This window comes from Rissa tridactyla, chromosome Z, assembly GCF_028500815.1.
Source record: "Rissa tridactyla isolate bRisTri1 chromosome Z, bRisTri1.patW.cur.20221130, whole genome shotgun sequence".
Taxonomy (NCBI): domain Eukaryota; kingdom Metazoa; phylum Chordata; class Aves; order Charadriiformes; family Laridae; genus Rissa; species Rissa tridactyla.
In genome coordinates this window covers 34074500-34218005 of record NC_071497.1, presented here as the reverse complement: position 1 = coordinate 34218005, position 143506 = coordinate 34074500, and the positions used below count along the sequence as shown (strand labels likewise).

General features: G+C 41.5%; 5 protein-coding genes across 12 annotated transcripts in view; 2 read left to right on the top strand and 3 right to left on the bottom strand.

The window, feature by feature from the left end:
• Nucleotides 1–51555, bottom strand: part of GAK (cyclin G associated kinase) — a 76900-nt gene extending 25345 nt beyond the window's left edge. For all 4 annotated transcript variants that reach the window (XM_054186504.1, XM_054186505.1, XM_054186506.1 and 1 more), the window contains exons 1-17: nucleotides 51241–51555; nucleotides 38821–38882; nucleotides 37328–37387; nucleotides 35352–35466; nucleotides 34767–34909; nucleotides 31531–31656; nucleotides 30290–30379; nucleotides 24416–24551; nucleotides 23681–23793; nucleotides 23023–23134; nucleotides 20708–20831; nucleotides 11602–11651; nucleotides 11356–11504; nucleotides 8040–8162; nucleotides 4574–4707; nucleotides 3137–3331; nucleotides 1994–2111 (exon numbers count right to left, since the gene is read on the bottom strand). In XM_054186504.1, the coding sequence (XP_054042479.1) occupies nucleotides 1994–2111; nucleotides 3137–3331; nucleotides 4574–4707; nucleotides 8040–8162; nucleotides 11356–11504; nucleotides 11602–11651; nucleotides 20708–20831; nucleotides 23023–23134; nucleotides 23681–23793; nucleotides 24416–24551; nucleotides 30290–30379; nucleotides 31531–31656; nucleotides 34767–34909; nucleotides 35352–35466; nucleotides 37328–37387; nucleotides 38821–38882; nucleotides 51241–51382 (1992 nt within the window). In that variant the 5' untranslated portion in view covers nucleotides 51383–51555. The remainder of the gene's footprint in view (nucleotides 1–1993; nucleotides 2112–3136; nucleotides 3332–4573; nucleotides 4708–8039; nucleotides 8163–11355; nucleotides 11505–11601; nucleotides 11652–20707; nucleotides 20832–23022; nucleotides 23135–23680; nucleotides 23794–24415; nucleotides 24552–30289; nucleotides 30380–31530; nucleotides 31657–34766; nucleotides 34910–35351; nucleotides 35467–37327; nucleotides 37388–38820; nucleotides 38883–51240) is intronic.
• A 1493-nt stretch (nucleotides 51556–53048) lies between these two features.
• LOC128902995 (S-adenosylmethionine synthase-like) lies at nucleotides 53049–77965 on the bottom strand. 4 transcript variants are annotated; one of them, XR_008463933.1, is made up of 12 exons: nucleotides 76324–77965; nucleotides 75727–75973; nucleotides 73150–73243; nucleotides 70022–70099; nucleotides 67183–67305; nucleotides 66183–66295; nucleotides 65391–65534; nucleotides 63895–64113; nucleotides 62295–62477; nucleotides 59783–59916; nucleotides 55968–56403; nucleotides 53049–55144 (listed from the first exon to the last, which is right to left on the bottom strand). XR_008463933.1 is itself a non-coding variant. In XM_054186809.1 (12 exons), exons 4-12 carry the CDS (start codon nucleotides 73220–73222, stop codon nucleotides 56301–56303), a joined length of 1170 nt encoding a protein of 389 aa, XP_054042784.1. In that variant the 5' UTR covers nucleotides 73223–73243; nucleotides 75727–75973; nucleotides 76324–76421; nucleotides 76523–77965; the 3' UTR covers nucleotides 53049–56300. The 4 variants fall into 4 exon arrangements, 3 of the variants coding, with proteins under 3 accessions (XP_054042784.1, XP_054042782.1, XP_054042785.1); XM_054186809.1 differs by having other exon boundaries at nucleotides 53049–56403; nucleotides 76324–76421; nucleotides 76523–77965; XM_054186807.1 differs by having other exon boundaries at nucleotides 53049–56403.
• A 1611-nt stretch (nucleotides 77966–79576) lies between these two features.
• Nucleotides 79577–94042, top strand: TMEM175 (transmembrane protein 175). Of its 2 annotated transcripts, XM_054185385.1 has the most exons (10): nucleotides 79577–79774; nucleotides 80674–80712; nucleotides 81829–81926; nucleotides 84905–84956; nucleotides 86181–86216; nucleotides 87401–87484; nucleotides 88127–88291; nucleotides 89207–89285; nucleotides 91054–91195; nucleotides 91745–94039. In XM_054185385.1, the coding sequence occupies exons 1-10, from the start codon at nucleotides 79610–79612 to the stop codon at nucleotides 92403–92405; spliced, it is 1521 nt and encodes a 506-aa protein (XP_054041360.1). In that variant the 5' UTR covers nucleotides 79577–79609; the 3' UTR covers nucleotides 92406–94039. The 2 variants fall into 2 exon arrangements, with proteins under 2 accessions (XP_054041360.1, XP_054041362.1); XM_054185387.1 differs by lacking the exon at nucleotides 87401–87484 and having other exon boundaries at nucleotides 91745–94042.
• Nucleotides 94043–97912: 3870 nt separating this feature from the next.
• On the top strand, nucleotides 97913–100334 carry ATP5ME (ATP synthase membrane subunit e). Its single transcript, XM_054185388.1, has 4 exons — nucleotides 97913–98071; nucleotides 98253–98307; nucleotides 98607–98705; nucleotides 100198–100334. The coding sequence occupies exons 1-4, from the start codon at nucleotides 98036–98038 to the stop codon at nucleotides 100221–100223; spliced, it is 216 nt and encodes a 71-aa protein (XP_054041363.1). The 5' UTR covers nucleotides 97913–98035; the 3' UTR covers nucleotides 100224–100334.
• A 5110-nt stretch (nucleotides 100335–105444) lies between these two features.
• On the bottom strand, nucleotides 105445–128421 carry PDE6B (phosphodiesterase 6B). The gene is made up of 23 exons (XM_054185384.1): nucleotides 128191–128421; nucleotides 127216–127900; nucleotides 124716–124868; nucleotides 124306–124395; nucleotides 121731–121871; nucleotides 120594–120668; nucleotides 120439–120503; nucleotides 119323–119389; nucleotides 119129–119176; nucleotides 118798–118947; nucleotides 117662–117805; nucleotides 116998–117063; nucleotides 116235–116381; nucleotides 114724–114831; nucleotides 113641–113750; nucleotides 112573–112660; nucleotides 111891–111991; nucleotides 110256–110363; nucleotides 109436–109499; nucleotides 108059–108133; nucleotides 107292–107375; nucleotides 106853–107009; nucleotides 105445–105883 (listed from the first exon to the last, which is right to left on the bottom strand). The coding sequence occupies exons 2-23, from the start codon at nucleotides 127624–127626 to the stop codon at nucleotides 105825–105827; spliced, it is 2511 nt and encodes an 836-aa protein (XP_054041359.1). The 5' UTR covers nucleotides 127627–127900; nucleotides 128191–128421; the 3' UTR covers nucleotides 105445–105824.
• Between the last annotated feature and the right edge of the window lie 15085 nt (nucleotides 128422–143506).

Sequence of the window (143506 nt, the reverse complement as noted above, 5' to 3'; positions counted from 1 at the left end):
AGGACACTTCGTAAGACATGCAGGGTTCTTTTTCCTGTGCAACTTCAAGTCAACCATTCACCCCAGATTGTATAGAGCTTTTCCAAACCAATTCATTATAACCATTCAACTTTCCCAACTCTTTCTTCTGTTGACAGGAAAAACTACTTTCCCATGCCTGATCAGCATATGCGAGAGTCCAGAAAATGCTACCATAGAAGATTCACGTAGCTCCTGGTCTCGCACAAATCCAAATTACATCAAAATGATAAATCCACAATGTATTTTTTCCCTGGCTTTAGCTACACCACACGCAGAATAGTCTTCCCAGTCCTTCACAAAGGAAGTCACACAGTACAGTCCAGTAAATATGATAGACTAAAATTGAATTATGAAAGCTTTCCTTGTAAATGAGCATTTATTGAACACCATAACCAGAAGTCAAGCAACAGGGAAAGCACTGCCAGCAGGTTGAGGGAGGTGATTTTTCCCCTCTAACCAGCGTTGGTGAGGCTGCATCTGAAGTCCTGTGTCCAGTGCTTGGCTCCTCAGTACAAAAAACATGGGCACACTGGACAGAGTTTCTCTGATCATCCATCCCTACGCTGAACTACATATGAAAACCCGAACGCTCTATTAAATCAGTTTTCTGTCTGCTATGCAAGACATTTCCTAGGAGATAAACTATATCCTCTCTCAAATTAACTGTAAGCAAGTGGGAGACAATCACAAAGACCAGCTCTAGGCACTTAATACCAATATTGAAATGTGGTAGTTCATCTCCTTAAGAGTTCTGCAGAGAGCTTCAGGGGGCAATTTAGAATATTGACCCATCAAAGCTCCAAACCAGGATCATCACAAACAGTGTTACTGTATCATGTGTTACAGCAGATGGATGAGAAAATTCTAACCTTTTCTGATCAGTGAATAAATGCTACAGAAACCACATAAAAAAACCCCATCAGTGAAACTAAGATTGCACAAGGAGTATAAGCTAACTTCAGCTGAATTTTCCCCAGTTCTATGCCTTCTTCGCTGATGACCTTGAACCACACACTAGTTACTTTTGTGCATTAGAGAATCTTTTCACTGAGCTTTCAGTTTTAGGGTGATCTGGAAGTTCTGGCCCATAGCACTGTAGGGACATTAAGAAAGTCTGGAACCTCTGCAACATGACAAGATTTGACACTCATCTTCCTACACACAAAGCAGAAAAAACATAGGGAAAATAATTTATTTCAGTAATAGTAGATATGTATGAATATGCTTGTTTCCCCCATGTTTCCTCCACTGTCTGCAGAACCTCTGGATCAATTTTCACAATGCTCCAAGTTATCCTAAACTTTGCACTTCCCCTTCCTATCTTTTATACAGATCTCCAAGTTTAATTTGTGTTACTCATCTGGAGGAAAAAAAAAAAACCAAAACCCACAAACAACAATGCTGCTTTAAATTTGAAGACAGGCTTCATTAGCAAGTTTTTTTGTGATTTTTTTGAAACGTGCATTCTCCCTAGGAGAACAAAGACCAGTAAGAAAAAACAGTTATAAAAACTCAACCTGGCTCTAGAAATAGGGTACAAAACCACAGGAATTTTTCCAGCCTGTTTTGTACAGGAAGTCCCTGGAATTCCACTTTTCTATTGAGTAGTATTTTCCCTTGGGTTCCAGTTTGTGTGTACAGAACTAAGAAGTTCTGGCTTGTTGTGCAATTTAACAGATTAACAATCACTGCCTCAAAAAACTGGCTAGAGGTCTTCCTGAAAATATAGTAACTATCACTATTGAAGTAATTTCCAGAAATGCCTACCAATAAATGCAGAGCACTAAGAATGGACATACTTAATTGGTCTTGAAAAGGCTGAATTCCTAAGTACATGAAAACCTCACACATTTCTTTGAAGAAAGAATAGCAAATAAAGCCATGTACTTAATGAGATCACAAATACAAGCTGATACAAAACTGCAACAAGAAAAAGCAAATCCTCCACTTAGGCTGCCAAATTTATCGTTACCTTGGCTTGTAGTCGGCCTCCTAGTGTTGACCTGGCATGATAGATTACAATAAGAACATCTCCCTGGACTGTTATGCCTAGTGGAATTACTGCTTTTCCATCTTCAATTTTAAACTCCCTGAAGAAGAAACATAACCACATTTAATTTCATTTAAAAAAAATAGTGCATTACCTTACGTTTAGTTTGGTGTTTCCAAGCTCTTCAATAGCAAGCCATGAAAATGCGCTTGAAGTTCTTGTTAAAGAATTTGCTCTAAATAATTAAAACTCAAAAGCTGGTCTAAAAAGAACAAGATTAACAGTTGCCTACAGCAGAGCAACAGACTTATTTAGACCCACAGTTCTCAAATCAAATATGGGAGAAACATGTCTTCAAGGAGCTGCTGGGAAATGCAAGAGAGAATACTATGAAGAAAGCTGTTCCAAAGAAACGTGCAGAGAGAACTGTAGCTGCATTGCTGTGATACGTTAGGACTCCCACTGAGGGACAGTGGTAGAGAAAAACAGGGGAAAATGTTATTATAAGACCCCACACCTGGTTCTGTTCCTGCTCTCTTCAAATTCACTAAACTGCTTACAGGGCTTGGATTTACAGGAAAGCTAGAAAGACTCTGGTATTCTCTCATCTTTCCTCTGTGACTACCCACACCCAGTGCTGCTAGTACCATTTGCAATTCCTGTGCTGTATTACAATAGCAGACACAACTGTACAGGGGCTAATAAGCACTCCCTTTACAGCTGGCATGCCTGGGACATCCTTACTGTTTCCATGATTGAGACATGATGTTCAATTCAGTACATGCACACCAGGGATCAGTCTTCCTAGCTTATACCACACGGAGTGAGAGGAAAGAGAGTCTAGCTCACCTCTGCTTCCCAGTGACCACTGTGCCACCCCACCATCAGCCCCACTTTCTGCAGAAACAGATCCAAGCTGCTATAACCACATTGTCTCCTCCCCGTGATTTCTCTTTCAAGATCAGCTCTTTCAAGACAGAGGAGTTGTTCCATATGTTAAAGAAGTTTTTTGCTCAACTGGCACATGCAAAATCATGCTTTCTCCTCACAGTGAAGACTTCATATTTAAGTTAGTCTAGAAAAACATAATGTGCTGTTTCAGAGCAAATCATAACCTGTACTTACTTCATTTTGTCGTATTCCTGGGAGGTGGTAGTTACTCTCTCATCTCCCACATAAACTTCACAAAAAGGCCTGCAGCCATTACGCTGCTTACTGAAAAGAGGAACTGGAGTCATGATGATTGATCTGACAAGGATGGGCTTGCTGTGAGGAATAATGGGCTCTTCAGCCATCATGTCACACATGTATTCGATGTACCTGCCAAAAACCAAAAGGTACGCATTTAGTCAGGGAACCAAACTCTAAAGATGGGTGAACACACAGGTGAGCTACTTCTTTTCACATCCAGCCACTAAGCAGTGACAAAAGGTAACAATAAAACATTGGGAACACTTTTACAGCACTTCCAGCAAACAGATTTTCAATTCTGGTAGAATTTCACAGAAGTAAAATGAAATAGAAACACAGAGAAATATTTAAGATCCCTAGCTAGCCTCTCAATTTAAGGACAGCAACACGGTTTCTGTACAAAAGCGCGGTGGCTGTATCACAACAGAAAAATATGCCTAGAAAACTGAATACAGCACTGCATATGAAGTCATCTGCACCTGTGTCCCACTTTCCAGACAACTCCAGACATTGCCTTAGGTCTGTAGTTTTACATATATTCCCTTGTAAAACAAACTAGCCTAATCTTTCCAAAGGCCAAACTAGGCTTCGCCAAACTAGAACTATTTTGTGTCTTACACGTAATGGATCCAAGTTGCACAGCAGTCCTGAAGTTAGTAGCTCAAAGCTTCCTAAAGCCTTTAAATTTATCCTCATTAATATAAGTTATCTTGTAGAGGACCCATTACATATACTAAAAGTAAATCTGTCATTTACACTTAACTAATCCTTACTTCTCGCCTTTCCAAATCTAACTGGTTTTGTAGGAAATACCCTTACTACCGGTGTCACTCGCTACTGAGACTTTATTGCTGTAAGATCTATCAAATTAAATCAAGTGATTAGTTTAAAACATCTGTCAAAGTATATGAAAGTCAACTCTGCATGTACTCCTTTAAAAGCAGAAGGCATTCGTACCTAAACATAAAAGACTGACAGAAACCATTATTGGTCTTTCCACAGAACTTGCAATGTTATGACACAGTACTGTAATAAACCAGTAAACATGGAATAAGTCCTACACAGATGGAAGAGGATTTTATACTTCAGAGCATTCAAAAGCACTGCATAACCTTGTTTTTACTCCTAACATTGTTCCACTACAGGTCATACTTGACTCACTTTTGATAAGAACATCATGACTAACTTAAAGGCTCACAAAATTCATGACTATTTTCTCTAATCACGATACATCTGTTTTTCCAACTATTCTGTTCAAACAGACACTATTGAAATAATTTTCCTTCCTAAGAAGCATCCTGTAAAAATAGTAGCATATTCACAATTTCCTAACTACTTGCTTCAACAGTACCCTACAGACTGATACTGTACCTTTTATGAGAAGGCCAAATACCAGGAGGACAGCGTTTCATACTGAACATATAAACTGCAGCTTCAGCAGTAGTGAAGAGACGACAGAAACACAGAAAAGAACAAACTACAACAGCAGATGCTGCTCTTCCATCCTACAAAAAAAAAAATATAATTGTAACTTTGTTATTAAACCTAATGGAAAAAGCATTACAGAAGTTACTGAAGAACATGATCTCCTTATTTAAAGTAATGAAATCCAAGGTCTAGTGCAATCATTAGATTTGAAGTTTGTATCTGAAAAAAATGTTTTCGTTTGATTTTCACACAATACGAAAGAAATTACATATCTGCCACCCCAAATGTGAATAATTGCTTTAGCTTAACACTGTTTGACATTTCCAATTGATGTTTACTACCTTGCTATCACTAATACCTGTTTTTGTTTCCTGGCTGCTACCTGAAACCCCCATTCAATGCTATTTTTAGCTGATAACCATGGACTTCCACTACAAAAGAAGTCCCAAGATTCAGAAGAACTAAGCCACACCAAACTCTTCAGTCTTCTACTAAAATTGCCTGAGATTAATAGCTTAATAATAGATTAATAAAACTAAGACAAGGAAATTAAAACACTGAACCTCTTTCTGCAGGGACTACAGCTACACACATCCCAGATTCGTGCCTACACTGTAACAGACTGAAGATTCAGAAGAGGTAATGGCTGACAGAACAGGACTTCAAGTTTTTCTGCTAACAACACCAAACGTATTTTTTTGTAGTAATTTGGCATATGAGCATGGAAGTGGGGAAGAAGGAAATGCTTTTCCTCAACTTGTTTTAACAGGCATTTCTTTCAAAGCTAGGCATCTATTCTAACCATTACTTAGATGAATTAAAAGAAGGTCTGTGAGCACCGTAAGAGCCAGTGCCTTAAAGAGTAGTTCAGCAATTTAATATTATTACTGCTGGTGTAACTAGCAAGCCCAATGATTTCCAGAAGTTACTAAACTAGTCTATGATTCTATGGGCTGGACCCTGCTTTTCAGTTAAATTTCAGACAGATGGAAAAAAACATGGTCCCTACCCTGAGATGCCCACACTTAGGACAAAACATTAATGAACAGAAAGGAAGAATGAAACAACATTGATCAGCATGACAAGCAGTGACTTATGTACGCTTGTGTTACAAAGCCAGCTCCAAACTAAAGCACCACACCAAGGGGGGAAAAAATCATTGTACAAAGAGGTCAGCAAGCAAGTCACAGTAAACGCTTTGCAACTGTGGCACAAAGTCAGAAGACAACTTTACAAGACTTTAAAGATCACTTGACAACCAGAAATACATAATTCAAAATAAAGAGCATCTTATTCATTACCAAGCAAATCCGATAACAGAATCTTGCACTTCAGAAAGAAGCTTGATAAGTTGCAGAATGGGAGCAAAAGAAACACTGTCTCATCTCTAGATGGGAGTAAGAATTTCAATTTTTCCCTGTATGTTTTTACAAGGATAATGAATCTTGGCTACATAAATAGGCAATCCTCAGGCATTAAAAAAAAAAAATCAATAAGGCAGCAATAAAAAACAATGATCGGAAAAAGCTAGATTTTGAGCATAAGTTTGTCACAAAGAGTCAAAAAGCTAGAAGAGTTTTCTGTCTAAACTATTCTGAAAAGAAATAACCTTCATAAAAGAAATTACGCATAACTTTTCCTAGTGTGCCTATAATTATCTTAGCTTGGTTCATTTAAATACAGGTCAAATACAGCTATCTGAAGGAACACGTAATCACACTTAGAGTGCTGCCGTTACAAGTCTCTTTGCCATTAAGTTCTACCAAGATGACCTTGTACTCACACCTTCTTAAAGCTGTGCAAGTTTTCAAGGATGACCATCACTGCATGGCCCCAAATAATTACACAGAGCAAAGTGGTTACTGCAGATGTCTAGGAGTTACTCCAGCCTCTGGCATATATGCTACAGTCTTGTGAAATCAGCAGAACAGGATGCCCATTAAAAACAGATCCCTGTCATTGCCAGACCAGACTCAACTGTAGCTGAAGTGGGGAGCTGCCATTTAAACCTTGTTTTCAACTGCTTGTTCTCAACTGGATCATTCAAATTACGGTGTAAAAATCTAACAATTCACTGCATTAATGCAAACCTCTAGAGTAAAGATCAAAAGACCAGGAAGCCCTATGTAGTTCTGAATCCTGGCCACCTAGAGGCAGTATTTATAAGAAGCAACTTTCATGTTTTGTTATCCAAGAAAGTGTATTAGTCTAAAACATTCTACCTCTACCAAAGTATTCTTTTCAACCCAGATTTCCTAGCTTTTAAATCTACAAAAATTTTCAGCTAGACAAATCAAAGGCACATATTGCAGCTGTCATCCATTTCTAGTAGTTCTGGTATATGCTCTTTGCATCACATCTAACATGCAGCCTTATATATATACACAAGATCCCCTTACACCTGAGGAATGAATGAGGAGCCTTAAACAAAACATTTCAAAGGAAAGATGTTACAAAAACTGCTGCCAAGTCATTACTTCTGCTTCTATCATGTGATCACTTCTCAGTATCATGTGATACTGAGATACTATAAGTATCACTTTAATACAGAATTAGACTCCTAACCTCACAGCAGCCATGAAAATCCCATCGGTTTTCAGGAGCTGGCATTAAGTGATCTTTTGCTTGCAAAACTCTGTTTAAGGAAGCACACTTGGCCAGATTAACAAATCATCTTTTAGCGCTCTGACAGTGATATTCCATATAAACTACTATACCATATCAAAGGACTGTTTTTTGAATGCTTTCCAGCAGCACCATATGCATTGTAACAGCTGTCATGTTTCTCTTTTTACTGTGCAGGAAAATAAGAAGCTCAAAATTTCTCATGCAATTCTCTTACACAAACATGACAGTAACCTCATGTTTTCAAATCTTGAGCACAGTGATTATTCTTTAAATTCATTTTTCCCCTCCATGTTTGACACAAGGTGGTTCTTTATCAAGAGTTTTCTTGCCATAGCAGTCTGCTGCCAGCAAAAGCAAGTTCCACCAAAAGTCTCATAGTCAGTTTCTGCAATTCTTCTGATAGAGATTACATTCTAAATGGACAGTAGTGGGAAATGCAGTGTACATCCATCTGTTAAGCTGAAAACAAGAACAAAAAACTAGAGCAAACACTGAAATAGCAGAGCGGATTCTTTCTCTGAAAGGCTACTTTGCTTTAATCCCTCTTATATACTGCCTTCTATGCTACATTCAAGTTAGTGAGGGCTACATAACCCTACTGATTTGCCTAAGGATAAAATTTATGCAAATAATTCTCCTCAAGACAGCAGGATGGAATTTCCCCCAGGCCTCACAGTAAAGAAAGCCAGTAACATTCACAAACTGAGTTGATGCTAGCATCCTTATTCAAAATTAAAAGCTGAATTGAGCAAAGCACTTCAGACTTAAGCCAGTTTCTTACAAGGCAGTGCACAATGCAAACGTTTTTCTGGTCCTGTTTCAGCCATAAATGCATGTTCTTGCATATGCTATAAAGATTCTGAAGATTTGGTGCTCGTCTTGCTGGCCAGCCACATTCAGAAACCTGCAACAAAAGCAACAGCAAAGGTGAGAAATAAGATTACATAGTCACATACGTTTGCATAGCATAAGCTGTGTATATAAGAGGCAATTTTACACTTCAATGCCACCTTCAGGTAGAAATTAAGCAAGATGCTCAAGAACAGTAATCTTCCAATGTAAGCACCACTTTATACGATGAAGCACAATAAAACTCTGCTCTATAGTCTGCTGCACTAGAAGCATCAACAACTTGGAACTATCTGAAGTACTATCTGAAATTTTCTTAGAGCAAGAAATAAAGTAAAACAGCTTCCAACTTGATTTGTGCACATGTTCTCAAGCAAAACAAAACAAACCCAGAAAAAACTTGGTTTCCTTTTACATTTGTTCTTTATTCAATAAGCCTCAACATTTAAGTAATATTCCTTCTGCAATTAGTGCTACAAAACACTACCAAATAATCAGCTTCACTCCTGAGAGTCTATACTCTTAAAATCAGCTGTCCAGTAAGAATGCAGTATGTGAAAACTGATCCTTGAGCACTCGTAACGCCTAAAGAGCAGATGTTCTGCCAGGACCAAGGAAACAACTTACAAAGCAAGCTTCTTCTATTTCATTTTAGCCAGGAGCCCAGTTGCTGAATGTGTAAGACCAAATTTTGGTATCAGCAACATGTTTTCTTACCCAGATAAAACAGTTCATTGGTTACCCTGAGATTAATTACCTGAACTGACTATCACAAAATAATTCTTAATGAGATTATTATTGTGCCAAGCTCAGGAAAAAAGTCTGAAAGAAACAGTCTCACACAGCCTCCTGTGGCTTTTCACTGTATTCTAGTATTTAATAAAAAAAAAAAAAAGGGCAGTTTCAGAAAGTGTCACTTTGCAAGAGATTTAAATTGAATGTTCTTTCGTTAGTGAAAGCTTACACAAAGTCACCACTGAACGACTAAAAGCTAAGGCAAGCAGTCCTTTGTATTCCTGTTCATGTCAGGATTCAATGTGCGCTTCACTATATCTCAAATGTTACAATAGCAGTGAAGGAATCCTATTGCAGCACTACAGCTACAAATCAGAAAACAGTCCAGAAAACTAGGTGTACTCAAGAAAGCATGAACTTTTTTTATTTACTGTTTACTTTCTACTCAAACACTAGTTTTGTTACAAGAGGTACACCATACAACACCTCCTTTTCCTTTGGCTATGTTTTAAGCTCAAAATGTTATTGTTAGCAGAACAATGGAGAGTACACAACCTTTGAGAAACCTATTCCAAGTAGGATTCAAAATTAGCAGAGAAGACTTCAAAACTACCAGTAAGTTCAAGCAAGATTAAAGATATTTGTAAAAGTTCCATACAGATAGCATACAGCAAGAAAGCAAGAATATACGATTTCATAAATACCTACTAAGCAAAGCGTCAGAATTAAGAATTTCTGAAGCTGTTCTCCTCTGATCAAATTTAAGGCTTGTCATAATCATCTTTTGCGGCACTAATGGAAAACTAAGCTTCCTTAAAATCCTACGTGGCTGCTCTCATCCAGCACTGAATAATGAAGTTAAGTCAGTTAGTATTGTTCACTGTGCAGCTGGATTTCAAAGATGGACAGGGAAATTTTCCCCAATATATTTAAAGAGTTTGTTTTCCAAATAAAATAGCTGTCTGTCTTTGTTTTTAAAAAAGACAACAATGCTTTGTAGACACTTCCTAAATACTCCCAGCCAATAAAATGGGCAGGAACCTACAATGTTTTGACAAGTTATGGTCTACTATTACTTCCCAGCAAAACAAAGATTGTAAGAGAAAATGAATGTCAAAAAGATAAATGTAGATGAGAAGAGTTCCAGATCACTGGTAGAGTTAGCTGTGCTCTTATTACCGTTCACAATATCAATACATCAGGAATATCAGGGTATAGGCATATACCCTGGTATCTTGCATAGCCAAAAGGCTTGCATAACCAAAAAAACATCCCCAGGGTAAATAATGGGCCAGTCACAGAATTTATCATTCCCTAAACAGAAACAGACAGCTTTGTAAGCTGAGGAATAAATCAGTTCACTCTGTCAGCCTCAGTGGGCTTTCCAGCAATCTTGTGCTAAAAAGCATTGCTAAAGATTTTGCTTTGTACGAGGTTTCCTGCATGATTAAGCTTTGCGTTCCACGTTGAACAGCCTCTGCCTGAACCTCGTACTGAATCATATGCAGATAAAGAAGCTGATTACCTCCACCAGGCAGTAGTCATTTTTTCAGGTGTGACAATACTTTGTCTTGTCTAGAAGTTTAAAAGGAAGGAAACGACAAGCACTAGACAGAATACATTAAATATACCTCAGCCTGACAGTTTAAATGAACGTGGATAACTGAAGTAATACTAAGAATGGCTCAGGAGGATAAGGCCCAAAAGGGGTTTCCTGTAACAAATAATGCTTCTACACTCTCCTGTGGGCAGTTGGTTTTGTGGGGAAGGGACATGATCACTACAGACTGAGGTGAGGTCTCATGTGGCCAGTGCTAGACAACTCACAACATACTAACAGTCTCCACTGTTGACCTAATTACAGGACAGCTGAGGTGAATGTAGGAGCCAAAGTCCAGTATCTCAGCACCTAACAAGCTATCCTCACTACCTTGTTACTGAACTGGGCAAACATCTTCATTTTAGTACCAGAGAAACAGGCAGAAATGCTACTGGAGCTCAGCTAAGCTATACCAATACTTCAGGCAGTAGCAACAAGCAGTCAGCTAGGGCTGAGCCAATATGGAGTCAAGCAGTACGCAGTGGGACAAGGAGAAGGTCCAGTAAATAGGTTGTGCAAATCAGTCACCAAAGGAGTACTACCTTTGATACAGGAAAACCTCTGAATGTAGGAGAGATTGACATTTTAGTAAGTTTTAAGTATGTTAAGTATTCTCCATTTGAATCTGAAACATGTAAGGTACCCATACATGTTTTCAAAGATATCACTACCCTAGGAAACACAGCCTTTAATCAGTAAGATTAAAGATTAGTCTTCAATCAGTTAAGTTTGGATTGAAAGCAAAGACAAGCAGAATATAGGTTACGCTTTGATCTTGTGTGTATACTTACTCTTTTGTCATCTTTTTGATTATGCAGCCTCCTTCAACATATTTCACAATAAAAAGCTGAAGGTATAATCAAGACATTGTATTGAAAGACCTTTTACAGAAATACACAAAAACTATACATACCCTATTATGGAATCTTGAAGGCCTGTATGTTCTTGGAGAGAGATTGTACACAGCATAGTGGCCAGGATGTTTAGAGTCCAGACATAACCGCACATCTTCTATGTTATTTTTTATGGCAGATTCTACACCTTCAGCTGGAAAGGACATCACTGAAGACAGAACAACAAACACAAGGTGAAGTATTCACTTTTTTCATATATTAAGAACAATCAGAAATTATTCTTAAGACAGACAGAATTATCATACCAGCAATTCTGGAAGTGATGTACGATATATCCAAATCTCCTTTTGCATAACTGAAACAGAACACATTGGAGTTAATACTGGGAAATAAAACCACTCAAGCTGTAAGTCTAAAACCCAGGTCTCTCAGGCTACACCCACCACCATGAATAACGTTTCATTTCTTCTATCTGAGGCTTGTTACCTCACACTTCAAGGTTTTCAGAATAGAATTTTCAGGATAAACATTTTATTTGAATAGTTACTCATTTACATCAGTTGCAACAGAAGTATCTCTGGGGATTTTGTACAGATGCCTTCAATGTTTAACTCATTCCTCTAGCCCCTGCTCTTACTGATAAACATTGTAGGTAACAGTTTGAAAGCCTAATAAGGATGCCTTAACATCTTTAATGGAGGACATCATAATGCTTAAAAAACAAAGACCATTTGTTGAAACTTTACATTTTACATGATGTAACTCTGTCATGTTACGACCTGGCCCAGATGGCCATGCTGCCCAATTTCCGGGTTCCTTATGAATAGAGGGTACCTGAATCTCTTTCCTCATTTAAATCATTCCTCCAAAAATTCACTGCCAAAACTCCCATAGTAAGCAAAGCATTAATCACTACTCATCTCTTTCTCGTATAGTTGTGCAGAATTTCTAAGAGCAGCCTTTTGGAAAAATAATCTCCCGGTAGTTTGGTTTTTTGGGGGGTTTTTTGGGTTTTTTTGTTTGGTTGTTTGGTTTTGGTTTGTTTTTGGTTTTTTGGTTTTTTTGTATTGAGGTACATTCCCTTCATTTCTACCTAATCACCCACGTTATGCCAATAATTTACTATTTTAAAAGCATTATTATTTTTTTGTTCCTAGTGTACCTGTTATGTAGCAGGACAAAAAAGCTCGAGAAAAAGACTGAAAAGCCCTAGTGCAGGCCAACCCCCTTGAGTATAATCAATAGGTCTGCACTCCTGATTGGCAAAATAAGAACCTCACCTACAGAATTTGGCTTAGACATACCAAACTTAATTAAGTCAGTGGCATATCATCTACAGAATACCAAAATGTCATCACAAGATGATGATACCTATTTAAGGAATGCAGAGGTACTATCAAAGCAAAACTTTTATACCGCTATAAAGTTCCAAGACACTGCTTGAAAGACCAGATCTAGGATACCGCACTCAAGTTTTGAAACATCAAGACAAAACATTATGATTTGATTCCTTACTGCTTACTGCTAAACATGAAGAAGTCTGAAGGTATTGATTGAAATATTATTGAATTTACAATGACTAGGAGGAGGATAAGGCAAGAACAACAGTTCTGAAAGCAAGGACATTAAACAGTATTTGCCAGTGTCCTGACAATGACCCAAGGTCTCAAGAGAAATTGAAATAACCACACTGAATTTGAGAGTCTCACTAGACAAAGCACTAAAAAACTCAGCCTTGAAAAATCTTGTATAAGAAGGTAGACAAAGTGGCCAAATAAACACTATTCCAAAACTATCTGCACCTTTGGAAGGACACAACTTTATCACATAGATCAAGTGGTAAAACTGTTGCAGCAGAAATTTACATTCAGAGCTAATCATGATTTACTAAAATTAGTGAAAAGCATAGTCCTTTATCTGATTGAGAAGTGTCTCATGTTATTTGTTGCTTACACCCACCAGCTTCAAGCAAGAAAACATGCAGATCATACTAATGATACCAACTTTATTAATATCAAAATAAAAAACACCTAACAGAACAAAGAACCATTATCTCTCCAATGCTGTAACACTGAGGTTAAGCAGCAACTTGAAACAAGCACAGAACTCTTAAGAGCAAAAACCAAACTGTCCTCACACCCATTCTCTTCTCTTGGGAACACTTTCAGATATTAACTTCTTACTAGCAACATCACTCAATTCAGCTTTGCTTTTTACATTTGTCTAAATTAAAATGCAACATTATTAGCAGCATGGATCTCAGCACACACACATTGCTGAAAAAGTGCAGCTTGGTACGTCAACAACAGACCACAGCTACATCAGGCTTGCTGTTTTGCAGTAAAAGGTCTATGCGTGTTACAACTGAAAAAGCTGCAGAATGTTTGTGCTGTCTTAATTAAAATTCAGCTGCTTAACTGCAAAAGCAACACAGGTCTCCTAAAACATGTGACCTTGTCCTTTAATTATTACTCCTTGAACTTTATTCTGAAGATTTCAGAGCTATTTCAGTAGTAAGACTTGAACATAAGATACTCTGTTTTTAGTGGAGTGTTTCATGTCAGACTGGTAACTGAGATTGTTTTAAATGGCAAGAAGGTGACAAAAATGTCTATTCTTCACACTGCTAAGCATTGCTACACATTTCAAGATAAAACCCTGTAACTAAAAATAAGGAATAAGGTCCCTCCTTTCTTATTAACAGCAGAAATTTCATTTACATAGCAATGTTGCTGGCAGGTGATAAGAGTAGAAGAACATGCAAAATAACCAAGAGACTGCATGGAGAATTTCTGGCTTGTGACCCACATGGAAAATTCAGTGTAATTTTTCAGAGCTTAATTAAGCTAAACAGAAAAGCATGTTACGACACCAATATTTAGTCACTTTTCTGATGATACCAGGCTACTTCAAGGCCTTTTAGTGAGAAGTCTAGTGGGAAATATAGCGAATAAGATATGAATTCTCATTTTTCAAAATAAATACCCAAAGAAAATCAGAAGTTTTAATCAGATGTTAAAAACTTTTCACTGTGTAAATGGTTGTCATCAATCTTGCCAGAGAACAGCTGCACTTAAAAACCATAACATTAAAAAAAAGATGATGCCAGCAAATTAAGTTAAATACAATTACATTAAAATTAACAATTAAATTCACAAAATATACAAGTTAGCATATGAGGGATTGGAGCATCTGCCTTATGAGGAAAGGCTGAGAGAGCTGTGACTCTTTAGCCTGGAGAAGAGAAGGCTGAGGGGAGACCCTTATTAATGTTTACAAGTATCTAAAGGGTGGGTTTAAGGAGGATGGAGCCAGACTCTTTTCAGTGGTTCCCAGTGACAGGACGAGGGGTAACGGGCACAAGCTGGAACATAGGAAGTTCTGATCAAATATGAGAAAAAACTTTACAGTGAGGGTGACAGAGCACTGGAACAGGCTGCGCAGGGAGGTTGTGGAATCCCCTTCTCTGGAGACATTCAAGACCCATCTGGATGCAGTCCTGAGTAATGTGCTCTAGGCAATCCTGCTTTAGGAGGGGAGTTGGACTAGATGATGTCTAGAGGTCCCTTCCAACTCTGAAAATTCCATGATTCCGTTACAGCACAAAATTCTACAACAGTGCATATTTACCTAGTATTACTAACAGCTGAAGATGGGAAAGAATAAAGAATGACAGACTAACCAGCACAGCCACAATGTGAGCATACAAAACATCATCTTCAGTTAAATAACACTCTGACACTGAGTGATCTTCCTCCTGACAACTCTACACTCACAAGAGTAGAAAAACATCTATTCATTAGCTGAACAGCACCATTTTTGCAATTTATTTTTGAAGAGCCAGGAAGAAATACAGCACTGAAATTCACATCAACCTGTTGCCACTTGGTTTTGCTTCATAAAACTGAATTAATCATTCAACTTCCTAGTGCAACAAAAAGATCCATGAAATTAAACATTAATGCAGCTTCAAACCAGAAACAAAATTACCTTAGAAGCAAAGAAAGCTAGCAATAAAAGGCAACTAATTGTTCCCTAGATTACTAGATCATAATGTCTTCATTGAAAGAGACTATTCTGACAAAGCAAAACAAGATTGCTCCTAAGTTTTGCATGCTGTTTTCCATACCAGTGAACACTGGATACTTAAAACATTTATATATGGCTTTTCACAGGGCACCTGCAACCTGTATGGATGCAGACCTCAATAAGCATAAAAACTGAACAAGGGCACAGCACCATCACAAGCAAGAGACGACGAATTGAACAGAGGTGTGTTGGGTCCGCACAGCTGCAGAGTGAGTTATCAGGCATACACGGGCACATCTGCTGGAACAAAGTTCGCTTCTCTGCAGATGCTGCTCTGCTGTATCAGGCCCCTTCACAATGCACTGCAAGGCTGCTCTAAGTGTTCATACACAATAGTACTTTCTTCTAGGTCAGTCTGTATCAATAGAGGGCTGAACCTCTGCTGTTGCTCCGTGTTCTCTTTCATCTAGCTATAAACTGTTCCTGCCTGACCTGAATCTGCAATGGAGATTGCAACACCTGCAAGTGAGGTGGCTGGGGCAGCAATCAGGATGGCCCTCATTTACCCTCCTGTTCTTAGTAGCCTGTGACACATGTTTTAGTTTTCAGACTTTATTAGACTTACTAGAATAAACAAGAAACCAAATTTGAACTAAGATAAAGGCTATTATGGGAGAGAAGAAAAAATTAACTTTTTTTGCAGCAACTACAAAACACTAATTCTTCCACTGTAGAAAGAAGTCTGTCTGCAGATAAAGGAAATAACTTCACAGTTCACAGATAAGCAATGGTAAGTAGGAAGGAGAGAGCCTACTTAATGAGATGACAGACTCCAACATGAGGAGTGCTTAAGTTAAACACCATTGCATCAAATAACTTTAAACAAAGTCCTATAAAGGCATGATATAACATTTTGCTTAAGAATAACATGATGTGAGTTACCTGTTTTAATTTCCAACCCCTCACAACTCTCAAAGGAAAAATTCGATACCCTCTCAACTAAGCAAGCCAGAATTCAAAATATACAGGTAATCTGTCAGAGCCCTGGTCGTGGCTCATGTTGGGCACCAATAAATCTGTCGTGGTTTGAGGAGAAAAGACAGAATGAGAGGAAGAAAGAACTTACAGGTTGAAAAAGAAACTAAACTAATGAAATATTAATAATAAAACAATAAAAAGAAAATATAATAATATTATCACGAAAATGATGAAATATATACAATATATATAAAACCAGTATTGAGCTCCCACGACAATGATCACATCACCAGCACACACTGGGAACAACCCAGACTGGACTTGGTGATGGATGGGAACTGGATTCCAGAACTGCATTCAGGAACACACGGATCAGGATCAAAGGTAGACAGAGTCCTCCTTGGACACCAGCCATTGGTGAAAGAGCCTGACCCCTTTGATGCCTCAGCTCTTACACTGAGCAAGGGGCAGATGGGATGGAATATCCTATTGGTCAGCTTTGGGTCACCTGTCCTGTCCGCTCCTCCCCACAGATGAAACCCCTCTACACTTTTCCAACTCTGACCCTCCAATGGGACATATAACAAAGTTAGCTGACCTTGGTTGCTATAGCAGTAAGTATAAGCAAGAGCCTCTCTGCATACCATTCCTTGGTATTCACTATAAACAACAGGCCTTATCGCTCTGGAAGCAGACAATGTCTGAAGAATATGCCATTAATTTCAGAACTGGAAGAGGCTTAACTGAAAAATAAAGTTACTGAAAAGGAAATTGGTTCTGTTTTACCTCAAACCAGGATACGGGTGAGGAAAATGCATGACAAGGAAGAGACATTTTAGTTTGTCCAGAATGTCTGCTTCTCATGTTGAAGAGTTTTGCAAAGGCAGTCAAGTATGCAACGGTAGAAGAGGTATTCTCACATCCCTCATGGTTATCAGCTGTAGTCACAACACAAGTTTGTAAAGGCAGAGAATGATCATGACAAAAAGAGATATGTCCTATGGTGGATGCAAACCAAGAATTAACACTTCAGCTTGGTTAAAGCATAAATATTTTAAGAATACATAAGCCCAGTGCTGGGACTCTCAGCAGAATACAGAACGTTAAATACTAAGCATGTTAAATGCTAAAGAACCTGAGACTACCTTAGGTCCTGCGTAACCCTAAGTATTGCTCACACTAACTCATGTTTTACCATTTCAGTGAACTGTATACACATGACAGACTTATCAAGGAATGTATATTACAGAACCAAGGGCCACCAAAGAACATTGGGAAACTATAGGTGGAAAGTGTTTCTCTTTCAGTATTGGTTAAATACTATCTAGAAAATAAGTACTGAAGTAACTGATTCTCACTAGCATAATTATCTACTGTCCTTTCACTCCCCAACCCAATGATCAAATTCACTTAGATAACACAAGCAAACAAAAAGGCAGCTGTATGAAGACAGAGGGTCTCCCACAAAACCAAGATTTGTCTATGTTAGAGCAGAGCATAAACAAAAGTCTGACAGTCTCACATGCTCTGTCAACAGAGGGGATGTGCACAAGTCACCTAAATATAAACCCTTATTCCATCAGACTAGTCCAAAACATCTCTGAGGGACTGATCTCCTCATGATGAACCTCGGGACTTAACATACGCTCTCTGACAATCCTTTGTCAATTAATCACAGCCCATAGAAGCACTGGATCCCCACTTCAGCTGGAAAAGGCCTGTGGCTTGTTGATCTAATTTGGATATTACAATACTCCCACCCATTAACACCTACACACCAAAACCAGGTGAAACAATTACATTCACAAGCTACTCAATTCTTGTAAATATCCACATGTGACTTTCTGTAATTAATACAACTAAGATGTAAAAGTAATGAGCTTTTCTGACTAATATTTAGTAAGTTCCACAAGATATGAACTTGCATTCCTGATAGAGACTCAAACACTACCACAAAGTAGTCATGCCGGATAAGGTTTGAAGCAGTTAGAGGATTCCACAACAGTACCTTATGTTCCACACAAATTTAAGGCATAAATGATCCTGCCATGGGGCTCTATGCAGGACTCAAGAGCCTCAAGTTCCGTCTTAGTAATACTTTCCCGTTTTTGTCAAAAAATGGATTCTAACTAAAGTGCCAAGAGTACAGTTCAGCCATAGAACACTAAACAGAAATTCAGAAGTAGCATAACAACTCCAAGAATAAGATAGATGCAAGACTTATTTTGGGCAGTCACCATAATCAACAAATAATTGTAGAGAAGAGCATGCGAACTGAACAGTCTTTTCAGACACTAAGTGCTCACTGTCCTATATTTCAGAAGCTGCCAGCTGAGTTCTGCAGATGCAGTTGTGTGTGCAGTTACTGGTTTATTCCTTGCACGCTACACTTTACTATGGAACTAAAGCAAATCACACAAAGCAAAAAGCCACACACACCTGTTAGGTAAGGGAAATAAAAATAAGGTGCAGGCACAGCATAAGCCATTCCATATTAAAAAGTAAATTTTAGACAGTCCTAATCCACCACTAGAAAGGGGAAAACAGCACAAGATGAAATTCAAACAGGTAATTAAACTTCCAGTGGTAAGGAAGAAACCGCTTGCAAGAAGGAAGAAGAAACTTCTTCACACATAACTGACTGACGGAGGCACAAAAATCCAGAACATCACGTGGAGACAAGAGCACAAAAAAGTGAAGTGCAGGAGTACTTGAGAAGCATGTAGTATATAAATCAAAATATAGTATCAGAGTAATATCTAATACAGGAACATAGGCAAGGGAAAGTAGGGCTTATAACTTCGTCAGAGGCAGAGAAAAATTTAAGTGTTATCTGTCACAAAGGAAGAAATTTTTCCACTGCAAGACTTAAATACAAGCAAAATTGGCAGAATTTAAGACAAGGAATTAAGTACCTTTGAGTTTATAAATAGCAGAGCTGTCAAAGGCAAGGAATCTGCAGAATATTTCTATGTTTTATCACACAGTACACTTCATTTAAAAAGATACCACAAAAGGAACAGAAGTAGGACTGAAGAGGAGGGGAGAGAAAGATCAGTTCCACAGAAGGAAGCAGGTACAAAGAGGCCTGCAAGACAACACATGTCAAAAAGATAAAATGGAGAGCAGTTGCTTAAAAGCTGTAGCTCATCATGTTACTTCATACATAGAATTCCTACAGTTCTGCTAAGCTGCTAGCAAGTCACTGCTTTTCATCATGCAACAGTTCATTCCCCTTATACACCTCCCTGTCTTCTCTTGAGTCAGTGCGTTTTCCCCAGGGTGAAAAGTTTGATGCTACTGTCCCAATTGCTTCTGTAGAAAGCTTAAGGACAAACCAACGCTGCACGGCTTTTGCAACCGTAGTCCTGGCTTTTCTAAGCCATGCACAGGAAGTTTAAACAAATGTTTAAGTGCAAACATCTAAAAATCACTTGAAGTGGCTATGGAGGTGCAAAACCTATAGATCATTACACGCATTTTAGAGCGGCACCACACACAAATTACATGCAGTGACAGAAAAAAAAGTTGCAAGCAATAGACCTCACAAGCCATAGTGCAGTATCCCAATTAAAGGGCCACAAACCCTAGTGAGAGACAAGGTTCAGTATTCCTTAGGAAGTTCTAGTTCAGACATGGTATTCAGTGGTGACTTACTTGCTCTTCCTAGAACTAAGAAAAAACTTTTACACTGCATAAAGTTTTGTTAAGAAGGTATGAATCATACAGACTGATAAATACGGATCATATAGAGGTACCAGAAACGTTTAGAATGGGACTGAAAATCTGATTAGACAAAAATAATCACACACTAGGTATCTGAGAACACATACACCAGAACAGCAATATTCTTTCAAGTAACACAGAGAAAACTAGACAAACAGTGCAGACCCTCTCACTTTGCCTTGAGAGCACAGAACTCCACCTGAAAACTGAACTGGAGAGCAGAGCTTATACACTATTTCCCTGCATTTTTTCTTCTCACCTCCATTCTCTTTATTTCTATCTTTCACCACGCCACCTTTTTTTCTTCCTCTCTTATTCACGGAGGCTCTACCTATTAATTCATTTCATTCATTCTGAACCATGACAGTCCTATTCCATACCTCTCCACCCTACTCCAGACCCCACCTGCTGATGTCTCCCAAGCTTTCAGTATCTAAAATACAGCAGGGAAAGCAGTACTTATGGACAGGCTTTTGCCCCCAGCATTCTCATTTCTAGTATATAATTGCTAAAGTAACTTTTCTATTAATATCAATCTCTCTAATACCATCTATTAGAGCTCATACTTGGAAAAGTATGCTGAATTTGATGATTTCTGGAGTAAGCTCCTGACCCTCCATTTAGAACTCTTACCAGCACAGTTTTAATTTTTTTAATTTTTTTTTTTTTTTTACTCACTTGGCCACAGACTGGATAACTTTAGAAGATGTATCCTTAATATTAGTGAAAAATCGCTCTGTTCCACCCCTCAGAATATCAAAGAACCCTCCATAAGTCTGGTCACATTCCGCAACGGTCAGGCCTAGAGTAGTTAAATAAAAATAATTGTACTTTAAGTCATATCCTGCAATGGGCTCCATACTAAAGCAAGTTGCCTACAAAGCTGGAAGTGAATGCATATACAAGCTATGCCTTGCTGTAAGGCTCACAGTTCTAAAGTTCTCCTTAACTATGACCTATTCAAAAAAATAGTACTACTTGTGGTCATGAGGTACTAGTAAACTACATAACACATTGTTTAATTGACTGTTTGCATTTAAGAGAAAACAAGGTGAAAAATTTCTGGAAGTAAAGCATTTATTCCATATTGCCAGTGCAGCTAAATACTGACTCTCTTTACTATCAGTCACTTTAAGTGCAGCTTATCATTAGCAAATCTACTTAAGCACCCCCAGTAGAGACATTTTAATGCAGGGCTTCAAAAGCAGCTGGCATAATTAAGTGACTTGTTAAGAACAAGATCCCTATTAATATGATTGTATACAAGAAACAGTGCTCTTTCTTGCACAAAACTAATGGCCAAACAGCCTTTTGATTATAATTCTATTAGGAAGCTGGGTTCTTCCACAGAAATTGATACACAGATAACATTACTGCAATAAATATTACTCCATTTTAAAAGTTTCCCTGGAACATTAATATCCTTTTTCTCATTGGCAATTCATCACAAGTAATACGAAACAAGAAATATCAAGCTGGAAGGAAAACTGAATATAGTATGAAATATTCCCTTGGTATCTTCTACATTAATTGAAATGTTCCATATTCACATATGATATATGATAAGACGGATGCAGAAATTGCCTTTTAATAAGAAATGAGATGCAAATAAGCCTATCAAACTTCTCATTTTCTTTACTATATTAAGTACAACTATTTTCAGCTGAATGAACTCTGGACTATCTATTTTTACAGAATGGGTATGTCAGCTTTAAATTGTGTCATTTTAGAGACGTTTATGGTTGACTCTATTTAGTACTGCTAGTCCAACTACTGTTTTTCCTCAGATGGAACCACAACTCATCCTCATCACCAGTGATGTTCCAAGGTGCAACCATATCCTTAAGTCCTTCCTGCACAATCCTCCCATGATAAGCTGGGCTTATGGCAGTACCAGCTATGGCTGCTTATGAAAGTACTGACTGGACAGCCAATAAACTGAGTTTAGGTGGTGCTTTTTCCCTTTGAGGCTGTCAGACACGAGTCTTTTGGAAGTGACAAAAGTAAACAGCTTTAGACTACGATCACTCTGTCAGATGCACTTCAAACTATGACAGGGGTCAAAAGCCTTTTTTGGAGGGGAGAGGCAAGGAGGCAGAGGTGGACCCCAGAGATTTATGGAAGTATTTCTTCCTCATACAAGCCTTTTGCAGGCTAAAATAAACATGTCAGGTCAGTGACTCCTTAGCATTAATGAATTACTGTGGTCCATAGCCAAAATCCCTGCAATTGCTTCTGTGTTTCTTTATTGGGCTACTTCAACCATTAGACACCAACAAGCCCACTTGAGCATAAAGTTACACCAAAAGTCAAAGAATGGCTGCTATCTTTTAAGCTCTAACACATCTGTTGTTAAGTAGTTGTTCTTGGAAAGCAAAGGCAACTGTTACTTCCTTACACCAAAGATCCAATATTGTCCCCAAACTCAGGATATATACTAACTTCAGTACCTTCGGCCACAGAGTAACAAGGTTTCAGTTAAAATACAGCACCTCTGAGAAGATTTTTAAGTTTAAACTCCTCTTAAATTATCCTCTTCACAAAAGACATTTTCAAATATCGTTGCCTCATTGAATGGGAAAGTTTTGGGTTTAAAATAAGCCATTTTTATTCATTTGTCATAACCTGAAGAATATTTTCACTACAGCTCTTAAGAACGTTATTGCCTACTGTATCTGCCACTGTCATCAAGTTTTAGTTCATTTATTTCAACTCTCTCTCCTCTACAGGTCAATAATGCATTTTAGTTTCAATTATTTTACATAGAAAAAAGAATTTTATTTTGCCAAGCAATGAACTTGAGAAATTTGTTTGAATGTACCAACATACAACCAAACCCTGGAAAAAATAAAACAAGGTTAGAAACAGCGATAGAAACATAAAATAGTTAGTACTTGTACAAAATGTCTAAAACCCCCAAAGGTTTTTTTTTTTCCCATATAAAAGACATGCAATTGGTTTTACACTAAGATGATGTCTCTTTCTGCGCTTACCTGCATTGTACATATTGTTCAGCTGTCCTGCAGGCTTGGAGCTCTGTGAAACAGAGGTCACTGATGTCCGAGGCTGAGGATTGTTTCCATAGCCTCCATTTTGTTCCAGGAGCTGAGGAGATTAATATTCACTGTGAGTATTTTCTTGCCAATTTAGCCAACTTGTTATGCTTTGTAAATTACTTTTACTTGGTGAGAATAAGCAAACTGAACCTTCAGGAGAAAGCCAGGAAGTTAAGATATACTAACTGATTCATCACAAACTGCACAAATTAAGCATCAAACAGAGAACATCTAAGCGCGTTTCAGGTTAGTATAGGCAGAGCCTTCATATATTAGATTTTTCTGTGCAAGTAAAAGTATGCACTTGCATACTAAAGAATGACCCAAGATCATGAGAAGCTTTTCAACATGCAGTAAGAACTACAACCAGCTTCCTTTAATGTCATGCAAGCTCTGTGCTTTAAAAGACATATTTTCAAAGATCCTACAAGTGATACAGATCAATTCAACGGAATTTCAAAACAAGTTACTGTGTAACTTTCAAGAGACTAAGGAACAGGGGACCTGCTCTGACATGTTACTGTACTCACACCCACTGGATAAGGGAGGAGTCTTATTGATTAGGTCTCCTTTCTCTCCTTATGAGGCAACTTACCTCTGTGATGGGGGATTTAGGATTCACATTCCTAGCTGCTGCTATCTCCTGCAGTTGATTCACAAGTTCAGTGATTGACAATCTCTCCTCTGGGTTCACCTTCAACGCGGAGCCTTAAAAAGGAGATTCAGACAATATAGCAGAAACCCTTTGGAGCTTTTCTCCCAGAGATTAGTAATACCTTCAGTGCACTCCAATCCAATAAGCAATCAAATATGTGAACAGACTGGAGCAACTGCTAAATCCACATCCAAACACAACTATCATAACAGGTATCCAAGAAAAACACCATTTAGTGTTAAGAATAATTCAGCAAATATACTCTAGGATCAGTTAATGAATAACCTCAGAAGTAACTTTATACATAATACTGTTGGAGTTGGAGGCATATTTCTGGCACTGGAATTAAAGTTTCTAGTAATCTATTTGAAATTTAAAGAAAATAGGATTTCTAACGCAAATCCAGAGAAACCAAATCAAAACAGTAGTTGTTCCTATGGAGCAATTCAGATCCTAAGCAAGACAGGCAGTAGCACTAAAAAACCCCAAAAGTTTCATTTGAAATTTTTAAGTTCCTTGATGATGGATTACAATTTTTAATAAAACAATAAACTGTTGCAGTTAACCTTATTCACCATCACATATCAATAACATTAAACTATCAGTAATACAACACTGTCAATAATAAGGTGTACCCATAAAGACACCAAATTAAATTTAACATTGAAAACTTACGAATGAGATCATGAAACACTGAATAGCGGGTGTCATTTTGTGGGATGACGTATTTCCCATTGACTATGCGAAGTTTTGCTCCATCTTCAAATGGATGTTGCCTAAAGCACAGCAAGTACAGGATACAGCCCAGTGCCTACACAGAGATAGAGGCAGAAATATTTAATAGATTCATGGAATCATTTAGGCTGGAAGAAACCTTAAGATCATGTGTTAACCCAGCCATTAACTGCCAAGTCCACTGCTAAACCATGTCCCTAGGTGCCAAGTCTATGCATCTTCTAAACAGCTCCAGGGATGGTGACTCCACCTCTTCTCTGGACAGCCTGTTCCAATGCTTGATAATACTTTCAGTGAAGAAATTTTTCCTAATATCCAATGTAAACCTCCCCTAGTGCAACCTGATGCCATTTCCTCTCATCTTATCGCTTGTTGCTTTGGAGAAGACATTGACACCCACATTGCTACAACCTCCTTTCAGGTAATTGTAGAAAGTGATAAGGTCTCCCCTCAGCCTCCTTTCCCTCAGACTAAACAACCCCAGTTCCCTCAGCCGCTACTCATCACATTTGTGCTTCACCAGCTTCGTTGCTCTTCTTTGGACATGCTGCAGCACCTCAATGCCTTTCTTGTAGTGAGGGACCCAAAACTGAACACAGTATTCAAGGTGTAGCCTCACCAGTGCTGAGTACAGGGGGATAATCACTTCCCTAGTCCGGCTGGCCACACTATTTCTCATACAAGACAGGACACTGTTGGCCTTCTTAGCCACTTGGGCACACTGCTGGCTCATATTTAATCATCTGCCAACCAATATTCCCAGGTCCTTTTCCAGCAGGCAGCTTTCCAGCCACTCTTCCACAAGTCTTCAGCATTGCATGGGGTTGTTCTGACCCAAGTGCAGGACCTGGCACTTGGCCTTGTTGTACCTCATACAATTGGTCTCAGCCCATTGATCCAGCCTGTCCAGATCCCTCTGTAGAGCCTTTCACCACCTGTGACCAGCCGCCAACTGGATTTAACTCCATTCACCACAACTCTTTGGGCCTGGCCATCCAGACAGTTTTTTACCCAGCAATCAGTACACAGATGTCATGGTGGTGTCACAGCAGGCAGAACACTGGCAGTGGCAGCTGGTGACACTGCCAGCCCAGGATGGCTATAAAAAGGGCTGTGCCAGCAGATGAGCAGTCAGGTGAGCAGTGGAAGGGAGGGGAGGGCCTGGAGGCAGGGGCTGCCCACAGTGATGGAGAGCAGCTGCTTTGTAATACAGTTGGACATCTGGACAGTGAAACACACAGACCACAGCACACTCCTGTCGTCTTCCTCCTCTGCCACTGAGCTGGAGAGCTGACAACAGTCTACAGGACAGATTACACTAACCCCTAACCCATGGTGGTCTTACAGGGAGATAGAATCTCCCTAAAGCCAGGGGCAAAAGGAGCTCTGTGCCTTTTTTCACTGGGTTCCCTAGGACTGAGCTCCTGGCACTAGCACTAGTGATGTAGTGGCCACTGGTGGTGGCCAGCATTTTTCACCCAGGATGGGTGTCTCCTGGCCAACCTGGAGGCATGGAATGGACAACCTTGGTATGAGGCTGGGAGAGGCCCAGGCAGGGAGGCAGGAGCTGCCCATGCCAGTGGAGAGTGGCCTCTTCAATTTGTGGTTCTCCTGTCTTTGACTGCTGCAGCCCCAGACAGGGACACGAGCAGATCATGGCACACTTCTGTCCTGTTCCTCCTCGTCCACTCAGCAAAGGAGTGTTGCAAAGATATTGACCCAAGGATAATGAAACACCTTATCCTGTATTTCTACACCTTATCTTGTACCCTGTGATAGATAGTGTCATGGTCCTACAAGAAGCTAGAAGGTCCCCACAGCCGAGGACAAAAGGAGCACTGTAGCACGCACCTTCTTTGTGTTAAACTTATCACAGAGTGACAAAAGCTTATAAATCTTTTAATTCATGAACCCATTGGATGGTTGTTCTTATTTGTGCTGTCTTTAATTCAGGCAACGATATTTAAAGCAGAATTTTAGACTGTGAAATTGATTAAGCTTCCTAACACTGCCTGCAAATCACAGGTTTCAATCATCAACTGCTGACTCATGCAACTCTATATACAGTCCCAGTGCTTCAAATCCTTTAGAAATAATAGTCTTGATGTTTCTCTGAGGACAGAATACTTAGTGAAACATTCATTTGTTCAGTGTGTCAATTAGAGAGCTCAAAACAGCTATGCTGCTGCTAAATAGGTTTCTGGGATTTTCCTCCTTTCATGGAAGTTCTCAGTTTCAGGGATTCTCCTACCTGTCTTTTTAAATATCATTACAATAAATCCATTTCATGAATTTCACAGTATAAAAAAATCAGTAGTCTTGCGATGTTAAACATGTTCAAGACCACAATTTTTCTTACAAAAAGGCTCAGAAGTTTTATTTCTTAACTTCATCCTGTGCTTCAAGAAGACTCATTTTATTTGTGGGACAGAATATGGTCTTTTGTATTTCTAACTCACATACATTCTGTTATGCAATGCATCAGCTAGGTAAGCATTAAAGTGTTAATCAACTTGTTTAAATGACAGTAGGGGGACACAACATCACTTCTAAAATGCTTGTTTTGATAAAGATTTGAAGAAAATGAGCCTGAAATGATTGTCCCTTTATTTCCTACAATCAGAAGGCTATTCAATTCTTATAACAAATACAATTTAAGATCATTTTCAGACAGGTTTAATTTAAGCCTCGAAAATCACGAAACTGGGACTACCTCATCCTGGGAACTTTCGAATTCCTTGGTGTGCCCAAACTTGAGACATGTGCAATCTGACAGGGGGAGCAACCACCAAAGCCAGAAGTCAGGTTTGAATTCTAATCTCTGAATAGTCCAGGTGTTATGGATTAGTTAGGATAATTTCATTTGTTACTTAAGTAAACATAAATTGATACACATATTGTCAAGTAAATTGACATGAAATATACTGGCAGAGTTGCACTATTGTAATAGAACCATGTTCCACTTGGCCTATAAAAGTTTGATAAGAAAGTATTCAATACATCCAGGAAAATGCCTGCACAACATACTGGAAAATTTTTCCTCAAAATTCTGAACCCCAGCTTAGTCAATAAGCATATGGGCTTTTATAGCCTCCACAAACAAAACAAGCCAGTGAAGACGTTTGCTAAGAAATCTGCTCACTGTCTCCAGTCCTCTGCGTGCGCTGTCTCCAACTGTCCCTGGCTATTAATTTATTCCCAGGAAGTTTCAAAGATTTGCATGTTGTTAAAGCGTCAAAGGTTTGAAATTTAGTTACTCAAAACACTGAGTCTCTCAATCCAGGGCCAGAAATAAACTGCATATATTAATTCTGTATAATTGCATAGCAAGTACATTTTTGTCAGTCTGTTGATAAGAAGCTCTCTGTAATGTATACACTGAAGTGTCATATAGTCCACATTAATTAATCCAGCAGAGGAGTACAGGAAATACCACCTACTCTTCCACCTACTCTGTAAAATGTCTGTTTACAAAGAAGGTAGAATGTAATTTAGTTGGCAGAATGAAACCACTCCTTGTGCAGTCCCAGACACCATGCACATAAGACAACAGCGTCCCCAGCCACACGGGGGAGAAAAGCACAAAGGCAATCAGCTGAACACATAGGAAATGAAGAGAGCACTTAGATTTGATCTTTGCTTTAATTGCTAGAGAATGTTTATCATTCCCTCTGCTTTATGTATAACTTAATGTTTATAGCAGTGATAGATTTTTGAATATTTTAAACATCAATTCTGATTCAAAGTTACAAAAAATAACCAGGAATAACTTTTTGACCTGCTGGTGTGCCTTTACCAGCAGCTAATTTAACACTTCCTTAATGGGACAATGAAGTTTTTGGGGCACTGTGGTAGTGGTTGGGGGCGGAGATTGTTTGAAACAAGTCACAGTAGTGTTATTTTTCCACTGACCTGCTTCAGGAAACAATCAGCACACTTAAAATGATTAAAAGTTCCACAGTATAGCTACAGGATGACACACAGGTATTACACCAAAGTACCTTCTGAATAGAATTAAACTATATGAAATCTGAAGAGATCCTTCAGCTCACACAGAATTAAAGCCTGCAAGATGTCTTGCACTGACTACAAGAATTTTTTACCAGATATTGGTATGGAGAACTCAACTTTGAAATTTTGCTCCTTAATGTACTCCAAAGCCCAATCTGTTTTTTTCATAAATTTCTAAGAGTGGGAGTGTATGAAGGGCCTTTCAAGCCAAAACATAATCAATGGAGAAAAATCTTAATGATAAGGTAAAGCCTGTCATTTCAGTGGAACTGAGTTGGATTTCAGTTCAGGAAATCACATTCATTTAGAAAAAATGGAACTGAAGGTGTTTGGGTTTAGTATTTATTTTCTGAAGACCTCTAGATTTAGGTAGGAAATGTACAGAAAACAGTTGGCCAAGCTTAAGAACCTCTGATCTTAACAATCAATATCTAATCACTTTCCCATTGTGGAGTCTATGTGGTTGACAACTAAGGCTTCATCTATGCTGCTTTGCTAAGAAAGACATTTCTATCTCCTCTATGCTTTTAAGTTCACACAGTGACAAGCACACAGACAGCAACCACAAGTGTTACTCACCCTACCTGCTTTCTTTGGAAAACTGTTTCATTTATCCTAACCACAAATGACAAGATCAGTTATGCTTCCTGAGACAATGCCATATTTTATCGCCAAATACTTTGCACATTTGCACTGAACCCAGAGTGTGAAGGAAAAAACACAGAACAACATGTTCCAATGAAGGCATGGTAAATGGAACAGATCTTTCAAAGACACAGCAGGAGACAACCACCATGTTAATACTTACAGATACAGAGTTATTCTAAACAAAAAGTAAATTCCAACTACGCTTCTGAGTGAGGCTTTTGTTAAGTGCATTTCTAGCTTTGCGTTTAACTGGATGTAATCTTGGCTCACACACTGCCAAGTATTTAACGCATGTGAGCTGACCAAATGGTCAGAAAAAATGTATTTTTCTAGGTGTTTCTTCACATGCCAGAAGAAAATTTCCAACAGCTGTAGAAGTTGAATAAGAGTTTCTGCAGTATCTTCTAGCTAATTTAAGAAGTTGAATGAAGTTCTGAGATTGCAGATAAAAACTTTTAAAGCACCGTTATTACATTTTCTCAATTTGTCTTTTGGCACACTGCCAATACAGATAACAACTTGACACCTGCCTCTGTAAAAAACATCCAATAAACTAAGTCCCTAAGCACAAAGTCACTGGTCTCAGTACTGTTACAGTATTACACAACTGAAAAAGGTACAACTGAGGATTTAATACTTACATTTAATTCTGGCTACAGATCTTTTATTGAATGTTAACAGTTTATCACCGTTTCTATACAAAGTATGAATGATCTCTGCGTCATTCTCATCCTTTCTACCTGTCAGCATTTACCTAGATGCAATACCTAGACATAGCCATTTTGAACAACTCAGCAATAAGCTGTCCCAGCATTACATGAATGGCAAAAATTTGAATTAAGGACTCTTAAGTATTCTGGCTCTACAGTGGCAAGCTCCAACGAGGCAATAGTGCTACTGAATGTCAAAGAAGTTCGGCATTGCCTCTCACAGTGGAAGTCAAACTACATCTCAGTGAAAACCTCAAATACTTCATCTCATTCTTTAAACATTTAGATACCCTATTCATACTATTTAAGTTTATTTTGACATACAACAATCTATTTTATGTTTATTTTGGTGGACTTATTTAATCAACGAATTAACACGAAGACTGCAAAATCAGTTTCACTATGACATAAGCAGCTATGATACAGCAACAGAAGAATTTCTTACCCAAATGTCCTGTTTTTCACCAATTGGAAAATTTGAATACAGGTCTATCATTTCTGGTGTCCTGTACATTGGTGTTGTATTCCTTGTGATCTGCAGAAGATAGAATTGCTTGAAACAGAAACTTGAATAATAAACTCTAACAGCATTCAACCAAGGAAAAAGCTCTCAATGTAAAATGGATAGCATTCTCACTTTGAAAATTAAATTCAGAAATACTTGGCAAGGCAGAAGCCATCAATTGAATCCTACAATAGTCACGACAGCTTTGATATAAGGCCAGGTAAAGATGGTAGTACTCAAATAAATAACACTGATATTCAAAAGTCCTTCCAAACTGCAAAGCACGTAAAGTAAAATGGCTGTTCTACATCAGGCAAAAAGGGATATGGACACAAATACAGAAAATCAACAATGAACCAGGAAGTGAATTCATGCTTCAGTGTGTATTTCTCACTTCCTTGTCACACATAATGACAGTGCAGACACATCCAAAGGGTTAAGCTATGTTCCCAAGGATCCCTGAAGAGACCTTTTCCATCATCTTTCTGCAGACTATACAAGACAGTGGTACAACATAATTTTTCTTCACAGAAACCAACGGGTTGCTCTCCAAGGATGCTGGATTTCAAAGCAGGGAGAGCAGTATCAGAAGTTGCACACTTGAATTTTAAGTGTCACTGTATTTCTCCATACTTAAAAATATGAATCCAATTTACGTATTTCATTAGATTTACCAGCATTACTCTCACTCTAAGCGAAGAACAAACGCACTTTGCAAAAACACACTGTGTGCTTGTAGTCCCACGGGCACTGCAATACTGCCTATTCAAATTCTGCTGAGTAAACTTGCTGCTTCTTTATATCTCATTCAACTGAGAAAAACAGATGAGAAGGTGGGAATCACGTTGGCATAACGAATTTTTGACTTCATGTTAAGAGCACAATTAGAAGAAGCTTTAGTAATCACTTCTGTTTTCACAGCAGATTGCAGAATGGACACTGCTCAAGTTGAAGCAGTGTTTGTGTATATATGCAGCTACAGAACACAAACTATGATTGTAAGGGCAGACTGTGTTTGAACTCTGGCAACACAAATACAAACCCAAAGCTTTATGAACAACACTACAACTGAAACAGTCTTCAGTTTTCTTAAAAGTCTCATGAATCAATATCAGATTAATGGTAACAGTTAAATGAATCCGCTCTTGATATTAAGATTAATCACATCAAAATAGTCTCACCTCCTCTTCAACCACTGCTCTCTTTTGTGCGGACCAGTTGTAGTCAGGATAGTAAGCTATAGTTGTAGCACTACCGAAGTCACAAAGTTTAACCGTCCCCTGGTTACTAATAAGCAAGTTTTCCACCTTCAAAAAGAGGTAGAATAATAAATTAAAGATGTATTTTTTTCCATACACTAACACACGTGCTTTTAAACATTAACTCACTTACAGATACACATAAAAAAATACTCACTTTAGCTCAGAATGTTGTTTACAGGAGCACAAATATTTCAGACAGTACTGTAGATGTATATGGTAACAATACAGCCAATTTTTTAAAAGGAAGCACCAAAAATACTATGAGCAGGAAAAACTCAAATTCCAGGGGGGAAAAAAATAATTTCATTAGTGCCTAAGTGGCCGGTTTTTCAGAGGGCCACTTGCAGAAGCAGTATCTTGGAACCTAAATGTTTTCATGCATACAACCAAATACTGTTAGCTCAGTTGCAGTGGAGCGGAGGTTAGCACTCCTGTAGACACAAAACAGGAAGGTTACTAGTAAAGAAGCAGGCAGCTGGGAACACCCAGAAAGAGGCAACCATGACCCTGTGCAGAGAGAGAAATCAGCTATTTGAGGACCATGTGCTGCCTGAATAGTTCATCATCATCATCCCTCCCTTTTTCTACTCCATAAAATCCAACTTTCCTGGATTGCTAAGTGAAATGTGGAAGAAACTTAAGGGGAGGGTAAAAATAGGTATTAGGTAGAAGTACTGTGGGGTCACGACCACAAAAGGGCTGAAAAACAAAATTTGTATCTCCATATGAAGTCAGGAAAAGGTGTAAAAATTAAAAGGCATATTAGTAACATTATAACATCACGCTTCAGATAACTGCATTTGTCTTTCCCTTTGAAACCACATCATCTTTGGACTTCCTTCTGTAAAACATCTGTTTTCAAAACATCCTACTAGCCTCCCTTACACATGTCCCTTCCAACTTCTTCACCATAAAATTAATTTTGACTACCCTGCAGGAAGACGTAAGCTCTGTTAATGATGTGGTTAGAGTATCGATCCCAATGTGCAATCTGAATTCCCTTCTCTGTTGGACAATCTTTTCCTTGTCTCCATGTACAATAAGAAGGGTGGGCATTCAACATCAAATTAAATTTATACACTAAAAATGGTCACCATAAGACCAGAGATCAAGTTTCTTGCACATACGTTCTGGTTTTTGTGCTTTGGTAAAGGTTGCTAATAATGTAAAACATTCCAGTGATTATTCAGATTTTAACAGGCTCTGACCTGTGTTGTGCAGGATAGCTGTGTGCTGCATGGCAAATCCTGAAGAGATCAAATTCAGACAATTAAAATATCAGTGCTTCTCTGATATTATACAAATTGCCCTCTAACTAGCTTAGAATTTTTACAACTCAGTAACTAGCTGGGTTCTTACAGTGCTGTACACACACATTGTGTGTGTTGTCCAAAGGGGTTTAGGAACAAAGAATGCACCACACTGACAAGCAAGGGAAGAAAACCACAGGACGACAGAAACAGGCACCACTACGAAGGTGAACTTGTTTTTAAGATGCACTGTAGAACTTCATAAATCCTTATACTTTTAGTCAAAATAATTGAGCAAAACCTGTTAGGACTCTACCCTACTACATCTCTCCCCAAAAGCTACACTAGCATCTCAGGTCTCTCAAAACTTTGTCCTACTAGCAGTTCTTTATGCTACTGTAAGCCTTCTGGAAAGGGTAGCACAGTTAAATGATCCCTATTTGGCTCCCGACTGTAGTGAGGTCTGCCTATTGCAGAACAACTATCATTTAATTTTGCTTTGCAGCCCCTTTAACATGAAATCAGACTCCTTCCTCTGTCCATATTTTATCTCTGCCAGGAACTTAAATTACTTGACAAGAAAAAACAGACCTCGAGTCACAGCATTAGCTCAACTTCTAGGGAGCTGGGTATGTAAGGAATTGTATATTTATTTGTAAATACATTTTTATCCCTTTTTTCAGAGAAGAGATGCACCTTTTCTGCAAGATTTTCTAGGAGGTAGTGTATAGAAGTCTCAGTGAAAAATAAAAGACTTTATTCTAGAAAGTAACACCAAGAAAGTTCTATCCCAGCTTGGTTAAAATTTTTTTGACGTGACCTAGAAGGCTGCTCAATGGTACTGAGAAAAAAAAAAAACGAGTGCTCCAACTATTTTTATATTAAAGGGCTATTACTAGTGCCTAACATCAAACCTTTCAACAACAGTGCTTAAAACACTTAGCACACATTTACTTTTAAGAAGTGGTTTCATTTTCCTTTCCCCAAAGTAAATTGAGTACATGCTTACTTAAGGAGGGAAAAGTTTTCCTTTGTTTGTACTCAGTTGACATCACATCAAGCAGGAAACAGACATATGTGTAAAATTCAGACACTGTTTCAGGAGTAAGAATCTTCTTTCTGGTTTTGTTTATGTTTATGAATACTACCTCCTTCCACTAGGTTAAAATGTACACTGTAGTACAGCAGAATCTCACTGATGATTAAGGCTCCTTCATCTAAGGTATAGCGTACATGTAAAGGTGAACCCCTAACTTCAAAATACAAAATTCAAATACAGATTAAGTCCTTTCAAATCTCCAAAGTTTCTAAGGGGACAACACTTTCTACAGCATAACCCTATAGCATCTTGGTAAAGGCTAACAGAATGAAAATTAAGAAACAAGATCTATCAGGAATTTTGCCTACCAAATTTTACAATTCAAGTTAAAAACAAGCCCTAAACTGCAATGCCAGCTGATAGTTCTAAAACTTCTTGAAGGCTAAGTAAGCTTTCACAGAGAATCCAATATTACCTTCTCCTCTCCTTCAAAGCTTTACCTCTTCTATTTAGAAAACCTGCTCACCTCAAAACTGGAACTCACAAGTCATAACTGGTTATCAAAAGCAAACTACTTAAAGACTGCCTTAATGAGCAAACCACGATATACTAGTTTTCTGTCAGCTTGTTCAGACAGAGTAAAAGTAGTAATAACCACAAGCACAAGGAAAAGATATTGTTTGAAGAGATGCAAGTATTTCAGTGACAACCTTCACTGACAGCTAGTAGTCTTGCCAAGGCAATATGGGTAAGCACTACAGTCAAGAGTGTACACTGTATTTGATCAACAGTCTCAACACTGATTAAGCCCAACGGGCTCTTTTGCTGTATAAAAATTCATCATTTATTTAAACACTGTAATGCACCTTTAAATCTCTATGGATAATAGGAGGCTTCTGTTTATGCATATGCTGCACTGCTCTGCAGGTCTGATAAAAGATCTTCAAAACTGTGTCACACGAGATAGGTCCTTTTGATTCTACTTTCTTTAAGAATTCCACCAGCTGTCCTGCAGGAAATCAGAGAAATTCCGATAAGCACACACAAGACATCACAACTTCTGAAAGCTTGGCATGAACAGACAAACGCTCCACTCACCAATGAGGATTTACAGTCTTAAGCTGTAATATTAGATGGATATTCTTAAAAAGGCAAATCCACACTGACTGCCGTGCTAAAGTAAACAGTGCTCTAAGGAACTATTCCTCCTCATCCTTCCTCTGCTTATTCTCAAACACAAAGAACTTAATGATTATCCCACATTTAAGATGAGGTTGAACTGTAGTCTCAAAGAACATGATCCTTATCCTGTAAAAGATGAGGTTGAACTCTAGCTCCACTGAACTATGCTATCTTTAAGAGGCTTTCAAAGCCTCTAAGCTGTGAAGCAACCTGTGCAAAACAGCTGTCAGAAGCAATGTCCACTGCTGGGAAAAGAAAAAAAAGTTTACCTTTACAAAGCTCTGTAAGCAGAAGAAACTCTCCCTGTCCCGTGTCTGACTCTTCTTTTCCTATAGATGCAGCAGAGCAGAACTGGACAATGTTGGGATGACCTGAAAGTTTTTTCTGGAAATAACATGTTCAAGGAAGACGACTGCCAAGTTTATTGATACAACAGTTCACAGACATCTCATTTGAAAAGTTAGCTTAAAACCACAGAAAACATTACAGCTGCAATTAAAATACTATGCAGAATAAGGAGATACATGCCTTAGCTGAAAAAAAAAAAACAAAACCAGATTTCAAGGGTGACGCTGAAGGTAATAAAATAAAAAGTCAAAATAAAACATTAAAAAAAAATCTTTGTGATTAAGGCTCTGAGGAAACTGGACTTCATAACAGACCTAGTTACTTCTTTTAGACTTCTAACAACGACTACAGGGCACTAGCACAAGTACCAGAGAGACATTTTAATTATCAGCTGCTTAAGAAAGCGCTACTGTATCAACACCTGCCTTTCCAAAGCAAATATGTTATGTTTCAATCTTAACTAATTAAAATAAAGTTCAAAACAAATAAAAGCTCTAAAGACCAAGTAACTTATCCTCCCATCATTAGTAGTAATTCTTCATACTGAAACTTTTGCCATGTTTCACTTCCAGTTCAAAAATTCAAGGTATCATTTTTGAACTATGTAAAAGGGAGGAAAATGTAAGTGATCTCAGTTCCTGCCAGTGGAAGTTACATTGCATTATGTCTGTTCATGTTGTCCCTGATGTGCATATACTGGGAATCATGCCTGTAAGACAAACACACACTATTTACAAGATGCATTCACCAAGCCTCAAAAGAAAAACACCAAAAGTACAACAAAGTTATAAAAAAAAAGGGTAAGTTGGATCCACCAAATCAGAATAAATTCAGAGTACTATTTTGTATCTTATCCATCTCTTTACAACCTTTTAGTCAGAGCTGCAAGAATTAATTTGATTTCACAGACATAGCTTGGAAAGTTAGCAACGGTTAACCCTCATTCATGTTGTGTATATATATGCTTTAATGAGTCTGAGCTGTGAAAAAACATCCAAAGAACATTCAGTTCTGATATAGTCAGAGCAGCTATAAAATATACACTGCTATGGTAGTCCGTTCTTTGCAAGTGTATGTCTAGTGAACAGCGTTTAGTGTAAGATTTTGCCAAGCATTTCAATAATCATAAAAAGAAATATTTGAGTAGCTTAAATTAAGATCAGTGGTTTTGCCTGGTAACTCAAAACGAAGCGGAATACTCAGAGTATACAGAACAGCAGCATACTACAGCTACTCACTGACTCTTGAAATAAACTGAGGGTCTTAGTGCAGATGTCGGGGAGCAAATATTGAGTTTGCCACAGCCAAGGACTGAAAACACTCTGATATTACATTATACCCTAACATCAAACATCACTGAAGATGAAAAGGAGAGCAACAACATTGAGAAACATCTGCTTCTGGTTTCCAATGCATGGATTCTACTGAAATTCCCTCCTTAACATTCTGTATTACTTTTTAAAGCCAGACTCATCTGAGGCAGAAACTAAGAAACCTTGAGAATAAAAGCAAAGTTTTGAGTAGTCAAAAATGCATTAAATCCAGCACATGTAAGGGAAGTCTACTTAAGATCTAAGTATCATCTGGGTAGTCTAAAGGTCTCTTGACCATGGTCACAGGACTGCAACAAAGCCCAAAGAATAATTTCACCTCTTGCTAGACAAAGTACATAAAGTCTACACTAGCTACAGAAGTTACCTGCACACATTAAACTCCTGCAATTTTTGAAGAACTGAACTTGCTGGGTGATGGTGCTAGATTCTTGACAAACCAGGAACCTGAATCTTCCTCAGAATGTCAGCGCTCTTAAGCAGTGTATGGCATGGAAAGAAGCGAATCTTGGAAGTGTTTGATATCAGGCAATTAAATCACTAAAATATGTTCCAGAAAAGGATACCATAAAACAAACTTCCTGAATGATGGCTTTGTTCTTTTCTTCTTCATTAGACAACAATCGCTGTCAGAAAACGGAATAATTGAGAAGATACAGTTATTAAGACTTACAGAAAACAGTGCACAGGTGTTCTTTTTTTCCAGAACACAAACAATAAGCAGTAGTCAAAAACCTAAGGAACTGTAATGGGACAGTAAACGAAGCAGGCTTATTGTACCTTTGGGCATACTACCATAAATATAACATCCAGTTTTCCAGTTTCCTGTACTGTTCAGGTTTAGCGATAACTGAGCAGTTCACTCAAAGTAATTGCTCTGACAGTTTCCTGCTGTATAAAACGCTAAGGTCTCCTGGCTACAGCATTGTCCACTGACAAGGAAAGATTCGTCTTCTGTCTCAAATCATTAGGAACAACCCTCAACCCACTCCAACCAAAACTTCTCCAAATTATGTAGCCCAACTTTTCCAACGGTACCTGAGTAATCAGCAACAAAATCAAGCATTACTATTTCCAATATCACTCGGATTTGGAGTCAGCATTTTACTAGTATCAATCTGAACATTTGCTACAAAATTACCAGTTTTACAGGAAAGAGAAAGTGCAGTAGTGGTTCATCTTTTATCCGTTATTTTTAAATGGGGCTACTTCTAGATAACATTTTTGAACACAGACAGGCTTTGTAACATGTGACTATTGTTCACAGGTGTTGTTACTGTGGTATGAAAAGCAAAAAACCAGACCGAGTACTTACCGATCATGTCATGCCATCTTACCTCTCCCACCTCCCATACTACCCTTTTCACTTTCTCCCCAAGATCAATGTCTTTGTACTGATACAGCCGTCGAACATCCCTACTACAAAAGTGAAGCCATTTTGTGGTGGACACAAGTGACGCGATTTTTTTTTTTGCAACAAAATATGACAAAGTAAATTACTTCACTTTATTGTCCTTTCCAAAATACTTCTGTTTTTCAGCTCTTATACGATTATTATAAGCCTTCAGAAAACAAGGATCCAGAGGTTTCTCTGAGAAGTGCCAGGCTGAACGTTTGATCAATGAGTCAAAGTGCGGAGCATTATTTTTAATACTGATAAAACTTACTCTGGAAGTACAAAGGTAGGCTAATTGGTAGGCTAAATCTGCTTCCAAGGAGTGAAAATATTCTTGTATCCTACTTCAGGTAACTCAGAAAAATTCTTGTTACCTATGCAACAAAATGCTTGGGGCAGGGTGATGAATTTCTGGACCAAATGAAGACAAAGAGCAGCAGTATCTAATAGAGCAACTCTCATCTTCAGCATCTAAGTATAAAGCGCAGGGTCCTGACAGGAATGACCATTCTAAATATAAGTACAGCATGCTGCAAACACCACTTTAGCATTCTGGATTTTTCCAAATTACTCATTCAGTGGCATACATCAAGGACTAACTCTCAAGCTAAAGCATCAAGGAAAAAGACTTTATAAACCTGTAGTGATGTAAATTCATTTTACCTTTAAAGCATAGTCTTTGCCACTTCCAAGATCTTGAGCTTCATAGACAAAGGCAAAACCACCTACAAGAAGAAGGTCCATTAAGTCAGTTTTAATTTCAACATTCAGGTAAATCATTCGTTTTAGTCTAACAGAGCTAATAACATTAATTTACATGCTTTTCTGAATGTAAGAAGTATACATATTTTTCAGTGGCTTGCCAAGAGTATGGGTAACCTATATACAAGAGCTAAAATATTCTCTTCCTTCCTTTTACACTTCAGAAGCATGCTGACTTTGCTGCTTCCCTGCATTCTGTTAATCTGCATACGCAGATTTCCTATGAAGCAATTTTTTTTTAATGCAGGTCTTTATAAAACCAAGATGTAGTACAGCAAATATTACCTAATGATTTTAATTAAAACTACTTCTTGGTTTTTACACCATCAGGCTTCCTATGAAAATAGCAATAACCAAGGGAGATAAATGTTAAATATACACATCCTCATACTTTTAGGATAACTGCCATGCTCCAGGCTTCATATTAAATGCGGAAAGCGTTTGCAAGCGCTCAAGCACACACTTCAGTAAGGGTGATGCTGTTACTAAATGGCAATTTGCCATTACGTACAGTATTATTGTCCTTCTCCTTTTGTCAGAATATCTATTTCATCAAAAATTTGGTCAAGAACACGGAAAATTTCTACAAAGTAAAAAAGACTGAGAAAAAGTTATAGGTCTGTTAAGCTTCCTCAATTGCTAATTATCTTAATCTAACTGTATCAAAAGAACATATTTGTACAGTTCTACTCCATTTTAAAGATCCTGGGATCACTTCCATTTCTTCTGGAAAGGTCATCCTCATGGTTACATACATGCTCTCTGTCTACTGTAGAGTATCTCTAGTAGCGTAACAGCCAAAGTGACAAACCTCAATGATTTGCCTTTCTGCTCCTTTAAGATAAATTCTACTTTCATTGAACTACAAAGCAATGTTCTCTCCATCAATAATACGGAGAATAAGCACAGAAGATGTCAGCAAAGTACAAAATTTTACTTGTCAAAAAGCCCAAGAGAATAGCATAACTAAGGAATGAAACACCTCAGACAAGAAACAAGTTGTCAAGGCACTTTTTTTAAAAGATGCAGGATCCAAATCAGTACAGTCACATTAGTACCCAATACCTTCTCGGTAGAAAAGGAATATTAACATGAGGCTGAAGTGAACACTTTATTTGCTTTGTACAATTCAAGCAAATACAAGGCTTTTCAAGAGGTACTCTCAAAAGTTTTACATGTCAATTGACCCTCACAGTGTTCTCCAAGACTCCTGGTACTGACCACACATCCAGTAGCATCCACAATATGAAACAAATAAACGACAGGCTCCTGGATATTGCCTTTGCTTGTGGTATCTAAAAGGGAATAATACACAAAACCAGCAAAACCAAGATCCCAGCTGCAGGGACAACAAGCAAAAGACAGTAATCAGTGAACCATAGAAGAGTTAAAGTATCAATGAGAACAAAAAAAGATGAAGCACAGCTAGGGTTCAGTCCCACCATACATTACTCATGCGTACATGGTACTTATCCATTTACTTTAATTCATTCTGTATAATCAGGTTTAGCACTTCCCACAATAGGAAGTTCCCTTAGCTTTTCTAAAGCTCACAGTGCAAGTGCTCTGATCAGCAATTACAATCAGCATTTTGGGCATTGAGGGGACAGGGGCTGGAGAAAGAATAAAGTCCACACTTACCACCACCTTAGAGTATAACCTGAAGACACTTTGTTCCTTTCTGAATGAGAACATGTGCAAGAAAAACATGGTTCTGGACAGTGCTCATCAGTTATGACTACTGTTTATGGATTTCATAGAGCTGGTGAAACAAGCAAGATAATCTGTGATTCATCCTACCACTGAAGCTGGCTGGTAAGAAACCATGGTTTTTGACCACTCTTCGCAATCAATTCCTTATTCACATCCAGAAGCATGCCCCAGGTTTACGAGCCCCCTGTCCCCATGAGCTGAAAGCCCTACACCAGCATACACCAGTCACTGCAACACAGAGCTACTGCCCCTGTCTTTGCCCTACACAGATCCCACAGACCTACACAGTGAAAGTACTGCTGGCTCTACAGAAGAAAGTTTTTACATTCATCTTGATAACTATTTCTCTGATTTCATTCTAACAACCCAGCAAGCTGCATCTTGAAAATACATGCTTCAATTTACAAAATTAGGGCCTTCAAGTCAGCACACGAATTACTCCAGTCAGTACACAAAATTACTGCACAGTTAGTTTTCTGGAAGGCACTCAAGGTCAAAACGATGACAGAGGCAGCCCAAATTACGGAACAGTTATTCTGCAAACTCAGCTCAGCTGTGCACATCACCAAAGGCTCTTCCAGGGCTGGAATGGGGCAAGTCTACTCTGCATTTCAAGCAAGCACCTTGCTACTACCTCTACAAATACAAACATCCACAGACATTTGCACTCCAAAATATAATTATGCTTCATTCAAATGCATCAAATGCCCATCTGGAAATTATATAGGTGAAAGCACCTATGCATCAGAATTAACTTATCAAATCAATTCAATCCACCATTTTCAAACATATATCTGATTAACAACCAAGCTGATCCAAACTCTGAAGAAGGCCTCCAGAAGCATTGCTACTTTTCCAACTATTTCAACTGGTCTGATAAGCTTTCCTACAAGCTTTTCCTCCAATATAAGAAATGCTTACAATATAGTTTAAGTTGCACATTATCACCAAGATTAATCCTGTTGACGCTGAGTACAAAGGAGAAAAAGGAGGAATTAGTTTACCTGACTAAAAAAAGATTATAGTAAGTCTTCAAAAAAAGATACACTTCACATTTTCACAGAAGCGCTGATCATAATACAGTCCTCCCAAAACTCAAGACACATTCAGAGCTGCCCCAAAATTTTCTCTCTCAGGTCACAAATACTCTTGAAATTCATGCCTAAAACTCAACCACGTTTATGAAAACCACACAAATTTATTTCTTGATGGAAAAGCCGGGGGTTTTTTTAACACTCAATCACAACTTTACAACCACCTCAAAGGTTTCTGAAGTTTAAGGATTTTTTGTGGCATTTAAATGAATCTCATTTCCAACCAAAAAAAATAATTTCAGTCCTCTTAATTACTAGTTAGGAATCTTAAGAAATTTTATATTCAGCTTCATAACTACTTCAAAGCATATACTGGCTGTTAATTTCAATACTCATTGAAAATCATAAATGTTCATTTTGGCCTAGCAGTGCAAGTCAACTTTTTGAGCAATGCATGTCATCCAAACATTATAAATTCTTGTTATCAGCAGGAGTTAATACAAGCTTTGCTTAGGTTAAAGCACAGCAATTTGAATTTAAGTGAAGCATAACTGACCTTATCTGGAAATCCAGTGAAATCTGCACACAAAGCATACAAATCAAGATTTTGCTGAGGTTAAATTTAAATCTCACAAGACTCAATTTTTGTATTAGCAAAACACTTAGTTGAATTACTACATCTTCATAGCATGGCTTAACAAAAGGAAAAGTAAGGAAGAGAGTCTTCCTTAAGGCTATTTCAATGGTGATATGGCTTACCAGAGCTCCTAGCAATAGTGATGCCGTGGGATCTCACAATTTATACAGGAGTATTAGATTAGAAAACTGAAGGGATAAGTGTCATTAGAATAGCGATAGCTTAAGGGTCAACAAGTCGTTTAAAAGATGCACTTCTACTTCAGCAGTTGTACCTTAAAACCAGTACTGAAATACTAAACACAGTTAAGTTCATTAAACTTTTCAGAACTCCAAACAAGTCAGTGGTATCATGCCTGGTTAAATTCTTAATTCATTGCACTGATTTGTAGAGAATTTCACTGCTATAGCATCTAACCTCATCCTTTACTGCTATGCCCCCATCAAAACATCATTTTTAAATAAGCTTCTCATTCTGTAATTTCATTGTTTCACCTGAACACAACTAAGTTCCATTGCTCATTCCAGGTGGTGATCATTTCACTACTACTGCAGCTGATACCAATTTTAAAGCTATGGAAGGAGGTACAATAAGTTGTGAAGGCACTTCTAATCTACTTTTTTTATAAAACCATCTGTTATTGATAAAAACAATTCTTTCTTAAGAGGCAAAATTAGTCCTACTGCTTCATTATTAAAGGTAGTTTAGTTAGGGTTTGATGCTGGCTTCCTTGTAGACCTAGTCTGTTAAAACAGTTTTAATATACCCTGAATAGGGACAACTTTAGCAGCAAAACTTCTCCTTTGCTGTAACAGTTTACTCCAGGCCCTCTGACCAATGTAGTTTGTAATATAACTTGCAAACATGTGGGGGAAAAAAAAAGAGCAGTTTCACCTGTTTACCTGTAACCACACCAAGGATTTCACAGTCAATACAGCCATGTCAGCCAAGGATCACAACCCTAAATCAACATACCTGTATGAAAAAACATCTGTATAGCAGACCCAACTAAGGCAAATGACAACATGAAAGTTAAGAGTATAGGACTGCCTTGGTTTCTCTCCTAGGAGTGTAGAAACAATGTAGTTTTATATGGGGTGTTTTCACTCATTATTTCCACCCATGTAAACATCTGTAGATGGTTTTACATCAGTGTTCTGAAGCTTTTTATATCAGCAAAATCATGTTACTATTTCCCCATACAGGGGAAATACAGGTTAGCAGTGTGTAGCGGTGTACACACCTATCCAAGCTCTTGCCATGAGAGACATGTTTCTCACTGCTGAAGCATTTCACTAGTCCCATTTTCAGAACACAGCTCAAGCTCTCAAAAATGGTCTCAGATTATTATTTACTGCCACAAATATTATGGCAGAAGAAAACTGGGTTTGTTTCTTTTTTGTAGACACAAACTTACACATAAGATGTTCACTATAGAGCACCACACAAACTCATGAAAATGGTGTAGCGGAAGTACAACAGTCAGTCCTGGAATCAGTATTGCCCCATAGCAGACCCAGCATTGTTCCTGTCAGTACTTCATCATCCTCTTATAAAGGTTAGAATACCCTTTCTTTTCCAACCAAGAGATTCCTCATGTTAAACCTACGCATCCCATAATATCTCATAAGTAACCTACACTATAAATCAAACTGGATTTAAAGATTCATTTTTTTTTAATCCTGTCCCTGTTTTTGCCATCTTCACTGATTTTTTTCAGACAAACCATTTCAGTGAAATGACAGTATTCCTACTTGTCAGCTAGTGAAGCATCAAAATAGAGACATCAACCACAACAAAAAACTGCCTGCTACTGTAATGCATTGTTTCATTACACACTTAACTAGTCATGAGAAAGAGATGGTGTGAATAACTTCCTGTTTACAACTACTTGATATGACTTGTCCACTCCCCTCCCAAATACTGACCAAATTTGTTTCCACATCAATTTTGAGTAGCTTATGTTTCAGTTATAACTTCATTGAAACACCGTAATTCTAGCCTGGACAACAAGTTACAGTGCATCTTACCTGAAAGCAGACAGATGCTATTCCACCAGAGTACAAGCAACATTCTTCATCAAAACAGAAAGGATGCTTTCTCCCTGTTGTCAAGCATTTTTTTGAAGTCCAGTCATGCATTTGTGTCAATTGCCAAGTCCTAATAACAAGATGAAAGTGCCTCAAAAATGAAGCTTGGCTCAAACTCAAAGATCTGGACTTTTTCCCATAACCTTGAGAAGTGGAGAGGTAAAACACCCTGAAACTTTCAGAGCCTCCCTGCAAGGAGGAACTGCCCTATGGAAGAAACACTGGCTTTAAAAAACAGCACTGTTCTGCTTCGCATTGAAAAGCTTATCTACAGCAAAGAGAATGCAAACTGCAAAGCTGCTAGGTCAGGGTGCTTCGGTTCTCCTTTAGAGATTGTCATCTTTTTTTGCCCCACTTCCAAGAAGTCTGCCTCACACACGGTTTGCAAAGTAACTGTCAGTTCACCCTTCACATTACAGGTTACTACAACTTCTCTTTGACTTGATGCAAGTTCTCCTCCCTTCATAGTAACTCCAGACTTCTGTCAGTAACAATGTTCACAGAAACTTGACCGTTAAGTGTTCATTGCGCCTCTGCTACCCAGAGTTTCATGAATTATATCCATACAAAATCAGCATTTCATTACATTTCCACCCTCCTATGAATCCAGGAGTTGCAGAGACCTTAAAATTGTACCTATGAGCTTGGTAAACTGTAACACTGCCTGTTCACACTTGAAGGAGCCTTGAAGTCTAAAGGAGCATTTTTTTGATGCTTTAATGACAGACACAGGTTTCACTTTCTCAGAATGCAGCTTATAACAAGTCACCTACATGGCTTCAATTCATGACAGATTTTAAACTCTCAAAAAAAAAAGTCTGTAGCCTATTGCTACCTTTTTAACTAAGAAATGTTTCTTTCTTCATGGTGAAAGTTTCAGACTCAGATCAAACCGTTTGAATAATGAATGTTTTTTGTCACCAAGTTTCTCCTCTTACTCTTTTGCCCATGCTTGTTGCTTAAAGGAAGGGCAAGTCAACACACATGAGAAATGGTTGTTAAATGCGTGCTAGAGAACTTGCTTGTTCCCTCCTTTTCACACAACCATACACCTCGTTTATTCTCAATTGTTCAGCCTCATATGTAAAACAGGCAACAACCGCATTGGAAAATGCTGTGATGTGTACATGGATAGTTAAGCAAAGAGGAACCAGAAGTAAGATTTCTTTTTTAACCCAGATATATTACTTTTTTAAAAGTGAAATATCAGGGAATTTCCTTCCATATATCTCAATCATGATTTTCATTGGCTTTTTCAGCATACAGAAAATCCACCCTAACCATCCAGAACTTCCTTCTAACAGCAGCACAATTGGACAAAGTGGCACATGACAAAGACGACTCATTTTGTCTTATTTGCAAAATACTGATGTATTGAGAGGAAAATTCTCTATTAAAAAAAGAATAAAGGACTAATATTAACATTAACCCATACTGAAAACTGAACTGAAAGTTACAGTCCTAACTTCCACAGGAGGAAGAAAAGTGCATGTCTGTTCTCAAACTGGTTCCTTCTAAACCAAGAGACAAGGACAAGTAAAACAACGTAGTGAGAAGGAAAACTCATTAACTGGAAGAAAAAAGAAGGCCAAATGGACTCTCAGTGTACCATAAACTAGTAGTTTAGTAAAAGTTTCAAAGAAAGTGATGCTGAAACAGTACAGAAGTTCCACTGCTTTGTCTAGTACCTCTGCACTGCCTGAAAAAGCCATTTTCTGGAACTTCTCTCAGCTACCCCATACATAAGTGAGCATTACAAAGTCAATGCGTTTCATGAGATACAACTGATATTTGAAGAGCCAGCAAGCACACCACAATCACCTGCTCATTATTGTGTTAACATGAATAGAGAAATCTCCATCTTTGTTGGACTGTTCACTCTAGGATGTCAGTTCCCTGGTTTTTCTTGCAGAACCTCACACACACACTGAAACACTAGTTTCATCACTTATTCTCAGCTTTTGCTATGTATTTGTCAGGCCAAAGAGTACCTGGCTAAAGCAGTAACACAAGTTTCAAACACGTTACAATTAGCATACACGAGCAGGCAGCACATTTCTCATTATGCTCTGAAGGACAAGCATTGCTCATTCCATGCCATCATTGCCTTCCACTGTCGAGACCCTGAATTGTTTTATATAAATTCTTCAAATTGAATGAAGATACCATTGCCACATTTCACACAAAATCAAAGACTTAGCCTATACTCATAGAATGACAATTGTATACTCAACAATTAAAGAGAAAACCATAGCAAATTCAAGATTGGTTTGCAGGTGAATTAGTTGTTGAGAAAGATGAAAACTCTAATTTTAAACAGTAATTATGGCATAAGGTGATTTTCCTGATGCGGTTATCTTTAGCACAGATATTAAGAAATAGAATAACTCAAAAAAAAGTGTTTTAAAATAAGTCACTGAAAGACTAATACAGGAATAATTAGCTGGTTTACCTCACTTAACAGCTTACCAGGAGAGAAGTATTCAAAATTTTTTAAAGATTGTTCTTCTGTTAGTATGATCTCTATTCTAGAAAATTTAATAAAGCTAAAAAATAGGACCATTACTGCTAATTTCATATCTACTATTCAACCTACAAAACAACAGCAGTATTCAATAAGCAAATTCAAGTCTCTCTTACTGGCAGTGGAGTATTTGCAGGGATATTACATTACACATTGTGTGGCAGTAGGAACTACTAGCGAAGTTGTCAACTTACTTTTAACATTCTAAAAACCCTTAAAAACATTATCTAATCTAACAAAACACATAACATAAAACTTGCAGAAGATCACTTTATCCTTTCAACCTTCTAAGAGACTGAGAAGTATCGGGTTTGGTTACATGGATCAGCATAAAGTTGTTCTCTATTTTCATTTAAAGATCTCCATAATAGAGGTTCTCTTTTATATATTCTGTGTTTACTTTGTCAACACGATATAAGAAATTATTTATGAACTGCTATACCTGCTTTTACAAAAAAGGATGAACGGAAGCATTCCAGGAAGAATACGATTATATTTAAAGACTGCATAATTTTTAAGCACATAAATAGGTTTGTCAATATCTTATTCAGCTATCCAAACACATCTTGCCTTTCATTTGTGCTCTAAAAAGATAGCAATATTTTATTAAACATTCATTCAGCACACAGCAAACAGGCCTCTCCCTTCATTTAGGCCAAAACTATTACAACTGTACAATTTACCATTCTCAAGAAAATTCTAATTTCTTTATAATTCTGGAACTTGACAGCACACATCACAGGACATGCTATTCTCACATCAGTTTACCCTCTCATTAGAGTAGGAATGAGTTTCTGTAATTCTTTGACCATCTTTGGCACCAGCAGTCTCTCAAGGAACACCCTGACAGCCCCGTGACCAGGTTCTAGTCCTTCTACGGTATAGGCAGACATCAAGAAATTTCCCATATTTACTTGTCCATCATCTTTCACCATCACAATTATCAGGTAAACAAGCATAAGGTCTATCAGAAGAGATGCTTTGCCCAACACAGGCAAAAATGAAAGCCAGCAGCATGTAGTACTTGAAAAACAAATTTGCAAGGTTGTTTGTGCAAATATGCTAGCTTTTAGGAGCAAGAAAGAAGAAATTTTTGAAAACTACTGTCAGCCAGCTGTAGTCACCTGCTCTCCCCGCTTTCCCCCAAAGTCAAATGTACAGACTACATCGATCGTTAAATCAGCAAGGACCATCTCTGTCCCCCAACTGTCTGGTACAGATTGACACAGGAATCCTGACATTCATGAATGAAGGGGAAGGACACTTGAGGATGTCAAGTGAAGAAGCAAAAAGTCAGCATAAAAACACACATACTGTTCACATGAACAGCAAGGGATATGGCAGAGACTACAGTTTAAACCACCCTTACCTAGTCCTAGAAAAAACCAAACACGTCAGTAAGCATTTGGAGAACTCTATTCACATCTAGCTGGACTATGTGTTTACAGACATCCCTGCTGTGATGGAGACACACACAGAACACTCAGACTGGCAAGTGACTTAGGGCCATACAAGAGAGTGCCTTCTGTCATGAAAGACTGTAAGATAGCTACATTTACTAATATTTACAAATTAGATATGCGATCAACTACTATTTTAGTTCAGTAAAATTGTGTGGCAGTGTATGCACTTAACCAGAGGACCAAAAAGAACCATGACACATGAAGCCAGCACCTTACAAAGGACAATGGGGATTAAATGAAAGGCCCCAACCCATTTCCTCTGAAATTTCTTAACTGCAGTGAGGCTACTGAAATGCCCAAGCAGAAGATACAGGAGACTAACCTAGAAGCACTCAGTCCATCCTGTGACACACTTAGTCTGTTTCTGCATTTGAAGGTCGCATCAGTGCTAGAGATCACCACCAGCCCATCCTTCCCCGGGCCTGCTCTCAGCTTCCTGCCGCAGCACACCACGTTTTCAGTCAGCCCAGTGCTACCCGTAGCATGGTACCTCCGCAAAACGAACAGGGAAATGCATCCAAGTGAACTGTGCAGGCAGTGTCTCAGCTTACAGCATGGCCAAACGCGCATTTGCACAAACACAGACGGGCAGCACAGTACAGAGCTGGAAGGAGTCTCAGGGTGTGAGAACAACTGAACTTATGCTGCCACATGATACTGTAACGCTAACCCACAGACTCTGGCCACACCAACTGAAAACAAAGTAGACCACAGGATCCTATTGAAAAGGCCATCTATCTGCACACACAGTTAACCATGGATTTGAAAACCAAATTCAGAAAGTACCACTTGACTTTCTAGTAGGGAATTTGGTGTGAAAGGACTCATTTAGAAGAATAATAGACTGTATTTGTAAGCCTGGAGGAGAATGCCTATAAGCTGCAGTTACACAAGCATGTATCAGAAGGTGTCAAACACAGCTTCAGAGCTCAAAGATAAATTCAATTTCGCCAAAGTAAATGATATCCTAAAGACAAATTCAAGACTGAAAACAGGAGGAGAGCCTGGGACTTCTATACTTTATATATATATATTATATTTATATGGAATATACCCTAAGGGTTGTTTTAGCCCTGCTATGTTGGCTAGAAAGTCTTAATTTCTAGCAAAAGCAAGCAGTTAGGCCCTATTTCAGTTAGTGAAATACAGAGAAAACAACATGAAATAAAACCATAATACTGAAACAAACAGGGAACACAAAGCAGAGGTTACAGATAACTTCTCAAGAACACTAGACTTCAGGCATGTCCCCATTTGCTTTAAATCATCTAACTGCGCATCTTTCCCCTGACATTTTAGAAAGTCTGTGCCAGATCCTGGGAAACAGTAGGCTGCTGCCAAACTAAAGTATGAAATACTTGTTTCAGAACCAAGAACCAAACAGCAGATACATCTCAAACGTAGCTTCCTTTCCTTTGTTGTTCTCTGGAAACTGCTGTGGTCACTCCTGGCAGGAATGTGACAGTATCAGCAGCACCCGCTTGTTCATTTTGCATTCACCTTACAGTCACATCCTATTGAGTGCTTACATTTCAGTCACAACTCTGACTGGATCTCTTGTAACGAAGCTGTAAGGCTGAAGGCAGAACAGGGATTGACATTTAGTGCAGTTTTAAATGCAACTTACTGCCTAAAAAAACCTCAGCTTTTGTCTGAGATCATATGCCAAAACTGCTCAAGCACTACAGTAACAACTTATTTGCCCTTAAGAAGATAAAGCAGTGGTGAAGACACACGTCCTGTTGTTTTGTACAAGGAAATTTTTGTAAGTTTAACTAAAGTAGTTATTCTTGAAGAATCAAATTTTTCTTCCATGATGGTCGCTAACATTTCAAGAAAAAACTACTCAGGAAAAAAATAAATCAATAAATCTATTTATAAAACTCCTTAAATAAAAGACTATTACAAGAAGCAACTACAGAAAACAACTTCAATAAAAAGCTCTGACTAGAGCTTTGGGATATTTAAGCTAAATAACATCAACCACAATTATGTAACTGCATTAATATAGACAAATTCATATTTTAGTCTTTTGAGACAAGCTTTCGATGTCTGTTTCACTTGGAGAAATAAAATAATTCCTCTGACCACAAGCACAAGATCCAAATTTCTGCTAATTTCTAAGTAAATGTCACACACCAAGAATAGCACCTATTTTAAAACAGATTAGCAAGTAGTGTGGCAAGATGCCTACCCAGAAATACAATGAAACTGAAAACTGCACAGACATTTAATTCCTGCACTCCAGCAAAGCCTAAATGAAGAATGATCAGCCTCCTGATGTTTCTGTGTAAAGTTTTTTCCAGCGTTCCACGGTTTTCAAAAGAAGCCGAAATGGCACAGGCAAACTTGCACCTTTGGCATGACGTTACACGCTGTCATTTTTTTAAAAAATATATATACAATACAGTATTTCCGTGAGGCAGATTATAAACCCTTTTGAGAGTTGTATTACGCGGTGGGAATATTCTAAATGAAAAGCGAGCGAGGAAGCTGCCACACGACGCACTAGCTCTCTACGGGGGTTCCCAGAGAGGGCTAACAACAGTGACAGCAAGTGTGGCTCCTACACCCGCTCCCCGCCAAACACCTTCGGCGGCACTCACGTTAACTCAGCGCACCCATGACCCCTAATGAAAGCGGCAACAAGGAGACGCCAGGCCCTCCGGGGGGGGGGGGGGCCCGGTGGGGCGCGGCCTGCCAAGAGGGAGGCCCTCCCGGCCACGGAAGGGTGTAAGGGGGAGCGGGAGGCCCGGGACCCGAGGGGAAGCCCAGCCCAGCCCCGCAGCGGCAGGCCCGCCCCTCCCCGCACGGCCCAGCCCGGCCCCGGGCGCGGCCTGCCGCCGCCGCCCGCTCTTACCCTCTGCGATCACCCGTTTGATGCGCAGTTTCATGTCGCCCATCTCCACCGTCTGCCCCACAAAATCGTTCTGGTCGCGGCTGGCGGCCCCCAGGGAGCCGGGGCCCGTCAGGAAGTCCAGGGCGGACTGGAAGAGCGACATGACCCCGCTAGGCACTGCCCGGCGGCCGGGCGAGGAGCGCGAGGGCGGCAGCCGGGGAAAGGAGCGCGGCGGGTGGGGGAGCGGCGGGGCGGCTCCGCCAAGCTACCGACCGCAGCGGCGGCAGACCGCCTCCTCCTCCGCCGCCGTTCCCTCCGCTCAGGGCCACTTCCGGGAGCGCTGCGTCATTTATGACCTCACGGTGCCACCTCCTCCCAGCCCTCCCCGCCGCCGCCGCAGCCAGCCGCGGCGCCGCACGGACGGACGGCCCCGCCCCGCGGAGGGAAATCCCCGCCCCCGGCGGCCGCGGGCCGGGGAGAGGTGTCCGGGCCCCAGGGCCCAGGGGGGCCTGCCGTCGCGGCGGGGCGCAGTGGCGCCGCGGGAGCCGAAGGCCGGGGCGGGCAGGCCCAGGCGCCCTCCCGAGGGTTGCGGTGGAGTGCCGCCGCGGCCGGCGGGGGGCAGTCGGGGGAGGAGGGGCGGCTGGGCCGCGCTCGGGGGTGGGGGAACGGGCCGGGAGAAGGGACGCCCTTCACTCCGCAGCAGTTCTTGTCCCGCTGGTGACACTCAGCGGGTTGGCAGTCGCCAAGAGGCGGCGTTCCTCGCTGTCGATGCCTCAGGCCTACACGCATGACCCTCGGGCAGCAGGCGCTCTCTACCCACAGAGGGGGGCCGTTGCCCTGCCCCGGCTCCCCCGCCCTGTCTGCACCCCTGCCAGCGGCCCAGCGCCCAGCAGGAGGGGCGGTGTTCCCCGCCGGTGTGCCGCACCGCCGGCGTACGGAGCGTTGGTAAGGGCTGTCAGCCGCGTTACACCTGCGTGTTTGGCTGTAAGGGCACTGCGAGTGTTTACGCCCGCACATCACTAACTGGTGGGGCCTGTCTGCTGCATAGGGCCGTACGCCCTGGGACAGCAGGTCACTAAAAGCAAAGTTGCTTCGAATCCTTTTGTTTCAGGAAGAATGCTGCTAGCCAGGACTCCCCTTCAAAACATCACGTCTCTTTGCTATTGCGGTCTGCTCCCTGCCAGCAGCCATAACTTTGAGATGGTCCCAGACATCCCCAAGTTCCGTAGGATTTCAGGTGGCCACACTTTCTCCTGCACAGATGAGTAGTTAAATATTTTAAAGTTGTATTTTGCAATCAGCTTCAATAAACTAAGAACTTGCTGTTCTTCATGCGACTGTGTAAATTAGAGGGGCATGCCATCTTGTGCTTCCCTCAGTCTTCTGTAATGCCTTACCAGTCAAAAAGTGTGGTCTTAAAGGCTGGCAGATTTGTATGGAGATCCCATGTTTTTATATCTCTTATTAAAAAAAAATAAAAATTTATCGAAGTCAGATCATATGGAAAACTGCTTTCTATCTGTAGCAGAGGTCAGCTGCTGTTTTTCAATTCTCCTTATAAGAAAACCTCTTTTGCTATTGTAAATCATACCACTGTCCCCACTTTGAGAAAAGCAGACTCTATTCACAGCAGGAACATCCTAACTTCAGTCCCATTTAGGTTTCTAACTTTTCCAATTATTTTTTTCAGGCAAGGTCTAGAATTACTTTGAACAAACAAACACTGCTACTTAGGCTTGCTACACCATACTGTTCTGCTTATTGTCCCTGTCCTGTCATTCACCTGCATATTCCTGTTCAAAGACTTATTCATACAAGGCCACTGGAAAAGGAACAGGCTCCTTTATAAGGAATAGGTCTGACCTTTCGTAATTTAATGCCTTCATTTTGCAATTAGAGACCCTTCATCTCTTCCAAGACCAGAAAGATACGAAAGGCACTTTCAGAACCAAGCTGGCACTTCTGTTTGATTCATTTTCTTCCTTAATTGGCTAGTCTAGGTTTGAGTTAAACTATTCCCTTTTAAATATTTAGGTTTACTTCTGCCTCACACAATCCAGCAAGAATCGTCAGCTTTTGGAAGTGTCTATCCAAATTCACTATTTGAAAACAGAACAGCCACTAATACCTCTACATGTTACTGTGTATGGTCTACTCAAGTAATTTTCTGCAATACAGATTTTTCATTCATGTGCCTTTTTTGTATTAGCTGAATAAAGCTAATATAAAAAGCTAATATAAAGCCTGCTACTTTGGATGAAGTTGCAAAACACAATGCATAAACTATTGTGTTGTTGTTCTGATGTGCAATTATTTTTCTTACACATATTATGAGCCATTATATTTTGGGAGATTTTTATAACATACTGTAACCATATATTTCAAAGAAGAGCCTGTTGATTTGATATTAAAATAGCAAGTTTAACAAAGCAATAGTTGCAACATATGGAAATAAAAATATTTTGCTTAATCCCTGTATGTAGGCTACATTATAGTTTAGCTAAACTTTCAGCAATAACTGCTATCTTAATGCTTATATCTGATTTGGGCACCCTTTTTGGGCACCCTTTTTTATTTTTGATGTTCCAGCTTAAGTGATTCATTTCTAGAATGGTAATGAGCAAACATGCCAATCATTCAGAAAAAGTTACTTCAGTGATTTTGTGGAGCAATAGTTTTGTCTCTGACTTCAGACTAGATGCTATAAATTTAGCAGAGGTGGCTTTTCTCTGTTTGCTTATTTCAAACAAAGCGTATCTCTTGCTGTTCTGAGGAAAATTTTACATAGGGCAAATTAGCTACCCTATGTAAATAAAATTAATTCACTAGTTATTAGAAAACTTGCTAAAGTTTGTAGACAGGATCTCTGAAGATGGGATGCATACTGTACCTGTTCCAATCTGTGGCGAGGGATTTCTTCTGCAGCTGGTGCTCCTGGCTACTTTGAAACACAAACCAACAACAAGGGGAAAGAAAGGTTTGTAGTCTGGACACAGAGACTATCCAACTCGTTGAAGAACTGGTCTGTAACTTTGATCTGAAGTCTATTTGTAGGAAGCCAGAGAACAAGGGGAAAGAAGCATTGCAGAAATGTGTTCTTATTGTCTGAAATACTCCATGGTCCAATTTGCCTCCTGTAGGCTCCAGCTGTCTAACAGTTAGAAAGGCCTAAGCTCTGTCTTTTTTGGTTTTTTGTTTTACAATAAGCAGTGATTAAGAGACTCCTGTATTGAACAAATAATTTCCTTGTTAAATTTAATAAGAGACTTTATCAAAATTGTCTTCTGCTGTGACAAACAAAGCATCACAGCTTCTTGCCAAAGCACTATTCAACTTTTGAAGGATAAAGTATCATGACAGTAAAATTGATACTAGCTGTAACTGAGACAGCTGTAAAATTGAGACTATAGGACCATTTACTGAACCCTCTTTCAAAAGAGTTCAGTAAGTCAGTTTATTATAGTCAGTTTACTGTATAGTGATCTCTGCAATCCCTTGCCATTTAAACATTGTACACCTATAGTACTAAAAGTGAAAGTTATTCTGACACTGCAAAATTTTTAGCAAGCTACATTACTATTTTGTAGACAATATCAATTTGAACAAATTTTAATAAAGGTTAATGACATGGTTTATGCCTACATGGCCATACGCATACTAAACTAGATTAGTTTCAGGCAAAGACAGGGTTCAAGGTCTTGTAATAAAAAGGAAAACTTGCCATTAAATAAAAAACTGGGGAAAAAAAGCCCACAAAAGAATTGCAGCTTTTATTCCAGGAACTAATTTCATTTTCTTGTGGAAGAAAAAAGTGCCTTTTTTCTAGGTCACAAGACTGCAGCACTGCAGTGTTAGATTGGGTTCGTTGTACCAGGACAGGTAAGGCACAGGTAGAGCTGTACAGTTACCTCACTTCAGCTCTCGTCTGTCAAAGGAACGGTGGTTCAATTAGTCTTTACATGAAAGGAAGCAGCTTTTTAAAACTTACTCAAGACTAATGTTATATTCAACTACTTGCATTTGATTAGATTTACCACTGAAGCCTGCGTTTTTCCCTTTGGGTTTAAACAATATGGGCTAGACATATTGTTTAGTTGTCTATTAAAATTCCCTGGTTTTAAGCAACAGCGGTTACAGCATTCCAACATTCTGTCTTAGTTTACAATTTGATGATAAATTTGCTTGCCAGAGTCGCTACTTTCTGTATATAAGCCTTTTCATCCTCTCTAGCGCTTGAAGAAAAGCTAAACGATTTTGAATTCTCTCTCTCCACCTTGTGCTTTCAGCCAAAAAAGACAAAGGAAGGCAATATCTTCCATGGTTTTTTTTACAATTTTTATGTTGGAGAGGTGGCCAAATGAAACTTAATTGCAACTTTATACAGCCAATTCCAATTCATGCAGACATGGAAAATTTCAGTTTGAGAAGGAGTAACCGTAAATGAATAAAAGAATTACAAAATAGGAGTTCATCAGTTTTCACAGATACACCTACAAAACTGTAAGGTTAAAAGCTAACAGATAACACTACCTCATAGCTAAGTGTATTTAGGGTTACAATGAACAAGGTTCTGAAATGGGTGTTGTTACTACTTTGCTTGGACTAGAAGGACCACAAACTAAAGCTTTTGGCAGTTGTGGGAGTCCTGGGCCAAAGAATTATGGCAATTTGTGTTATTACTGCTTGCCTCTCATGGGGAGCTGTTGGAAGTTACCTCACCAACCTCATCCACTTCACTACAAAGTTACCTCGGTAAGCAGCAGTGGGCTTCCTAGGCAGAACAGGAATGACTTCAACTTCCACAACCATCTGTGCACTTAATATCTGATCGCAGCCAAAGGCCTAAATTGTTCACACGTTACCAAAGACAAAGCTGAAGAGCAGGTTAGATGATAGAGCAGCATGCATGTAAAGCGTAAGGCCACTACGAAAGTTAGAAATTAAATACAAATGATTTTCAGTAAATCTATTAACTACAAAATGTAATTTAAAAAAGAGTAGCTACAGTCTTTTCTTGAACAGCTTGAAATTTTACCTGATCATTAAACCACCTGTCAGTTACATGAAACATTACGAACAGCTTAATACACAAGCTTTTTGGGTATTTCCCATGTAAATTCTTCTCTCCCAAAGTGCCCATAGCATGCTGTTTTTTGATAGATTGGCTTCTTCAAATCCAACTCCCTTAATGAAAAGAAAAAAAGAAAAAAAAAAAAAAAAGGAAGGTGTTACACTTCAATATATATTATGATTTAGACACTTCAGAATAATAATCAGTATTACCCCTGGAAGAAAGACAATAAGACTGAGGCGCTGTTTCCTTGCCCAATCACGCAGATTTACAACAGGAAAGGTAGTGAGCCGATGTTTTCAATTTTAACATGACTAGAAGCAGTCAGCTTTCTTCAAATGTGTCAGAGATGCAGTTAAGTATGCAGTTATAGTTTATAAGCATTACAATGCAGAAGCATTACAATTGGAATAAAGTTCAGCTATACCTGTGCAAGCATCAACGTGTTTTCTGTTGTTGCAAGTGTAATATAGAATATTTTCTAATATTACTGTGCCGGAAAGACAGTGATGATCTCAAAAGAAGCAGCCAAAGATGATGATTTACTAGACTAACGGTGGAGGTTTAACTGCTTGTGTAGATGCACTAAGTCACTATTGCAAATTGGGCTTACCACTCATTATGACTAGATAAATAATGAAGGTGCAAGTCATGATTATGGCTTTTTAGCCTGCATAATATAGCAGATTGCAGCTGAGCTAAATGGTATCCTACAGGTATCTACACAGAAGTTTCTCTTCATTTCATGAGAGGCCTGAAACATTTTCTTCTACTTGGGCTTTCTTCTATTTGGTATATGTTGTTTAATTATCTTTGAAAGCATATTTAAAATAGATGATTCATATTACAAGCTGCTGGAGAGAAAATTGGTGGAGGAATGGCAAAGTAAGGAAAGAAGCACAAATACTAACAGGATAATGAGTACGTTTCAGGTGGTGAAGAGATTACACATTCTCACACATATGGGGTCATTTATGATGTACAGCAGCTAAGCTTATTTCAAGTAATATTTTGTTCAACATGATCACATGCTCCAATGGCTACTACAGTCATTTGTGCTTGACCTTAATTCAAAAGCCATCGAAATGCAAGTGCTGACTAAATGAAAAGTAAGACATCATGAAGTACTTTGGTGCGTAGTTGGTTAGGATGGATAGCCAGCACCATTTACAGGATTTTAAAAATTGTGAGGTAGCATTTAACAAGGAAGTATTCACTAATCAGTGCTCATGTTTTTGCCTGCATTCTTCCCTTCTTACTGCCTTCACTGTTTCCAGGGCTATAATAATGTATTGTTAAAAAGCAGCATTTTGGAGCACACCAAATCAAGGAACGTGTCTGGGAACTACCACACCATTTACTAGTGGCAATGAACTGCCTTAATGACAAAGGCAAAGAAGAGTTTGGGTTATACTTGTGAACTGATAACACTTGGAAAACATTACCTAACAATAGAAGTTGCCATAATGCCTTGTATTTTCTCAGATTATTAAAAATATGTCAGCTCTGCTCTCAGCATGTATTCAGGAAACATTCTGAAAAGGAGTGCAAAAGGCTGGCCACGCCATCAAAATGTTGATATACCTTGTCAGAAATATCTTTCCTCTCTTTTTTAAGGAAATAAAGAGACTTCATATTCACTAACATATAGACATTTCTCCCCTCAGAGTCAAATACACTCAAGATTCCTCTGGAAGGCTAGTATTATATTACTAGCTCTGATTTAAAAGAGAAGTGAATCATTAAAAGCATTTTTTTTTTCAAATAATGAGATAGCTAACATGTATGTTTTAGCATTTTAGAACAGAGGTCTTAAAACCAGTATTGCTCAAAGTGACAAAGTAGTTCCTCTGTGATGGAGTCAAGTTCTTGCTCTACCTATCTCAAGCTTGAGCGCCCATATCAATTGCACAGAGTTTAATAAGGGGTGAACTCACACTGTGGCTGCCCCCTTAAAATAGAAAGAGATAGTGTTTCTCTCCGTTAGCTGCATATTTCATGAAACTTTTAAGAAGTCCAGCCTGTCAAGTTTGGAGAAAATCAGCTAAGAGACTTGAAAGTTCTTCAGGACTGAGAAGGCAAGCCTGTACCATTAGGTCTTAGGAAGCTTTACTACAAGTAGGCAAGAAGCTCTGCCTCCTAAAAGTTTGCATAAAGAATCATGAGTTAGTCACAAAAGGGAGAAAAAGAAGGAAAAATACTAGGGTCAGATTACAGCTCCCTGGAATGTAGGTGGGCGACTGCTGATAAGGACGGGTGCTGATCTGCTTCTCTCCTCCAGTCCTTTCTTCTCTCAAAGAAAAAGGTAATTCCCGTGCTTCTTTAAGTGTAAGGATTATGTTTGTTTAAAAGACCTGCTTTTTCAGGTCCATAAATATTTCAGAATAGTATATAGCTGGGTTGGCTGCAGGAGGCAATGTAAGTAGGTTTGGGTTTTTTGTCATCTCTGATTGCATAGTAGCCTCAATGACGCTTCTGATCACAACTGGATTTTCACTTCAAGACAGCTTATCTCATGGCGGGATTTTTATTCTTGTTCTGTTTTTTAAATGCATACAATATTTCAACGGCTACCAAATTTTAAGAGAGCATTTAAGAAACCTGGATTCGTTTAAAATTAAGTTTAGTTGACTTCAAACGGGCTGCACAAGACTGCATGACAACTAGAGACAGGCTTTCAGCGTTCAGTTTTTCTGAAGCAGAAGGTAGGTTACGCTTAACTCCTCATGAAGAAGTTAGTCACTTAAGGGTGTTCTCTTTTCTGGGCTAATGGCCAATATCCCCTGAACAGCAACAACAAACACCATACTGCCACTGTTGTGGCAGGGTGACACTCAGCTTCTGTGCATGAACAAGGGCAAATTACATGCTGTATATATATAAATATAAATGAATATATGTATTAAAAAAATATATATATGTATATATAAATAAAAACATGCCACCCTTTTCAATGGATTTGCTTCAAAAGTGAGGGCATCAGTACCTTTCCATCTTGTGGCAGCTGTCTCACAAGTTGTTGCCACATAAAGATCAAGCAAAGAGAGACTTACTCTGGTACTTCTTCCAGAAAGAGCCAGTATTTCTGGTGCTTTACAGATAACGCAGGGATTGGGAGCCTTACACACCCTGTAAATAGTCTAGAAAGCCTAACTACATCTAATGTTAAAATTTTAATTCTACTTTACCAAGCACACTACCACCTGGCTAATGAACTGCAACATAGCACGCTAGCAGGGTTATTGCAAGATATAACATAGTGTAATTTAGACCAGTCGTACGTATTCAGTACGTTTTGTGACCAGATTTATTAATTGGCCCTCATATGTTGTACTGGGTGTATGGGTGAGGGAAGAGCAGAAATGACAGCAATTGTAAATTTATGATGAATGTGGCTTTCATGAGGTTAGAAGCCAGAAACTTTAACATTAAACTGGTAAAGAGAGCATTAAAAATATGATTCCCTCCAGTAAATACTAATAGCACACAAACCTTATGATAGCTCCAAGGCGTAGATCAAAGTTTTTCTGCACAATCTCAAGCAGTTCTTCTTCAGATCTGTCTGATGTTCCATAGTGAAACACTGAGATCGCAAGAGGATGACTCAGACCGATAGCATATGATAGCTGTAGAACACATGCATACAATCCAAGCACAGTTAAAACAGTCCTTCTGACTTTTTGCTTAAGAGAAAGGAAAGGCTTATCTTACGTATCAGGGGGAAATTTTACACACACCTTTTCTGCATAAAGAAAGCTAGGAGATACGTGTTTGCTATTTGTATTTATGTTAGAAAATCATCTGTTTTCCTCAGAGAATGTTCAGCCTGGTCAAGTTCAGGCCTAAATGACTTTCCTTAAAAGCAGAAGAGGTGCTTTCTAATCATCCTCAGACGCTGCCATTTCACATCCTTCAACGTCAGCTAGACACAAGGATTTCATGCCTTTGAGACTGCAGACTCTGAGATCCACAAATGTTCCTGGTGGTTTGGGTTTTTTTTGCTGAGGCAGAGAAAAGATTATCTAGGACAAGATGAGGAAAAGCTCCACGTTCCCAAAGCACTCACAGACTTGTTTTCCTAAAGTGAGTTATTTCCATGCGCTCCCTGGAACTTCATCCGGTATTTCCATGTACGTTTTAAAACATATCTATCAGAAGTAGACAAAGCAACCCAGGAAGTATTCCCTGTAATTTCACTTCATTCAAAGGAGGACAGAGGAGCTCTATAGCTCCTTTCTGACATCCACGAATCATATTAGCTTCTTTTCACCACAGCACTGCACAGCACAGCACTGACAGGTTCTCCTGCAATGTATCTGCTTGTGTCATTCAGTCCCTTTCTAAAATACACTCCTACTGCAGCTAGGTTAATATACACTTAATTTCCTTCCATCACAGTGAATTTGAATGAAAATCTGTTTTGCTTGAATGTGACTAATCAACAGCAACTATTATGTGGCTTTCACTGGTCTTCCTCATTATGTCTGCTCTCTACAAATTTCAAGAAGTAATAGTCCAATGGCTCAGTTCTATCTATATACTTCTTAGTAATTAGTTTCGCATTTCCACTTGATACATTTTTCCTTTTGTTAATCTTTAATCCAGCCTTCTATGACGTCACAGGACATTTGCTTTTCTGCTCTCCCATCCTCCTCTCTCCCCCCATTTTACCTTCATTGCTAATATCTGACATCTCCATAGTTTGCTGTTAACAATATCAATCTTGCCTTGTCTAGAGTCAGGCTCAGGTATTTAAGGACGGTCTCTGGGAATTACTGGAATAACAACATTCCCACCTAACTCAAGAATTAAGACAGTGAGGTGTGTGTTCAAAAATGCCACTCAAAATGTGCATACCAAGAAATCAGAAGTTTGTCTTCTGTTCCCTCAGAAAAAAAAAATCTCAACAATTTGCTAGCCATCACTACTTGTTCTTGGCATATTCCTAGTCTCCCCTTTCCTTGACAAACTCCAAACTTCAAGTTTAATCATCTATCGAACACTTGCACAACATCTAAAGAAAGGTTCCTTTTTACTAATTGGGCTGTCTTGATACTATGTCATTGATCATAACCACATCCAGTGGGCCTCTCCTCTGGTCCATGGACAAAGTAAAAAGTTTTAAACACACCTTTGCAGCAAAACGTCAGCCAGATCACTGCTAGTTTTTACTGTAGTATTTTGTTGTACTGGGTTAAAGTTATTACATAGCAGCTTCTCAGAATAAGTATGTGTATGAATTCGTATTGCAAACTGCCTAAACAAACCTCAATTGTTTAGCATTCACATTGGGTTCATGTTTAATGGCAAAACTGTCTAGGGGTTAATAAAACAACTCTTTCGATTCCTTAGACTTAGTATTCCCAAAAAACTTCATGCACAAAGAAGGAATTGCATTTCTCTGAGCATATAAGACTGGTGAACGTTGTTCTTGTTTTAAACTCTTAAAAACAATTGAATTTTGCTTTTAGTCACAACTCACATCATAGCAGTATACTAGGAACACACAGTAGAGACCTCATGGTAACTTTAAGGTAATTTCAAATACAGTGTAAAATGTTTTAAATTACAACTAATATGACCATATAGTAGGTTGCGCAGCTACGTTTAGACACTGCTAACACAACTGTCTGTAATGTGCTATGCAGTCCAGGTTGGAGTGCTGGGCACACACGTGTGTGCAGACGATCACTAGAGTTGCTGGAAGTAAAAGCAAGGATGATGCAAAGAAATACCTAGACCAGGGATGGCAACAGACTTGGAGAAATACTAATGAGAACACATTCCTTGTTTCAGGGCCATCCTGGCCTGTGTCTTTGGCTTCCCTCATGGGGCTCCTTAATAACACATCCCCAGGAGGAAACTTTCTGGATTCCGATTCTAGTGTACGAAATGCTTCTCTGAAACTGGAGCAGGGCTGTGATGGTAGTATGTATTCTGAGGGAGTGACCACACATGACACACAATTTCTGTTTTAGTGTATTACTTTCACAGTTGTTCTTACCTGGATTAATACTCTTCTGCAGAGACCAGCTTTCACCAGAGATTTTGCAACCCAGCGAGCTGCATATGCTGCAGAACGATCAACTTTAGAGGGATCTTTTCCAGAGAATGCACCTCCACCATGTGCTCCCCAGCCTCCATAGGTATCAACAATGATCTTCCTGCCAGTCAGTCCAGCATCACTCTGCAGGACAAACAATTGAATACATTCACAAGACACAGTTTACCCAATCCACACTAGGTTATTGGGTACAGCTTTGAGCTTTGTTTTGTGTTTGCCACAGATATGACTCATTGTTCAGTTCACAGTGTTGATCTTCACATGCAACTCTTTAATGAATGAGGTCTACATGACTGGAGTATTTTTCAGAGATGTACTAAGCTGTCTGTGCTGCAGTCACCTTTGAAGACTGATAAGAATGTGGCAAACTGCAAACATCCCAAAAAGTGTCCTCCGTTCAGGTCAGCAATCATGAAATACTATCTCTAGTTTACTCAGTAACACTTCATGGAGGACAAGAATTTAGAGAGAAAAAATCCTTCCTGAGAAACAGATCACATATGACCTAAAAGGTTAACTAGCTTCACTTACACACATATACTAAAGGAGAAGTGGGGGCTTCATAGAGCTGCAGATCGGTGCTGCCAGCACAAGAGTACTGAGAAATTCTAGATCAGTTCACCTTAATGCTTCAGTAGTGGCACAAGGACCACTTGGTACTACTCTTCTTTCTTCTACTTGCCTGCCTGTGCTGCCAGTAATAGAGTCCCACCCTCTTGCATAGACCTGTGTCTGCCTCCTACAACTTCATGAGCTGATACAACTTGTTTGACCAGCAGAGAATTACTGCGTTTCTGTCAGATTAATAAAGATGGTGACTGCAAGCTGATAAATGATCTCCAGAGCATTGCAAAACTCCATCCTGAAAGAGGACAAACTGCATTAATCCACTAATTTTAAATCCCCAAGTAAGTAATACAAGAGTAAAGCTGACATTTTTTTCCTCAGTTAAAGAGGTATCCCTAAATCATCACAGTGTGATCATAAGCACACCGTGTAGTTTTAATCCTTCGTTGAATTCTGTATACAAAACTAGACAAAAATTTACAATTTCGCTAACCTAGTATTAGCACCTGGAAAGCAAAGCAGTATCAAATTCTAATGACTAGTGAAACTTGATATATTAAGGTCTCCCTTGACATTTGTTCAGCTCTCTGAATAATTTTAATGTAGAAGATCAGATCAGTTGTTATTTCTGGTTTTGATTTTTACTGCGAAAGCGAAGAGATAATTCCAGTTATGCATTTTAGCGTATAACTTAAGGGCTGGCTTTTGGTCATTTAAAATACTTTCTGGAAGTAAGACAAAGATCCAAGAATCTACACATTTGGCTGCCCAAGCAGGTACAGCTTCAGTTTAGATACCAGATATCCAGTAGGAAAATTCCAGTAGACATGACTGAAGCCTTCATAAAAATATATAGACTTTCTTGGCTAAAAGTGTACCAGTTCATTGCACATTTGTTCAAGAGAACATGTAGAAGCATGTGGCAAAGTAGAATCCAAGTCTGTATAGGCTGTCCTCTTTCAAAGTACCGTACCTTAGGACCACCTTCTACAAACTTTTCACTTGGAAGGAGATGATAAATGGTCCTCTCATCAAGATACTTCTCTGGAATGACTTCTTTAACAACTTTCTCCATTAGCTCCTTCCGTATTTGTTGTAGAGTTATGTCTGGGGCATGATGCACTGAAATCACAAGTGTGTGCACCCGGATGGGCTCCACTGCGCCATTGCTCTCTTTGTATTCCATTGTGACCTAGACAGGAAAAAAAAAAAAGGACAATGAACACACAAGGCCAAAAGCACCAGTTTGAAAATTGAACATGAACCACACAGTTATTTTCCGCAGCAAAAAATAAATAGATGAAGGGAAACGGAATGAAAAATGGTGTGTGGTTGCTGATGCTTAAAACCATTGTAAGAAAAAAGAATAAACACAGAAAGTACTTAGATACCACCACCAAAAGTGTGAACTAAGTTAACTAAAGCATATTACATGGATCACCACAGAGAAACAAAATAACAAGAAAGCTACAGAAGCCTAAGATTTCACCAGCAGATGCTAAAATCATTCATGGTTTGGCGTGTTAACATAACTTCAAATAGTGTATCACTGAAGTAAAGCCAAAATAACTTTTGGAGGACCCTGCTAAAATGAGCAACTGTAGATCATTATATGATATGATTCTCTTTGTTGCCTATTGCATCACTTTCAAGTACATGCTAATATATACTGGCATTGCTCCATCCTTAGTATAGGTTTTCTTACAGGCTGAGAAGACCTCTCTACTTTCCCACCCTTCAAAAATGCTTGTATAGATACATCATAAAGAAGTAACTCAATTCACATGTTCTATGCACTGCTGACAAAAAATAGGAACACAATCCGTGTTGCTCTGAAACAACACCAGTAGTATAACCCAATGCAGTTCATCTCCACTAATCAACAGAAATTAAGACTAAAACAACTCGCTGTCTTGGAAATGCTACATGTATGGCTTTCGGCTCCTCTCCTGCGGATTTCACAGCCTGGAAGACAGGGAATTTACTGCCTTTGATGCTGCTAAAGTGCATCACTCTTACAGCAGGCTCAATGACCCATCCACTCAGCTCTGCAACAGAGCTATCAGTGGCTCTGACCACTGATCAAATATAGTCTACATGAGGTTTGAATCAAGAACAGCTCTGCTTTAACTGAGAAGCCATAGCAATATCCCAGTCCATGCTTCCGGAATGCTGATATTTATTCAGGAAAAAACCCAGCTGATTGTCAGTAATTTGTTAATCTTCTTAATCTCCAGGGGGAAAGAAGCAAGACAAAAGCATTATTTTGAAGAAACCTACTAAGACACTGATAGAACAGTTTGAACAAACTATGTGTGCTACATACAAATGTACCTTATGAAAATCACACCACCTTGTAACACAAAAAAGCACCAGTTTTGACAAACACAAATTCTAATTTAATTGCAGACAGGGTAAATGATTTCTGTTGTTTCTCACCCTTACAGTTTATGCATCTACATTACAAACCTGTGTTTTACCATCTGGTCTAACCCAGGGCCATGTTCCATTCCGTCCTAGAGACTTTATGCGGGCAGACAGTTTGTGTGCCAGGAGGATTGTTAAGGGCATACATTCCTCAGTTTCATCACTGGCATAGCCAAACATCAAACCCTGTGTTGAAAAACAAGGAACTGCATTGAGAAATGAGGAAATAAGCCACTTGTTTCCATGTTCTCTTTCAATTTTTGCACCTGTCTTCGCCACATAGTACTTAGAACCACCCAAGCCTAGAAAGTTAAGCCAGTAACATGCAGAGTGAATACATTTTGACACATAACCAGCCTGAAGTAACATTTATTTATCAGCATGCAGCCACAGCAAGGTCTGGTTCCCAAGAATAACTCTGCCTAAGCATCCATACGAATCCACTGCAAAGGCTTAATGGACATAGAGCTCATAAAGACTGCTTAGTCTTCTCCCCACACATGACAACTAAAATAACACAGCATTTGATGCTTAAGAAGTAAAACCACGCTACCCAAAGGACTTGAAAGACGAAAAACCGACACACATTGATAAAAAGCTTAATTGTAGTTCTATCCAGTATGGGCACTGGATATGGGAAAAGCCACTTTCACTGAAACTAGTGAAGAGTGTTACTTTTTAGCACTTCCAGGGATTAAGTGAGTTCACAGTGTTTAGCTGCTAATTATTACCCTTTGCACAATAGCTTTTAAGGAAAGGTTCTAGTTCAACACAATTCTAATTGCTTGTGCATAAACTGAACTTAAGTAACTGTCTGGAATTAAGTCACATTACCTGATCCCCTGCTCCAATGTCATCACCACTCTTGCCATGGGAGACAGCCTGCTTGATCTCTTTACACTGTTGTTCTAAGGCCACTAAAACTGTGCAAGTCTTATAGTCCAGTCCTAGTGAAGGGAGTTTTGTAAAGTTAGATCATACATTCTTGACAGTTCACAAATTGCTAGAGAAGCTTTTATGGATTATCTAGTTATCTTGGCCAAAACTTTTAAAACTCTACGCATGTAAACTTCCTATACCATGTTTTGCATTGCCAATAGAAGCAGACAATCAGTACATTTATATAACAGTTTCAGGATGTGGGCAAGTTAGTGATATTAGTTCAAATTTGAGCTCTTGAAACTGAGGGGATAAGTGTAATCCTACAAGCTGCCCCACCAAAGCATGTTACAATGCTTACGATAACTAGGGTTCAAACCATTTAGGTATTAAAGCTGTGACTGTGGAAAATGTTACCAGAAACTAGTATTCAGTTTTTCTTGTAGTAGGTTCTAGGGTTTAATAGAATTAGAGACAAGCTGTATATATCATGTGTGAAAAGGGAAGACCGAAGGGGAATAATCATGTAAGGGGTCCAACTGCTGAAAGGAGTATACTTTGGGAAACATGTTAAGAATACACAAAGAATTCCCTTGGGTGTGAACTTCAAGTGTCATAGGCTTATGCATCCCAAGGACAAGGAACACCAGTGTTAAAGTTTTCACTGTACAAACCTGCAGATGTAACCACCTTCTGACATTTGGGCAAACACTAGTTATTCTGCATCAGAGAAGCAAGAGGTACCTGGTGCTTTCAAGAATAAGTCTTTTACAAGTATGCCACCTTAAAATAGCTCCTTCAGTATCAGGCACTAAAAAATGCATATTAACTCCTGTGCAGTTTTCTCCTAGGTCTGCAGACACATTTAGTTTTATTTTCTGGAAGATCATAAAAACATGACTTTGGCCACGTGCAGAACAGGCCTAAGAATGAACACATGAAGGATCTCACTCACCTTTGGAAGAGTCATCATACCCTATCCTCCTAAGGGTCTCTCTTACAATCTGTTGGTAATCTACTGTAGCCTGGGATGTGATCTCTCCACAAAGCAAAATCATTCCAGTTTTTGCTACACACTCTGCAGAAAAAAGATGAAATATCAGAATTTTACTGCTACTATTTTACATTTACACAGGGAGATCCTGAAGACGGCTCTGTGAACAAGGGATTAGTCAAAGAGGAAACTCAGTGTAAAGCCTTAGCATACATATAGGTCTGTGTGCAACCGTTCTTCTCTTCAGCTGATATGAATGCCTGCATAGGGGAGGAAGTCCATCTTACCCAATTATCCTATCTCCACAGTGACTAGAAACACACATCTATAAGAACAGGTCAAGTATATAGTGCTGTTTCTCCAAATTCTTCTCTAGCGTCCAACAATTTCAGCTTGAGGTCTTCCTGAAGCTAAAGGGAGGTCACTTATTGGCAGATGGCATTACCAGTCTTTGATGGATTTTTTTAAACAGTAATTCATCCAGTTGCCCTTGCAACCATGAAAACTTCTAGCACCTACAGGATCCTGGAGCAAGAAGGTATGCAACTTCATTACAAATTTTGTGCACAATCATTTCATATTTTACACCATTATTTGTTTCAAGTGTCCACCTGGCCTCCAAACTTTTACATTTTATGTTAAAATATAGCAATTAGTCACAAAAAATTCACCACATCAATATGACCTACAACTCTGTAGCTCTATTGCATATCCTATTAAATTTTCTCTTTTCCAGAGTGGGAAGGCCTAGGCTATTCCCTGAAAGACAATGTATTGCTATCATCGTATTCATTACTCCTGCCATATAATCTTACTATAGACTTTTTTGGGATGGGGAAAGAGAAACAGATTGAACACAGTATTCAAGTCAGGCAATCATGGATTTACATGTCTTAATGATGTTCTCAGTTCCACTCTTCATTCTTTTCCCAGCAAGCCCTAACAGTCAGCTTGGGTTTTTACTGCTACTGAGCACCGACTCTTTTCACAGAAACATATGTGTATTACAACTGCAAAATCTCTCTTCTAAATACTTGCAGTCAACTGCAAACCTTACTTTCTCTATAGGGGGATAAGATTGCTCCCTTCCCCTGTGCATTAGCCTACACTGAATTTCAACCATCACTTTTATCATCCAGGCACCATCTCATTTGAATAATTTTATCTGATTTCAAGATTAAGTATTACAGGCAGGAATATTCTATAAAATTGCACAATTATGGACCGCAGCATCACGTAAAGATAATCAAGCTGGCTTTAATTGGCAGCTTAGCTTAGATAATCCAGACAAGCAGTAGAGACTTTAACACCGAGCAAGCTTTCTCTGTCTGCAAGAGGAATTAGCCTATATTGAGATATTAAGCTACATCCTAGCTGGCATGGTATCCGAATTACAATGTGGACACAGTGAGAGTCCATAATAACACAGGGACACAGTAAGAGTCCATAATAATAGGGTAGCCCTAAACATACAAGCAAATTGACCTGAGGTAGTGATACCTGTACAGTGCAGGGTATCCTGGTACCATTCTTTTCACACTCAGTCTTGTGCCCCTGCTCTACCGACCAGCAGCCTTCTTCCTATCTGTTACGCCCTAGCAGAACACCGATGCATGATGTATGGTGCTGTGAATCCCGCACTGGGGGAAGAGACCCTGTATTACAGCTGTGAGGCAGAGAAGAATGGCTCTCAGCTCTTCCTGTATGGTCATTACAAAACGGGGAAGCCTCTCTGGAAGAACAAAAAGTTGGGGCACTGGGACTTAGCGACATGGAAGAATAATGCTGCAGTCACCACCAACAGTCCCTAGAAACTCTCCCATGTCAAATACAGCCAAACAAAGCTTGATGGTGATGCAAGACTTCACAGCATGATGATGCTTTTTTAGTATCAGGATAGAAAGGTGCATCTTCCCACATTTCACTGCTTTCCATCCTGACTGAAATTTAATTCAACTGAAAGACAACACAGCTCAGGAGCTGCACTATAGCTGCAATTTATAAGTGAGCCCAAGCAATACCCTATCTGCTCTAACCAAAAGTTACCGTGTAAGGTTTTGTGCTCTTCACTGGCGTGTGATTTCTTGTTCTAAGAAAAAAATGACTGCATTCAGAGAGCTTTTTAGACATATTCCCTTTCTGTGTCCATCGCCTGTTGGCAACCCAGCTCATTCCAATCTGATGATATGTTCTCAGGCTCTGGAAGAGGTGATGTTGCTAGTGACAACATCCATGTAGAATACGGAATAGTCCTAACAGAAAGTCCCATGAAAAACACAAGCCACTTTGATCAGAATCACATTCAAACGAACTGTGCACTTATCTTCTTGTGAACCGAGGGCATCACCCTGCTTAAAGCACAGTAAATATCTATTTAGACTTCTGGATTTTGAGTTCTATTAACACCTTTTACTCATTCTATGAAGAAATGCATCTTGACACATACCTTTCCTCAGTTCTCTTTTTCCCTAATTTTCTTAGATTCCTCATTGTCATTAGCCCTGTCAAACATAGTTTTCCCTAATACCACTGGCTTCTCCTGATCTATTTCTTACATTTCATCATTTTTAATTTGTATTGGAGTACTATGTGTTTCTTTTTTTTCTGTTTATTTTTTGCAGGTTTTTTTCTGCCTTCCCTTCTCCTCTGAGCCAGTGTGCCAGACCTGACCCCTTGACTGACTGTGGAAATGTTGACTGCCAGCCAGCTATTGCAAGAATTTTGGATCACAGGATGTTATATCAACATGAACTACTTGTTGTACTTCATTAATCTGTTTTTCTATCTGTATTATACTTACCACAGGCAACCTTGGCATCTGGATCAATACTGAGATGAGCGTCTAGAATAGCATCACTTATCTGATCACACACCTTATCTAGAAGATAAAAATTAGACAGACATAACATTTATTTTTGTGTTAAAAACAACAAAAAATTGATTTCTTAATAAAATTTAATTTTCAGTGGGCAAGAGACTTCTGCTTACAGAGCATTTGCCAAGAGGCAATCAGAGCAATTTGTATTCTTAAATACCCTGTTTTCACTCCTCTCCTCAAGTCAATCCTAACTGACATTTTACTATCATCTGCACAGTCCAGCAGACTCCCAGGTGAGGTGAAAATGAAAAGGCCTGTAAAGGCACCCTGAGATATTAGTTTCAGGAGAATAGAAGATACAAGTAGTAACTTTGGAAGAAGTGTTTAAGCTAAGGCCTATCTGTAGGGGTCTTCTTCTCATCTCTATTCTTCTCCTCTTTATTTTAAACTTTGTACTGCATTTTCTGTGTGAATTACCTATTTCGATCTATATCCTATAACTGTTAGAGGTCTGCACTTAAGGCAGTGTTTACCCCTTCAGTACCTCTAGTGGGGACCTCTGAGATCTCATGTGTGAACTTTTTTGGATGACAAGAGGCATTGCTCTGCCTACAAATATGTACATTAGATTGAAGCCCACTCTCGCAATTATCCACAACTATCCAGCTCATCTGAGTTTAGAAAAACATTCTCTCAGGGACGTATATTGGCCACTCACAAGTTTCCACAGGTATATTTCTGAGTTTTGGTCTTTTTTTTAGGACAAAAGCACGGGAGAAAAAAGTTTTTACCTACTCTGTCTTTAGCACCTATGACCTATTGTCCAGGCAAGAACTAAGTATGCCAAACGAATTTGGTTTGTTAAAAGTTAATGAACAATTTAGGGGACTGTTGTGGTTTAAACGCAGCCAGCAACTAGGACCATGGACTCACCCTCCCTTCCTCCACTGAAGGGTAGGGGAAGGTGGGAGAAAAGAAGGTGAAAGGGAAAAAAAAAGTCCTGGGTTGAGATAAAGAGAGTTTAATAGAACAATAGTTGAAAATAAAATAATAATAATAATAATCATAAAAGGATATACACGACACAAGTCCCTCTCACTGCCCAGTGAACTGGTTTGCCATCCCAACCCAAGCAGAGATCGTGATTCCCCTCCCCTGGCCAACCCCCATTTATACACCAGGCATGACGTCTATGGCACGGAATATTCCATTTGCCATTCTATTGTTCTATCTATGCTCCTTCTCAGCTTCTATGAGAAGCTGAAGAAAGCCCTTGAGTAGTATAAACGTCACTTGGCCACAACTAAAACACTATGTATTATTCCTTTCAAAACAAATCTGGAAACACAGCAACCACTAGAAAGAAAATTAACTCTATCTCAGATGAAACCAGGACAGGGACAAATTGAGATTCTTTGTCTCATCAGGGTGACTGAACCAGGTAAAAGCAATCTACATTATTTCTTCAAAAGTACATCTTTGAAATGTTGCATATCTGCAGAACCAACATGAGGAATATAAATCAATCTTCACCCACCATCATTACAAATAAACGCGTCCAAAGTATGTTCAGCCACACAACTACACAGCTGGATCTAAAACATTGTGTGTATCAATGACCCAGGTGTCTCTATATTATTTGGAACAGCCTATATAAGTATCTATGTAACTGCCAATCCAAAATAAATTCTCTTGCAGAAGTGAGTACTGTTTAATACTCACTAGTATATTTACTCAGAGAATCAGAATCCTGGTCAGTTACCTAAGGTATACTGCACTTTCACTGATAAAAATTGACGACAGTTTGAAGACACAAGGACATAAGATGAAAGGCAGAAACATCAAGTGGTCATAGTTTCACACCCAGGAATCGTTTGTGCAATCAAGTATAAAATCAGTAATGCCAAGTTCCAAAGTTTGAAATCTGGCTAGTTTGTCAACAACTCTGAGGCAAACTGAGTCCTGAAGGCTGCGAAATTGACTCCCACCAGAGGGTCCGATACTCAAACAGGGATGGCATAACCTGGAACAATTGATAAGGTTTATTGCATTCAGCTATTTGCACCATTACAACATACAGTGCAGCTTTTTAAAGCAAACTAGTGGTTGTGGTGGTTCAAGATATGATGATACATGCTGCAGTGGTCTTGCAGCTGTTCGACTGTTCACTAGGGGCTGGGCAGACAGAATAATATAACTGGTCTCACACTGTGCCATTCCCACCAAATGAATAAGAATTTTGAGAATACAGATACACAAGGAAAAGTCAGCTGCAAACCTTCAGTGTTTGACACCACTCTCATTTTCTCACTATTAGTTGTTTTTTTTTCTTTCCTTCTCCTATGGGAAAAGTAAGGGGTAATGTTATTTTTAGTCTTAACATTAAAATGCCCCATTTGAAGGTTCCACCATAAAAAGAACCGTTGCTGCCTTCACTGTAAATTTGAATCACTAGTATGTCTGCTGGGGGTCCAAACTTCCTCCAGTCCATCAGTTAACATAGCCTCTAGATACATACTTGTGTAATCAAAGCTGTGTGAAAAATTGATGAATTTAATGAATGGCAATTAGAGCTGAAGCATTGTCTTGCAGTCCCAGACCTGGAAAATACTTTTTATCAGCCTACAGCATATGTAAACTTGTGTAAGGGAGAGCAATGTGGCAGAGTGGCATACGCAGTATTACAGCAGTATCTGGAATGCAGCTCAGATGCAAATCAATGCTTAGTATTCAATATGTTTCAGAGATTCGGCGTTCAATGATCACCTATAATAAACATGTGCATAAAGTAATATTTTTGCATTACAGAATTAAAAATGAAATTCTGATTCCAGTATATGTGGCAGCTCTAAGTCACCTGTACAAGAACCTCACCGTGCTTTTTTCTCTCAAGTGAAAGTTTAAAGTTGTTTATGCCAGATTATATTGCATACTAAAAAAATAAGACAAATTCTTGTCAAGAAACAAAGAAACTAATCTGAAGTCTATTCAAAATAATTAATTGGGTCATCTTTTCTCCATTGGGGGATACACGACTGAACTTTCATCAGATAGCACTCTTCAGTGGAAGTATTAATAAAAGCAAAGATTCAATCAGCATTTTTACTTACCAGAATGTCCTTCAGCAACAGATTCTGAGGTAAAAAGAAATCGTTTTTCTTTTTTTGAGGTATGAATTGACATGTCTTGATATCCTTAGCGAGCCTGCAAATGAGAAAGAACGAAAGCAACTGGACCACAGGACAAGCACAGGCAGCAGGTGAAGTGGAAAGGTTAATGTATCTACACAAACAGCTGAGGTAATTGCTTCTGCACATTTGTTCCTCAGAAGTTTGATAGATTAACACTGATTTATGTGGATTTTACAATGCAATACTACAGAAATTCCTTTCATAAGACTTTTGTGTTTGCTTAACCTTGGCCCTGCTAAACTCTGCAGAAGTGTTATCATCATGTGAAATGTGAACACAGCTAAGCCGGAGTTCCGTGCTTTTGCACACTTCTCCAAGCCTCCATTCTTACTTCTAAGGGCTAACAAAAAAGCACTTCAAGACAGTGACACAGCAGAGAGATTTAATCTGAATTTGTAAGGGTGAATGATGGTTTCTCCTAGGCATAATGTCCATTCATTGTCCTCAGCTGCAGCAGCGACCTGTGCAGAAATGTCTGTCTCTTTATGTGAGAACAGGTGTTCATAACAGCTCCAGGTGGTAAGCTGTGCTCTTCTTCCCGAATACTATTTGTGTCAGTGGCTAAGTGAGGAGCTGTAGAGCAATCAAGACCATGCTCTGTAGAAGCAGCTATGAAGACAGTTCATCGATCACATCACCAGCAGGCACAGGGAAAGTCCCAGACTGGAGTCAGCAATGGACAGGAGCTGAATTCCAGACCTGGAGTCAGGAATGCTCAGATCGGGATCAAAGGCAGGCAAACATTAAGCCAGCAATGTGCCCTTGTGGCCAAGAAGGCCAATGGCATTCTGGGGTGCATCAAGAAGAGTGTGGCCAGCAGGTCGAGGGAGGTCATCCTCCCCCTCTACTCTGCCCTGGTGAGGCCGCACCTGGAGTACTGTGTCCAGTTCTGGGCTCCTGGTTCAAGAAGGACAGGGAACTGCTGGAGAGGGTACAGCAAAGGGCTACCAAGATGATTAGGGGACTGGAACACCTCTCTTATGAAGAAAGGCTGAGGGATTTGGGTCTCTTCAGTCTGGAAAAGAGATGGCTGAATGGGGACCTTATCAACACTTAAAAATACTTAAAGGGTGGGTGTCAAGAGGATGGGGCCAGGCTCTTTTCAGTGGTGCCCAGCAACAGGACAAGAGGTAATGGGCACAAACTGGAGCATAGGAAGTTCCACCTAAACATAAGGAGGAACTTCTTTACTCTGAGGGTGGCAGAGCACTGGAACAAGCTGCCCAGAGAGGTGGTGGAGTCTCCATCTCTGGAGACATTCAAAACCTGCCTGGATGCGTTCCTGTGCAACCTGCTCTAGGTGACCCTGCTCTGGCAGGGGGGTTGGACTAGATGATCTCCAGAGGTCCCTTCCAACCCTGTGGTTCTATGATTCTATGAAACAGACAGGGTCCTCCTCAGATGTCGGCCGTTCAAGAAAAAGAGAGTTGACCTTTTGATCCCTCAGCTTTTATACTGAGCATGATGCAGAGTGGATAGAATACCCTGTTGGTCAGTTTTGGGTCATCTTTCCTGTCCGCTCCTCCCTACAGGTGTGACCCCTCTACGCTTTTCCGCTTCTGACCCTCTGACACGGCAAATAATGAAGTTAGCTGACCTTGGTTGTTATAGCAATAAGTATAAGCAAGAGCACAGCGTTGCAAAGCTACCTAGGAACATCTGGTCTTAAAAACCCTTGTGCTGCTGAGCAGCTCTACACTACTGCAATACATGATGTTGAGCTCAGCTTCTTTAAATCGGTAGAACATTTCTGAAAATGTTGCTCCATAACCTAAGCGTGTTAAATGGTAACAAGGGTGGTACTGAGATGCAGCTAAAACTTTAGCTACAACTGAAGGCTTTACTACTGGCCACCACAAGCAAACAACATCCCCTACCAGGCTACAATCAAACTGCACAAGAGATGTGCATTCATTCTGCAAAGAAGTCTTCACTGCTAGGAAGCAGCATGTCTTCACTTCAGGACATTTCCCAGTAGTGAGGTACATGAAGTAAAAAAAGCAGTAATGAAGGCAAAGCACTTAGACGAATGAGTCCAAGCCAACTCTCAAAAAAATAAAGTAAAATTGCACTTCATCTGCAAGAATGACTGGAGAAGGCACTGCCTAAGCGTGGTAACACAAGTCGTAGCTCATGTACTGTAACAGACCAGTCACCTCAGTGAAAACCACCACTTTATAGAGTGATACATGAAGAAGTGACTTGACTGGAGGAAAGAGACCATATGCACCTCTTTTGGCTTTGCCTTTTTTCTTTTTTTTTATCCTAGGAACAAATCAGCAGATAACACCAAAAAACTCCAGTTCTCAGACAACAATGATTGCTTAAGTGTGTGTGAAGGAGAGCAATAAAGAGAAAGACTTTAAACCACAGTTAATGATTACCAGAAGTGCCCTATGCAATACATTGACTCATCTATTTCATTGCCTTTTTTCAGCTTCAGAATTTATTATGATACAATACAAAATTAAACCAACCGTGCAGAGATTTGTGTACCTGGAGGTGTTTCAATTCTGTGTATTAAATACACTTTGAGCTCAAGTTACATGCTCCGTAAAACACTTCATGCAAAGAACAGAAAAGCATTCATACGAAGAATTTCAGTTTCCTCCATCATGAATTCATATTATGCTGCATTCTAAAATACTTGTGCTTTACATTGTGTCTTATAAACTATTCTCCTTCAACATAGGCTCCTCAGCATGTTTTACAACGTAGGGTATATGTATAGTCCAATCCCAGCCTGGAATGTAAAAGGAAAAAAAAAAATACAAAGAACTGTCAACCTTTGTAAGCAAGAAACAAAAAAAAAAAACCCAGGGGCAAGAGACACCAGAGCAGAGATAAGAGGTACCAGGGCAGGAAAGAGGAGAAGGCAGGAGGACGCTGGAGAAAAAGGAGGCACAAGAGAAGTTGCCTGAGCAGGACTAGAGCAGAGAGACACCCACACAGGGGCAGACGCACAAAAGAAGGCACAGGGAAGGTACACCTCCGAGGGGTTTGCAAACGGTGGAGGAGCCCATGTCAGAGAAGCGGAGACAGAAAAATGGAGGAGCAATCACAACACACTGCACCCAATCTCGTGCTGCTCACCCAAGGGACTGAGGCCAGGGAGAGGGGACGAGAGGCCTCCAGAGGGAAGCTGAGGTGTTTTCCCCTGCGTGATCTTTTATCTTCTTTATTTTTCAATGCTAGAATCAGTAATTACAAGTTTGTTAACTGGCAATCAATTAACTCAAATTCCCTGCAACAAAACCATTCTGTTGCCTGTGACGGTGGGGTTGTGTCTTACAAGGCAGCTGCTCCAGCCAAGATTCATCTATCACTGGTGAATTTGTTTGAGGAATATCAATTGCTTCTGTAAGAGTCACGTTTCCCTCTGCCTCTTTTGCTGATGTTTCTTGACCAAGTGTAAGAAAACACCATTACTGTCATCAGATTCAGAAAGCTGCTACGGAAAATGGAGAGATGAACTGGAAGACCTTTTAAAAATGGGATCACTTCAGCAGCTGAACTTTCAATATTGCTCTGCATGCCAGGACCTCATGAAAAAATTACTGTTGGAGCCACAGAACTGTACCTGTCCTAACTGAAGTCCCTGCATATTCTGCTTTTGTGTGACACAGCAATTCAGTATTTCAGCCACAGTCTTGCCCCTTCTTGTTTTAAAAATTTATTTTTGCCACAGTTCTGCTATTTTCTCTCATCATCTATACAATACTTCAGTTCAGCTGGCTTATGAAGAGAGATTGAGTTCTGAGTTCTCACAGTTGAAGTGGCTCTTGCATCTCAGTCACTTCTGCTGTAATCAGTTCAACAATGTGTGCTCCAGCTCAGACCCAAATGAAAATGCCATTCATTCACACACCTGCCTCAGTAAACTTCTGCAGAACAAATGCTGTTCTTATGGGCAAATGTATTCAAGCCCTTCTCTCCAGGCTGTTTCTGGCATTCCACCAAGATGTCCCAAAGGTGATTTCCCAGCCTGTTCTTTGCTAAGGCCCATTGCTAGTGCCTGACAAAAGCCTCCCCATACACATATTAAAAAGCTGCTTGGTTGCTGCTTTTTTCCAGGTGAGGCCTCACAGCTTTTCAGCTTGTTCCTCCGGCCTCTTCTCACTTCTGAGTGCAACCAAGATTCCTTGCAGATCCCAGCAGGTTGAAGAGATGACTTCCACCAGAGGTAAAGACACTTTCTTGAGCAGAGTCTAGGGCACAGCTGCGTGATTTCCACAGGTTCTTCCAACCATTGACTGGATTGTATTGTATTACTTCCAGCTCCTAGTTATGAATTTCAGAAAGTTCCACAGCATATCTGCTGGAATCTTCCTTCCCAAAAGTCTATTACAAATCTATTAGTTCATTCCAATTTGTATTACATACTCAGCTGCCTATTTCTGATCTGTACTCTTAGCTTCAGTTGATACCAGAACTGAGGAAAATCAGTTGCTGTTTACTGGAGGCAGAATCCTGTACTACAAGAACGCAGTATCGTGGTGTTTTTCAGTCTAGAACATCTTGGATATCTTATTCCCATCAGTAAGCTGAGCCAACTGTTTGTGAATTAAACTGCATTCTCAGTGCATTTTCAGGTTGGAACTTGTGCAAACCTATAACATTTGCACCCCATGAGAGTGCATTTTCGCTCTCTGCAATTTGAGTTCTTCACGTGATATTTGAATTCTTGGCTTCCTCTATGGATTTCTCTTATGAACTCCACTATTGAGTGAATAGCCTTCCTAGAAAATGAAAATACAAAGTTTATGATAATAAATACACTGCCAGGCAAACACTTATCACGAATTCATGTGTTTCCTTTGAAGTCCCTGATTCTCTTTCAGTTACAACAAAAGACTTAAAAAATGCAACAATTTCTCTGCCATAAAGCTACTTTGCAACACTGTTTAAATCACATCAGTTAGAGCACAACTTGACTGAAAAATATAAGCCCTACATATTCCAAATAGACTATTATTATCGTATGAACTAAACATGCCAAGAGAATAAAAACCTGAACATAAACCAAAAGCCTCCAGTTCACAGCTCCAAAGGACAGAAGGTGGCATATAAACCAAACGCCAAATTGTTTGGAGTGACTGGACAAAGTTGGTTGGGCTGGTAAAAATCAAAACAAAATAAAACAAAAACCAGGGGGAGGAAGTTACTTTGGAATTCAGATACAGATTTTAAAATATGATTTATAAACAAAGCTGAGAATCTCCAGACACTACAGCCTCTGGTAAGTGTAATCTGTGGTGTAGATACATTAGCTATTAATACCAATAGCCATTAATAGCTGTTATACATTAGCTTTGGTGGCATGTAACACATCAACACATTTATAACACTATTTCTTCCCCCTGGAGCCCACCAACTCAGTCACCTGTATCAGCCATCAATTTTAAGATTTCAGGACACCAGCACAGACATTCCTGGATGTGAGGAACACCACCCTTAATTTACATGTGTTTAGTTCTTTCCAACAGCAGCACGAGTTACTCCTGGAAGCGCTCCTCCATCTACCCACACAGTGCACCCACGAGGAGTCAGTCATAGAATCACAGAATGGTTTAGGTTGGAAGGGACCTTAAAGACCACCTAGTTCCAACCCCCCTGCAGGGACACCTCCCACTAGACCAGGCTGCTCAAAGCCTCATGGCCTTGAACACTTCCAGGGATGGGGCATCTACACCTTCTCTGGGCAGCCTGTTCCAGTGTCTCACCACTCTCCCAGGAAAAGAATTTCTTCCCAATATCTACTCTAAGTCTACTCTCTTTCAGTTTGAAACCGTTACCCCTCATCCTATCACTACACTCCCTGATAAAGAGTCCCTCTCCTTCTTTCCTGTAGGCCCCCTTTAGGTACTGGAAGGCTGCTATAAGGTCTCCCTGGAGCCTTCTGTTCTCCAGGCTGAACAACCCCGACTCTCTCAGCCTCTCCTCATAGCATAAGTGCTCCAGCCCTCTGACCACCTTCGTGGCCCTCCTCTGGACCTGTTTTTCCTGTGTTGGGAACCCCAGAGCTGGACACAGTACTCCAGGTGGGATCTCCCCAGAGCAGAGCAGAGGGGGAGAATCATTCGCTCGGCCTGCTGGCCACGCTTCTTTTGATGCAGTCCGGGACTGCTCTCAGTCCATTCTCCGCCCGGCTTGTGTTTGTGCCTGGGATTGCCCGGACCCAGGCGCAGGACCTTGCACTTGGCCTTGCTGAACTTCACGACTTTTGCAGTCCCGCCCCCATGCGGGGGCCGGCGCTGCCGCCCCACGGAGCCCCGCGGAAGGGGGAGCACCGCCCCCGCCCCGCCCAACGGCCGCCCCCCCCTTCCCTTCCCTCACCCCCCCCACACCCCCCCTGCCGCCGGCGAAGCGCAACGGGGCCATGTCGGCTCCGCGCGTCGCGGCGCCGGGCTCCGGCGGCGGGGCGGCGGAACCTGAGCCGGTGCGCGGCCGGGGGCTGGAGCTGGAGCTGGGGAGCAGCACGCAGACGTCGCACCGGCTGCTGGCCTACAGCGACGCGCTGCTCTCCATCATCGCCACGGTGATGGTGAGCGCCCGGCCCGGCCCGGCCCGGCCCAGTCGCGTCGCGAGGCCTGCCCGACCCGGCCCCACCGCGGAACCTGGGCCGGCGGCGGCAGCATCGGGGTGGCGCCGCGGGGAGGCCCAGAAGGGCGGCGAGGCCCGAGGGCTGCCGTTGGGCGGCGTGAGGGAAAGTCGCCGGGCAGCCGCAGCTTGTCCCGGTCCCCGCGGATTGCGGCCGTACCCCGTCCCCGCGTTTGCCTGCCCGGCGCTGACGAGGAGCCGTGTCGGCCTGTTCCGCCCAGCCCCGTCCTTGCAGCGCTACCGTCAAATGCCGGTGTCGGGGGCTGGCTGGCGGGCGGGCGCCGGCGAGCGCGGCGGGCCGTCCCCGGGCAGCGGTGCCCGGTGCCGGGGGGAGGTAACGGCGTGGTCCCTGGGCGGCCGGAGGGCGATTCGGGGAGACCTTACAGCAGCCTTCCAGTACCTGAAGGGAGCCTATAGGAGACATGGGGAGGAACTCTTTATGAGGGAGCATAGAGATAGGATGAGGGGTAACAGTTTTAAACTGAAACAGGGGAGATTTAGATTAGATATTAGGAAGAAATTCTTTACTGTGAAGGTGGTGAGACACTGGAACAGGTTGCCTAGGGTGGTTTTGGCTGCCCCATCCCTGGAAGTGTTCAAGGCCAGGCCGGATGAGGATTTGAGCAGCCTGGTCTAGTGGGAGGTGTCCCTGCCCATGGCAGGGGGGTTGGACTGAATGATCCCTTCCAACCTAAACCATTCTGTGATTCTGTTCTACAGAACTGCAGGCTGTGGGTGGCTGCGTGATCCGGGAATATTTGTGTCCACCTGATGTTTTTGAGATTTTAGTAAAGATCTCAATAAGGAAAAGAATGTCGTGCTAATAAGGTTTTGTTATTTCAGATTTTGCCCGTGGCTCACACGAAAATACATCCTGATCAGGTATCATATGTCTATTGTTTTGTTGTTTCTCACGTCTTTGCAAGTATGTGTAGCATTCTTAGCACCCCCACTTCATTTCAAGTTCCAGACTTTCAAAAGGCTCAAACCATTAAGTAACATTAAAGCGAACAGAAAATTCCCCTAAGGGGAGCAGCTGGAACTTGGGGTGAAGAACTTAAATACTGAAGATCTGTGTAATCTGCCGAAGTTGTGATATAAAGCCTGAATGAGCTGTATATTGTAGGCCTTAGCTTTTATCCACTTATTTTCGTATGAACAATGAATTGCCCATCTGACCAAAACATCTTTCAGAAAGCATCTGCTCTTTTTGGTAACGCATCATCACTTAGAGATGCCACTTATATAGTGGAAGCTGAAAGCTGTTTTTAAAATCAGGTTAGTAATAAATGTAATCAGAATAAGCAAAGGTGGAAAAAGAAGACTACAGAAAATAAAATCATTTTGAAAGAAACAGGAATGTTAGGAAACATAAAATAATCATTTGAGAAAGTTTACAGGGTTTTTTTTTATCACAGTTTATTTTTCTGCTGTTAAAAACAGACCGAGATGCAAATACTTTGTCTTATTTAGTTTAGGAAACTCAGGTATGATCCATAACATGGCAAATATGCCACGTGAGTCTATTTAAGCCATTGTGGTGGCATATGCAAAATTTTCTGAGGTTAAGCTCTCCCCTTCCTCATTGTTCACAATCATCACATGAAAAGCTGTGTGATGCTTCTACTCCAGAAGTCAGTGCAAAGGAAATAAAAGAAGCATTTGTGGCCAGCTGTCCTCTGAAATGCATTATCACAGTAACAGTGATGAGAGGGTGTATAAATGAATCATAAGGTGAACAGAGCCTTGGGAAGCCCTTCTACCGATTGAAGAGATGTGTTGGTATGTCATATGCCACTAACTACACATTTCAGCGTACTTAAAAGTGTCTAATAAACTCATTCCTCTGCGTGGTAGTAAAAAGATGGTTGGAAGAGAACTGCATTTTCAGAAAATCTATTTCATGACTGCATGTCCTGCCTTATTTGCAGATGTTGCTAATAATTCACATGTAACATTTAACTTTCCTTTCTCTGTCTCTGTGCATCTCTGTTTCAGAAACTAGGTGAAAGTGTTCAGCAACTTCTTCTAGCAAAAATTGCAGTCTACTTGATGACCTTCTTAATAGTCACAGTGGCATGGGCTGCTCATGTAAGGTAGGAAGACAGCGTTTAACTCCAAAGTTAAAGAAAAAAATATTGTTTAAAAGGTCAGGAGGGAACCATGTGTCTGATACATTTCTTTCTTGATGATATATTTCTGAATTGTCTTTTGTTGGATAATATAAAAATTGTAAAGAAATGCTACCCTAAGCAGTGAGTAAGTGCACTCTTAGACTACTGACACAGTGATACAGAGAACCACAACCATTATATATCTTTACAATTAGAGTTACTCTTCATTTTACTTCATATTCTAGGTGAAATTAAACTAACTGTGCTGAAGAAGCATGACTTTGTAACTTGTGTGCTACATGAATAGAGGAACTGAAACAGCTGGCCTAAAACTTTTGTCTCTCAGTCCTCAGCAGTGGTTCTTACAAAATCAATTGTAATGTTGCAAATGCTGCATTTTATAGAGCTGCGGACACAGACACCTGCCCGTGTCCTGATAGTTAAAAGGAAATTGACATGCAGGCATCACACTGGAATCGGGACAAGTTTTGTTTGAATTTTGAAATTTACAAATGTCACTATGTTCTTACCTTAAGTAAGGGGATTGACTGCATTCTAATGGAAGTGTGCAACCTGTAATTCAATACTTGAAGCTGATACTTCATGTCAGTGCTTTTATCACATTGCTTTTCTTTGGTTGCATCAGTAAATGCTGATACACAACCTTTGAGTAGTTTAGGGTTTTGTGGACGGTGATTGTCATGCCCACTCTCAGGAAGCAGGGGCGGGGTAAGTGACTTAGATTCATAAATCCCCAATGGCATGGACTAAGGTAAGACAAATCTCAAGGTCTGTATACAAACATTTATTAGATTAGTAACTAGGTTCCACAATAATTGGTTAGGCATATAACAAATGATGGCAAGCGCTGAGGTATGCGTTGTGTTACTTAACAACAGGTGTACAACAATTTATGGCAAGCGGTACTTAAGGTCGTTACTTAGCATGTTACTTACAAAACAATTTATGGCAAGTGGTACTTAAGGTTGTTACTTAGCAACTGGTATGCAAGCAGTAACTTTAAAAGAGAAGAGAAAAGGAAAAGGAGCGGATAGAGAGATAGGCAGAGAGAGATAAACAGATCACCAGTCCCGGTTCCAGCGTCATTTCAGGGAATCTTCCCAGTCATAATCTCTCTTGGGGAAAAAAATCTTCCCACGCACGATCTTCTTTTTTTCTCCCTAGGGGCGCTTATTTTCCCCTTTTATGTTTGCTGAATTAGCACAGCCTGCTCCACTTGTTATGGGGCAGCCTCATCTCAGGTTTTTCCCCCTCCCAGGTGACGTGGAGCATGATTTGGGTGGAGAGGTGAGTGACATAGTCATGTAAGTTTAGCATGATCTCTGTCATCTTCATTAGCATATGTAGGGTACGTGCTTTCATATGCATTTTGCGGATAACGAAGCAAAGTTCACTTATCAGACACGATGGCCTTGAGAACAGAGAACTAGCAAGCTCACCACACAAGTGGCAGAACTATCTTGTCTTCACAAGGCAGTCCCCCCCACGGCTTTTCAGGCTCCTGTTAGTCTTACCAGTTCTTTGAACACCAGTGATGCATTATTTATCTCCTTGTGAGTGTTCTGAGACATTGAAGGAGGGCCTCCTCCCCCTCCCTCTGTCTCTCACCATTTGTTTTGGGGAATTTGCAAGCTGTCTCTTACAGTGATTACTTCTATTGATTCTAAGTGACACTTCTGTGGATCAGGAATTTCATTAACAAGGTGTGGAGCAGTTTGGAAGAAATGTTTATTTTCTTTGTGTAATAATAACTATGCCATATCTTCAGGAGAAAAAAATTTAAGCCTTAAAATGCTGAAAATACTCGATGTCTGTAACAATGTGAACTTGTTTCTGCTCTACTTCTGAGTTTTAACTCAGAGAAAACCAGAATAATAGCACTTCATAATGGCATATGAGACAAAGAAAAATCTGAGACTCTGGGTAGACTCTGAACATCTGGATCTGCTCTGGAAGATCTGTGCAGTGCTACTGCAGGGCTCACATCCCTACAGAACATTGCTTCATCTGACATGCTAAAAGTCAGTCTGATGCTTGTATTTTTATTTTGACATTGGAGCATCAAATGGGCTTGTTCATATTCTTGTGTGAGCAGTGAACAGTGCCTGCTGGTGAAAGTCTGCCTTTGTTCATGCTTCAGAAGCATTGTTTTGAGCAGTGAGCACAGGCTGTCAGTCTTCAGTCTCCAGTTAGTTCTGGGCTCTGTCTGTGTTTAAGTAAACGGGTGATGAATTGAACATCCTGTGACTCCCAAGCCTTGTGCACCTTACTAGCAGTTTGCTGGCTGTCCTGTCCTGAGTGTGTCAGGTGGCAAAACATAGAGCTGGTGTGGAACAAAACTGCCATGGGAAAAAGCAAACCAGTAGCCTGAGCTGTCACTTGGTTGCATTTCATTCTATAGTGAAGTGGCATGTCCTCCAGAGAATTGTCATCAACCCCTGCTCCCAAATCACCCCCATATCTTCCATTTTCCAAGGAATGATATCCATTTGTAGCTCACTACCTTGTTTCGTTTTTGGTATATGACTTGCTGGGTCAGAACTGACATCTGGATCACTTCTTCACATCTGAATTGGCTGTTAACAATGGTGACGTTTACTTCAAAGTAAATATATAACTTCAGGTATAGAGGAGTGATAGAGTAAGGAGAGGGGAGTTAGTTTGCTGCATCATATGCCATTTGTCCTTCAAATGGAAATTATGTTCTTAGTAAGTGCTCCATGATTGAACTTGACTGTATCTCGCTTTTCAAATTTTTCTAAAAAATTATTTCCATGTTTGAGCTAATGAGTTTGGTAGCACCCGGACTACTTGTATAAATCCTGGAGCAAAGGAAATCAGATTCCCCTATAATACCATAAATATACAATTTGTATGCGTTGCTGTAAAATGTATTTTGGGAGCTGGCTTATTCGTGATATCTTGCCTTGCCTTGACAGGTTGTTTCAGGTGATAGAGCTTATAGACGATGTCCTCGCTCTTCTAAATCTGGTGAGTCTTGTCAGACACGCTAGATGTTTAACTAGCAAGTACAGGTCACTTTTTCTTAAGTCTGTGTGTACCTATTCAAATTTCCAAGTCGGGAAGATACAAAGAGCTTGCCAAAGTGGCTGATTGATAACTAAATTGCTTTTAACTTCCACATGTTTTACTATAAGCGAAAAGAAACTCAGCAACAGCTTAGTCTTGAAGTTCATTTGAGAGAACGGAAGAGGAACCTACGGCAAAAGCTTTTAACTGTTCATTTGTGTCCAGCTGAAGTATCTGTCCTCCAGGCTTAAGAAAATTAAATGCTATGTCTTTTGTGTCAAAAAATCTTACTGGGTAGGTTTGAATTACACTTATGTTTTCAGTCATTTCTCCGTTTCAGTTGCTCAGAAATGCATTCTGAAGCTTCTTTGAAACAGAATTATATGATCTTTCAAAAAATACCACTGAGAGACCAATCTCTGAATCAGTGTTTTGAGCTTTACACTTGCCTAAATCGTATCTCTTAAAAGCTCTTCATTTATTTGAGTACGTTTTTTAATGAACCACCCTGTAATATCTTGGTTACTAATAGTTGTAATGGAATGCTGCAATACTGAACATATTCTTGCTTTCAGCTAGAGCTTTGTATTTTGCTATTTTGTTTAAAATTCTGTCCTCTGACAGTGTGCAACCATGCAGTTAATTTAATTATTTTGTTAATAAAAATGCTAAGTGTAAACTCCATGAGATAACACTGCAGGAAATTATGTTACAAGCTTAAGACATGTAATTCTTATCTAAGGTAGCTTTCAAAGCAATGCATTTCTTTGTGATTGAGGTGTGTTGTTTTGGTTTTTTTAATTTGTCTTTTTTATATATGAAATATTTGTGATCAGAGATTAATGTTTTTGACAAATCATAAACACCTCTTAAGGAGGTGTGGTACTTTTGGCATTGCTACTTTAGAAAGAAGTCTATTAAGAAGCATAGAAAACTTTTACCCATGGTATTGGTAACAAAGTGCTTTCTAAAATAAGCCTGTACTAGCCATGTTTGGCTAGCAAACATGGAAGACGTGCAGAACTAGCTGTTTGTTACAGTCAAAGCTCAGCAACTTCAGAAGTTTATTCATTTTTAATGACGCAGAACGAGCATTTGATCTGTTTGTGTTGCATTCTCTGGACACATCTTTAATGCTTGCTTTGTATTTGGCCTAGTGTTTCAATATGCTTTTTTCTTTTTTAGGCTTGTATGATGATCATAACTTTCTTGCCATACACAGTAAGTACTTTTTAAAAATTTGACATATGTTTAAATTACAGGGGTTTTTCCTTTATTTATGTGGAAAGACTTTACCAAAGTATTCAGAAGCCAAGAAAAAGTGTTGTTATAGTATAAACCCTAAATCCGTAATAATAATTATGGCTCACTTTTTAAAAAATTCTTGAGGTCATGTTATAACTCCGATTGCTGCATGTTATAGACCTGTCAGAAAGTGAGTATGCTAGAAGAAAAATTATAATAGTGAAAAATCATAGTTTCACATAATTTCTTTTTAAAAAGCAACCGTATTGAAAAATGTCAAAGTTGCCCGATGAGAATTTTGCAACTTGTAAGGGAACTAAAGCTGTATTTCAAATTCACCTTTAGATGACAGAACATTTTCCTTTTGTGATCTAGACAGAGTTTTTGCTATTGCTTTTGACTTATTTAGCAAGGTTGATTCCAGTGATTAATTTTTTAAATCTCCAAATTTGATGTTTTACAGAATTTCTGGTTCAATGACCTTTAGACCTAGCAAGAGTATTTGCAACTGAACACCATATTAGCAGAACAAAACAGTTGCTTAAAATGCCTTTATATGACATACACCTGTTTCTCTGTGGATATATCTGTTATGTATTGGTCTGGAAAGAATAAGGCTGTGGTCAGTAAAATTATCTTTATCAGCAATAGCACATACTTTCTACTTTGCCTTGAAGCTGAAATAATTTTTGGAAAGTTGTCAATATTACCCTAATACTACTCCCTGCTTCTTTTTTCCCCCTAATGAAGATGCAGAAATTAGTACAACAGGGAGTCATGGAGGCAGGGAAATTGAAAAATTCAAAAAGGTATCCTAATATCAAGAATTTTCACAGCTATGAACATCTTGTCCACTGAAAACACTGTTAAACTTTATGCTCAGCTACAAGCCAGTCTGTAGTGACTACGGAGACAGCGTCAGAGAGTTAAAGGTTTTGTGGTACCAACATTAGAGCAAACCCATCTCTCCAGATGGCTTTGGTTGGGATGCCTGCATGTATTTGTGGCTAGAAATTGCATTTAGTGGAATTATGTTGAAATGCAAAGTATTATTTGGGGGTTTGAGTTTCAGTATTGAATAAAGAGTGCTTCTGTTTCTCTACTGTTATTCCTACATTGCTAATTAATTAAATGCTTGATCTAGTTGCATTTTTTTCTAGTTTTCTTTAATGGCCTCCTTTCCAGAGGTACCTTTTGGCATTTTTCTGTTCAGTGTCTGTGCTGTTGTCATCGGCCTTATACAGGTATTGGAGCTATCCATTTACATTTTCACATTTAAACAGATTTTCTTGGGTAGAACTAAAACTGTGTTTCTTAACTATGGATCTAAATTGCTAAATACCTTTTTTGTTTGTATAGCATTCTTTTTCAAAGTTGTGCCTGTTGTGAAAATACAGTAGCTGTGTATAAGATGAAAGTTTTCACTGCCACTGTCCTGTGAAGCTGACTTGTGCAACTAAATCAGCTGATCTCAAAGTTCACAGAATAGTAATTCCTTTCCTACTCTTTAAAAATGCGTTGGAGAAATAGCAATTGACTTTTCCTGCTGAGGTTCTTGCTGAGCCATGCAGCAGTGGCTGAGTGAACAGGCTTTAAACCTCGATCCAATGGCACAGTTTTTCTCCTGGTGCAGTTCCTTGTCACTTTCCGTTCCTTATTGTGGAGGTCTTCATTCCTCTTTATAGAAGATCCATGGTTATGGCAAGCTCTGCAGAGGAGACTAAAATCTTGACATGCAGTGTATTGTGAAATCTCAGAGCTTCTAGGACCAGCCATCCATGTGGGAGTGAAAAATAAGGTTGAAAGTGTTCTGGAGTTTTATAGTTTTATATTTGAAATACTGCATATACTATGTAATAATTTCAGTAATGCTCTTCTCCTTGCAGGCTGTGATAGTAGTGTATGGATTCTATCACCCACACTTACTGAATCAACAGATACAGGTGTCTGAAAATCAGAATTTCTATAAACGCCATATCTTAAAGATTATCCTGAGAGGACCACTTTTATGCTTTTTAGCAGCCATCTTTTCTTTTTTCTTTATTCCTTTGGTAAGTTCTCCTAGTTAGCTGAAAAATTTGATGCAGCAGTTTATATTAGTTGTATTCAGAACCATGTATTAAAGTAATGATGTTCATGTTAAATATGCAGACTTTCTCAGTTGCCATTTCAGTGGTGGTGTAATCATGGCTGCTACTTCACATTGAAGGTGTCATTTATTAACAGCTTTTGTCTTTCTCAAAACCGCCACTTGGCACTGAAATGTAGTTTCTGGATGTATCCTGAGCTTCCTTTCATCTGTCTTTTTCTTTAGGAAAAGGTGAATTTAGCTGAATTTTGAGAAAGATTCCATGGGAATTAGCAGTGTTTAAATAACCCCCAAATTTGCGAGGAATCAGGTTGCTGTTGATAAAGGGGTCACTTATGAGTCCAAACTTGAAAAGGCCTAATTTTAACTGAAAATATGTTTTCCTTTTACACCCTCTTATCCCTCGCCTTGTTCACTAGTGTAATTTCTTTTGATATTAATAACAGTGAAATTAGTCTGCAAGTTGCTCTTGTGCTTAGACCTGTGCAAAGCCTATGAACCACTTAAGGCCCACTGAGGTATCTTTGGGACACAAGTAGAAGTATCATAGAATATCTCAGGTTGGAAAGGACCCATAAAGATCACGTGTGATAGTTCTCCAACTTCCAAAGAGGTTATTACTGCATTTTTGTTAGCTCCTTCATTTAGCTTGCTTCATTACTGTACTAAATTATCTACCAAAAAGCAGTATTAGGGTGCACATGCAGTATTCAGGAGGTGCATGTGCATTTCAGATGAGCCTTTCCCATGTCATAAAATCAAGATTTGTTTTTGTTAATGTGATTATACCTAAAGATTGAGAGTAATAGTTCATATTAAACTTGTAATTTATATTTTGATAACTAAATTTAAACTGTGTTCGTTTTCCTCTCCATAGTCTTATGTACTTCTTGGGCTGGTAATCGTTTTTCCACATCTCACTCGATTCATTACTTGGTGTAAAACCAAGATTGTTGGTGAGTAACCATATTCATAGGAGTATGTTCAGATACATTATTAGGTTGTCAACATGTTATCCAAACAGCCTGAAATGAAATAATTTTAATTCTACCTCCATTTTCAGTCTTGGGACATAGTGATTTTGGGGTTTATTGCCATGCTCCCAAGCAGTTTCTCCCTCGCTCCCTGGTTTCCTTTAATTTTTGACTAGATTTGTGTAAGGCAAAACACATTTAAAGATCATTTATGAGTTTAAAGCCTCTCCAGTTTGTCCTGAATATGCATGTGCATGCACACACATACAAGTACATGAATGATGGCTGCAGGCTATCTATCCCTTTTCCTCCTAAAAAGGGAGCATGGGAATTGAAGAATGTAGGAAGCAAGCTCTATGCCTGTATCACTTTCTTCCCAGCCATATTGTATGGTCCCACATTTTCAAACTGGCAAGCAAAGCATCTATAAATTAAGCTTTTTCAGGGTAATTAATTGTTTAGGGTGTTACATCTCATTAATCTAACTGTTGTGGTCTAAAGCTGTGCCTTCACACATGGCTAAAGTCAGCCTAAATCCATGCTTCCTTCCCTCATGCTCCTTATGTTCTCTCTGTCCTCCTTGTGTCAGCGCTAACAATTGCACAACCACAGTAACAGCCAGAGCTGCTCTTAAACTCTGCTGAGAAGGAAGTTGCCAATGCCAAACCAAAATAAATGAGGGTGGTATCATGCAACCTACGCATACAAAACATGGAGTGTCACTCTTTGAGAGCAATATAAACTGACCACAAAAACACTGAATAGATCATGTCTTTGCAATTATTGCTCCCGAGGTGAGTCAGAAGAATAACACCTTTGTTTTGCTGCTGTTCAGCCTGGTACAAGTCAATCTGTATACACTGCAAGTGGGAACATACTTTTGACTCCTCCCCCATGTGGCAGCAAAGATAGACAGGGAGGCAGAAATGCTCTGAAATGGCAACAGCCTGACTCTCAGAGCGAGAGAATAAACACATACAAATATTGCCTGTGCCTACAGCAGTGGGGGCACTGCAGTTTGCAGTCAGGTCATGTCTGTATATATCTCACCCCGTCAGATGGCTGACATAAATTACAGCTCTGTTGACTGAGCAGTGATTATGCTTACTTTTAATTCATTTCTTCTTACTTCCTCTGGAAGCTGTAAGCTTTTTCTTTGTCCCATCTATACTCCTGAAGTGGTGCAGCCTGGCTAGCTGGGCAGTTCAGAGTCCAGTCTTTAGGGATGTGTTTGACATTTCTATGAAAGCTCCAGAGCCCCACCTTTTGACCAAAGACTGAATTTATTTTAAAGCAGACCATTTGATGTCCCGGTGCAGCCCCCGTGCTCAAGTGATCTTTTTCTCCCATGCAGTATAAGTTCTCTACACTGTTTCAGAGGACCTATAGCTATTAGCGCTTCCTGAGACACAGCATCTGATTTTTTTTTAGCTCAAATGTTTTGTTCAATTACAGCTTGAAGTCGTTATTCACTTGGTGGAAATGGTCTGCCATACAGTTTAAAGGACAGAGCTTTTTTGTCCCTGAAGCGCTTGTTGTCCTGAAAGCAACATGAACTTCAGGGAGAGGCACAGCTGCTGAAAATAGTGGACTGACTGACCTGTGTGGATGAACAGCACCCTTCTTTCTACAGAAAGATTTTGGCAGGTGGGGAGAAGGAGAAAGGGAGGTCACAGTAGGTTGTTTAACTACCTTGTTTTATACTACCTGATTTTGTCTTTCATTAATAAACATCTGGATTTGTTTCCAGGTCAGAGAGATGAAGAGGAGGAACACCGTAGCTTAGAAAGCTTCACTTTTTACCTCAGTGAGCCTCTGAGTAAGGAACGGGTAGAAGCATTTAGTGATGGAGTCTATGCTATTGTAGCAACCCTGCTCATTTTGGATATATGGTAAGGCTTTGTGTTGCCTCTTACACTTTATGTTGTTAAATATAAGACTAACTTTTGTCTCTATGTGATATTTGAGGAAATAAAATTAACCAAACATTGTCTTTGAGTTCTAAAACCTGCAGTGGTTACTTTAAGTGTGATTTTTCTGGAAAGATACAGAACACAAACAAAAGATACTTCTTACGCCCACATTTCAGCACTAGTGATCATCAGTCTATTTAATGTATGTTGGAGTGGGGAATCTTGAAGAACAAAGCTTCCTTTTTGTTTAGTCATGTTTTCAGAGAAAAGGCTTTTATCAACAAAAGCTGGGCAACTTTATTAAATTAACCTACAGGAATGCCAATTTACTTTTAGATTTCCTTTCAGATCTAATTTATTTGCAGAGCTGTTGTTTGAAATGCTGTTTTAAGTTCCAAATTGAGTGAGAACTACAAAGTGGATGCCAGTTGTTTCCTACTTGCTCAGAGTAAAGAAATAGTTCAGTGTTGCTTCAGGTGTGTTTTTATAACAGTAATATGCAAAGTAAAGTAAGTTTTCTCTCCACAGTGAAGACAACGTCCCTGATCCCAGAGAAGTTAGGGAGAAGTTCCACGGCAGCCTTCTTGAAGCTTTAAGTGAATATGGGCCAAACTACCTTGCATACTTTGGCTCATTTGTAACAATTGGTCTCCTCTGGTTTGTCCATCACTCGCTTTTCCTTTATGTAACAAAAGCTACACGATTAATGGGACTGCTTAACATACTTTCGTTGGCTTTCATTGGTGGGCTTCCACTAGCTTACCAGCTGACCAGTGAATTTGCAGAGAAGTCTCACAATGAAATAGAAGCCATTCAAGTCAGCTGTGTTATCACTTTCTTTGCCAGCATATTTCAGTTTGCAATATGGACTACAGCCCTCCATGAAAGGGAAACTTTACATCCTTTTGCTAGATATGGTGGCAAGGAGCATGCCTTCATGTTTGCTAAGCTGGCTCTCTACCCTTGTGTAAGCCTTGGGGCCTTCTTTCTGACATGTTTGTTAAGTGAATTTAGCACAGCAATTTTCCATCTTATGCAGATTGTAATCCCATTTGCTTTTCTTGCCTTGCGCATTTTTGTTAGAATTTCTTTAACTGTCATAAAGTCCGTGATGTCTCTCTCCGGACGGAAGGTTGTATTGTTAGAAGAAGAGGAGGCGTGTTTGTCTCCTACTGAAACACTGTCCTAAATTTCTGCGCAGTGCATGTGAAGTTACAACATTAACTTCAGTTCTTCTAACTTGCATTATCCTCATGTGTGGATTGTATCGATCTAAACCAAAGCCGCGTTGGCCATAACTGGGGCATATTTAAGTTTTACTGGTCATGCATTCTCCAAAACCTGTAACTGAAAACATTGGGTAAATAGGGGATACAAAGAAAAGCATGTTCCCCTTCCTTTAGAATTACCCTTTTGGAAAAAAATGGTGCTTGACATGTACCTGCAGTGATGATTGATTAAGAAGTGCATAAACAGACACCCCGCAAAATGGCCTTTTTTCTGATGTATGGCAGTCATTACAGCAGCCAAACACAGGTATAGAAGGTGGTTGTGCTACTGTAAGATAGGGAGTGAGGCTTGGAAGACACAGCGACGTCCGGATTTCTGGATGGTGCATCATGGTAGAACATTTGTGCATAGAGGTTGCTGGTGTCTACCTTTTTTTTTTTTTTAATGGTTACAATGTCTCTTCTGCATAGTCACAAGCTTGTGATAGCATTTTGAAAACTGCTTGTGTTTGAATGGCTCTGAGCATGAGTTTAGATGGGAGTTGTAATTGTGACCCATATGCAGTCTTCCACAATACCCAAACACAAGTTCTTCAGCCATATCTGTTCTTTCAAAAAAGGATGTATTTAACAAATGGGGATTCACGTGGCTATGTATCCAATGTTTGAACTAGCTTTAATACCTCCCAGGGAAGAGATTTGGAGAGCTGTGGGAATAGAGGTAAATTTATTTTCAGTTCTGAAGCAGGTGCTGATCTGAAATGAAAGGTTTGGATTTCTCAGGCTTTTTCTGTCTGTTTTCATGCCTATTGAAAGTAACATCCTTCTTTTATTCTGAAGGCATGATGTAATATTCAGAGAGAGTATGAGGGTTTCCTGCCATGTATAAGGGTTCCCCATCACATAAGGGGGTTGAGTTTTTCCCTAAGTAGAGCCTAACTAAGGGATCCCACAGATTTCTGAGTCTCAGCAACAGCAAAAGAAACTAACCCTGTAGAAGTTCCTGTCCATGGCATGTTGAATTTTTTTTCCCTTATGTACAGTTTGATAAACTTTATGCTTATCAAACATTACCCAGAGGAGGGCTGTACAGTAGGAGTGGGCAAAGTCATCTAGCCTCTGGCTGCCCTGGAAGCCTTTATATTTCTTTTTGTCAGAGCCATTAGTTTGTGTCCTGAACTGTCTTAGTGCCTGATAACTTGCATGCCATCTTTAAAGGCATTTGAGGGATTTTGTTGTTCCTCTTAAAAAAAAAATTAATTTAAAAACGCTGTGGCAAAGTATGCCTGGAGTAATTATTAGTGAAAAGAAATTCAGATACCATGTTTTAGTTAAGATCAGTCTTGAAAGCACTTGTGCTTTTGGTTTGAAGCACCTTGGTACCAATACGTAATTCTTAGCATTATGTGCATCTTGTGAGAGAGTACGTTCAGATACTCAAGGGGTTTTATACCTGGTTGAAGTTAAATGACTTGCAGTAGGATCCTGCATTGTGTTGTGTATTGCAGGGTTTTTCTGGTATTCATAAAAGCACTTTTGGTTCTTTATCGTTCTTTATGTGCAGCGGGCACATAATAAGCAGTGAACATGTGTATTTGTAATAAATTTCAATAGTGAAAAAACAAAAGCTTCTAGCCCTTTATTTCTGCTCTGCAGGTGAAACTTAGGTCTGATGTCTACAGTTGAAAACAATATGCCGGACATCTTTTTATTTTTTCTCCTTCAAAATCATCAAGGTCCATTCTAACCTCAAGCATTCCGTGATTTTGTGTGAAACACCCAAAAGCTTTTAATGCAATGTGAAAAAAAGTTGATTCTACTTCTATTGGTACTTAAAGAAAATGAGACCTGAAACTGAAGGAGTTTCAGTCCAGTGCTTACAGGGATGCTTTGAAGAGCAGTGAACTGCAATGTATAAATACTACAAGGAACTGTACAGGCTAACTAATGCGTTTTTCCTTTCCCCCCCACCCCCCAATTGCAAGTCAGTAATTTGCTCTTCAAAAAGAAAAATTATTTTTATTTGCTTGTAGTCAAGATACTATTATTCAACCCAAATTTAGTAATACTTCAGAATCTAAAGTTGAGGACAAACTTGACCTGAGGTTTTGTATAAACAGAGTTGGTTTAGGATCATTCTTATAGTTTTAGTAAGTTCTTGAGAAACAAACTGCATTTCAGAATGAGGCATTAATTTGAGTCGTGTGATCTCAAGTAGAAAGAACATTCCCAAAACTAACTAGCTGTTCTTCACAGAATTACTAATGACCACAGGTTTTTGTCTCTAGAAAAATTAAAGTGAAACACTTAAAATGACTGTAAGAATCCCAGAATGGATGAGGTTGGAAGGGACCTCTGGAGACTGTCTAGTCCAGCCCTCCTGTTTAAAATAGGGTCAGCTGGAGATGGTTGCTAAGGTCGGTGTCCAGTCACACTTTAAGCATTTGTGCCAATGGAGACACCACAACCACTCAACAGGTCAACCCGTTTGAATATCCAATTGCCCTCAGAGTAAAAAAAAAAAAAAAGGGTTCTTTTTTCTTGCATTTAAAAGGAATTTCCTGTATTTCAGTTTGTGTCCATTGCTGCTTATCCTGTCACTGGGCACCACTGAGAAGAGTCTGGCTCAGTCTTTGCTCCTCCCTGTCAGGTATTCGTGAACATTGATAAGATCCCCCCCGATCCTTCTCTTGCAGGCTGCATAGTCCCAGCTCTCTCAGACTCTCCTTGTATGGGAGATGCTCCTGTCCCTGCATAGTCTCCATTGCCCTTTGGTGGACTTGCCTTAGAATGTCCACATCTCTCCTCTACTGGGGAGGGAAGAGCTGGACACAGCAGGCTGGGTATGGTCTCCCCAGTCACCTCCCTTGACCTGACAGTGGCACTTTTCTGAAGTCCAGGAGGCTGCTTGCCTTCTTTGCCAGAATAATGGTTTTAATTAAATAAAATCTCCTGAAAGTGAAGAAGTAAAATTGCAGCAAAACATTCTAGTAAAACTTCCCTTCTAATGACATTGAATTTTTTTTGCCTGTGATGGTGGTACTGCCAGTCGGGAACAACTGCCTCCTACACTAAATAGGTCAGGTCAGAAAAAATGTGGGCATGCATGGGAGGGGTTCAAGAAGTCCCTGGTCTCTCAGTTCAAAATTGTGGTTCCATAATGATGGCTGTTTTGTTTGTTCAGACCAGTAGGCCTTGTTAATGGATTCGCGTTCAAGATTAATCCATTCAGGACATTAGAAGATGGTTAACAGCCACTTGCAGTGCTGTCACTTCTGCCTTCCATAACAAATGGTGCTAGCTGAAAAATTCTGTTAAAGACTGCTGAAGGATGCAGTTTCAGTTTGTAGCGTACGGAGCTCTTAATTTACTTTAAAAGAATAACAGTCATAGCTGGAATTCTTTGCAGAGACAGGATTTGTATTTAATCACTATAAACATTGTAAAGGGTTTGTAACTTTTTTCCATTTTATTTGAAAACAACTGAGTTAGTGCAAATGATTCTCTCACAACTTATGAAGCTGTTTCTTACAACTTAAACTTCCATGTAAGTTTGGAGCAGACATAGTCAAAGTTATTGTTTGGCATCTGATAAACCAAGAGCAGCTCTTGAGATTGGATTTTTTAGTAAAATAAAGCCAGTCACCAGGAATTTTGGACTTGGACAGTTTCATTTTTTCAGTGTGAGGGTACTTGACAGTAGGCTGCAAAGCTCAATTGCAGCCTTCAGCTTGGTAACCTGTGGGGTTACTCAGGCCAGTGCCAGGTAACCGTGACCTATTTCTTTGCTACTTTGGGCCACAAAGATACATGTTTTTGTGGTGAGAAGAAAATACACAAGTCTCTCTTAATGCTTATGATTTGAGATTTTACTGTAGGTAACTACATGGTGCCATTTATGCCTTCTTTTCTTCTCCATGTGTGATGGTGTAGCATCACGACTTGTAGTCCAGGTTGCCCACTGCATCAGTAGGGGGAGACCAGAACATCCGTTCTGTGTATCATCAAAAGAAATGAAGAGTAATAGCGATTTTAATTCAGAGACTTAAGTGCTTTCTGTTTAAACATCCAGTATGTTTCAGAATAACTGATGAGGTAATTCCAGACCATCAGAGTTTGCAACTTTTTTCTTTGTAGTATTAAGTTGAAAAACACTTCTGGCTAATATATGATCTAACTTGAATTGTTTGCTTTTAAAACTCGTAAGCTCGCATCTGGAGAAATGCCAGACTGGGTTCTAGTTTTGCAAATGTCAATATTCAAATCAGTGTGTGTTCTCTTTGCGCATCAGCACTAAGACTCCTAGTTCTACTACTACTACTGCTGCTTTGTGTTTGGGAGATTTATAACATTTAATTAAAATCATGCCACTGTCACGTATTTAAGGATTTTAAAACTCTCATCTGGACACGCATTGGACAGAAGTGGCTAAATAAGCAAGCACTGTGCCACTAGTAACTTCGCTGTCTCGTTACTGACTTGGCATTAAGCTGTGTGGTGAATTACTATGGCATTAACAACGGATAGTGATGTTGGGAACTAAGGTGATATCCACCCACCCGTGACCTCTCATCTGTATTGCTCCAAGTGTCTCTCAGAGTTCTTGCTACTGAAAGTAAATAAAGAAATGTAAAAAAAAAAAAAAGTGATAGATTATATATGTTCCATCTATAAAAGCACTTTCAGGTCTTGCTGATACAGGACATACAACAATAATTAAAAAACTTCATGATACTACAAATGGATCTGAGAATCTTCCAACAGGCTCCCTAAAGAGAAACATTTCAGACCTCTCTTAGTGAATTTCAATTACCTGTAGCTCGATTAGCAGAAAACAGCACAGGCAATTAGCTGCCAGGGAGTTTAATAACCATCTCCTTACTGTTTCACTGCGTATGTTTAACATTACGCAAGGGTTCGAAAATGGCGGCACTAATGAACACTCAGCAAAGATTCACATTCCTCAGTTTTATGAGAGAATGTGAAACATCATCCAGATTTCTTAACTGCCCGGCACATAACGACATGCTTTCGTTCAGGCTCCAGAACCAAACCCAGAAGAGTGCTTCGCCGCCTCTGCTAAGGCGCCCTCCGCCCTCAGGCCCGGACACGGCGAACGCTGTCCGCGCACCGCCTCCGCCACCGGCGCCGGCAGCGCCCCCGCGGGGCGCGAATCCGCCGTCCCCGCCGCCGTGTGAGGGGCCGGTGCTTCTCCCCGCCCCTCCTTCCTCCTCCGCCACGGGGGGCGACACCGCGGAGGGCTCCCGACGCCATTCCCCGAGGCTGCGGGGCACGCCCCGGGCGAAGAGGAAAAGCCGAGCCCGCTCCTTCCCGCGGCAGACGAGGGACGGCTCTGCCATTTTCTGTCGCGGGGGAGCTACCACGGTCCGTTCTGTGATACGACGCGTGACCGGACACCGCAATCCGTAGCGCCACGGCCAAAACACTCCGCAGGCCGCCCACGCCGCCCCGGCAGGGGCCGTGCCTCGGGCAGCACCACCCCCGCCCCGGCGGGCGGAGCTCTCCGCTCCTCCCGTCCCGCCACCGCCCTGCGTCCGTCACTTCCGGCCGCCGCGCCACCGCCGCCAGGATGATCCCGCCGGTGCAGGTCTCGCCGCTCATCAAGGTGAGGGCGGTGGGCGGGTGTCACGGCACCCCGCGGCTGTTGCGCTGCGCTCTGGGGCGGGGGGGCGGCTGGGGACCTCGACGGGCCGGGGCGGGCAGGTGGCGGGCCGGGCCTGGCGGGGCCTGGCCTGGCTGTGCGTGTGAGCGAGTGAAGGACGCGCCCTTGTCTCTGCCTCCCGCAGTTCACCCGGTACTCGGCCCTGCTCGTGGGGATGATCTACGGCAAGAAGCGATACGGTGAGTACGGCGCCGCGGGCGGCCTCTCCCCCTCCCTGGTGCGGCTCCGCAAGGGCACCTTGAGGCGGCCGGTGCGGGCCGCGCAGCCGCGAGCCCGGCCGCCATTTCCCCCGCCCCGGGCCCGCGCCGAGGTGGCCTTCGGAGACGGGCATTTACTGGTTTGTAGTCACAGATTCGTATGAAATGTGCCTTTGCGCCGGCGAAACTGTTTTTTCTTCGTTACTAAGTGAGTTAACAGGTGCAGAGCTTTGTGCCAAGGTTCGAGAAATTATGTCTTAAAGCGAATGTGTTAATGACAGACTACCTAAAGCCTATTGCTGAAGAAGAGAGAAGAATAGAGGCTGAAGAGAAAAAGAAACGTGAAGAACTTGAGCGGATTGCAAAAGAGCTTGCAGAAGGTAGTCCCTTAATTTAATATACACATCCCATGCTGAAGTGTACACACTGGCTTGCAGGTGGAATGCCAGTTTACTGCAGTGTTTTTAGGAGAAATTTGGGCTTACAGCCAATGGACTGCAGACCCAGTGGTTAAGGTTTTGTGAAGGATAAGGACTGCTGCTATTTGACAAGCTCTTCAAAATGTAAGCAACCAATTAGGACTTGTTAAATGGCTATCCAGATTTCCACTGAGAAAACAAACTGCTAAAAGTTGCTGGTTGTTCTGCGATGAATAACTGGAACAGAATATTAACTGTACTCAGATGTCCCTTATTCAGCTGGATGCAGAAAACCCATGATCCCTTTTTTGCATGCAATATAGAAATCTCACAAATGTGACTGATGATCTAAACCAGAAGTTGCAGGCAACTGCTTGTAACTGCAGCACAGACTTTTAAGTGGTATCACTAGCATAGTGTGAGAGGTCAGCTTTGTTTGTTGTATCTCTCAGATGAAGAGAACATGCCATAAGTAATCAATTGGGATTAGTATTACTGCTTTTTTATCATTAGCTTCCACCATATAGTATTCCTGCTGCAGCATGCTTTACCTTGTCCATGGGGTTATTTCTTGGCTGCCCTGTGCTCTTATAACAGAGGATTCTTCCGTCTGCCTTACAGAGGAGCGTGCTGTCTAGACTGAATTCACCTAGGTTATTTTAAGTGGACTTAAGAAGAATTTTTAAGAAAATTTAATATTAACTCAGGCTGTTCTTGGTGTAGCTGCACACTTTGAAACTATTTCCCTGGGAAACAGTGACATTTGCGTTGTCCTAAACAAGACTAATGTTGAACAAAACCTTGTGAAATGAAATGAACTACAAGTATATAAAATCAAATATGCACATTGATGAATTGTATCACTCACTAGAAAGCTATTTTTCACAGCTGTTCTACCATCATAAATACATAGTAATGAACTAAATAAATGAGTCTGTCAGATGTTTTCTAGTTTAGCTAAGACTTTTTGTATTTTTGGAGGTAGTGTTGCAGCTCCACTTAATGATAGAATTCTGTGGTTGTTTCTTTAGAATATTCTATCTATTTAGAAGTGGCTCACAAATGACCGGTCTGCTTTCCCAACGGTGATTTTGGTGCGGTTTTCCATTAGAAAAGCAATTGTTAAAACTTCATTCAGTGCAACACAGTTGTAAAAGATTGTTCTTTAAAGATTGCTAGCTGGACTTATCTGTAGTGATAGCTTTTTCTGGGCTTATTTGAGTTGTAAGTTCAGAAAACTGTCATTTACTAATGAGTAAGTGAAAAAAGTGCCTTTACCCCAAAGCAATGAAATATACTTCTGTTGAATAAGCAGAAGCGGGAATCATAAAAACTGGCTTGAAAGAAATGGAATACTTAAATCTACCTTTGATCCCACTAAAGCTTTCATATTTTAGTACTACATGGGGGTGACGAGTAGTCCTAACGATGTTTGTTTTTTCTTCCCTTCTAGCAAGTGAAGAGTCCATATTGAAATGAACAGAAGATTGGATCTTAATTTCACACATGGAAGTACATGGCTAGGCTGTGAACTGTTCAGTGGTTGGTGGACTCTGCATGCTGTTCTATCAATAAAGTACTTGGAACATTTCAGGTTGTATTTTTTGAGTGAATTGCACAGAGCAGCAGCGGAAGTACTTGCAGAATGCGACAGGAAGCATTTGTCATAAGCTGTCCATTGCTGCGGCTGAAACACTCTTGTATTCTTCCAGCCAGACACTACACCTACTACTCATAGGTAATGTTTGTGATCAGAAAATACATAAAATTTAATATATATGGGCAGGTGGGGAAGGCCGGCATGGCACTAGTTGCCTGAATCTGTTTATTAACTGGCTCAACTGGGGAGTTGGTGTCATCTTTTTTCAGCTTTGTTATCGCAGTGGATTGTTGCATGATTCTTATATTTGACAGTGCAGTCCAATTCGATTGTGACTTATCAGCCCATGCTGAGATCTGAGGAGTTAGTGCTGACTCACTAGTCAGATGTTTCTAAATACATACTTTTTTCAGATTTAACAAATGGTCAAATGTTGTTTCCCAAAACTGAGAACAAGTTATGGTCAAAATGTTGTCTGTCTCTTTTATAAGTGACTGGCTATGCAGGTGACTGGCGTTTAAAGAATTAATTGCCTTTAATGTGAAAGTAAGTTGCTTTTCACATGTAAGCTGCTAAGGCACCTCCTCAGCTGTACAGACCTCAGATGTCCCAGAAGAAGGTAAAATGCCTATCCCTGTAAATCATGTTTAGCGACTTGTTTCGTGTTCTTGTTTTGCTCACTGTAGATAATACTCGTACCTGCTTCAGGGGGTCTGGTTTCTTATTTGGACAGTGGCTAGCTTCCTTTTTATGACATTGCAGATAAGACAGCTGGAACAGTGGTTTCCGACCTAAATCTTTCTAAGCGCTAGCAGTCTTTCAGGAAACATTTTATTAAACTAATTACTCTTAAGTATACAGTCTCTTCTAGATTATGATTTGGAATAAATAAATCCTTAACTACCAGCGCACATTCTCAACTAACAAAGCAGTCCTATGGAGTATAAGGAAATTAAATATAACAAAATCATATTTGAATTGAAAGAGAAGGCAGATAGTTCTATTGAAAGGCATTTTTTTCTTGGAAAGTGGTAAAAACTGAAGCAGAAAGTCAACCTGAGACCAGTTGACTGAGAATGGAAAGATGAGGAAGGAAGCAATAAGAAAATGCCTTTCAGAGTGTGAGAGCAAAGATCCCCCATGTTTCCTCCGTAGTCTCAAAAACACTGCAGCCACCTTTTCTTCTGCTGGAACTAGATTTGTCTGACTCCTCAGTGCTCTGCTGCTGCTTGAGAGGGAGTTTCTCTCTACTGAATGTTTTTCCTAATCTTACCCATATCTTAAACCTTAAGGTTTTGTGGAAGGAGTAGAGGAAGAGGTACAGGGAAAAAAGACTTTTCTCTTGCAAGCATTTGTGATAGATGATGCAAGCCACATTCAGCCCAGACAGCAGTAAAATCTTACATGTATCCAGTACTCTGGGTTGTGTGGAGGTTTTCTTACACAGGATCAGGAGCTGCTGGAAGGACAAAGCTGCCCTGCTGAGTGCCAAGACATGCAACCCGTCTGGCTGGAGAGTGGATCTGGGGTTCATACTCCACCTGCAGTATTCAGTACCATCTCTTCCTTTGAAGAACTGAGAGGAGGTTGAGTTGTTCCTGTCCTGACTCCCTGGGAAGGGAGTAGCACTTCCCAGCCTTAGCTGGGGTTGGACTGTGGCCAGCTGGGAAAAGAGTGATAATTCTCCAAGGTCTGCAAGAGGTGGTTGAAGATCGGACCATGGTCTCCACTCTCTCTGCCAGTTTTTCCCTCCCTCTTTGCAGGAACTGCCATCTTCACAGCTCTGCCAGCAGAAGAGACCTTGTATGTGTTCTAACCTCTCTGGCAGTGCCAGGTCAGGCATCTCCACTCATGACCCACCACCAGCAGAGGGAACAGCTGAACAGCACCCACATGCTCTTTTTTCAGTAGCAGAACAAAGAGGTCCTGTCTTGAGTCAGCTTGTCCTACACCTTCCATCTGCAAAAGCAGATGGTGGCCAAGCCACAGCATTAAAAATCGCTTGGCAGCTCCCCAGTCAGGCAAGCTCCTTCTCCTGCATGGAGGGAAAATTTACTCTCCACCCCTAAGCTCCTGACAAACCTCCCCTGGCAGTCTCACAGGGATATTAAATTCCCCAACCTCTTGCCCCTCCGCTTTCAAAAGTAGGAATGGAGGTCTGTACGCATTACCTCCATCAGTGAGGTGCTTACAAAAGAGGCTGCCTCTCGTTTCCCACGGGAGAGCTGCATCAGGCCGGATGTGAAAACACTTCCACGGGTATAGTCAAATATGCCAGAAGCAGAGCTAAATTACGCTACAGCACTCAATAGGGAGTAGATTGGTCAGGAGACCTCTACTGTAATTGTGTTGCAACGACATCACTTTTCTCTCAGTCCTGGGAAAATGTTGGAAAAACCTGTTTATTAGCCCTTCCCTTCTTCATGCCCAAGTAAGTCCAGGCAGCCAGCGCCCAGCTGCTAGGGGGGCACCACTGCAGGTAGGAACTGTGCCAGGTTTCACCCGCATCTGTCTAATACCTGCAGTGGGAAGCAAATTGCAAGTGGTGTGCTTGCGATGGTGCAGCAAGACGTAGAAACATTAGGAGGGATCGTTGACCGGAAAGTGGTCCCAATCTTTAGGCAAAGTGGCTATGTGGTTAGATTGTACTATTTTGAAAAAAAATTTAATTTCCTCACCTGGTTTGCATAGTAGGAGAAAGCCAGTGTTGCCCTCAGATGCTAGGCAGTGGGTGTGAGAGCCACAGTAAGGGCCAAAAACGAAGGGCAGGCTGCCCGGACCTCAGGGCTGGACACGCTGTGTGTGCCAGATGAAAAGACTGGGAGCAGCAGATGAAGCATCTCATCACAGCATGTCCTCGGGTATGGGGAGGGAAGGGTTTTCTCCCACCAGCTGCTCCTCTCTGGGCCACTGCATTGCGTCATTAATGCTTTCCCTGGATGGGCCAGCCTGGGAAACGAGGGGCTGGGTACCCTGTCCCAGGGTACCATGGATGAATGTCAAGACTTACCCTGCACTTTACGGTTGGATAATCTCAGACTGCAGCTGTATGTTGTCTTGCCAGTGCTTTCACCGGGCAGGCAAGCGGGCAAGGACTCTGCACCCCCTGAGATTAAGCTGCAGGGAAAAAGTTTTACCGACAGACTGTATCCTACCAGAAACAGATATAGTGCAAGGGCAAAATAAAAGGAAAATTAAGGGTCTTGGCTTGCTGTTTCTCTTGCTGCCCTCTGATTGCTGCAAGTGGCTTCCCACAGCGACATGAGAGGCAGTCAGCTGCAGAGCAGCTGGGACACGTGACAGATGACCTGCAGAAATGCTCTAAGATAACGGGTATGGGTGGCAGAGCTGTGTGCACTGCCTGGGGCGCCCGAGGTGCTGCAAGCAGTCAGGGGACCAGCAGGAGAGGGATGCAGGAGATGGTGGTGGAGACAAGGGGGAGACTTGCCCTGTCCCCACTGGCAGGGCACAGTGTCCTGCACCACACACACGCAAGGTCCCCGCTCCGGTGGGGCTCCTGGGCTGTCCCAGCACCACCGTTGCAGAAGGAAGCCTCAGAGACCCTCCTGCTCCCATGGAAAGGGGCCATCCTCGAGAAACAGCCTCCTTCACTGGCACCCCACCCTCTGTGTCCAAACACCCCACCACACGCATGCATGGTCCCCCTCGGAAATACACGGCCGCCTGCCCACCCCGATGCTGTGCAGGGCAAGCTGCGCTCCCAGGTGCGTGTGGGCAGATGGGGCACAGCCGCCCGCAGCCCCAGGTCCCACCAGCACTGCTGGGCAGGCATCCTGCGATCCTGATGTGAGGAGCTCTGCTGGAGCATCTTGTGGTGCTCCAAGCACCTCACGTTGGGCACAGAAGGCAGGAAGATTAGCCTCCTGGCTTTATTTCCCAGAAAACGTGTGAGGACACAAGGAACTTTTCTCAACATTTAAGTGTGCAGCAGCTTGTGGTGATGTTTAAAAGCCCACGGCTCACCACACTGCAATATGATAGTCTTGTGGCATTTTTCCTACCGAAAAAAAATGACTTGTTTGACTTTATATGCTGTATGATGAAAGCCTCCTACATGGTTCTTAATGATACTGAGACATACAGCACGAAGTCATTACTAGTGGCATATTTAGCTTTCATGCAAGTGGACAGGTTTCCGTATTTTCCTGAAAGACAGTTTGCCACTCACAGAATTGCCCCATAGTGATAGAGGATTACATCCTGCTTACTATATTGAGACACAGATAAATGATCACCAGGTACAACCGTAGCTCTAGTTTTCCTTTTACTTGCAGTATTTTTGTAATGCAAAACAAGATACTGAAGGTTGAAAGCACTGAAGGTAGCAGAAGTAATAGAAGAAGAAGAAAATCCCCAGCAAAACATATCTCCAAACACTTTAAAAAAAAAAAAGAGAGACAGAGAGAGAGGAGCAGGGAAGGATCGTTCTACTGCTACAAGAATGCAACTGAGTGTTCTAGTATGGTTGGACAAATGAACCTGAAAACTAACTTTTCTCTGAAATAAAAGAGTACAAGTCATCAGTCTTTGGAAGTCTGGAGGGAAATCTAAAAACCAGACATCTCAGAAGAGGAGGAGGAAAGGGAGGAGGGTTGGTACTGACCAGAAGAGGACTGCCTAAAATAACATTGGCATTACGAGGCAAAACAGAACAAATTTAGGAGATGCCATGATTCAGGTTGCTTGGATAACTGTAACTGGAATGGTAATGGGTAATGGTAACGCTGTCTTCTTGCAATGGCATGTTACAGAGCGAAGCCTTGGTTAGCGCACAGCGTGGATCCTGCTCATGCAGATGCCAGCTACTGGGTGTTGCACAAATGGCTCCATGCTTTAGAGCAGCAACCTATTCAAATTCTCGAAGCGAGCGCAGAACTGTTATCTCCGTGAACGTTTCTTGGATTTACATGGAATCATAACTTTTTTGAGCAGTTCAAAGGTTTACTATGGTCAGTTTTCATGCTTTATCCCTACCCACAGATTTCTTTCTGATATCCTAACAGATACAGGCTTAGATATGACAAATTTGGCTCTTTTTCAGTTTTCTACTCTGCGGGCTATGATTGCATACGTTGTCAATCATGTGGGGTCGTATGGAGCAGGGTATGAATTCAATTGACCCCATCAGCTTTGGAGTCAGAAGTGTTTCAGTGCAGCAGAAATGCTCTTCCATAGTCATGCAACCTGATTTATTGGGGCAAATATTGTTCTGACTTGCCATATGCCATCTGATGTCAGGTGCATTAAATGGAACAAGAGACAGGACAGAACTGGCTCCTCACCATCAGGAAGAGATGCAATTAAGGCAAACGAGATCTAGCCCTTCCCTGGTTGATCATAAGCCTAATTAGCAGAACAGTCCAATTAGGAATGTATTTGTATGCCATGATATTACTTTTTTTTTTTAAAAAGCATGGGCATTCCCATTTTGGGTGGCATATATTGCATTGATAATAGGTCTAAAGTATGCTACAGGTTTTGGAAGCTGGAGCTGTTCCTCCGTTACAGGTTATTCCATCTGCCATATAAAAAGAAACACAGAATTAGAGTCATAAATGTCCTTCTCGGTCATTACAAGAGTTTTTTAGCACTTTTAAGTTACCCAGTTATCAATAGGTCATAGTACCCATATCTAGAGCTGTCTGCTGTGCAAAGTTATTGTACATGTGAGGTTGCTTGGAGAGGGTGTTTTAGAGTTTTAGAGTTGAGGAACATCCACCCCATGGGCTGTTGGTATTTGCGTCCAGTTTGGAACAAAAGGATACTTCAGGTGCAGCCTCTGTGGAGTGGAGGCACCAAGTTCTGATGGATGTTTGCTCAGGCACTTGGGAGAGGCCGGGAGAGGCCAGGAGAGCCTTCTGAGAGTCAAACAAATCCTCAGGCTATGAAACAAGTCCTCACCCAATGCCCAGTGCAGCTGATGGGATTTCAGTGCTACCAAGGCAGAGCCCACAGAGGAACAAAAATGGATTTGAGCAAAATAAATTGCTAATAGGTGCTACTACTGCTGCTTGCTTCCAGGTAGTACCTACTCTGGGATAGAAATGGGATTAAATGTAATTCCACAAGTGTTCTCACTAGGAGTGTGTTAGCTTTTCTTAACTCCTTCTGCTTTGTGGCCTGTGGGACAGCGCATGGGCCACAGCCCCTGTGTACAAAGGGATGTCTCCCTGCCCTTTTGCAGGGACAGACCTATACTGCAAAGGACTGTCCCCAGCTGCACGGGCGCTCGTGCTGAATGTAGTCTCACTAGTTTCTCAAGCATTAGCTCCTGGGCATTTGAGCAGGTGGCCTTTTTCGACAGCCTGTCACTGTGTCAGGTTGTGAAGTCAAGGTGTCTTCAACCTTGCCAGTGGAGCAAGACTGAGGGAACTTATTCTGGGCATCTGACTCTCTGTCATGTCAGCAAAGCCTGGTGCAGACCTGGGAGAGTATCGGATAAGTATGTCTTGGGGCTAGGAATGAAAAGCTAAATATTGTTTCTGACCTTTCATTGCAGCCATCTTCTCTTCCTCTTTTTTCTTTTCCTCCTCCAGAGCTTTCATTTTTGCATCGTACTCATCAGCACGGGTCTTCCACTCGTTTCTGTTGTTCAGCAGGCCATCAAGCATAGGCTGAATTTCCTCGTGGAAACGGGAAAATTCCTAACCAAAACACACCCGTCAGCACAACACAGTGCAGAGGCAGTGTTTGTTCATCACAGCCCCCACATGGACCCTGACACTTCACCTCCCAGGCTGGTGCATGCAGGGAAAGCATTAACAGCACAAAGAAGGACTATGCTGCAATGCCCCAGAGAGGGGCAGCTGTTGTCACCTCTACCTGTCCCTCTCCCCATGACTGGCATTACTGCACTGGGACTCACTTCCCTGGGATTTGAACCCCTGTTGAGAAGGATGGGATGCGCAAGGGTGCACTCTGCTTACCTTATAGACAAACGTGCACACAAAGTCGATGAAACCCACTTGAAGCTTTGGAAGCTCAGCAGCTTTCCTCCGGTCCATCATGGGCTGTGAGAGGACACAAGTTCACCACAATTTAGGAGAACACTTCATTGAAAAACACACCTCTATTTTCTCCCCAAAACTGCCTTGTTGTGTCAGCCTGGCAGTTCTGCCATGCCATCCATAAAAGCTGTACATCACAGCCCTCTCCCTCTGCTGCAGAGGAGTCAAATGGGCTCGTTTCTTTTGCCATTGTAACAAAAATTTTAGACAGGTCTTTCAGTGTCTATGGATGGGGAGGAGGACAGAGAGCTTTTCCTTTGCACCTTCAACCTGGTACCTGAAATAAGGTTCATGTTATAAAGTGCTGAAGAGGTTTTCAATTTTCTAAAACATAACATGAAAGTATATTCTTACAAGGCCTTGCTGGTTACTGTATCATTCCTGGTGCCTCTGTGGGTAGAGGGAGTGTATGAAAGCCTACTTAAAGAAAGCCCAAGCCACACAGGTGGAGGCCGCATCAAGGAATGTCTCTTGGCTCTTTCAATGCCAAGTTCAAGTATTTTTTATTATAGCAGAAAAAAATACGTTAAGAAATGCTGTGTTAGTACCCACTTTTCCAACAGACTTTGGCAGGCACAGTTATTTCAGGAAGACTCACAGTGCTCTGAGAGCAGCATTGCATGTAGTAAGTCTCTGCTGAGACTTGCAGTCTGAACTGAACTGTCTGTCTCCAGCATTGTACTTACAATAGGCTGTTGCTGAAGGACCTGTATTTCTAAGTCTCCTTGCTCCCAGAACTCAGCTGCTACCAGGAGAGCTACCTGCATTGCCAAGGAGGGAGAAAGAAAAGTTAGCACTGATTTCGGCTTTATAACTTGATGCGCTTCAGTTCTCAAACATGAAGCAAATCTCACTTCTAGTCCCTCCTTTGCTTCATGTCCAACCCCAGCCCCAGCATTTCTCCGGGGAAGGGCAGCAGTGGCAACAGGATTGCACCCCTGTAGTGACAGCTCAAAAACCTTATTGCACTGGAGCTCATTATTCCACAGCTCATCTATTAAGAAATGTTTCCAACATGTCCCCCTCAAGGATTTGCCCCTTGGTCACAGTTGTGCCTGGCTATTACAATTTTCTCAGTTGTCCTTTCTCCATGCCGAACAGGAAGGTGTGTTTGATTTCTTTTATCCTCTTTTAAATTTTGTACTGCTCAAGTACAGATCATGAAAGAATTCCTAAAGGATATCAAACAACTGAGCAAACAGCAGGTATGCTGTAAAAAAAACAACCCGTATGTTACATGCAAAAAAACTCACTATAACCCAAGAAGCTAAATACCTGGGTTTTTTTTTCTTTTATTTTTTGGTAACCATGAATTTTCTACAGAATTCACAACTATAATCTAAAAGATTGGTTTATCCATCAAAACCATAGTTATTCTAAAGTTGTTTTGGTAGGAGAATTTGATTCATCTGTCCTGGTTTCAGTTGGGGTAGAGCTAATTTTCTTCCTAGTAGCTGCTGTGTTTTGGAATTATAGAATCATGGAATGTGTTGGGTTGGAAGGGACCTTTAAAGGTCATCTAGTCCAACCCCCATGATGCTGATAACACATATTGTTTTAGATGTTGCTAAGTAATGTTTACACCAAGTCAAGGTCTGACTCATCATTCCATAGAAGGTGAGAGGGAGCATAGACAGGACAAGCTGTCCAAAGGAATATTCCATACCATAGACGCCATGCTCAGTATATTAACTAGTATATAAATGGGGGTTGGCCAGGGGGCAGGGATCTGCAATTGCTGCCCAGGACAGGCTGGGCAGCTGATCATTGGGTGGTGAGACTGACTTGTGTTGTATCACTTTATTTTGTATATTCTTTTACCATTATTATTATTGCTATTTTTCTCTTCCATTTCTGTTCCATTAAACTGTCTTTATCTCAATCCATTAAGTGTTTTTTTTCCTCCTTTTTCTCCCTCTACTCCCTACCCTATTGGGGGGTAGAGAGTGAGCAGCTGCATGGTACTTGGTGCCAGCTGGTGTTAAACCACGACAGCAACTTAAGAAATTGCATTACTTTAAAGTATAAGCTAGAGAAATCTAACAATATATCAAGCACCTGACCTTACTCTGGACTTCCCAAGGCTTTGTGATTGCTGACAAATCACAGGCAGTCATCATCATGGCCCTAAAAACAGGAAAGAAATTAGTTTCTTCTCTACAACCTGCACCCTACCTCTTCCAGGCTCAGGATGCTCATGCCCCAGTACTGTGTCAGGTGTCCCCCAATCCCTGCTGAAGTGACAGATAAAGAAAGACGGGTTGCTGTAACAGCCTTGGCTCTGACTGGGACATTCATCAAGGATTGCGCTCTTGGTTAAAATGGATTTATGCTAAGGAACTGCTTGCTTCTGGCACTAGGAGATTTGCTGCTTTAGTCATTACTGGGCTGCACTTCTTGACTTTGGAGTAGCATCTTTGGCTCCCTCGTGGAGGTGTAACAGTGCAGAATGCAACGAGACTGCTGGTGCACTTCATCGCTCGTGCAAAGCGTTCTGCAAAGTGTCTGTCCAGTGACAACAGCAGCATTGTGCAACTCAGATCGGTAGCCACTGGGAAGAACAACTGATGGACTGGATTCCTGTAGATCTGCCATTGCAGCCTGCTGCTGCTTGTGGCCTACAGGGTGGTCTGGTAAGAGTTTATGGCCAGAAGGGAGCCTGCATCTTGTTAGGAATAACACCAGAATAACACTCCAAAAACAGTCACTTAGCTGGATGAAAAATCACTTTAAGCTTTTTTCCCCTGCTTTTTCCCTGCTTCTATTGAGCGGACAGTAATGTATCCCATGTTGATGATTTTGCACAAAGTGCAGCTCAAGGCATATTCTGGGAGCTCTCACCGGGTGACCACATCACTAACCTTTCCAGAGCTGATTACTCACATGACAACCTCTTTTTTTGTTGACTCCAGGGACAGGTATTCAGTCCAGGCAGTCACGTTATCGTAGGTCTTCGACTCGTCAACGATCTTTTGAAACATTGTTCTCTTTCTTTGAGGGGGGGAAAAAAAGAAAAAGCTCCAAAACAAGCAAACAAAAGTGTTAAAAACAGATGGCTGATCCTTCTCTTGATAATCCTTCCAGAAGGGTTTCCAGTAATTACTGTCCTGGCATTTAGGTCCTCAAGGAAGCCTTCAACAAAACCAAGCATCATCGCCCGCCTCTCTTCAGTAGAGGAAACTATTGTAAATGACTTAAAAATAAGTATAGTGCTGAGACATGAGCAAAAACTTGAAAGTATGAGCTACTGCAAGTTATCTCAACTGAGAAATGCTTCCAGCTTTGTTGTCAGCAAAAGAAGTCTTTTTCCCTGAATGTTAAGCAAGCTTCAGAAACCTACAGCTGGCTGGAGTATTTGTAAATATATCTGGCTTTAGATACTTAGTCTGACCTTGTTAACCTTATTTATATACCTAAATATATGTAGGATTTCTGGGAATACACAACACACCCATGTTCTGAGCAGCATGAAATGTGGAAAAATCTGCTGCTTCAATGCTAGTGGAGAAGACATTTAGGCCAGATCCACAAAGCGACTTGCATACATGTTCTGTCTATATCATTTTGCCTGGGTTAATCTCAGTCAAGCTGTAGCTTGCAGACCATGGACCAAGGAGGGCAAAGACTGGCTTGTTGCCACCTGCTAAGGAAGTAGTGGTGTCTGCTCCTATATAGCCACCCTACCTCCAGAGTCAGAGGACTGGGTATTGCACCTTCCCTCATATTCCCCTTTTGTGAACTGTTTATAGTTCACAGAATCACAGAATGGTAGGGGTTGGAAGAGGCCTTGGGAGACCATCTAGTCCAACCCCCCTTCCAAAGCAGGTTCACCTAGAGCGGGATGGACAGGAATGCATCCAGGCAGGTTTTGAGTATCTCACATAATCATTCTTCAGCGCAAAACACAGAAGCAGTCTCTGGTCTCGGCACTGTATTTTGAAAGCACATTTTGAAAGCTCATTAGGTTCATATTAATATGCTAATTAACATGTTGTTGAATTCCAGCTTGATGTCTAAGGAAGTCAGTGCATGCTGCTCCAAGGTATTTGTCATTTTTGGCCTTTGGGTGTGAAACAGATTGTGAACTGGATATTCACCTACAATGGACCACTTATTATTTGGGTTGTGCTGCTCTCCCAGAGAAGTTAATGTAGCCCTGGCCAGGACATTCACCATTTATGACTATTTTTAGTGCTGAAGTGCTAGGTAAAAAAATGCCATCACATCAGGCATCTCTTTCTGTTAAGGGATCATATAGCACTGCCTTATTGGAAATAGAGGGTTAAAAAGTCATGTATGGGATCTAATGAGTAAAAGTTCAAAATTTTTTTGAATGATTTGAGTTGTCCCCACCAGCTCTGATGTCAGTATTGAAGGCAGCCTCCCAGAGGCAGTGTCTGGGAAAAGGACTGCCACACAGAGTGGCGTAGTGGCTCTCAGAGCAAAGCATCACGTTTTGCCTTTGTAAAGCACCAGCTGCTTTCTGCCCTTCACACACAGTGGACATGAGCGACTTACTTGAAGTAGAGTGCCAGGTCTGTCGCTATAATGGCAATGTCCATCAGGTGAATCATGTGCTCGTGCTGTCTGCGGTTGAGGTTCTGGCATATATTCAGCGACTGGAAGGCAAAGGAAAGGGAGCTGCAAAATGCAGGCACTGTGTTGTTGTGAGTTGCTGGCCATGTCACTTTCTCAAAAGTGCTTGCCTTTTTTTTTTTTTTAAATAGCTTCAGCTTGCTGCCCTAAGGTGCAAGGGTTGTGAGCCCCATTCACCATATGTTGGTGCCTAGTCTCCCTTTTTGTTCACTGAACAGGGGCAACGCCCCGAAGCTTGTTGCACAGCGTGTGCCCAAACCACGTCCCCTGGCCCCACTGTGAATTTGCCTGAAATGAGAAGTGAGCTGGGGGAGCGTGTCAGCCTCCGCCCTGTCAGGGGGGCTACAGAAGGACAATCCTGTATTTGACACATTCCTATGAGGATAACGATATGGCTTCTGAAGAAACCAAGTCATGCATTTAGGAAGCCTATGTGTTTTGGTCCCGGGTGAACACAGAGTACTTGGGGAATGAGGCAGCCGCAGTTCCTCAGATACCCAAAGCAGAGAAAGGCCTTGTGCTGACAGCTCTGTTGTTGTGGAAAAAGCAACAAGTTCCCTCAAAGTAAATTGTTCATGTCCTTACATTACAGTTCATTACCAACCTCTTCAGAAAGCAAGAATTTTCCAAATTCCAAGTGATGTCTCTCTAAAATTGAGGATCCATGAAGCTTAGCTAACGGATTTTGAGATCTGGTTGCATAAAAGAAAAAGATGTTAGTGCAGCACTTAAGAATAAAAAGAAGTGTCCCATTTTATATTTAACTTTGTCACACACAAGTTCAACTCATTTTAAAAGGCTTAAGAGTAGTATTTTTAATAGCTAATGAGTTCCGTCCAGTAAAAGACTTTTGTGACACTGCTTATAACCATTTGGACACTGTATAAAACAGTCTTCAACTACAAATTTCACCCAAAATGCTGTTTAGGACTGGGCAGTTACTACTTAGCATAGTAAGCTTGTTTAATTCCTGAATAACTACATGTTGATATCCATCAACAGGAACTGTAAAATCAGCAGTACTTGGACACTTTCCTAGCTGAAAAGTAAGACCCTCTTGCATCCAAAACACCAGCCAGCTTCACTTACATTCTTGCGAAGCTCCAGAAAACAGTGAGACAGTACAGCCAGCGCGCATTGCAGAAGAGCTACTTTAAGTGAGCAGCAGGGGCTTGACTGGCCCATGAAATCATGCAACTGTCTTTCTGTAGCTATAAACTACCTACTGAGAGCAGCACCCTCATAGGTGCTTTGTTTCTGCAGATGGTGAGGGCAGTGCCATGCATGGAGCTTTTTCCATAGATACCTTCCAGCAAAAAGTAGGCTGCTTATGTTCAGGATGCTCCTGGTGGCATCCTGAGTCTCCTATGATACTCAAACTACTAAATGCCTGTGCTACCTGTAATGGTAACATAGAGTCTTGCTCTAACCAAAGGAGGTTTGCTAGTAGGTAGAGAAAGCCCCACAGAGCACCACAAAAATTTCAGTGTCCCCACTGGTCAAAGCATAAGCCCAAGCGCCGTAGCAAGCTGAAAAGCAAGGTTAATTGCAACAGAGGGTTGTTACCCGTGTGTATAAAACAGAGGCATACTGGAGCTGGTGTGATCACAGCCTGATCCCACTCCCTGCGAGAGTGACAGTAAGTGGCCTGAAGTGGTAGGAAAGTGCTTACTTCATTTGGTAAAGGTTGTTGGTTCCCCTGTGGTCAATATCATGGCACAGAGCAGCAGTTACCATTGCAAGGGCTTCGAGGTCTGTGTAGTAACGCTTCAGTTTGCCAGTCTGGAGGGTGAGAATTTGCATGTTGTCTGTTAGTATCTCTTACAGGAAAAGGCACTGAGCTGTGACTGCTCTGTGCTGGGGATCTCCTCACTGAAACAGCCCAGGAGAACCGAAAATACTTGTGAAGCTAAACGCAATACACAGTACACTTAGGTTAAAATGGTGAAGAAGCTGTAAATGAAATGTTTCAGGCTTGTGTAGGCATGTGTGTCATGCATATGTGCTTGATGCCCACCTGCAACGTTGGCTACCCACTGCTATAGCATCCTTGTGCGCTAGAGACACTCGGCTCCTCATAAGCACCCCTCCAGTCACTGGCCACACAGCACTTTGCAACAGGGCTCTGCATCTTTCTGGGCAATGGGGGCAATGGGGTCTCCAAGCTGAATCATCCAAAGGATTGTCTGGGGGTGGTAGGCATAATTCTGCTGCTGTGTGGGCCATACCATCAGCCCTGGGGCCTGGTGCTGGTCCATACCAGGTGTGGAGCAGCAGTCTGACACCTTTAGTTCTGGCTGGGACACATGTTGCCCTGAGTCCCTGTGAGAAATGTTACTTTCCACGTTCACACTGGCAATAGACTTAGACCTGTGCCTGTCCTGCCCGGACGTCGAAAACGTGAGGTTGTCTCCATCCCAGCCAGATAATTTCAGCCTGGCTTTTACTGTCAGGAACTATTGGAGGAAGGGAAGTCTTGTAGTCTCTCTCCCCTGCCCTGCAGAAGGATTTAACCTGGAGGCTATTCAACAACATACGCATCTGTACCTATGAGAATTAAAGCACTCCATTCGTGGCTTTAAGTGTAATGCAAGGATTGTCACTTAAGGCAAGTTAGCAGGACCTGTGCTAGGAGTAACAGACTCTTATCCTACACCAGGATTCAAAGGGAGCCCTGCAGATCTCCAGGGTGCAACAGAAGACCTCCTGTAAATAAAACCATGACACCGAATTAACTGGAGTGGTGTTACCTTACCATCAGGAGCGTGAACATGGTCTGTGCAACATTGAAGCCATGACGCCAGTTGTGATAAGTTATCTTACGGTAACCTTTGCTGACGGAGTACACAAACCTTACCAGAACCTGCAAATTAGGGAAGAGGATGTTAGTTTGTGTGACGAAGCTGCTGCCTGTTGCTCTTGCAATAAAGGCCATGTACCAAAGTCATGAATGAGGTTCTGATCAGCTTTACAGAGGTGGCCCCAGAAAGGAATCAGAAGCTGTAATATCATCAGGCGTCCTTGATGGTGGTATTATAGAAAAGCCTAGTGGAGAGCTAAAGGAGACACTAAAATATAGCTCTCTGCTTTCCAATATCTTTCTCTTTTTTGTTTGTTTGTTTGTTTGTTTTTGTTTTTTAAAGAAAAATAAAATCACAGAAATGCCTGGGTGCGAAACAAGAAACAGCAATGTGTAGAGGAAAAGAGATTTCATCCTGCTGTTTGTGAATTTATTGAATTTCTGTGTTTCTCTGTGTTGTCACCTGTAAGATTTATCCCTCCCACGTCTTGTGATTTACTAACGCTGATATCTCTCTTCAAGAGATACGGCTCCATGGATACAGAGATGGGTGGTGTTTATATCACTTAAAATATTACAATATTACAAAATATTGCAAACGGTTTTTTCCCTCTGCATTCTACTTCTCCATGTGTACTGCTTCTTGTAGCTATATAGGTTTTCTCATTAGAGAGCAAATTAATTATGGATAAGTATTCATTTTTTACAATCCCAACTGCTCAGAGCGGCAGCAAAGAATGACTGCTTTTCACACCTGTGTTAGGGGTTAGGTGTTCCAGAGTATATATTTTGAATACTTTTTGACATTGACGTGCTGTAAGTAAGAAGCACAGAAGTAAATCCCATTCCGAGCCCTTCGCTTCCCTCCTGCTTCACCGCCCGTGTTTCCAGGGTGAAAACCCTTCCTGCAGTTACGCCCGGATCCCGCTAGATGGAAATACACCTCACATGATGTGCGGAGAAACCCCTTGGTGAGCCGCAGAGCGGCTGAAACGCGGGTTTCACAAGTCCTTCAGGGGGCTTGGGCTACGGCAAAAGCCGTGAATGCACATCAGGGGCTGTGGGGGCCCTTGTTCCCACGGGGTCACACCACTCCTGTCGCCAGCAGTCGGGAAGTTGGAACAAACTGCACCAAATGAAGGCACGACCATGTTTGAAAGGTGGGAAAAGGGGCAGAGGGACCTGCTGGTGTGGGTTTCAGCATATGTTGGCCGAAAGTCGTAGGGTACATGCTAGCAAACAAAACGTGCGCACAGGCATGTAGAGACTGGGCTGAGAGGGGGTTCCCTGCCCTCAACGGGGTGAGGGGCCTGGGGGCACATGCTCCTCTCCCTGCGACACCCCGTGAGCACAGACCTCCATGTCCCCACTCAGTAAGCTGCGCAGGCCACGCACGGGGACCCCAGCCACACGTCAAGTCTGCTGGCCACCCGAGATGGGAGCCCCCAAGTGTTGCCAGCCCCTACCTCCTGTGGGATCTGGAACTTTTTCACCACGCCGAGCTCGTAGTACATCTGAATGCCGCACTTCACCAGTTCTAGCTCGGTGCAGTCAAAATCGGAGAACCTGAACTCATAGATTTCAAACTTTGTGGGCCCTGGGAGTTCTTCTTTCTGTAAGAGAGGTGGGACGTTTTGTTGCTGTGTTACTTATGCCATCCCTAGAAACACCTGGAATGGCTTTTGCTTAACAAAAATTTAACAGTCTGATGCTGCTGGGATCTTTTCCTTGTAGAATATAACCCATAAATAGACTGAAATGCAGCTTTTCATGGTAATCTCGTTAGCAGGGGAAAGGGGAGGGTATGTTTGGTCAAGCGCAAGAAATATTGCTTGTTTCCTGTTAAGCGCTTTTCTTGTTGAGTTGATACAGTTTGGAGACTCCAAACTTGACAGCTCTTAAAGGGGAAGACTTATAGCCCTCCATATTGACTCCAGAGAACAAAATGTGTGACAAGTCAAGGTGACTGATGTGTGTTCCAGATGGACTTTGAACCCTTTGAGAAGAAGTGGCAGAGAGCAGGTACTCCCTGGGAGCGGGGGAAGGCATTCGCTGTCACCTGATAACAACCTCAGACTCCCACAGCAGAGGAGGGCAGGGTGTGCTTGGCCTTCACCCTTCACCAGGTGCCCTGTCGATGTGTACTGGTGTGCCCGCACTGGGAACCTCGTCCACCCAGGCAATATTTGCTTGCCAGGTCTGTCCATTCCAGTGGTTTATTGCTCTTACCAGGATGCTTGCCAGCTCCTCTTCCTCACACTCACTTGGCTCCTTTCCCAGCTTTTCTCGTGTTGGCTGTAAAGAGCATGGACATGTTAAACTGACAATCGAACACCACTGGACTTTGCACAGTGCAGCTTTAGGGCAATCCAGGCCAGCTCTAACATGAAAACTGTGTTTTCTTCCTGGATCTTAGTTGTATTTCTGGTCTTTCAACCCATTCTCCCTGGTAAAAATATTCTCCCTCTCATTGATTTTGATTCATGTTTCCCCCACTTGCAAATGCCCCTCTAGAACCAGTGTCCCAGCTGGGCCCTCTGACTCCACATCCTCTGCTCTAGGGAGGTTTTAGGGAATAAATCAGCTCCTCTTCCACCCCTACAGCCCTGCCCTGAGTAGCACCTGCATGAGTCTACCTCTGGGGCTGTCTGTTTCTGAGGAAATTAGAAAGGACACTGCATGGCAGCGTGTGGAGGTGGAGGGCAGACTACAGGGTCAAAAAAAAGACTTGTTCTGCCACTGTGCAGTAGATCTGCACTGTGCAGCCCCAGATGCTGCCCCCACACTGAGGTGTCTGGAAGCATTTCTGTGGGATGAGAGACCTGTGTCTGTGCTGTTAGTCATGGGCCAGGCCAGTACATTTGGGGGTGTGCTGCATGTTGTGAGGCATTACCAGAATTTCCTGGATTTCATCTTTGTCACATTTCACGTGGTAGAGCACCATATCCTGAGCAATGTCCTTCCGGTTCTCCAGCTTGTTCATCTTATCATACGTGTCTGTGTTGAGTACAGACCAGCCCAGAAACTGTGTCAAGGACTTGGTGAGGGGAAAAGAAGGAAATGGTGAAATAACTAAACCAACTATTCCTCAAAGACACAGAAGTATAACACTGCATGATATGTTTTTAGAGAAACACAAGCTCTGCTTTGGCCACAAGTCTAGCAATGAGCAACAGGGTGTTTGCTCCAAATCACTACTTGCTTCTCAGCAGAGCAGCTGCCCAGCTGTTGAATCAGCCTAGGCCTCCAGAGCATCCATGCTGTGGAGGTTTGAGGACCCTCTCTCCAGTTCAGCATAAGGAAAGTTATTTCTGTGTTGTGGCAAGTGTTCCTTGCCTGTGGAAAGGCTGGTGTCACAACGGTGACAGGAGGTCAGGAACCCTCGTATCAAGGGACAACAAGGTGGTCTAATCACCTTTCACATGTGTTTACTCACACCCTGTGTTTGCTCTCAACTTGTGTGCTGTCCAGTGGACAACTCAAACTGATTTTTTTTTCCCCGCGGTCTTTTTGTTTGATAAGAAAAGTCTATTTCAGCAAACGTTCTGATTGAGGACAGGTGCCAAGAGCTGAGTGCCTATATTGAATTGAAACTAGCATAGAGGCATTTCTAAGCAGCAAGTTCTTTAATTACAGCTGCTGTTGGTAGATTCAATAGATCTTAGCTACACAGGCGGTTTCCATGTAATTTCTTGAGGGAGCTGCCCAGCCAGGGTGAGCCATCTGTCTTGTACATGAACATAGTCAGAATGGTCACGTTAGTACTTCGTAGCTGCTCATGGCTAGGTGTCCAATCCAAGAATGCCAAAAAAAAATGATGTGAACACAGCTGGGTTTCCAAGACTGAAAAGGCCCAATAGTTCATATAATTCCTTTCAAAGCTTTCAAGCTGATGCATAACACTTCTACAAGCAACAAAGAAACTTACTTAGCTACAAAACACTAGGGGATGCTTTGCAGGTGTACAGTGAGCAGTTGTGACCTCTCTTAATCATATGAACTACTTCCAGCCACAGCAAGAAACCATACCTCCATGAGGGTCTCGTCCTGTTCGTCAAATGGTTTCCCATCTTTTCTGTTATAGAATGTGACAACACCAACAATTTCTTCCTTTTTGTTGACTATTGGCATGGACAGAACATTTTTGATAGTCCATCCTGACTCATCTAGAGGACCTTCCTTGAAGCAATAGCAAGCAGAAAGACACCATGTACTTAATGTGTTTTCTAAATACACCAGCACTCCCATTTTACAGCAAGACTACAGGCTAAAGAAATATTTATATGCCTAATATTGACACTAAATTACATTTCTGCAAACTAAGTAGAATCCTTGATGGGACTGGAAGTTTTCACGGTACCTGAAATTTAAACATCTCATCTGCAGCAGCATTCATAATGTTGCAAATCTAGGGGATCACACAAAAGAAAAAGTTTTACAATACAGGCAATAAGAATTTTAAATACCAAAACAAAAAAACTGAATTGGTGAAACAGCAGCATTAATATGACTTCATCTCAGAAAGCCTTGATGACGCCTAAGTTAAGTACTTACAAATCCACTTTCAGCCACATAGGTTGGCAGTCCAGTAACTAGTGCCCAGTGATCTGGGGTAGGATTTCTGGATGAAAGAAAAATGCATAAAGGAAATTAAGGATATGTGTTGGTTGAAGAATGATCATGGGGCTGAAAAGTATCCAGCTGGTTGCACAATCCACGTTTATATGTTTCAACTTAAATTACTAAACAGTCCTGTTACTTTCAAGGGACCCATGTGTGCAAGCAACAGTTTTTTACAGAAGTGAATACTTTTCCTTCAAGGATTCAATACAGAATAATTCATGAAATATCATCGTCAGCAGAGACTTAAGAAAAAGTCATTCCTGGGAGTGGGGACTGTGTTTCAGACCGTAGGCACAGAAAGGTAAAAGAAAATTCCTGGATAAGAATGTCTGCCCAGCCTGAAGTTTTGGACACTGCTGTACCTAAGCAATGGGGGCCCTTCTTGTAGCACTTGCACTGATGCAAAGCTGTGTGACTAGAACTGGGTGAAACTCCTCTTATGCCACATTTGTCCAAGGTGCTCAAGGCTCCTCTGAAAATTCCAGTGGCAAGAAGAGAGGGTGGTTTTCAGAAAGAGGGAGTCTCAGTGTGGTGTCGAGAGAGGACGAAAGGCCAGAAGTAGCCTTCAGATGGGGTCAGTGACTGAAGGATAAGAGAGAAGCAAGGGAGCAGGAGGGACTGTGAGAGGTCTGGAGGGTAGCAGGGGGGTGAGAGGAAGGACTGGGACAGCAGGTGTCTCAACACAAGGACAACTGGGATGAGCTCACCCGCTGACACAAGGAAGGCACCAAGGAGGAGCGATGCCTCAGCCTGGCAAGAAGAGTGGCAAAACTGCAGGCAGTCGAGGCAGTTCACTTCTGCATCTAAAAAGAATCACTGGTTGCAGTGGCTTTTGGAGCCTGACTTGCAAGCCAGGATGCCAATGTCCTGGAGGAAATCTTTGCCCTGCAGAAATGTGAGTGGAAGGACCAACTTGTATTCTGGCTCTCTTTCTCAGTCTTCTACCAGTCCTTTGCTTATCTCCTCATGAATATCTTTAAATCATGGGGAACCTTGGTTTTAGCTACACTCCCTGCCAGTACCTACATACAGAAAGTGGGCACTTACGGGATGACTTTAATGTCTTCTTTTCCATGTAATATATAATCAATGACCTTGTAAAAGACTATTTCCTATGAATAAAAAGAAGGATGGTGTTAAAATTAATGGTGAGGCAATCCATCCAGACAAGAGAGAGTTTAAGAAGTCTGTTTCTCACGTACCCTGCCATCTGGGGTGCGAGGTCCTGAGTAGGGGGGAACTTCTCCCAGCAGGACTGGCCACAGGTCAAAGAATTCCTGGTTTTAAAATGAAAGAAGTATTTTTAGAGTAAAAAAATACATTCTGCCTTGGACCTCAAAGTAACCACTGCTCTAACGTGCTGGTTTTGGTACTGTGTAAACAAGGCATGAAATAACAAGACTAGTTCAATACTAGATGGCAGAACGGTGTATCTAAATCGGGAAGTGTCAGTTGCATTATATGGCTGTATATGGTCATATACTGCCTATACACAGGATGCTGCTTCATTCAGCGGACAGGCTGTACTCACAGAGCATATGTCTCTGGCAATATTTTATGTGTTCATTATGTGACCATAGGGCTCATCTACTTGCTAGCTTGCTAAAGCGAAAGATTTTTTTTCTTTTGTTTTTCTTAGGCTACATTATAATGCTGGTTAAACTGTCTTTAGCACATAATGATCTTTTAATACATCTCTTCACAAAACAGCATGCTATAAAGGCTCTGGCAACACAGTGGAGATCAAAGTTCATGGTAGCCTCAGTCAGGCCGACCATGGAATAAAGCAGGGCTCCTATGACAAGGATGCTGTATAACCCCCACACAAAGCTTGCCACAGGTGCAAACAATCAGACCAACTCAGAGCTGCAGAAGTAACTTAGCTCCTGTCAGCTTATTTTCATGAAGCCAAATTTCACCTAAAATCCCGCACAACGTACACATGGATGAGCCCTTGAAAAAGGTGTCTGCTTTGTTGCTAGGGGTTTCCACAGGTATCTCACTATGCTTTTGATATCCATACGCTGTGAGGATGTGCCTATGTCGCAGGCTTTGACAAGGATTGCCACGGTCAGGCACTTTTGCCTTTTCCTTTTTCTTCCCAGACTCTGGCTCTTTTGTCAGTCCCATTCCAGTGATAAGCTCTTCCTTCTCCCTCCCTTTTCTTTATCCCAGGCTCTTCATTTGCACAGTAGAACAAAAACTGGCAACTAAAGCAGGAATAATGACTCAAAGCTAGCTTGCACTTCAGCTGCCCCAGTAAAACTTGCCTCCACGCATCACCCCTCACTGGATAGCAGCAATGCAGAAAGATGTACAGCACACGCGCGAACACTCACCTTCTGCTTCGTCATGTCCAGGAGACCTACTGAGTACCGGTCGCAGTTCAGGTATGCTCTCACTGTGTAAAAAGCCTTGTGGAACTGCCTCTCAATGTCTGTCAGTTCCTCGAAAACCTTATTAGCTGACCACAACAGCACCTGCAGGATAAAATCCAAATGTGAACATAGCCTCTCCTTGAGTGGTGGGCTTCCCAAATGTGCTTGGAGTAACAAGGAGAGGACTGAGTTTTTATACTACAGTTCCTGAAAGGTGCAATAGCGACCTATACCGCAAAATGTAAAAGCATTGCTTATTCACACTGGGAATTACTAGGGAAAGATGCTCTCTGAGGAAGAGTCATCATAGAATGCAATGTAAAAGTCCAGTCTTACAAATATAGCACAAAAAAGTAGTAGTGCCAGGTACCCATAAGTAAAATCTTGCATCCAAAAACAGTTAACACCAAATATGTTGCAAATTGTGAAGGCTGGAGTTGGAAATATACGAATTAACATTTTCCTCAAAGCCTTTGCACAGCTGCTTTGCGTGCACATCAGCCTATGATTATTTTTGCCATCCTGTGCCCTGCAGATGTATCCTTAAGAAAGCTGCTGCTATTGGGCTGTTTCATTTGTAAAAAGAGGGGTTATGCAGTGAATTAGGTAAGTATTTCTGGTGGCACAAGGAGAGGCTTTGTGGGTCTAATGGAGAACTTAATTTTCTCTGAAATGGTAAGGAAGCCATCTAAACAATTGTCCAGCTTAGCTAGTGCGTGTGTGCCTGTACCTGAGTGTGTGTGCTTTGCTTTCTGAGCCTGGGAGACATGAGGAGCAGTGCTTCAGAAGCACTGAGAGCTGCTACCTGAAGCTGACTGGACCTGTACTTTGAACAAGAAGTACTGTCACATGGCCACAACCAGCAAGGTGTGTCTCACCTCTTCAATGGGCATTCGTAGGTATTTTTGACAATTCTGAGCTGCATCAGTCTCTCTTTCTAATCCATAAACTGGGACAACTCTGCCACTCCTATAAAGTCTGAGGTGTTCAATGTCACTGGCCTCTGAGCATCCCTCAGATAGGACAGTGGTGTTGTCATACAAACCATTAGAGGAAAATGAGCAATGGTTTCTTTTTGGCATTTTACAGCATGCAATAAGTAATGCTGAAAGCCACAAGCCCAGTGAGGAGGACTGAAGAAACACCTGAAGAATGGACAATCCATGGAATGATATAAAGAAGTTGGGCAAAACGTGCTATGTGGTCTTCTAATAAGACTCTTACACAGTATCTGAGCACAAGTGGACTGATCTGTCTTTGCACAAGCCATTTTACTTACAGTATCCCACAGTCTTTGCAGTTGGGATTTGCAATATTAAAATCCTAGACCACTTTTGAGAATGTCATTTGCTCACTCTGTACTTTGGTACTTTTAAGTCTAACACAGTGAACAACATTAACTCTCGCACAGACTGTTAGATCTAGATGGCCAGAGGTCTGACATTTGAACTATTGGTAGAACTAGTAGTGTGTCCTGCATCTCATTCTTGCTTTCCTCCCTTTCTGTGGGACCTGCTGATGCAGCAGTGATACATGAACAGAGAACCCCTGGGTGCAGCCCCAGACCAGGCCATCCTGTGGGACAAATTAGGCCTCCCACCTCCTGGGTCTCCACTTTGTCTTCTAGCCCATTCCTTACCTCCCCCAGTCCTACTGCTAAGACCTCAACAGGAATAAACCCTTGCCAGTTCTACTTTAGTTGAATTACTCAGCATTGCTAGATGGCTGTATCACCTAGATGATAGATGTATCATCATCGTTCATATTTTTGATTAGTGAAAAAATTAGGTGAAGCACATGAGATAATGAATTAGTAAGTATAAGTGCTGTCCCAAAGCTTCTAAAATAAACTTTCATTCTGCATGCATTTTTGCTGAAACAGGCATTTATCCCCCAGGGGAACCCCCACTGGAGATAAAGAGCATGGCTGCCATGAAGCATAGATGCAATTGCATGTCCTCTTCAAAGACAACCAGTTGTCTGCTGCAGAAAGTGATTGCATGGATTCACATAAATCCAAATAAATTTGAGAGTCCTTTCATAACCCAAGTCATGGAAAAGAATAGTGGTTGAATTGTTTCGATTCAGAGCACCCTAAAACCCTCACCTATGTCCATTTCTATTGACAGAGGCCAATGCAACAGGCATATAAGAATCATTTTACTGGCACTAAGAAGAAATTCTGCAGCGTTTTTTAATAAGCAGATAAGGAAAAAATACCACTTTCTTAATAGTTTTGGGAAATCTCTTGGTGTACCTGGCTAAAGTGGTTAAATGCCCCGGGAGGGTTTCATAGCCTGAGTTCAACAAAACATCTGGAGCTCAGTCCTGCTGAAGCAGTTTTGCCAACAGCTGCAGGAAGAGAGACTAATGAAGGACTCTAGGGAAGAAGCAGTGTCTGAAAGCAGATGAGGGCACCTTTTTATTTCCACTCCTCAGGCACAAATCTCTGAAGTAGATCAGCCACACCTTTGAAATCAGAAGAATGCACTCATTTGATTTTGAGATACAGACCAATCTGCATTTTCAGTCTTACCTGGCCTCTTCGAGTCTCACAATTGTGAAGATAACTCAAGTGATAAATTTTCAAGTTCAAGGAGGCAAAATTCAGGTACTTCAGAAAAAGCTGAAAAGGCAAACAGTGAGATTGAGATGAATGCAGTAGCAGCCTCGTGTATACTGGGTTTCATAACACCCCTTTAGCAACGTCATGGTAATTCCCCTGGACAAATGCTTTGTTTTGCACTGGCGTGAGATGAGGCTTATCCCACTGTAACTTCCCTGAAAGGTTTCTGAGATAAGTATCTTCATAATAAGCCTCTTCTCCCCTGTAGGGAAATTTGCACTGGTTGAGCTTCACTAAAGCAGATCCCTAATGTAGAAGAGTCTGTGTTACATGGCAGAAGCAACAACTGCTTGATAGAAACTGAACTACTGACCACTTACTGTTTCATCAGAGCTGGTGAAGTGTGGGCCGTTCAGCTTATTAATAGCCGAAATGACAGCAACTAAATCTTTGCCATTCAAGATGGGTGTCGCAAGGATGCTTTTTGTGGTGTAGTCGGTGAGCTCATCAACAAATGGACTGAACTGGGCACACTGTTCAATAGAGAATTTACAAATTAAGCATTTTCCACAACGTTTGCAGTATTAGAACAAAATTAAAGCATGGCCTCTCAAAGTAAGCTGTCTGAAGAAAGTTTTGCTTAAAAAACTATTAAGGAAGAGAAAGGAATTAGCAGAAAATTTGACAATATACAAGTGATATCAAGAGAAATGGCTGTGTTTTCTGACTGCAACATGTGCACTTTTTCACGTTTTGCAAAGATCTTGCAAATCAAAAGCTTTAACATGTCAAACGCTGTCAGAACAAGGAGGCTGTCCACTGGTAATTCTCAGGTCATTGACATCCTTCACAGTTCCTCCACCTTCTTGTTAACACTGTGAAGTGGGTACAGCCAGTTACCATGCAGCACTGTGCAGCCACAGTTTATAAACCAGTGCTGTCTGGTACAGTCACTGGGAAGTTCACTTATCCTCATTTTTCTTCTGCTTTTGCCTGGGACCTTAAGCTGCTGTCAGCTTGTAGTCTCCATGAAGCCATTTACGCCCCATTTCTCTCAAAAACATTCTGCTAGGCATTCTCTCCCTGTTGCTCAGCCTTTGTGCATAGGATGGTAGATGATAGGGAAAGTATCCCAATGGCAGATGCAGCTGGCACCAGCGGTGTGTGGTTCCTGGCACTTTCCCCCTGCCCCTGAGAATGACCCCCCTGCTTCTGCCCCAGGAGCTTTTTGGCAGCAGTTGCAATGTGCAGATAGTACCGCTATGGACGGGGCTGCCCAGGGAGTTCCCCGTGAGGGAATCACCATTCAAATCACTGGGAGAGTGCTAGGTCATGCTGTAGGGCCAGCACAAAGGGAACTCGTCCAGTTCTTCCTTATGTGAATGTCACTGTCCCCCCACCCCAAAAGAAAACAAAGCAGAGAAAGGGTAGTGAGAGAAAGGCTGATGGTCCATAAGGGCCTTATTAACACGATCGTCACCTGCCAATAGGGAGCGCAGGGATGGTCTTGTTGACCCAAGATCTTTTCCCTGCTCAGCTGAATAACGAGTCAACTACAGGTTCTTCTCCTTGGCTTAGAAAAAGCCCCTTAGCTCTGATCATATTCAGAAGGCTGCACTAGAAAGAATAATCACTAGAACCACTCCCCAACGGACCTTCTCTCCACACCTCCCCCAGTGCTGGCCTTCCCTGCCAATTGGGGTAGACCAAGCATCCTGTCTCTGGGTCTCCTTCAGAGGAATTGCCTATGGCAATGCCTGAAAGCACCACTGTTGGAGTGCAGCACTTGGCTCACAGCACCGAGATCCTTCCATATTGCAGAAATGTCTGAAGCCAGAGAGTTTTTAAAAAAACACATTATGATGCTTCCTCCTGCCCTGCTCAAGCCCCCTCCTCCCCCCGAAAAAAAAAAAAGAAAAAAAAAGTCATTGCAAAACCAAATCAATGTCTCAGCATGATCTGTGGAGGGCAAGGAAGTTTTTCCTGAAGCATTTGGATATGTTTATATTGAACAACAAATGGATGGATACACAGATGGTCTCTTTGTAACTAGCAAACAATAGATGAAGTAATCCCAAATGCCATATTTAGGTCACATGGATTTTAGTTTTATATCTATGATTAGAACAAGCGGATTGTTACTGCTGCCATTCTGGTTCACATGATTCAACCCAGGAGTATGGGGGGTAAATATTGTCATGAAGACATAAAAATAAAACATTAAAATTCCTTAGATGCCTCCTGGCATTGCAGTGTGCAGTGTTAGCTGAAAGAGGTTTTTCGGTCAAAGTTTGTCTCTTGCTGCTTCTGATGAAGACGACCTGCATACAGGTGCAGTTAACTCACCTGCTCTGAGGTACGCTCCCTCTGGTTGATAAAAATGCCTCAAAGTGCCCTTGGCCCAAGCTTCATCAGACAGCAAACATTTTCAAATGTCATTTGTGGTGGAAAACACTTTCTGGACTCACTGTAAAGGATTTCTCTCTCTTTGCCAATTACTCATGAAATATAAATGGGTGTGGAAAATTCCATGTGCGTTCAGTGCAGATCTGACTGTACCTCACTGTCTCTTCTCTGCTGAACTGTACGTGATTTTTATATATTTTTTTTTAAATTAGACAGGCAAGATGGGACAGTGCACTTGTTTGCAGGCATTAACGCCTAGTGTAATTAATATGCTTAGCTTCACCTCATTCCATAAATTAAATTGGAAGCAACTTACAGACTTGCTACTGGTTCTTTCTTTGTCCAACACACAGCTATTATTAAACTGCAAAAGGTTTGACCAAGCACCACGTTGCGCTGCTACCTCGACCCGTTTGGACTAGTAAGCACGCGAGCCTTTCTTCTACCGAGTGAATGAATAAATGGCAAACCTACCTGACTGACATCCTTGATGTTCATGGTTTTCTTGGTCTGTGCAACGTAGCCCACAATGCCTAGGTCCAACGGATAGACAATCTCGCAGTCTGGAGAGACCAGGCATTCCTCCAGGGTGCTTCCCTCTTGGATGTTGAAAAGCCTTGTTGCCAGTTCAGGCGTGCCATTTCTCTGCCTGTACATGAAAAGACTACAGCGGTCAGCGTGAATAAGGGACCTGATTCTTCTCAAGGTCTTGAAAACAACTTTCTCCATGTTGATGCTTTCTTGCATGTCTTGGATCAACTCAAAAAGGATTTCAGTCTCATTGCTATCCCAGGACTCTGTTCTTAGTTTCTTCTCAAAATACTGCTTGGCAAAAGTGGGGTTGCCATCAAGAAACTTCTCCACGTCGTCTTCACTAATGCTCATCGTGAATGCCCTGGGTCTTGTGGTAGGTAGTAGTCCAAAAATGCGGTCTATGCAAACAGCACTCTTATTTCTGATGCGGTTCCTAAATTTTTGTAAGAGAAGATGTTGCTTCTAGAATGATCAAGGGTGAGGTAACACTGCAAAGAGAGCTTGTCATCAGGAAGAGGTATTCCTTTATACTGCCGAAGGTGAGTCAGTGGGAGGACAGATCTTCTCAACCAAACAGATTAGATGACCTCTACAAGAGCTTTGGGACAACTTTCTTCTTCTTAATCTAAATGCAAACAAAAATGAAGTATCTACAATATCTGAAAACACTCTCCTTTCTCTTGATGGGCAGGACACTGAAACAATTATATTGAGGCAGCAGCAACAGGGAAGAACTGCACCTCCTAATATTGAAATAAGCTCTTTAAAGTCTAATTAAATATATACTGCTTGGGCCTAATCCTTGGCTAACAAGGTGAGCATCTTATTATTTCTGCTCTCCCAGCTCTCTGCAGTAGTAGGAAGTGCATCGTTCACAAAAAAACACAGTGGTCATAACAAAAATAGTGAGGCTACCTCTACTACTGCATGGTCCTTTATCTGCTGCTGTAAGGGCTGTTCTCAAATGGAAGCACCAATCCTGAATGTTTTAGTCAGGGATTTGAACTGAATTTGCAAGGTTTCTGGCCTTTTCTTCTTGGCACTAAGAAACAGGAGATGAAAATGTTCCTCTTAGTGGCATCCCTTTAGGAAGGAATCTGTAGAGCTTCAGGTTGGGTTGGCTGGGTTGAAACATCCTGATGAATCATGGGAAGCCCTGCAGAGAGAAAAAAAAACCCCACAAACAAACAAATAAGCAAAAAAACCAAAAAAACCTATCCAGGAAGGCAGAAAAATTTCCCTCCTCATGATCAGTGGAGAAAGAGTGGGAATTATGGCTGTGAGGGACAGAAGTTTTTTCACACCAATGAAGTCAGGATGCTGTACAAACAGCAGGTGAGGGTCAGGGCCATGCTGGGAGGGAAAATGGCACATAGGCCACTAGTCTTCAGGGGAATTAAACAACGCACAATGGTTTTCATCAGTGAGGAATAGGGGTAAGTCCCATCCACCATGTTGCTGGAAGATAACCAAGGCTCACCTGCTTAAGGAGTAAAGGTCCATCACTGTGAGCATTGGCACTACTGCCAGGAGTGGTGCAAACCAGCCAAAATGTGAATGTGGGTGCCTGGCAGGAGGGTGACCAGAGAAGGACCTGTGGTGGCACTGTTAGAAATGCTTATGCAGGTGAGTTGGGGGCTCAGAAGGAGGACAGGTGCGGAACACCTTGGCTCTCATCAGGAGGGAGGACAGAACACTGAGCTGCTGATCCATCTGTGTCCAGCCCTGAAACAGGAGGTGAAAACCCTCACACAAAGGCATGGGAGTACAAGGGGGCCTGCAGGAAAGATGGGGAGGGGCTCTTTATCAGGGAGTGCAGTGGTAGGATGAGGGGTAATGGTTTAAAACTGAAAGAGGGTACTGTTAGATTAGATATTAGGAAGAAATTCTTTACTGTGAATGTGGTGAGACACTGGAATAGGTTGCCCAGAGAAGTTGTGGATGCCCCATCCCTGGAAGTGTTCAAGGCCAGGCTGGATGGGGCTTTGAGCAACCTGGTCTAGTGGCAGGTGTCCCTGCCCAGGGCAGGGGGGTTGGAACTAGATGATCTTCAAGGCCCTTTCCAACTCTAGCCATTCTAATGATTCTATGAGTATAGGGGAAAGGAGTTAAGAGAGAAGATTGCAGGTACAACAGTGGAAAACAAGACAAAGGTCTACAAATTTATTACTTATAATTCCATTTTCTCCTGTCCCCTTCTAATTTTTTATTCACTGGATCACTGGAGATGTAGTAGGAAAGTTGTTGAGTCAACTAGTTGAATGTCTTAGATGCCTTTATGCTAGTGTGGCAGAGACTCGCTCAGGAAATTCTCATAGTCAGGATATTAAAATAGAATTATTGCTCAAGAATACTCGGAGGAGGTGATGTGTGCCAGGGGAGCATACACTGCCTCCAACATCCATGTTCTAATGGAGGGACAATGACCTGCTCAGCACTAAGATAGTGGGGGTCCAGGTCTCTAGAATAGGGGTGGATGAAAGCATTTCATGAGCAACAAACAGGACTAGTCCCAAGCACAGTACTTGGTGACAGTGGGGAATTTTGATTGCCTGACATTGTAGTAATGGCAATGCCTCAGGTTGCAGGCTGTGCAGCAAGGTCTTGCACATTGCAGCAGTTTTATTGGTACCAAGTGTTGCAGAAAGAGCAAGAGGAAATTTTCTTTGGGTTTGACTGGAGGCAAAGGAAAGAACTAGCTGAGAAGTTGAAGGTGGGAGACAGTTTAGGTGAGAGGGACCATGAAATAAGAGTTTGAAACTGGAAAAAACCATGCCGTTTTGTAAATTATGTGCTCTTATTAAACTTAAGCAAGAGAAAAACAGACAGAAAGTGTGTAAGCATGGTGAAATTATTGAAGATGAGTATAAAAATACCATGAACAAGTAAAAATGGAAAGTCAGAAAGGTCAAGATCCAAAATAAGACTAAATGAGGAACATGAAGGGCAATGAGCATTTTCTGTTATCATATTGCAAAAAGTAGGAATATCAAGGAAAGTATTGAAGGACCGGGGTGCTTAGAGAGTTGTGTGACGTAATCTCTGAACTGTTAATGGCTTTTTCGGACAATTTATGGAGGATCTTCTGAGGTTCTGAAATGCTGGGAAAAAGTAGATGTAATGATTCTTTCAGCAAAAGAGGAAAAGGGAAGAAATGTAGAATTCCACAACAGATCGCTTTAAACCTAGCTTCTAAGAAAATGCCGGAACAAACATGTTTCTGTAAATAACTAGAGGATATAAGTAACAGACTGTATTTTTGCCAAGAGCAAACTGTGTCATACCAGCTCCATGCCAGAGTGAGAGGTCTGTGGACAGGAGGAAAGTAACAACAGTCACAGCTCTTGACTCATGAGGATTCTGTGAAATAGAAGTGTGCAAAGGAGAAACCATTCTGTGAAATGACATGCAAGATATTCTGTCTCTTAACGTGAGGGCTTAGATGAAATAGTTAAAAGGTGGTGGTAAATTTATTTGTAAAATGAAGAGTCATTGTTACTAGCTCACTAATGAGATGTAAGAACTTCTTGAGTAGGATTCTCTGCAGAGGCTGTCTTAGATGTAGAGAATCTCACTATTTCCACTGATAGGTGGAAAAACGCATATTAAGCCAGCGTATGAGCCGTGGTCAGGTGTCTGTAAATGTGTTTGAGCACCATCTTAAAACCCAATTGCAGACAGGTGTATACAGGAGAAGAGGACTGGAACTCACCAAGGGTGCATCGAAAGCCCTACCTATGTGGAGAACAGTCACTTGGTGAATTCATTGGGATGAGTCACTATCTGGGCTTATCACAGGCTGAACATGTGTCAACACTACCAGGCAGAAGGAGGTGTACAACCATTAGGATGAACCTTCCATTGTGTAACAGACTATGCCAAGTTGTACTAAACAGACATGTTACTGGGAAGACAGTGGGAAAATGCGACCTCTGAAGAAAGACTGAGGTTTGTCATGTCTCTTTTGAGTCATCTCTTTTCTAAACAAAACAGTTGTTTATACAAATCTCCAACTGTATAAAAGGCTACTTCTACGAAAAAGGGAACAGTCTCTTCTCCATAGTCATGTAGGACAGGAGATTTCAGATCTACACTGAAAGGGCTTCCACAACACTGGGAAGGGATGGCTCTCACCTTATACCCCTAGATACATGCCTGGATACCCCTAGAAACAGAGATGTCATCCTTTTTCGCAGTGAACACCTCTTGTCAGAAGTGACACACATGTAATGACACCAGCCTGCTGGAAGTGGTGTGGATGAATTTCTTGTAGCTGGAGGGAAACCCCTTTTCCTGGGGATCCAGCCTCCCCACAGTCCACGAACTCTCAAGCCAGTTATATGTAAGGAAACCATTGCTTGAACACCAGGAAATACTTCATTTGCAGCAGTGTAAACCTGCCAGATGGGAGTAATTTTATTGATGAGTGATGCACGATGAAAGCCAGAGGCGTCCTTCTGCCTTCCAAGGCCTTCACCCCATTATCAACCTGTGCCCTTCAGTCTGCTGTAAAATACAAGCCTTGTTTCAACCCACAATGATGGGGAGGAAAAAGGACCGGGAAGACAGTGGTAAAACAAAATCAATTAAAAAACTTGCCAGGGTACTAAAACATTTTGGATTCAGATATCCCAAAGGAATGAAGTTTCCTATCACCTGGCCTTTGAAGAAGGTCTGAATTGAAGTGTAGCTTCTCTTATGGTCTCACATACTGTGGCCTGTCAGGTTTTCTGATCTGGTGGACTTCCCTTGTGCCAGGTTAGATTTGTGGAGACAAGGTCTCCTGGGAGCTCATAGCCACTTCCCTGAATTATTTCAATGTCCAGGAATCAGTCTGTGTATGAAATGGATACCACAGGATGGAGCTATACAGTGGGGGGATGTACACAGGATGCCCTATGTCTGAACAGAAGGTCCTTTAGGCTTGGTGACATATGGTGTTTTCCAGGCTGTATGGCTTCACTCTTTATGTATAAGCTGACATAAACAGGTTTGGTGGCTGTATTAAGGGGTATGCAAATCATTGTATGCACTTTTGGGTGCTGAAAAATTGCAAAGGGGTTCGATTCATATTGAATTAAAGCTGGCATTCTTTTGGATCCAAGTGTCTCAGATACTCACACTTCACTGGGTATGAAACTTTCTGTTCAGTTCAAGGTAAATGGGTTTTTTTGAAATGTTTGTAAGAAAAACAAGCAGTGTCCAACAGTGACACTCCAGAGCCAAAATATGAAAGATCTAAGCCCAGTTCCTTCCTCTGCACGCACAATTTGAAACTTAACAAGAACTTAACAAGAAGATTTCCCCTTAAAAAGGGGAAAGAATAAAGGTCCTCAAGTACTGCAGTTTATAGCTGAAGAAGTGGAGAAACTGAGGCAATACTTTTTAAGCCAAGTCAGGTTTAACATATAACTGCCATGCAGTTGAAACCACATAGGAATGGTGGGTGGAAATCTAAATCATGTGTGCAAAGGGAGCCAGCAGTGCCAGAGCAAACCCCTTGGAGAAAGGTGATGGGCTAACACACCCAGAATTTAAAGCACGGCGCAAAGGCTGCAGGTATTCCCCAGGCCTTTGGGGAAACTTAGGTGACAGTATGAAAGCCATTGCTATAAGGCCTATCAATCATAACTGAGATGGATACAGTATAAGCTTGGAATAGGATAATGCTGTTTGATTGGACTTAGGCAGACAATGGAGGGTTTTTAAGGAGGATGAGGCTGCTATTTTAGGAAACTTGCATTAGGCTGTCACACAGCATAATATCTGAACACATGTGGTTGCACACATTTGTTTTTAATAGCTTTAAAACTGAATTGCAGAGTTGGCATAAGATGTCTGCCTTGTTGGGTGTTGGTGGATGTCCTTTAAACAGTGTTTCAAATGGAAATCTCAAATGCTTAAGCTGCCCTGAAGGCTCAGCTGGTGGCTGGGAAAATGAACTGGAGCCTCTGGGAATAAACTTCCTCCCTTCCCAACAACTCATATCACAGTCTCTCCCCAGTCCTAGGATGGACACTACTACAAGCTCCAATTGTGAAGTAAAATCACCCTGCTGATGTGGTGCAAAATGTACTGCCCAAGAGAAGCAGTACTGTTTGAACCATTTATGGGACTGTGTCCAAAGCAGATGGTGCAGATACTACCTGCAAGGCACAAAGGGTGATGACAAGCATTGGGGATGTTAGGTCTGAAGATGCTTATGCCCCTCCTTCATGGGAACAATGTTTTCCTCCTAACCAAGAGGCTGTGGGGAGGGGACCTGCAAGTGACTAATTTGATTAGGCATTATCCTTACAGGACGCTGTATTGACAGCTACACTCAAACCTTTCTGGCCCACTCATCCGCTGGCATAACGAGATTGCAGCTTATCTGATTTACCAACTAATATTCGCATGCCACCTGCTTGTATCCAAGAATAAGCTTTCCTGCCTGGAGCCATGGGAGCCCAGCAAGTGTCAGAACTATTTCCCTCACCCCTCCTGGACCAGGGTCGTCTTCTGCCCCAGAGTCCATTCTGCTCCTCCAGCCATACACAGCTTGTCTCTCGCTGCAACGAGGGCTAGCCCGCAAAACATCAGCATCCTCCCCTGGCCTTTCCTTCCCCTCCGCAGCTGGCCAGAGAGCTTTAGACGGCACCACAGCACGACCCTGCCACCTGGGCTCCTGTCCTCCATGCCAGGCACTGCTGGAGCCCCATTCCCACCCGCGGTGGAGGTTAGCGGAGCCACCAGCATGTGGGAAATGGCCGCAGCCTCCCTGCGGGCACCCGTGGGCAAGGCGCTTGGAGCTGGATGAGGGGCAGAGGGCACTTGGGCAAGTCTGGGGATGGTACCAAACTGGGGGAGCAGAGGGCAGGGATGCTCTTCAGAGGGACCTCAGGGGGTAGAGAAACAAAAGCAACGGGAACGTGTGTCAGCTGGGGGGTGGGCATGAGCACAGCCTTAGCCACACTCTTGTTTTAACGTAATCTGGCTGTTACACAGAAATGCAGCAGTGGAGCACAGGACCCCGGCTTAGTGGTGATCCGAGGTCTGCAGAAAATGCAGCTTGGGTTATGCTAGAGCTCTATTTTCTGCTGGCTGGGTAGGTGATACCTGAATTGTAGCAGGGTTGTTGCACGTTTATAATAAAGTCTAAGTCCCGTGCACTACTGTGGACAGGGGAAAGTGTGCTGCTGGCAGTTCAATTGCAAAGGCTGAGCAATGTGTTTTAGTCGGAATTAGTACCTGGACACCCCTCAGAAAACGTTGCTTGCATTTTGGCCAGAATGTTGTCTCCATCTTGTCATGACAATGGAACAACATCCCTCACCTTATTAATTCTTTTGGAGAATTACTTTTAAAGTAGCATACTAATTTAAGTACTGCATTGGTGAATTGCAGGGAACAGTCAGAGATTTGCATCTGAGTGGTTCTCAGAGAAAGGAGGTGGTGCTGTGGACAGACACATATATTCAGATTTTTACTTTAGATAGTAGTGTGTTCTGAGTAAGCAACAATCAATAGGCATGCTTGAGGTTAGCTTGCCAAAATGCTTTCAAGCTCCATAAATTGATAAGAGACAGAAAGTTAACCTGGGGAAAGTTCTCAGTTAATTGTTTTATTTTATTTCTGAAAATAGTCTGGAAAAAACCCCACCTTTACCTAAATGCAGAATCTTGCAAACTTTAAAATAAAAGCCAGGTGGTGTGGGGGGGGGGGGTGGTTTTTTTTTTTTTTGCTTTTATAATTGCCTGGTATTTAGAGGGGGTGTAAAAGCAACTGCTATACTGGAAGTATACTGAGGCACTCAGGGGAATGATAGCGTGTAAGAGGATGGACTCTGCACTGCCCAGTGCTCCAGGATGAGCCCTGGGTTTCTGGAAGTGGCAACCCTTCCCTTGCACTCTAGCACACAAGTCAGTTTGTGATTTGGCAAGTCTGGCTGTTGTTTTTTGAGAGACATCTATGAGAAAATATATCTTTGCCATGTCAGAAGACTGGAAATGTACCTGAGCCTTGAGTAAGTCCACCAGACGCGGAATGGTGATGTACCTTCTTGTCTTTATCTTCCTTGCGTACACTGTGAACATGCACAGATTCTCTTCCTCTTAATTTTATGGAGAGACAGCTGAGTTAAAAAAAAATTTAAAATATAGTAGCAATGGAAATTTCTGCAGTAAGACTACATGAGTTTATTATCTTCCAATTGACAGATTGTATCCAAAGCTCTTAGTGCAAATCACTGAACCTTGAATAAGAAGATTACTTAGTTGGTCAAATGTCCTGTGAAGCTGAGGAACAAAAGAGATCATTAAACTCTTCCCAAACTCTACCATATGCACTCCTCATGCAATCATCTTCCCCACATACTCTGGGCATGTAATTAAGGAAAATACAATACTAGGACACACAAACCACAAAACTTTAATAAGGAAAACTAATAACAAAATTAGGATGCTCAGATCTACCCAGAAGTAGGTTTGCTCATGCAATGTCAGGGTGAAATGACGAAAAGGAGAGAAGAGGCTCTAAGAAAAGGTTTGCAGATGTCTACAGAACAAAAGGGCATCATCGCAGATGAGTGAAGTGATTTGTGGGAAATAAGGCCCCAGTGTCAGGGGGGGAAAGGCAGAGAACAGGATTGTTTAGCAGAAAAGAAGTGGAGAAGAAAAACTGACTCTGACTTCAAGAGTAAAGAAAGAGCAGAATAGATGATAAAGTAATGAGGAAGAAGAGCTTAATGAGTCCATAAAAAGTTGTGGAAACAGTGAAGGACTGAAACCTGGGGAGTAATATGGAGACCATGGAGGGTACAGTGATGAGCCGGGAGGGCCATGGGGCAAAAGCCAACAGAAAATGCCCATCCATGCTTCTGGAACTGGTTATTGAGGAATATCCCTGAGCCTCTCATGAAGAAGCATTTCTGCAAGCCAAGGGGGCTGTTGGATAGGCTGAAAGAGTTCCACGGGGAGGATTTCAGAGTTTGCTTTTGGGTACTCAGATAGGAACAGGTGATGTTGAATGATTCACAACACAACTGCTCCAGGACAACTAAACCAGGCTGAGAAGATGCTCAGAGAGATACGTGTTCTAGTGAGCTTAGGAAGAGGCTGATGGCACCCTGAGATAATGAAGACGGAGATGGCTCAGGGATACGTCTTGCCAGGATGAGGTGACAGTACTGGGCACAGGGATGCAATCACAGAAAGTGGCTTTAACTCAAAGGACAGACTGCTTGGAACAACTGGGCAACCAGAAATTCGGGACCGAGAGCAGCCACCGCAGGTAAGAAGAGGTCAAGCCAAGAAATCATGAGAATAAGCTGGGAGAGACTGTGTAGTCTCACTTCACCCAGCAGAACAGTGTAAAGAAGGGTGCAACATTGGCAGGTACAAGGCTGCAGCAAAGAGGAAGCAAGTTACTCATTTATATTCCAGAGACCAGCAACAGGGTGGGTCATATAGGTGTTTTTCTGGTCATAACAGGAGTGGCTGTAGCTCCCTGTGGTGGGGCTGCAAGCACAGAACCGCAGTAAGTCCTGCAGAGGTTTTGGCAGTGTTTGGGCACACTGCAGCCTGTCTCTTCCTCCTTCTTTCCTTGTGGGCAGAGGGATGCTTAATGGTTTCCTGTAGCCAAGGTTGCTGCAGTGATGGTATTTTTAATGGGCATTAGTAATTATCTCTTTGAGGCAACACTGCAATTTTCAGTGTTTCCAGCTTGTTGCTCAGTCTGAAGTGGATTTAAGCTTGGTCTTTGGGTCAGGTGCATTCCAATTGCAAGCTTACGGAGGTGGTAACACTTCGGGACCCTGAGAGTTGACTGGAACCTCTGGGCCCCTCTGTAAAACAAATTGCTTTGCTATACAAGTGCCCTCAGATGACGAGAAGCATGCCATGGTGAAAACGGTGAAGTTTCCTGTACATAGAAGATTTACCCTATCTCAGGTCTTGCAGCTTCAAAGAAAATCAGCTGTTTAAACCATAAAACCAACAAAATTATCTATGAAAAAAAAAAAATTTGATCATCTTTGATAGCTTAGAAAAAACCTCAGCTCTTTTCCCTTTTCCAAAGCAAACTAATGGAGTCCATCCTTTTCTCCCACAGAAGAAGCAGAGATAGAAAGCTGAAATACAGTTGTGTGTGAAAGCCTTTGGCTTATTCTCTGGCTCTGTGACTCACTAATCAGCTTCACATTCCCAACTGCCCTCTCCTTGGAGTGCAGAGAGGTGCTCTGACCTAAACTTTCCTTCCTTAGTCTGTTTCCGCCTTCTGTTGCAGATGGAGACTGTGTCCTCTAATGCTTACTAAGGCCAAGTGCCTGGCCAATGGCCTTTGGCTGCATGCACATACAGATTCCCCTGGCTTTGGTAATTTGTGCTTCTGGTTTTAGCTTTTAAATCCATCATCAGGGCTGGCATGGACATCCTGTCTTATCCAGAACTACTCAAGCTCCGTGCCAGCAGTATCACTTTTGTAAAGCACCTTGAGATGCATGCCATGTAAGGCTCTGTAAATATCCCGCTGGAGTAATCTGGAGCAACATTCTGGAGGCAACACTTACTGTCTCAATATGTAATGTAATGGAAGATGTACGTTCTGCCACTGCCACATCGTACTTTGCAACAAGTTAGAGCCTATAGATTTATTTGTGCATTTTTGGTCTTAAGCTGCTTCCGTTGCATGAACAGAAAAGAGACCAGACTTAGAATACTACATGCATGATTTACACCTTCAGGGACATTCACACGCTCTCTGTGCCTCTTGTGTTTGGAAGGCATCCTGGGAATGACACTGGGGATTAAATAAACTCCGGTCTGTTACCACACCGCAAAATGTGTCAGGGGGTACTGGCTGCCTCAAGGGTTGTTCCCTCTTCCTCCCGCTTTCTGCTGGGAAAAGAATAGGATCAGGCCGTGGTGATAGCCCACAGCGGTCTTCAAGAGCAAGAACCTTAGCCCCAGACAGCTGAACTCCTGCCATGTTTGCGGATGCCACCCTCCTTGCTCACTTTGAACAGGCAGGCTCTCCAGGCTTCCTGTGCCGAAAGGGATGATCTCTGCTTTCCAGGAGCCTGTGTGTTGGCACAAAAGTACAAATATTGTATCTTTAAACAAATGTTGCAACCAAAATGAATAAACCTGCCAATGTCTGCAAATGGACCAGTTCAATAGTAGTAAATACTAGATATGTATATAGGTATGTCAACGGTATGCCTAGTAGTAAATACTAGAAAACAACAACCAAAACTGGACGTGGAAGTGTTCAAGGCCAGGCTGGATGGGGCTTTGAGCAGCCTGGTCTAGTGGGAGGTGTCCCTGCCCATGGCAGGGCGGTTGGAACTAGATGATCTTTAAGGTCCCTTCCAAGCCGAACCATTCTGTGATTCTGTGATTCTATGATCTGTAAAATGTCCACCTCTTTATTTGATGGTCAAAAAAGGTCTCTTTTTCATCAGGTTGCCTCAGACATAAATGGTCTTTTGGTACAGAGTAGCAACAGGCCATCGGGGAAACTGTCATGGCCTGGAGAATAAAAACCAGCAGCTCACTGATCAAACTGCAACCATCGTCCCCACAGTTGTGCAGAAACCTGGAGATGGCACAAAAACTGATCTGCCTGTTTGGCTGGTGGTTCCCTGTGTGGTAAAATCCCACGTCAGGAGAGATTTTAGCCAGCTCTGCATTCAGCCTGTGCTGCCAAGGCAGCAAGATGCTGAAGGGTTTGGGAGAGCGGCTGTAACTCAGTTTTGCTGCCAAGCCCTTGACAACGGCCCTGAGAAAACCATTCCCCCGGGCTGGCTACCCATCGCAGCAGAGGAGCTGAGGCTCCTAAACTCCTCTGTGCTTTGATCAGCCTCCTGTTTTCGCTTGTGAGCTGGGGGTACACGTGTGCCTCTCTATGCCTGTGACGTGTGGTGTGCACAGGAACATCTGAGCTCCTGCTCTACCAATTGTCAGTCAGTACATTTATCAAGAATGACACTATTGTATTTCAGAAGGGAAAGGTGGCTTTCAGTTTTATGTCATTTAAAGCTGTGAGGTATTTGAATGGCGCCTTGAAAGCCATAGGGCAATGATTTCTGATGCTTTTTTATCTAACGTAACACACCCAAGAACCTTACCCTTGAACCACAGAGGAACAAACTTCAAATTATTTCCTCTTGATCTGCATTGCATCACCCTTTTCATTGGGAAACATCAGCTTTTCTGAGCAAAAGTCACAGAAACTGAGAGCCTCTTAGCCAACGGCCTTCATGTGGTGTGCTGTTGCGGGAAAGCCTTATTTCTCCTGCCTCCCACCCTTGTGAGGAAGTAGAGCAGATTGTCACTGTCCTCTCAGTCCTTGTCAGACCTGGAACTAGGATTTGGGTCCTCCAGCAATGCAGGCACATGCGTGTGACACCCCAGAAGGAAGCCCTGCATCCTCAGCAGCACAAATTAGATCTAAAGCTAGAGCAGGAAATCCTCCCAACTTAACGGTGCAGTAACCACTATTATAGATGTCAAGGGCAACTCAAAATGCATCTACATGTAGTTGTTCTCCAGAACCCTGGTAAGCCCACAACTTGATGGTCTGCTGGACATCAGGGAACTTAATGCCGGGTGCAGGGGCTATTTAGAGATCTCATACTGTGCCATCGACTGCTGAGCTAGCACACGTTGCTAAATCTGATCCGGCAGTGCAATTGTAGTAATTCCCAGAGCAGTTTACCCAATGCTTATTCCAATAATAAGGCAGAAGGAGGGGGGCTGCTAGGGGTAGGAAATCCAAAACTGCTGCTGCTGTATTTCATAGGATAGGGAAGAAGATAAGATTAATTATCTCGCCTGCATACCTGTTTTACAGCAGGACATTGTAACTACCACTCTTGAGCTGAGTCCAATACACTGAATATATGTTTTATTTGATCAAGCCACCTCCTCTAGTGAAAAACAGCCAGTTTTGGTGAGCAAGCCCTCAGATATCTCCTTTGACAACCAGACCCTGCAGCCTTTGTAAGATCCATTGCACCAAATTTGACAGGCCCAGAAATATGCTTCAGTGCTTTGATGCCTCCCTTTTTCTTCTATGCCCAGCACAAACTACCATAATACTGTGAAAATGAAGGTTAGTTTGATTTTGTTTTCTTCTTGCTCCAAACAGCAAATAATGCATTGACAGATGTTATGGTCACCAACCAAAACCTTGTGCTGTGATTAGCTATTATTAGCATGTCTCTAATCTCCAGGGGATTAAGTGGTCACCTAAGCATGGCTTCGAGTGTCACCTATGTCTCACATGGACATAAACTAATCTGTTTTGTTGGAAACAGATGAAGTGGTAACTGTTTCAAAGCCTTTCTAATTTACAGAAAACACTGCAGTTCATTCTCTCTCAAATCCCCGGGTCAGGGTGGAAAAGCACACTTCTGCACTTGGATTCAGTGTCAGGGGAACGTCCTTTGAAAATATAGTGGGCATCTAGCCCTAAAAAAGCAGTTTAAGAAGTCACTTTTTATGTCATTCTTCAAGTGGACAACAATTTTAAGGATATTAAGTGGGCTTCGGTTGATTTTCCTTTCACTTCTAAATGAAGTAAATGCTGCTGGTGAAGATGCACACCAGGAGCACGTGCCAGGGGAGCTGAAGGTGGGCAGCACAGTGTGTGCACAAGGCCATAGGTAACAAGTTGTGCCTGAATTAACAGCGCTGGTTATCTTCACACATGGTGCTGGAGGCCACCAGCCCCGCACAATCTTTTCAGAGGCCCTGCTCATCCCCGAAGCACAGTACATAAGGTGAGCAGACAGCTGTAGTTGAAGGACTATTTCGGCAAATGGCTGTTTGGCATCTTTCTACAAAATCAGGCCAAGGGGTCCAGGGCAGGACCTGTAGATGTACATTGCCCAGGACATGAAGCAGCTGGTACCTCATCGCAGCAGCTGGCTGTGTGCCATCTCCCCACACTTCTGGGTCTTGGTGTCCCTGGATAAACCCAGCCAAAATGCCCAGGGAGAAGAGGGGACCATTGTGCATAACACTGTTCAGCCCAAAGCACTCCACCTGCCCCAAAGAAAGTGACTTACAAAGATTCAAGAACAATGTGATGGTGCGGCCCCACCATGGCTGGGGAGGGCATAGAGGCTGCACCCAGCCCCTCATCAGACAGAAGGGGACATACTGTGGTACTGTTCCTGGTCACCCCTGGCCTGGGAGGGGTGGTCTCAGCTTCCTGTCCCAGTTACGAGCAGGTCACTCCCCTGTGAACTTGCCCGGGTTTCCTTTGAAGCCACTCAGGGTATGCTCAGTCCCCCCGCTGGACATGCACATGTGAAGTATCATTGCCTGCCTCTGAAGTGTAAGTGGAAGCTGCACAGAGGCCAAATCAAAGTTTCCTCTGGCAGCAAGCAGGGACTGTCTTTCCCAGATAATGGGCAATGCCAAACAAGCTGCCTGGAAAGCAACACAGTTCACGCCAGCTATGGGGCGAGATTGAGTGCTTCTGTTCAGGAATTCCTGGGCAAGCAGCTGTAAGTGACCTCCGCAGCAAGTCCGATGCATCCAGAAGGCTTTAGCCTTACTCTGAATGTCCAAATTGTTGGATCAGTACCAGGAGGTTCAGAGCTACCTGGGTTTACTCTGTGTTAGGGGAACTATAGAGTCACCCCTAGTGGGTATGTCTGAGGATCCCCAGCACCCAGCAGCCCAGGGAGAAGTAACTGCTAGATGAGTGTCTGAAGTCTTAAATCTCCCAGATGAGCCAGGGTAGAAAGAGTACACGGGCAGTTGTACAACTGCAACCTGTGCAGTTGGGGAGATTCTTCAGGCACTTGGGGAAATTGTAAGAGTGGCAGGCACAGTTTGCTACCAAAAATGTTTTTCTAGCTATTTCTGCCTTCTCATCTTTTTGTGCTTTATTGCATCTCCATGGAAGGCTTCTAGGAAGAACATCTTGGGAAGGAGAGAACTATAGTATTTATGTAACTGGAAATGTTGACAAGCTGAGGTGGGAAAAATGTGTATAAAGATGTTTCAATGTACAGGAGAACTGTGGACTCCAAGACTTCGATGTGAACATGAAGACAAAATCTTCATTTTTGCAGGTTTTTTTGTCCTGCTAATAGATAATGCATAACATCTTTCTACTGTTGCAAGGATCACCTTAATTTGACGATGCAGATATTGGAAGAGCTAATTATGTATCTGCCCCATGCAAGTTGTCAAATACGAACACGTGCCTATGCAGATGAATATGTATAGTCCTTGAGTTTCTCTGGTTAATGCTCCGTGCTTATTCCCCTAACACGTGTTAGAAGCAGAAAGACTTCAATGAGACAAAGGTGTGGTACAATCACATCAGTGGGCTTATTAGCTTTCTGGGCAGCTTTTTCCATTATGTAAAAGCTGTGTTTGTATTAGTATAGCAGTCAGACCCACCAGTGTGAGGATTACAGTTGGTTTTTACATAACGGATTATCCAAGATTAAGCGTTTTACTCAGGCACACGAGCAAAAATAACCAATTAGTGACTTTGCAGATTCATTATTTAAAGGCAGCTGGAGGGCAATTGACACAAGACTCGCCTGCTGACTGCAGCGCAAAGACTGAAGCAGAGTGGTCTCGGGGATCTCCAACTTCACTACCCTAACAGGTAGGTCTCTCCTCAGCAGAGGCGGGCCAGGTTAGCATCTCCTGCAGCAGGGAAGTGCAGTTTGCATGGCAGCAGCTGGGAACAGAGCAGCTGCTGGGGTGTTTGGAAGTCCTGGGCTGATAGCTCAGCTTGGATGCTGCAGGGAAGTTTCAGGTAACTGTGTTTTATCTTGGCATCAGAACAGGTATTCAGGACAAAATACTTGCAAGAAGTGTGAGAAACAAATGTGCTGGCATAGCCATGAGCTGGGATACCCGAGGAGAGAAACAAAGCCACAGCCACCTTGTGGCTGCACTGCAATGTCAGATCGAACCTCTAGAAACTGGATATTCCTTGTCATGTTTGTAGAGGGAATGGTCTGAGGGCAGACAACAGCAAGATATATTTTGTCATTAGAATTAGGCAGCTAGGAAGAGCCTGTTTCGGTGATGAGAACTAGTCATAAAGAACACAGCTTTGCTGGCCTGAAAGCAAAGCGGACATTCATCATGAAATAATTAGAAACAACAGTCTTACAACCTACAGTGCTTCACCAGAGCTCACGAGAACATTAGTATTCTTCTTGAATTTTCAAGAATTCAAAAAATTTCAAATTTTTATCAGTTCTTACCAAATT

Bases quoted from the DNA above. Each gene is read 5' to 3' on its own strand.
- LOC128902995 (XM_054186807.1), bottom strand. From the start codon at position 73,222: ATGTCAATTCATACCTCAAAAAAAGAAAAACGATTTCTTTTTACCTCA. The intron at 64,114-65,390 runs GTTTGTAATGTA...TTTCCTGTCTAG, and splicing joins GACCAGATGGTAAAACACAG to GTCACAATGGAATACAAAGA. The intron at 59,917-62,294 runs GTAAGAACAACT...TGTGTTCTACAG, and splicing joins GCAGAAGAGTATTAATCCAG to CTATCATATGCTATCGGTCT.
- ATP5ME (XM_054185388.1), top strand. From the start codon at position 98,036: ATGATCCCGCCGGTGCAGGTCTCGCCGCTCATCAAG. The intron at 98,308-98,606 runs GTGAGTACGGCG...TGTTAATGACAG, and splicing joins CTACGGCAAGAAGCGATACG to ACTACCTAAAGCCTATTGCT. The intron at 98,706-100,197 runs GTAGTCCCTTAA...CTTCCCTTCTAG, and splicing joins TGCAAAAGAGCTTGCAGAAG to CAAGTGAAGAGTCCATATTG.
- PDE6B (XM_054185384.1), bottom strand. From the start codon at position 127,626: ATGAGCATTAGTGAAGACGACGTGGAGAAGTTTCTTGATGGCAACCCC. The intron at 119,390-120,438 runs GTAAGTGCCCAC...TCTTTCATCCAG, and splicing joins GAAGACATTAAAGTCATCCC to AAATCCTACCCCAGATCACT. The intron at 107,376-108,058 runs GTAAGTACAATG...GTCCTCTCACAG, and splicing joins TCCTTCAGCAACAGCCTATT to CCCATGATGGACCGGAGGAA.
- TMEM175 (XM_054185385.1), top strand. From the start codon at position 79,610: ATGTCGGCTCCGCGCGTCGCGGCGCCGGGCTCCGGCGGCGGGGCGGCG. The intron at 86,217-87,400 runs GTAAGTACTTTT...ATTTTTTTCTAG, and splicing joins TAACTTTCTTGCCATACACA to TTTTCTTTAATGGCCTCCTT. The intron at 87,485-88,126 runs GTATTGGAGCTA...TTCTCCTTGCAG, and splicing joins TTGTCATCGGCCTTATACAG to GCTGTGATAGTAGTGTATGG.